Genomic DNA, 136,099 nt, shown 5'->3' on the forward strand with positions numbered 1-136,099 from the left:
ATTTTGGTTAAAAATATAAAATATGAAAAGTTTTACATCAGTTTCTGTAGTTTACAGTGTTGCATATTCACAATCTTTCTATTTTAAGTATCTATTTGTCATTACAGTTCCTTTGTTAACCTAGATAGTTTATGGGACCATTTTGACTTCTGATTCTCACAATAAAATTAGCTTCTTAATTGTAAAACTTCTTATTAGAACATATTCATTTTGAATATATATAATTTTTTTTTTCAATGTAAGCATTACGACCAAATATGTAGTGGTGGTAACCAGGAGTCCCAGGTTCGTGTGTGTGTGTATTTGGTGGTAACACTTAAATTGAAATATGAAAATACAATTTTCAGTAATTTTCATGATGCTTGTTAGTAATTCATTCCATGTTTAAATATGACCTTTAGTTTTATTGATTTATATCTAAGGAAAGATGTTGATTTCCCATTCCCACACTTCTAAAATGTATTTTCACATTACATCACAGTTTTCAAGGGCACAAGTTAAACAGAAATTTGGAGGTTCATACTGAGATAACAAACTTTGCATAGTTCCCTCTTTACTTTTTAAAATTAAACCTAAAAAGCAGAGACAGTTTCACCTATGCAGATAATTTATAAACCAGGCTGTATATAAACAACTTCTATAATGGGAGGCAGATGAAGCCAAAGCATATTGAAGGTTGGAGATGTCTTTAAAATATGCCTCCATAAAAATAGTATCAATAGGCTCTAATAATTTATTTTCTAAGTGACTCATTGCCCTATCTGATCAGTTCACAAATAATGTATTTATTTTATTTGTTCTGACAGCCATTAATATTCCAAAATCAGAATGTTAGGGATTTTTTTCTCCCCTGTCACTTGTTACCAGTAGCAGAAGTTCTACCCTCGGTTACTTTTGTAAAATCCTATGGTATTTGTCCTGTAATTAGAACAATAACTATTCTATTTGATGATATGTAAGAAGGATCAACATCCAACACCTCTCCAGGGCTCGACTCTGCATCTGGCTGAGCCGAATCCAGCAGAATACTTAAGGATGTGCTTAATATAAGTGTGTGCTTAAATGTTTTGCTGGATGAGACAAGAACTCTGCATAACAATCGCAAATAAGAGCACTAACATTTGTTATCAGTGTGATCTGATATGACTTTGCATACAGCACACAAGGAAAATTTTTGGTGATTACAGGGGGTGGCACTTTTATTAGTCTCTTTTTACTTGGGCGGTGAAGGTTGCTGGGTTTTGCAGCCACGCCTCCCCCCCAGCTAGAAGTGGACTCCATTATGTGCAGTGTTTACAGTGTGGTTCAATGGCTCTCAGCACCCCTCTGTACAAATGGTTCCAGCTCCCCTGTCTTTTTCTAGCAGTTTAAGTGAAACTTTATTAATTAAAGAAAATTAAATTAAATTAAATAAAATGGGTTTTATAGAACATTTTTTCCATCTTCATGTGACTGCCTGGGCTACTTTTGTTCCTTAGTGCTGATCTTTCCACTAAGATGTTCATGCCCAATGAGTCCTGTTTATCAGGTGTCGAGAGCACTTTAAACCTCAAAGGATTTGGCCCATCTCTAATATCTTACAATCTTAATGGGATTATTCTTTAAATGAGGTATAAAATTCAGAGACTTACCCATGAAGTAGGTGGCAGTTCTGCAAACAGCACTACCGAATATAAAATCCTTCAGCAAGTTGGGAATGAGGGTGAAAGGCATGCAGAAAAGGCAAAGCATGAGGTCGCTGACAGCCAGCGACAGCAAAAATATATTAGTGACGGTCCTCATCCTTTTGTTTCTTATCAACACTGTAATTACCAATGTGTTTCCCAAGACACTGAGCAAAAATATCAACAAATATAGCAGAATCCGAACTGTCAGATGTAAATCTGAAAATTGCCACAATGGAGAATCAGTTAAGAAATATGTAAATCAGAAAACTAATTAACTGTTGTCCCTTTTATCCCTTAATCAAGAGGTGAAGACTGCACATCATTCAAGTCAGCAGACTTGATTCTGATCTCATTTATGCAATTCTACTGAAGTCATGTCATTACACCAGCGGAAAATGGATGGAAGTTAGAAAGCCTGGGCCTGATTCTGACCTACCTGAACTGTTCTTTAAGACAACGAGCAATGTTAGGACAATCTATATTATTTTAATGCATGAGTAATTTTTATTTAGGGGCCAAAGGCAGCAATATACTTTCATGTTAATAGCTTCCACTTCTAATTACTTTTTTAGATCAGGTAACTTTCACTGTTATAGAATTATTCAAAAACAACATCAAAGTATGTTCCATTAAACAATTGCTAGCACTGTTTACATTCCATTCTAACTGCATATTGTTCTCTACTTGCATTTGCAATCTGGAAAGACAGGACACATGAAGTTCTCGCTTGCTTGTTTCTTATCCAAACTCAGCAACAAATGGTTATTTCATACTGCCTCACATACAACCCTTTGTGTACCTGTTTTTCTTGAAATCTTCATGAGTTTGCCTTCAACTGGAACTGCTGCTGCCTGGAGGAGAATAAAAAAAACCCCAACCCTATTTTTTTCCACATACCTTTAGCAGGAGGAGGTGAATCATCCATACAGAAAAATGTATCATTTTCCATGACTATATCACACAGGAGAGTAGTAATATTGGTTCCGTTCTCAAGTAGGCTGTCACCAACTATTTCCATTCTTCAGTCTCCACAGGCTAGCTTCGATGTGGCAAAGGTGGATTTGCAATTATCTGCCCATTCTTTCTATGAGCACAAATATTCCTGAGTGAAAAATGCAGTATAAAGATGTGATGATTTTTCTGAGCAAGTCTTTTTTCCAGCTAGCTATGAGGAATAACCAGTACAAGGAATTCAGTTCTGAATGGAAAAGATTTATTCCTGTAGCCTATAAAGCAGTTTAGATACATGAGAGAAAAGCATGGACATGTACGTCTTCTCCTGTACCTTGTAGATCCGCCCCCCTCCTATTACTGGGTTACTGTTGAGTTTATAAACATACTAGATAGCGATTACAATATTAACCCCTTGCAAGCTTGTTTCAGCTCACCCATCTACAGTAGCTCTCTTTGTGAAACTGCTATTGCCATAGGCAATAAATCATGACGAATAAATGATATAACAAATTACTTTCCCAGCTAAGTTTTAACAGTGTAATAGAAAATACTTGAACAAAAGGATGCAGAAAAGAGGAAACATATAGGGCTTTATATGTCTACATTTTTCATTTTTATATAAAAATAATCAGTTTCTTTTACGTGTGGAAAAAAATGCAGTAACATCTCTAGCTACAACTGAAACACTGTAAGTAACAGCAGGAGTAATTTACCAGGTTTCTGTAAAATGGGAGGTTATGATACTTCTGTTCCGCTGGAAAGCATTTTGGGGTTCTCATATGGAAAGCACTATATAGGCCTGATTCAAACCCCACAGAAGTCAATGGCAGTCTTTCCATCAATATCAATGGGCTTTGGATCAAGCCCCATATAACGTGAGATATGAATATTGTTAGTTAAGGTAAGAAAGAGCATGTGGATTGTCTCTGAGTATGGGCTTATATGGAAGTTTCACAGATCTCTTGAATTTACATTATCTGTAATTGGACTACAATATAGCAAACATGAATATCTCAGAATGAAGTATTTTTGCCCTCCTGGCTACGTCCCAAGAGAAGAATGCAAATGATGGAACTCAGAAATGCAAATGAAGTGCTGATTTACAAATCTTGCGCTTCATTTTCATACTCTCGCACGATCACATTCCCGGAAGAGACTTTCCTGAAAGCAAAACCAGTTGTGATGCTGGGGTTCTGGAGGCAAAAAAGGCCATTGTTGACAGAACCCTTATTCTTCAATTTTTCCAGGAATAACGGTTCTATCGACAACAGGGTTTTATTTTCCATCAAAACTGCATCTACACAGCTGTTTTTGCTGTTAAGAAAGTCTCTTCCAGGAAGGTGATCGTGCGAGATTATGCAAATGAAGCATGAGATTTGTAAATCAGTGCTTCATTTGTGTTTCTGAGTTCCCTTATTTGCATTCCTGTCTCTGGAGAGGAATGTTGTGTAGATGTAGCCCCTCTGAGAGGTATTTGTTTCACCTCCTCTTAAAAATCTCTAATGGTGGAGGTTCCATGACTGTCTTAGGCTACTTATTCCCGTGCATTACCAGCTTGACATACAGGAAGTTTTTTCTAATGTCCATCCTTAACCTCCCTTGCTGCAATTGAAGCCTATTTGCTTTTTGTCCTATCCTCAGCGGTTAAGAAGAACAATTTTTCTCTGCCTCCTTTTAACATCATTTAATCCACTTGAAAACTGTTTTCATGTCCCTTCTCACTTTTCACTCTTTCAGTCTTCCTCCCCCGGTCATGTTTTCCAGATCTTTAATCATTCTTGTTGCTCTTCTTGGCACTTTTTCTGATTTGTCCACTTCTTTCCTGAAATGTGGCACCCAGAACTGGACACATTACTCCACCTGAGGCATGAGTACAGTGGAAGAATTACTTATCATTTTTTGCTTACAGTATGCCTGCTAATATATCCCAGAATGATGTTTGCTTCCTTTGCCACAATGCTACACTGTTGATTCATCTTTAGCTTGCAGTTCTCTATGGGCATGTCTAAAAGGAGCTGTACTGCCGGCAGCTCCATGCTAATGAGCAATCTTGCAATGCAAATGACTGCTCATTAACATAATCATGGGGCTCATTAGCATAGCTGCATGAGAGCTCATTGTTGGCAGAGGGTGCTGCTGGCAGTAAACAAGCTGTGTGGATGTGCCAGCCCCTTATGCCTTCAGAGGTTTAGCTGGCAGAGGCACATCCACACAGCTTGTTTACTGCCGGCAGCACCCTCTGTCAATTGTGAGATCGTGCAAGACTATCCTAATTAACCCTGTGATTATGCTAATGAGCAGCCATTTGCAATTGCGAGACTGCTCATGAGCATGGAGCTGCTGGCAGTTCAGCTCCGTTTATTGGTGCCTTATAACACTCAGTTTCCTTTCCACAGTACACCATTCAAGAAGTCAATTCCCATTGTGTATGTCTGTGACTGATTGTTTCTCCCTAAGGGAGTACTCTGTCTTTATCTTTATTGAATTTAATCCTATTTACCTCAGACCTTTCTCTAGTTTGTCCAGTTCATTTTGAATTATAATCCTATGCTCCAAAGCACTTGTTATCCCACCCAGCTTGGTATCACCAGCAGACTTCATAAATGTATTCTCTATGCCATTGTCTAAATGATCAATAAAGATATTGAACAGAGCGGGACTCAGAACTGATCCCTGTGGGACCCCACTCACTATGGTTCTCCAGCATCACTCTGAACCACTTATAACTACTTTCTGGGAATGGGTTACTACCCACCCGTGTACTCTTTTTGTAGTCCCTTGATTTCTCAGAAGGTCATGCAAGACAGTAAAGACACTAAAGTCAGGATATACCTCATCTTCTGCTTCCTCCTATCCACAAGGCTTGTTACCCTGTCATATAAAGCTATCAGGTTGGTTTGATATGATTTCTGCTTGACAGATACATGCTGATACTACTTACCACCTTATTATCTTGTAAGTGTTCACAGACTGCTTCATTATTTGCTTCATTATCTTTCCTGGATGGTAAATTGACTAGTTTGCAATTCAGCTGCTTGACCTTATTCCCCATGTTACTGATGAGCACTATATTTTCCCTTTTCCAGTCTTTTGGACTCTGTTCCATGAATTTTCACTGATAATTGTTAATGGCTCAGACATCTCAGTAAGCACCTTGGGTATTCTAGGCTACATTTCATTTTGCTGTGGTGATTTGAAGACATCTAAATTGTCTACATAATTTTTAATTTGTCTTTCCCTATTGTAGCCTCTGATCTGACCTCATTTTCACCGGCATTCATTCACCATCACCAAACTTTCTGGTGAAAATCAAAACAAAAAAATCAAGTGCCTCTGCTATTTCCACATTTTCTGGTATTATTTCTCTGCTTACCCCGCCACACAAACACATGCGCGCGCACACTGAGATAGCCATGTTCAGTGTTGGGTACCCCAGAGTTCATTGGGATTATTCAGATGAATAAAGGTAGACACATTATTAAGAACTCTGCTGTAGTGGGGCCTGGGTCTTAATCTTTTTAAATCCAATCTTAGGACAGTATTCCGATATTTAGTTACACCACTATACACCTGGACTAATTACTGAGGTAGCTGAAATCAGAATATGGGAGCTATCCTCAGTTAATGTAAATTGTCACAGCTATACTGACTTTGGGAGGTTTGCCCATTTACACCATCTGAACATCTGTGCCCCAGCCCTCTGCCTCTGGAAGTTTTAATGGTCGATGCCTAAGCTGTTCATTTCCTTGTCAAACTGGAAAAATGTCATTTGTATTTTGTTCTTACAAACTTCCTTGACAAACCTTATAATCTTCAGTAATCTGGTTATCAAAAAGGGAGGGTAATCATCAGGGCTGGCCTTTGACAGGGACAAAAAGAGCAAAACCCCGGGGTGCCTCGGGGGCAAGGGCTATCTCTGCTACTCTGCAGGCATCTGCAGCTCCATGGCTACTGCCTTGGAGCTGCCTCCTAGCCAGCTGCTCCCAGGAGCTTCGTGATGGCTGGGGGTGCGGGAGGGGAGAGAGGGTGTGCTGATACCAGGGTGCCCCCTGCTGCCCCATGTACTGAGGGGTCAGGGCTCACCAAGCTGGGACAAAGCTGCAAGTGAAGGAGATCTGAGATTTCGTTCAGGCTGCTTCATGCCTCTCTTTTAAAGGGACAATGTGCAATCTGTCACAATCTCCGCCAGCCCACATTGCTTTCGTCTCCTCCTCGCCCCCAAAATACTTATGATGTGGTAGTTGTTGTTCATATAATGCTGCACATAAATGCTCTGTAATTTAATTCTTTCAAAATACTGTTTTATTGTTTGACTGGTCTGTGCATTTCATAACTGTATTTCTCTCTTATGCTTAAATTTAACTCTCTGAGCAGTGAGTTCTAAACTAACTAACCTATCCTGGCTGGAGTAATTATCATTATTATTTTTATTACCATATTATGGTTTGCCATTCATTATTTTAAAGTGGGACAAAAATAGTATCCTTCTCAAATGTAACTCTAGCTTGTACTAACTAATGTTTGTCAGTTTAAAAAACAGTAGCTAATCATATAATTTTAGACACTGGGCAGATGAAGGTTGCTCATTTTCAAATTGTAATTTTAATGTTATCTGTAAAATAACTTAACATTTGCATGGAAATAAATGCAGTTCAAACTGTGGTACAAATAGCAATGATGGAGCCAGTTACAATGAGTCCCAGACATGATTGTGATCAGTACACATACATGCCAAAATATTTTTTTAAAAATTCCCTTACTTAAAAAATAGAAAAAACGTAATCACATGTTGAAATTATGGTTTTATTAGGGCTGTCAAGTAACCACAGTTAAGTGATGAGCTCAAAAATTAATTACACTTAAAATTAATCATGATTAATCACAATTTTAAATACACCGTTAAACAATAGAACACCAACTTAAATTTATTAAACATTTTTGGATAGTTTTGTACGTTTCCAAATATATTGATTTCAGTTACAACACAGAATATAAAATGTACACTGCTTACTTTATATTATTTTCATTACAAATATTTACACTGTACAAATAATAAATTAAAGCAATTGTATTTTGCAGTTCACCTCTAGCAAATATTATAGTTCAGTATCTTTACTGTGAAAGTGCAATTTACAATGTAGATTTTTTCTGGAACTTAACAGCAGTCAAAACCAAAACAACATAAAACATGTAGTCCTCTCCATCCTACTTCTTGTTCAGCTAAATACTGAGACAGACACATTTGTTTACATTTATGGGTGATCATGCTGCCCTCTTCTTAATTATTATATCACCTGAAAGTGACAAGCTTTCACATGGCACATTTGCAGCCAGCATTGCTACATGCTAAATATTCATATGCCTGTTCATGCTTTGGCCACCATTCCGGAGATCGTACTAGCATGCTGATGACACTCATTAAAAAAAATGTGTCATTTAACTTTGTGACTGAACTACTTAAGGGAGAATTGTATGTCTCCTGGTTTGTTTCACCTGCATTCTGCCATATAATTCATGTAATAGCAGTCTTGTATAAACTTTAAGGGGTCATTATACAAGACTGCTATAAAAGAATCCAGCCTTGGGCTCCCCCTCAGACAGTCAAGTCAAATATGGTAAGTATTACTGAAAATCTTGTTCATCACATAAAAAGTTCTACCCATCCCAAAGGATCAGACAGATTACCCCTCCAGGTTAATGAATGTTTCAGATCTTATCCAAATCCATGCTTACAGCCGTTTCCTATTAATTAAACTAATAAAAGTTATTTAAAAAAGAAAAGAGAGATTAAGTATTGGTTAAAAGTCCATTACACATTGACCTGAATAAAATTCTTAGGTCAGTTTCATAATAGAGATGGCTAGCGTTACAGTTGCAAAGACTTCTTTTTGAACTAGTCCATAGTTCAGTCCAGTGCCTAATATCTAGGTGATCCAGAATGGATTTGGAGACTTCAGTATTGTGATTCAAGCTTTCCCTGATAAAGCTTAAAAACATTTGAAATAAAAAGGATAAGGGCCCAAGAGATTTTTGTACAATTGTCCTAGCTTTGCATTACCAATACTTACTTATAGTATAAGGCAATTCCCTATTTACCACCATTTACAGGTGACTTACCACAAACTTCAAAGAGAAATTGAGACAGTGATATCAGTTTATTATCTTCTTTTGATCTGTGAATTAACAGAATACAAGGGTAGACAGGAACTATTTGGTTACATTTTCCATCTCTAACAATAGGTCTGTAACCAAACACAAACACTATCTACTAATATAGCTCTCAAGGGTGAATCTGGGCCAATTAGCTTGCTAATTGTGTTACCCTTTCTGGATTCATGTCACATAATCATTCCATTCTTTTTATATTAATAAATATGTTGATCTACAACTATGCTATCTTGGATTTTTGGGGAATAAAACAACTAGTTCTTTAGCACCTTAAAGACTAAAATTTATTTATTAGGTAATGATCTTTTGTGGGTAAGACCCACTTATCAGTTTGGAGCACAGAGCAAGAATCCAGGGTTTGTATACCTGGGGGAGACAGGGGAGGAGATTTTTTTAAATGGGGAGGGAGGAGACTACCCATCATTAACAGGACCGGGGAAGAAGTAAATTAAATTAAATGGGTTGGGTGCCATTGCCCTTGTAAAGTTTAAAATAATTGAGATCTCTGCTAAGCCAAAGGTTGATTTTGTGAGCGTTCCTGTTATGAACCTCTTTTCAGAGCAAGATTCGTCTATATATTCTTATTCTGTTTCTTATATCTGAGATGGTTTAATTAATCATAGTGCTTTGCTGCTTACTCTTTTCATGCCAATTGATACTAATGAGTTTAGTTATAAACCATTTGTATATAATGGAAAAAGTGCATCAAAAATTAAACTCCATTTTGCAGTTTGTTTTTGAGGTAATCTGTGTTGGACCAAGGTAGAACGGTGATTTTCAGTGGGGGGCAGAACGCGGGGCTGTTCCTGCATCTGGGAGCCTAATCAGAGGTAGCCCTGCCCTACTAGCTGTGGCTTCAGTGGTTGTGGCCCCAACAGTCCTGGCTGTGGGGCAGCCCAGCTCCAATGTTGGCCTGGCTGCAGTGGCCATATCAGATAACCTGGCCCCAGGGTTGTCCCCCGACTCCCTCCACACACTGTACCCTACCCTGATGCCCAGCCCCCATGCCCTGCTTGCTGTAACATTCTACTGCAATACCTTGCCCTGAGTGCCTGACAAACTTTGATGCCTTGCTCTGGACCCCTCACATGCTCCAGCCCTTATTCCTAACCCCCTGATAAACCCAATACCCTACTCTAACTCCTGCACCCCCACACATTGCAATCCCCTGCTCTGAGTCTCACATGCACCCTAACCCAGATTTTTGCACCTCCTTGTTCCTAGTACCCTGCCCTAACTTCTGCACTCCCTACCCCAGTCCTGTAACCTGAGCACCTCCTATACCCCAACTCTGACTCCTGCACCCCCACATTCCCATCCCACTGCCCTGAGCCTCACTCATCATCCCATAAGTTTTGGAGTATTTCTAATTGTCTCCTTGATTTGTTTAGCTTCTTGAAGCTAAGCTATGTGTGGATAACATGCATTTTGGGGGGTTTGCTACCTTGAGTTATTAGAAGGGATGATAATACATGTATTCCAAGAGTAGTGTTCATTTTTCTTTTATTTGATTTGATATTAAACAGTTTAAACTTTACTCTTTATTAATTATCCCTTATTTTAATATATTTTCTTCCACACCTATGGATTGTTTACAATATATGCTTATTATGTAGGGTTTTTTTTTGTTCATATTGGTGGTTCACATCCACATACTACCTCAGTATTGGAGTTGCACATAAGAAATTGCAACAAGCCCAAAGAAAATTCAGCCCCTCCCAAAATGGAGAAGGGCAGGGCCCACTGTGTGAATGGGGTGGTCTACATTTACAAAAAATCTCACCCCCCTTCCAATAGTGACCATCTCACAAAAGCTCATCACCTATAGTAGTAGTAGGCATCCTTCAGTCTGCACAGACTATGGATCGTGCCCTTTAAAGTTTCAATTTAAGACTTCATTTACAGCATCTATTGTGACTATAAAGACCCACACGAGAGTGACAGTCCTTGCTGCATCTCTTGCAGATGTAGTGGGTGTCTGGCAAGTCCTTATTGTGATTTCTGTGTGCTCGCTTCTCCTCTGCTAGCTGTCTGATCTTCAACTCGCCCTTCTGAAGGCCCTTGTGTAACCCCTGCCTCCATCTGCCGCGGTCGTCTGCTAGTTCTTCCCAGTTGTCCAGCTCGATGTCTACCTCTCTGAGGTCTCTCTTGCAGACATCTTTGTAACGCAACTGGGGGCGTCCAGGGGGTCTTTTGCCAGAGGCTAGCTCACCATATATGATGTCTTTTGGAATCCTTCCATCGTTCATCCTGTGGACGTGGCCAAGCCAGCGGAGTCGACGCTGCCTGAGGAGGGTGTGCATGGTTGGGATTCCAGCTTGCTCGAGGACGGCGGTGTTGGTAACTCTGTCCTTCCATGATATTCCAAGGATGCGCCTGAGGCAGCGCAAGTGGAAGACGTTCAGCCTCTTTTCCTGGCGGGCATACAGGGTCCAAGTCTCGCTGCCATAAAGGAGGGTGCTGAGGATGCAGGCTCTGTAGACTTGCATTTTGGTGTGAGTGTACAGCTTGTTGTTATTCCACACTCTCTTGCTGAGTCTGGACAGAGTTGTGGCCGCTTTTCCGATCCTCCTATTTAGCTCAGTGTCCAACGACAGGGTGTCAGTGATGGTGGACCCGAGGTAAACGAACTCGTGGACAACCTCTAACGTATAGTTGTCAGTGCTGATTGATGGGGATTCAGCAACATCTTGACCAAGTACATTTGTCTTCTTTAGGCTGATGGTAAGCCCAAAGTCCTTGCACGCTTTGGAGAACCGATCCAGCAGTTTTTGAAGCTGGTCTTCTGTGTGAGACACTACAGCAGCATCGACTGCGAACAGCATGTCTCTGATGAGGACTTCTCGCACCTTAGTCTTAGCTCTCAGCCTTGCAAGGTTAAACAGTTTCCCATCAGATCTTGTGTGCAGCAAGATGCCCTCTGTTGAAGATCCAAAGGCATGCTTCAGGAGGAGTGCGAAGAAGATCCTGAACAATGTCAGAGCAAGCACGCATCCTTGTTTGACGCCACTCCTGATTCTGAAATTATCTGATAATGCGCCGTCATATTGGATGGTTCCTCTCATGTTTTCGTGGAACGACTGGATCATCTTCAGTAACCGTGGAGGACAGCCTAACTTCTGGAGCAGTTTGAACAGACCATCCTTGTTGACCAAGTCAAAAGCCATGGTCAAGTTGATGAAGGCTATGTAGAGTGGCTTTCTCTGCTGCCTGCACTTCTCCTGCAGCTGCCTTAGAGAGAAGACCATGTCAACGGTAGACCTCTCTGCACGGAATCCGCACTGCGATTCGGGGTACACCCTCTCAGCAATCTTCTGGAGTCTGCCAAGGATGACGCGAGCGAACAGTTTACCTGTGACGCTTAGGAGGGAGATTCCACGGTAGTTGTTGCAGTCGCTTCTGTCTCCTTTGTTCTTATACAACGTTACAATGTTAGCGTCACGCATATCCTGTGGAACCTCACCCTCTTTCCAGCACAGGCACAGCAGCTCATGCAGGGGTTCCAGGAGTGTGTCCGCAGCACATTTGATTACCTCTGGTGTTATACCATCCTGACCAGGGGCCTTTCCTGCTGCAATGCTGTCGATGGCTGTCTTCAGTTCATCCACAGTCGGCTCTTGGTCCAGTTCGTCCATTACTGGTAGGAGCTCGACGGCATCGAGGGCTGCGTCAACCACAACATTCTCGCGTGAGTACAGCTCGGAGTAGTGCTCGACCCAGCGCTCCATCTGTTTGGCTTTGTCAGCGATGACAAATTGTTTTGTTAGTTTTTACAGTGCTACATGACTGCTTTTTTTGTTTGCACCCCCCGCCAGAAATTCCTGCATATGGACCTGCATGGTGTGGCTTTGCCACAGGGTGCTAGGGTGAGGTGGGTAGACGGGTAGGAGTGACCCAGGCAAGCCTAGCGGGAAGCATGGGGCAGCGAGAGGCAGAGCAGTGCTCGTGAGGTGACAAGCATGCACCCTGTCATCATGAGGCTCCTTAAGTGGGACAGCTACTGGTGACCCGGTGCTGCGGGGCGAGGTGGGCGCTCTGGACAGCAGCTGCAGGGTGAAATGGTGGCCTTTGCATCTCCTGGGCCAGCACTCACGTCTCTCTGCGCCCATGGCGCCCTTCACGCTACTGGGCTGGGGAGGAGCCGAGGGCGGGGACAAACGGGACAGGGAACTCTGCTGTGGGGGAGCCAGTTTCCAGCCGGAACCCGCAGCAGAGCGCCCCCCGCTCCCTTAGTTGCCTGGTAACGCCGTCAGTGGGAGCTGGGCAGGAGAGGGTTGGGCGTGTCTCCGTGAAACTGGCTCGGCTGCGAGGCAGCTTGCTGGCAGGATGATGCTGGAGGAGGACACCGGGCTCTCGCTGGCCATCGCTCAGATCGTGCAGCGCCTGAAGGGCTCCAGCCTTCACTCCCAGCTGGAGCGGCAGGCCCGGGTGAGCCCCATCTTCGGCCGGCCGCCCCTCCATTCACCTGTCTCCCTTCCTGCTTCCCTTGCGGCCTTCTCCGTACGCCCCTCGCCCTGCCCCTTGTCTTCCAGCGGAGGCGGCGGGGCGGGAAGGAGCGTGGGGACCTTGTGCCTGCCCGGATGACGGGGACTGGAGCCAGACGTGCCCCAATCGTCACCCCCTCTGCAGGGCCGGGGACTCGGTGCTTAGGTGTCAGCGTAGTATTTTTAGCTTCTGCCTCTCAGGAGGGAGCTTTGGTCTGTGTGTGTTTAGGTTAGGGTTACGTTCGCACGCGTTCAGATTGCTCCATCAGGTGAATTGGGTCGAGTTTAAATTTTTACTTGGAGGTGCGTTTTTAGCTCCCTCATCCGCAGTTTTTAAAATGTATGGAAGTGTACATGTCTCATTGAGCTGGAAGGGACCGTCACTGACTCCCGTCCACTGCCCTCACAGCAGGACCTATCCCCGTCCTTGACGGTTTTTTTTTTTAAAATCAGTTTGCCCTAGATCCCTATAGCCTTCTGAAGGACTGAGCTCACACAACCCTGGGTTTAGCAGGCCAATGCTCAAACCACTGAACTGCCCTTCCCCGTCCCCATAAAAGGAAAAGTGAGAAGTAAGGAAAATAAATGCACTATGCAATAGAAGGTCATGGTGTTATAATTGATCCTTTGTTCCAGCCTGTATATTTCCACTGCAAGCTGCATCAACTTTTACTTTGTTGAAAAGAAATGGAAAAGATGCTATCCTAATATGTACCACCTTAGTGAGCATCAGATCCTCCTTATTGATGTGGATCAGCTGCAAATGTTATTAGGGTCTCAGATGAATTTGTAACCTAGAAGTCTGTAATCATATGTTCCCTGACCTCTCTTTCTGTGCATTGCATCTGGTTATGTTGCTTATGGCAATATCTGTTTGCATGAGCAGATGCAGCAAGGCAGAGAGACAAGTGTGATCTTATTTGCTGCATTTTCTTTTAAGAATTTTTATTTACCTTCTATTGCTGTTGATGTCTTAACTGTTTTCCTGAGGGCCTTTGTGTTTGATTTTTTTAAAATAGGCTTTTAAAAATTCTGTTTAAAATAAACAAGGTGAATTTTGGATTCTTTGCAGGAGATTCTCTTATACTTGTGTGCTTCTGAAGTACATTGTTGTGAATCAGGGCCCTGAGCCTGCAAACACACACATGCTTAACATTTTGAAAGACAGTATTTGGTCATTGCTTCAGGTTAATAATTCACAATACCTATATTTATCTGGATTAATTTTAAAGAGATTTATTGAACAGAACCAGCTATTTAAATGAACTCTGTCATTTTAAAGATACTGTGAATTAATTCATTTCTCACAGTCCCTTAGATTATTAATGCTGAAAATTTTTGAAAATCCAGGTTTTGTTATAATCTTTTTTTTATTGTTTTTCTCTTGGCCTGATGATAATACCAATTAAAGCAACTTAACTGTTGTCTGTATATCACTTTTATTTTCATGCTCTGCATTTCTAACTTTAAACAATTTTCTGCTATTACATTTTACAAAATTGTTTTTTTTTTTTGGTCACGATTTAAATTGTGAGACACATTTTAATTGAGTGTCTCTTATGTTGGACAGATGATCTATGCCTACACTGTAATTGTAGTTTGAAATAATTTATGCAAATTGTATAATTTATTTTGAGCTACCTTATTTCTAACTCGCTCCCATCCAAACAGCACCAAGGTTCGAAATAAGGGATTATTTTGAGATTTCTGGTATCTTTCTCATGGCAAGGGGTAGCAGAAACAGAATACCGTGTTTGAAATAGCACTGCTATTTCGAGCACAGCGTTCAGCTGAATTGCTATTTCGGGATGCATTTGTATCCTGAAATAGCAACAACAGTCTAGTCATAGCCCTAGCAATGATGTTTTAGTGGAAAGCCAAATTGTTGTTACTTCTGTTAGCATTCCTGTTTTAGACAAGGTTACATCCCACGACTGTCCAGATTTGACTTCCAGGATTCAGTGCTCTATTGATTTAATTGAAATCTTTCAGATTGTTTGGGTCCTATGTGGGATCATGTCATTTTCTTTTTATGTTAGGATAGTCTTTCCAGAGGATTATGCATTGGACCTTGTATTGTTTTCTTTATATTACTGCTGTCCCTGAATTTCATTGTTGTTAAATGCTCTTGAAAGGATTAGGTTTTTTTGGTAAATGTTGGTAAACATTTATTTCAGTATACACACACAAATTAGATTTTTTTTGTCATCAATGATAATGCAAATTTATATATAGGGAAAGTAAGAAAAATACTGCTTGCATATTTATTAGAATTTTTTAGGAAGGCTACTTACGTTGCGTATTGGGGCGTACGATGTTGACAGTTCATGTATTAACAGTTGCAAAGCTTTAAATTTTTGAGTCTCAATATTCATTGTAATTGAATAATTGCATGACTAGTTGTTGTCTAGCCTCCTCCATAATATCCCACAATTGTGAAATTTAAACAGGTAAAAATAAAAAATTACAAATAAACATATATAATTATGATGAATAGTATAGAAAAATTGTTATATAATTTATCTGCTGTTCCAGATTCTGCTCTCATACAGATTCAACAGTGTTCATTGACTTAAGTGCTATATTCAGGTCACGACAAAACATAAAAGAAAATTTATAATCTAAATATACAAGTGAAAACCAACATTAACAACAGAACAGAGCATAATGGTCACAGCCAATCCCAATCTTAAAAACTTCACAGAACATGTACATTTTTAGAAGTTTTATTGAAGGAAAAGGAAGGAGCTTGGCAAATATTAGTAGGGAGATTATTCTAGTCATATGGAGAAGGTAAAGGAAACGAATAGGGCAAAAAGAAGGCAGATTGTCTAGAATATAAATATTGCAAGCCCTTGGGAGATGAGGGCAGAGATTTAGAGTAGGATGAAGCTGGGCTGGAGCGTCCCCACCTGCAGCACACTGGGGGCTGCCATGGGTGGGGCTGCTGCAGTTTCACTTGAGTGCCCCTGCCTGCAGTGCTTCTGGGCCTGGGCCTGCTGTAGACAAGAGCAGCTCTGGCTGTGCTAGAGTGCCTCCTGGCCACATTGAACCATGGAGGGTTGGAGCAACCCCCTGACTGCTCCAGACCTTAACAGTTAACTGTAATCAGTAAGCCTCATCTGTTTAGGATGAGGCTTGCCAGTTAAATGTTAACATCCCTAGGATGAAGCATTGGAAGGATGCAACTTGAATTTAACATTATTTGATATGTACTTAGAAATGCTTTTGTAAGTATAGTAAACCCTCGAGTTACATGCGGGTTGTGTTCTTGCATCCCCTGGTTAACTCAAATTTTGGACAAGTTGAAGGGAGATGGGAATCAGGTGCTCCCCTGGGCCTTCAGGAGCCTTGAAACTGACCAGTTGGGCTGGTCAGTTTCTTGGCTCCCAGAGTGGCAGGGAGTGGAACCAGGTTGCAGCCTGGTTCCTCTGTCCCTGCCACATGTGGGACCCAGGAAAATGACTAGGCCAGCAGCCTTGGTCAGTTTCCTGGCTCCAGCCAGTGGAGGGGAACCAGGAAACTGACCAAGGCTGCTGCCCTGGTGAGTTTCCTGGCTCTGCAAGGGAGGGGACCTGGGAGCCAGACTGCCCTCTGGTTCCTGGCTCCCCACTGCCCTGGGAGCCAGGAAACTGACCAGCTGATGGGCTGGTCAGTTTCCTGGCTCCTGCAAGCCCCGGGGCAGCAGTCCCTGTCGGGGTGGCAGTTGCGTTAACCTGGCATGTATCTTGAGGGTTTTCTGTGTGATGAGCTGTTTTCTTGGGATTTGCCGTTTAAACGAATATGGAGAAAACGGAGGTAGTGTTTCTTGGCCCTGATTGCTATTGCTGTTGTTCAGTCATTTATTTTTGCTTTTTAAGCAGTTAACTTTGTATCCTCTACTTTTCCACGAATATGTATTCTCTTTAATCCTGAGTTAATTTATAAACCTCACAATTACCTTCCCCTTACAAATATAATTTCATGTGTTTTATCTTATCTCTTCTGATCCGTCTTGATGTTTTCTCTCTCATAAATGGTTGCATTGGTTTTCTTAATGGGTGGGAGAGGGATCCATGCCTTCTCTTTTTTGTGATTTGTTGCATTTTGTTGTTGTTAGTCTCAAATTACTGCTTAATTCAGGTCATTAAATTTGCTACCTTTGAAGCTGCAGACTGTGTACAAAATCTTGATATTTTTGTGCAAGACCCCTGAACTCCTGCTTATCTCTGGAATATGATCTATATTCTGGTCTGCTTGATAGGTACATTCATTGTCTGACCTGAATGTTGTGGTATAAATAAATCTGTACTAAACAGCATTATTGAACATCTCTCCATGAAGCCTCATTTTAGATAAATCTCAGCAAAACTGAGACATGCTTTGTTGTTGATACATTTTGGGGTACATTAAAGAAAAAAAGGGACTTTTAAAGAAGAGACATGATATCTCTTTTATTTCTTGAATTTTCATATGTGATATATTGCTTGTAGTATTTAGGATAATTAAGTTATCAAGCATCTAGTGGAAACAGCAACTTCAGGGATCTTTGGTATCAAGTTTATTTCAGATGCTACAACCTTGCATAAATATTTGTAGTTATCTTTGGTTATTTATTTTCATGGCAAACTGTCTGTAACCCAATAGTATTAAAAAGGTTTGAATAGGCTTCTGAGTCACAGTAATTAGAGGGCAAGCACTAAAGGCTAGCTTCATAAAGTGGACTTAAACCTTCTTGCCCACCAGAATTCATAACCCACAGTTAGGCAACCAACTTTGCCATACAATGCATGGGGGAAAATCATACACTTAAGAAAGGGATTCTCAGAAGCTCTGTGCCAGTCGCAAATGAAATGCGAAAGAAAGAGACAAGACTTAACCTCTTTGGGGATCATCTGAGCACTAGGTACCAGACTGAAAGGCTGGAGGGCACTACTTCAGATTTTCATCCATGATCCCTCCCCTGGAGTTCAGTGCCTAAGACAGGTCAGCCTCTTCTTCACAAAAAATGAGAAGGAGTGACCCACAAACACCCTCAGGTCACTCACTTGGAATTCAAATCCCTGCTCTATCTGATTTGGTGTGAACCCAGGTTTCCAATATCTCTAGTGAGTTGCCTGACCACCAATGTCTTGGCTGTAATGGAGTGCACCTCTCTCAATCTCTACTGTTTATAAATGTTTTGAAATGCCTTATTACCACTTCTGACAGGAGGGGGTGAGTGTAGAAGCAGCCCAGAGGTGGCTAAATGGAGAAGGTAGAGCATACTTCGATAAGATAGAAAGGATCATGAGGAATCTTAAAGTATGGATAAGACAGTGTATGGCGAAAGGAGAGCGTTTTGAAGTAACTAAAGAGGGGAAAGGAAATGACGGTGATTGAAATGACAACCCAGGGAAGTGACATCTGCAGCCTTTTGATGTACCTGGGGTGGGTGCCAAAAAGGTCAAAGAAAATGGTGGGGTAATTAAGATTGGAAATAAAGGTCTGGACAAGGCTTTTAATGGCTTTGGGGAATGTTTTTGAAAGATAAGTGGCAAGGTATTCACACTACCTGCATGGGTGATACTAAAGGAAGGGCAGATGGTCATCATAATAGCTTAGGTGGACAGACTGTGAGATCGCATAGTCAAGACAACTAGTTTGATGAAATTTTCTTGGTTTTAAGAGTGATTGATATTGATCTTTACTGACATGAAAGTTCAAATTTAGAAAGTGATTAGCTATGAAATGCAACATTATGTACCAAAAGCTAAATAATGGTAGGCTCATCATTCCTCATAATTAATACATGTTTATGTGTCATATTTAACAAAGGATTTATTGTCCTGTATTTTTAATAGAGATTACAATCCTTTTGCCTATAGTGTTCAACAGTGACATTTGCAGTAGGGGTAGTCTTCATATTGAATACTATTATGGGTATGTTAAACAGATTAAGAAGTTCAGAAACAACATCAGTTTGATTCACAGCAGACCCTAATTAATAATGTGGGAATAGATGCGTATCTTATTTGTAAATCTCTCATTAAATGAAACCTAGGAAATTGATCAAAACTGCAAAAATTATCACTTAAAACCTATCCAGCATTCTCACAAGTGTGCAAAATTTAAAATGACCTATATCCTCCCTAAATGCCAAGACTAATTGTTACTTGTGCTCAGTTGTTTTCCATTTCAATTGCTAGATCATTTGTACTTGTATATGGACAGTGATTCACTTTACCACTATAGTGTTCCCTAGCCATTAGACACACATTAATGTAGAAACGCTCAAATGCAGACAAGGCAATGGGCGTCTATGTGAATCAGGTTTCTATAATCAAAAACTTGCTTGGTTATGTATAAAGCTATACCAGATAGGTAATACATATAATTAAATATACATAACTTTGTTTTTGAAAACGGGGTTTTAATTAAAATCTAATCAAAATCAGTAAGTGGGCTTTTCTGGGTTTTGGTAATATAAGTTGCTTACCGAGCAAACCTGCAGATATTTTCTTATGAGTGCTTTGAGAGAGTGGTATGATGAGCGAGAGACCAACAATTAAAGTTGAAAACGTTTGGCACTTAGGTGAATCTAACCAGAAAAACGGTAGAAACCATATACAAAAGTCATAGCACTAATGTAAGAAAAAAAGACTCAAAATGGAAGTCTGAAAATATTTAGAACTACTAAGTGGTCATCAGATTATATTGTCACATCTGTTGCATATACGGTAGAAAAAGGGGTGTGATTGAGGAGAGTACGATATCCACTCCTGAAACACAGAATCAGGTGATCACAGGAGCTATTAGGATGAAGTGTGTTTTTACTCTAAACCATGGTGTTCTGAAAACTTCTAGGGCTTTGCTAAGGGACAGAAAAGGAAAAAAACCTTCCCACTCCCATCTCATTAAAGAGCTAACAAATGATTGGAACGACCTAGTAGACAATACTATTTAGAATGGATATTTTTATGTTGTTCAGAATTCGTTCTTCCATTAATTGGTAACTGTCAAAATGTGCTGAGATTCTACTTTGGTATTTAATTGTAGTAAGATTAGGTTTAAGCAAAATTTTGGGCTTTTTCCTTATTTTATTAGTCTGCCTGTATAGATCAAAGAATATTTATGTCATAATTCAAAATAGAAAGCTTACTCTCTTGTCTGCTTTATTTATTTATTTATTTATTAGAGTAGTCTACACAAACCAGAAATCAAACTTGAATCACTGAAGGAAGACATTAAGGAATTTCTGAAGGCCTCAGGTTTGTAACATTTCATTCAGTTCAGTTGATAAGTCTGTAGAAGTCTAAACACATCTGTGAATAAATATAGATCTAATATTCTGTAACTCTAGATGATAGAATTTACATTTTCTTTTAAAAATGTTGTAAAACATTAGATACAGAAAACATTGCAGACTAAGGCTCTTACGGTCATTTTTTTTTTTTTTTTTTTTTTTTTTTTAAATTAGGACATTTAATTTCTTTCTCATGTTGAGAGGAGCCCTTCACATCTCGGGCTGGACCCAGGCAACCTGGGGCTGGATTGGGTATGCCTGGTGGGGAGGAGGAAGAAGCTCTGTGTGGTGCTGTTCCCCCTCCCTCTCTGTTGGGAGGAATGGCAGCACAGGGAAGCGCTTACCTGTAGACTTTTCCCCCTGCTGCTTGCATTGGCTAGAGTTGCGGCCAATGGGAATAATGGGAAGTGGTGTGCGGGTGCCATAGTGGATACAGATCCCCATGTGAGCTTGGGGAGCAGTGCCAGCTAAACATCCCTCTATCTCCCTCCTGCATCCCTCCTCCTGACCAGACCCACCACCCCCAGCCCACTCATGCATCATACCTCCTACCAGATCCTACCTCCTGCCATACCCAGACTCTAGGAATCTCCATTCCTAGAGGTTTTTGAGTCCTGGTTTGACAGAGTCCTGGCTGGGATGATTTAGTTAGGGTTAATCCTACTTTAAGCAGGGGGCTGGACTAGATAGCCTCCTAAGGTCCCTTAGAGCCCTAGGATTCTATGATTCTATACCCTGCAACCCCATCTAGCACTCTTCTGCACACCCAACCCCTCATTTTGGCCTTACTGTAGAGCCTGGGGAACCTCACAAAATATACTAGCCCTGTCCCCCAGAAGAGTTAATCTAGCTTGACGGGGAGCCCTGAGCCTGTGTCCTCTCTGTCTTCTGATAGAGCATATGGGGAGAGAGGTGATTTAGTTGGGGGTCACACCAGTGAGGGTTACGTGTTTGTTTATTTATTTATTGCTTCTCATTTTTGTGTGGCCCCTGACTGATTTTTCAGTGAGTTAGTGGCCAAAAAAGATTCCCCATACTGGCCTCATTGCTATGTCAACTTTCTGAATCAGAAAGCTGTGCCCTACACGTGCTAACTACTTGAATTCATTTGACCTAAAGAATGCAATAATCAGTGTTCTACAGTTATTATTTTTCTCTAAGTTTGCATTTAAATAATATATAATATTGTGTAAATAATATGATAGTGTAATTGAAGAGTGTATTGTAATGCTTTGAACCATGGAGCAGAAATAAGAGAGAACATTCTTTAGTCCTGTGCCTTTATGGAGAACCTGAAAGAGAGAGGTAAATTTAGGTAGATGTGGAATTGAATTCAACACTGGATACTTCAATGAATCTGAAACATGGCCTTGATTTTTGTACTTCAGATATTTAAAGATTTACTTGTTTACAAAATGATTACCTTCTTGCTTTTTTATTTAAGCAGGCTGGGAAAAGAAGCTTCAGAATGCTGTTTATAGTGAACTCAGCGTGTGAGTTTTTTATTCAGTATTTTTATTACATATGCTTATGTAATGTCTGTCTGATATATCTGTATTATTTTGCAAGACCATTATATGTATATGTCATGCTGGGGTCGGGGGGGGGGGTCATCTAGTAACGTTCGTGTTTTTTAATGCAGTACACATTTCTTTTCTACTCCCAAATCAGATGACTTCGAATGAGGCTTAAACTGCAAAGGGCTTAAGCTACTTTCTAAAATTGAAGTAGGCCCCTAAGTCACTTAGGTGGTTAAAAATGTCTGCAAGATCTAGGTTGATCCTATTGAAGACATAGGTGAACAAACAAGGAAGTGAATACAACTCAAGGATTTCTTTCTTTTTGCATTCTAGTTTTGCTTTTATGAAAAGATGTAGAGTTTATTTCCATAAGTATACTTCAAATGTTGGGGGCGGGGCGGAAAGAATGGCCTTTTGCTTATGGTATTGACTCAGGAGATCTTGGTTCCATTCTAGGCTTTGCTAAAGACTTCCTGTGTGCTGTTGACCAAGCACTTTATCTTTTCTGTGCCTCTGTGCCCCAGCTGTAAATGTGATAATACTACTTCTTATATCCTGTCTTTAGATGGTATGTTTTTGGAGCAAGGATTATCTGTTAAGTGTTTTTATATTACCTGGCACACTGGGACCCTATGGCTTTGGGTAATCTTAAGGCACTGGTGTAATACACATTGTGATTTTGTTAACACCTGGATAAATCAGAAGAAAAGGGATATACTTGTTGTGATATTTATATTTTCCCTGCATCTTGTGGAGCTGTCTAGTATTAAGATGTAGGTATTTCTCCAAGTGGATAATTTTATAGTTGTTGTTTACATCACACTTGAAAACATCTGAACCTGAGTTCAGCCAATATGTTCTTGTTTAAGGTGAGTTCCTGCAGGTACCCAGATGTATGAGATGCCTCACTACTACTGGTCTTAGCATCAATAAACTTTTACTATGCCTGCTGTTGGTCAGCTCGCAACTCCATTGGCCATGGGCAAAACAAATGGTTGCTTCTAGGCCTCTCGGGCTACACTGTCACTTGGCCTCCAAGCATCTCCCTGGAGCTTTCAGATTCTGGTCCGTTGAACACAGTATTCACAGATTTGCTGTTTCCAAAGAAACTGTACACCTCAGCTTACTAGTTCTACCTCAGATCACTGAATAGGAACAGAGAGATAGTGGTGTTAGCCTGCACTCCAACAAAACAAAGCAGCAGAAATGTAGCTCTTTATAGACTAACAAAATGATTTATTCGGTGATGAGCTTTCTAGGGACAGACAGGTGGGTCTGTTCCACGAAAGCTCATCACCGAATAATCATTGTGTTAGTCTTTAAAGCGCTATGTTTCTTCTGGTTTGTTTTCTCAGATCACTGCCTCACTTGACACCACAGCCTTTAGATATGCTTATAGTGAAATAAGTTCATTTATTAAGGTATACAGATTCAAGTAGAAGCAGTAACAAGGAAACATATGGGTACATATAAAATCATAACATTCATTCTAATTTACAATGTACTCTCATGTTTTGTAAAATATGGCTTATTTCATGTCCTTGCAGCACTTCACATCCAAGTTAGGTCTGACCCTCTTTCATGAGACACAAGCATGCTGTTAATTTGCCTCTCTTGATGAGGAATTAAATTTGTCACTTTGCGGTTCAAGACATTCCAGAACAATCCTTTATCTTTATTCATGGGTTGAACAACCACCCTACTGTTTTTGTTCTTTGTAGATGACATATCTTGTAGGTTTTACAATCTTTTCTTTTACCTGTGGCTTAGTATACAAATAGGCATAGCTGGGAGGCACACAATACGCAAATGTTCAAACAAGGCAGTAGATGTCTCTTATCCTTTACTTTTCAAGCAAGCTTCTAGGGTGTGTCAGCTCCTGGTTATCTGTCTGTGTCCCAGATCCAAGGGGAGCCAGCTAAGATTGATTACTTAGGCCCAAACTCCAGAGAATGGGAGAGCTACTCCCCAAAGCTGGTGGTTATTACAAAACTTAGATTTACCAAACCAGCAAAAAACAGCTCGGCTGCATCTACACTAGCAAGCCCTTTTGAAAGGATGGCTTTAGAAACTAAACGTCGAAAGACAACCTTTTGACAGTGAGCATCCATGCAGGCACACAGGGAGCAAAGGTCTGACCTGCCCCTTTGAAAGGCCCAATCACTCTTTAGAAAGAGAGCATCCACATGGCCCAGGGCACCCTTTCAAAAGAACAGGGCCAGGAAACGCCATGGGCAGGGTCGCATGGTGGACAAGCCCTTCTGGGGCCATCGTCCCCGACCAGGTGGCCGCATCCCGGGCCTTGCAGTTGCTCTGGCGGAGCTCCTTGACTTTTGACTTGATTTGGTCCAGGGTGCAGGTGGGGTGTCCCCAGTCAGTGATGCCCTTCAAGAGCCATTTGAAGGCCGCGGCATTGTGGCACCAGACCCCTGTCTGGTGCAGGACTTCTTCATCTTCTCGTAAGGAGAGGAGGTCCCAGAGCTTGGCCTCCATCCAGGAGGGGATCTGGCGCTTCGGGGCATGGCTCACCTTGTGGAAGGGCTCCCTTGTCTGCTTGGGGGACCCTGCGGTAGACAGGGGTCCAGGTTGCTGGCCATGGAGCCGGGGAGCACAGAGGGCTGGCAGAGGTGTCATGACAGGGAGCAGGCTCTGCAGCAGCGTGGGCTCCCTGCTTGCCTGTACACTCTCCACTGCTTGCCTGGGGGTTTGTGGGAGCCTGCATCTTTAAACATGGCCAGACGCCAGAGCCATAGAGCTCCACTTGTTCTGTGAGCGGTGCCACTGCCTGCTAGCTGAGTGGTGCCATGGAGGACTCCCTCTTTTGAAAGAGCCATCCGTGGACTGTCTATATGTGCTCTCCTTTAAAAGAGTCTTTCGAAAGGTGGTGCTCTTCCTACCGTGGAAACGGATGATTGACTTCGATGGAACAGCCCCTTTCTTTCAAAGTTAATTTTGAAAGATCTTGAGGTGTGTGTAGGTGCACTGCGGGAAGTTTCGAAAGATGGCCTTCTTTCAACGTTACTTTCGAATGTACTTGCTAATGTGGACGTGGTCCTACTGTATTACCTCTCTGGTTACCCATAAGCCAACAACACATTTCTCTTCAATCAACCCAGCCTTAGCCCTCTGCCTACACAGTCACATCAAATATGATGAGGATCACTGAAGATCTTGTTCATTATATAAGAAAATTCTACCAATCCCAAAGGATCAGAAACATGGCTTTCCAGGTTAATCACTGTTTCATATATTAGCCCAAATACATGCTTAATATCAAATCTTATTAACTAAACTACAGTTTATTAAAAAGGAAAAGAGGAGGTTAGAAGAGATCAGTATACATACAGGCAGGAATACAATTGTGAGATCAGATTCATAGCAGAGCTGTTGAGCTTTGCAGTTGCAAAGATTTCTTATAGAATTAATCCATAGGTTGTAGTCCAATGTTCATATTCAGGGTGCATCCACGTGAGCTTGTCGACTTTAATCTGACGAGTAACACATCTCCTGGATGAAATTTAAGAAGATTATAGATTAAGAGGATCAGGCCCTAAGTGTATGTGTATAGTCCCAGGCTTCTCTTCACAGTTCAGTGTCTTTGGATAAAACAAACAAGCAGTCCTGTAGCACTTTAAAGACTAACGAAGTAACTTATTAGGTGATGAGTTTCATGGGACAGACTCGCTTCTTCAGATCTGGAAAATTCTGATAAATGTCAACTGACACAAAGAGAATTCAACAGAAAGATAGAATTAAAAATGCTCTGTGATAGTTTAAGAGAAAAACAGGCAGTCCCAGAGACTTCCGAATGCAGGTTTCCCAAACGTCACCAGGAGATTGGCTATAAGAATTAACATAAGATAATTGCCTGTCATTCACATGGGATTTGCTACTCACTCAAAGAGAGAAAGAGGAGTTCAGTGGTTCTTAAAGACTCACAATTTTATTATGGCATACGCTTTCATGAATTGAAATTCTATTTATCGGATGTATTAAGAGAAAGGAAAAGAAACCTATAGGAGGGGCATAACCACTACAGGATAGACCCAACAAAGAAAGCAGAATACCACTGGCCATTCCCTACAGCCCCCAGCTAAAAATCTCCCAAATGCATCATCAAGGATTTAAAACCTATCCCAGATGATGATCCCTTGCTCTCAAAGACTACGGAGGGCAGGCCACTCCTTGCTTACAAACTATTCCCCAAGAAGAAAAAAAATTCACCACCAATTACGTACCCCACTGATCAGGGAGCCAGTCCCTGCTACAAACCCTGTTGTCCGATCTGTCCACACATCTACACTAGTTGCACCATCTAGGACCTGACACTATCAGCCATACCTGCAAAAGCTCATTCATGTACCCATCCAATGAAGTGTTATTTTCCAGCAGTACCCCTCTGTCATGTACCGTGGACAAACCAAACTGTCTCTACACAACAGAATAAATGGACCCAAATCATACATGAAGAATGGTAATATACAAAAACTGGAAAGTGAACAAAATGAGGCTGCAATGTGAAATTACTGAGCTGGAATTCATATGCAAATTTGACACAATCAGAATGGGTCTGAATAGAGATTGCCATCAGATTACCAAATTACCATTTCCACTGTAGATGTTCTTACCTTCTTATGCACATCCACCCTGATAGAATTAAGTATCTGAGAGGTAGCCGTGTTAGTCTGTAGCTTCAAGAGGGCCCTCCCTCTTACTGGGACCCCTCTCTTTAAATACCCCTCTGAAACCACCCCCTCACTCATGCATCTGGCGAAGCAGATCTTTGCCCATAAAATTTTATGCTCCAAAATATCTGTTAGTCTATAAGGTGCCACAAGACTTCTTGTTGTTCTTGAAGCTACAGACTAACACGGCTACCTCTCGGATACTTAATTCAATCAGGGTGGATGTGCATAAGAAGGTAAGAACATCTACAGTGGAAATGGTAATTTTGGTAATCTGATGGCAGTCTCTATTCAGACCCATTCTGATTGTGTCAGATTGGCATATGAATTCCAGCACTTAGGTCACATGGCAGCTGATAGGCAAGCTTGGAGAATGTGATGAAAAACACAGGATGGACTAAAGTCTAAGATAATCGTACTTTAAAATTTATTGGTAACATTTGATTTATTTTATGAATATTTGTGATGTGATTAACAGTTTTTTGTAAAATACCTTCTATTTATGTTCTGTTTCTTCTAAATTTCTTGCCTATAGATGTGAATATTTATTTTACATCCTTGAAATTCTCTACATACATAGTAAGATAGGAGTCTGCATTTTATGTGAAGTCCACTCTTTCAAGTTTAGATTACCGTCCACAAAATTATTCATTGTTTTATCCAAGAGGCAGAAATTACATTTGGGTTCATGAATGTGAACATTTCATCTGTGCCAGAGATTTACAGTACCCTCGGCTATTTCTTTTCTAATTAAGATAATGAATATCTATAATGCAAAGATAGGAAGTGCAATTTCACTTGTTGATGTTGATCTTTTTTTTCCCAAGGTCGGAGGTTGACCATGGGTGTAGAATTATTACTGCATATGCTGTACTTATTCTAAAAGTAATTATAGAGAGATGAAAAGTAGTTCAAAGATTACTCTGAAGAGCTCACAACATCAGTTTATTTAACAATAATCTAAACATTCAAAACATAATGTTGTTTTCTTAAGGTTCCCTTCACCCTGTCATCCAGCAGCTCCTCCTGAGCACATGAAGGAACCCTTAGTGTACATGAGGAAAGCACAGGTTGGTTGTTGTCAATCTTTCTGTTGTTTTGTAGTTCTATGATTCTGTGATTATTCACGTCATTCAGTAAATTGTTCTACCTATTCTATCCAATTGTTGTTCATTCCAGAGATTCTTCCAGTGTATCTTAATTTGATGTTTTGTATTTTTGAGGGTTATTTCTTTGGAGGCAGAGACTTTGTGTCGTTGAATACATAGCATAGTGTCAGCACTTAACAAATAAGTAGCTAACACATCCATTTACTTTTTATTGAAAATAACAGCTTTTCCTGGTATGGACTAAAAATTGTAAGTTAGACAAATGTGTCTATTGAAGGTGTATGTCAGTGAGTTCACTGTTGTAGTTAGTGTTATGAAAGCACATGTAGCATTTTCCGTAACTCAGTTCTGCTTATGAAATGTCAGTTTCTCTTCTAGAACAAATGTGAATGGAGGAAAAGTGCTATGTTGACTTCTTTCATGTGGACAGCAGTGCTTGGAATGTCTTTCCTGAATTAATTACTTTCAAATCCTACTTGAAAATAAATTTCTTCAATCAGCCTGACAGAGGGTGACAGTGGTCCTTTAGGAGGCATTAGAGCCACTACAGCTATGACTTATAAGCTACCTCCTAATTGGCTTTTGAAATAAGGCACTTGGGCCATATAAATGAAGGTGTGCCTGAGGACAGAGTGAATCAGTCTGGAAAAGAGGCTGGTGAGAGCTAAGGGGTTAAATGAGGAGAGAGCAAGGAGACTTAGCTGGAAATCAGGAAACTGAAGAAGGTTTCTGGAGAAAGCTGTGATAACAAGAAAACTCTCTGCAGACTCTTCCTGGAAGAAGAGTGAAATTGGCAGGAATCTGGCAGGGGGAGATAGAGAACCATGACCACAGAAGGCTGGAAAGGGTTAAAGGCTTAGATGACCAGAAGGAAATGCCTACTGGCTCTCTGATTTGAAGCCAGAGAGTCAGAGAGGGCTAAAGGCTGGGACTGAGGTGTGATGAGATATGCTGGAGATGGACTGGAGAACTGGAGCATGGTGACAACTGCTGGGGCTGTATTCAGTTAGTTGTATACATGATTTGGATTCTGGGAAATTATGAAGTATATTTGGAAGACTTTTATTATGATTTGTGTGTGTAGTGTTTTTGTAATAATTTAACCCCAAAAGATGCAACATGTGAAGTATCTGCAGGATTGATTGAAAGCCCACAGATGTCAACAGGAATTTTTTTCATTGACTTAAGTGGGTTTTGGATCAGGCCTTCTTTTGTGAGTTGCTCAATGTCTTCAACTCCCAGTGGTTTAATTAGCAGAAGATTTTGTATCATGTTAATTGTTTTCTAGTATTAGGGCCTTACTGCCTACTCCTGTAAAGATTTAGGCACTCATTGGGTCCATTTGTGTGGTAAAGTTAAGGATGTGCGTTTATTTATGCAGAACTGAAGCATTAAACTGTAAGTTCCGAGAGGCAGCTGCTTTGCTCTTCTATTTGAGTGCTTGATACATATTTTGTACAAGTTTGTTTGGCTCCAGATATCAGGCTTAGTAAATACATTTGTTTTAAACAAATAGTATTTTTTACAGAATCTAGTATCAATATTAATGTTTCAGTGATTTTTAAGAAAATACTAGTACTAATAAAGAATTTGAATGGACTGGTCTTAAAAACCAAACCCTTCTTCCTAATATTTTTGTAAGTCAGATGGACTAAGAAAGAAAAAAAAATCTGTATAAGTAACACTGGTACTCACTAGTCTATTTTCATTGAGAGTGGTGTCCAGCAGCCTGGCTGGGGTTGTCAACCAGGAGGCAAGGGTCGACAGTCCAGCTGAGCCGGCGGTAGGTGTGTCAGTTGGGGTAAAAACACAGCCAGCAGAAGGGCAGGGTGGCAGTCTGGGGGGTCCAGAAACAGGGAATCTCCCTTCTTTCAGACTGAGTCAGGTCACAACAGTGCTGGATGAGGGCAGACCACCAACCTGTGGTTGATAATACATTAATTTTGTCTATTATTAGACCCAGTTTATGTAAGTTCTTACTGCAGGGAGAACTCATGCTTATCTCCACATTGAGGAAGAGAGTAAATTTTTATGAGACTGAGATGAGCACATTTTAATATTCTGTGCAAGACAATAAAACTTTGAGTCTGCACCCCAATAAAAGTGGGCAACTGAGTGCTAGGGGAAATTCCTTAAACTGAGTCTTCCCAGAGCTGATCTCAGTGTCTCTTACTCCTGCAGTTGGTTATGGCCCTGCTTGTGCATGTGTGCTAAAGGAGACTTAATAGCCTGTGTCTGCATGATGAGTAAAAGGGCGCCCATGCTGGCGTAACAGGCAGGTTCAATGGTATTTGAGCGCATCAGAGCCCCCCTTGAAATGGGACAACCTGTGACCTTCTCCTCTCTTTGGAATGTTCTTGAGTCCTTTACAAACAACAGATCTGACTTTAGCTTATCTGATGAGCCAAAATTACCTTCAAGTATAGAGCACAATTGCATGGGGTGTAGGTTTTATGGAATTTGTTCCAAAAGCCAACGTGAGTGGTTCTGATGGTGTTGGTGCGGTATGTGTTGAGCAAGGAGAGCCTACTTAGGACTCCAGGCACTGTGATAGTGGCTGTATTGTGACAGGTGGCTGGTCTTCATTTCAGGTTTTTTGATGTGGTAGTATGGTGCTTTTTGAAATGTTCTGAAGAAGTAAAATGACATTGATAATGTTTTATATGTGAGTACAGGAGGGTTTGGCTGTACTGACATGTACACCAGAAAGATAGACTCATATAAACTGAAAAATAAATTTGTGAAAAGAAAATAGGAACCAATAAAACCACTTCTTTTCTTCCCCACTGCTTGTGAAAGTCTGTAGATAGTCTCAGTCTAATAAGAGGTGTGACTTAGCATCCAACTCCATCATTAGAAAGTCCAGCAGTTAGTGCATGCAATCAATTGCTTCGGTGCCTAATGATCAGAGAAGGTGGGTCTTTATATCTCCTAAGTACACAGTTTGATTCCTCAGCTCAGGCTATAGAGTCATGCTTTTTATCTCTAGAGGTCCTGGTTAAATCTATGGTGTTTGCAAAGATGGTGTACTAAGCAGCAGGCAGACTGGCAGGTGAAAGGGGCTGGCTGGAGGTACCCTACTGAGATAGGGACTGCAAGGGGCTGGCTGGAGGTACCCTACTGAGACAGGGACTGCCCCCGCCTAAAGTCTCCCACCCCAGAGCACCATTTGGAGAAAGCCAGGGGTGTATATGTGCATGTGATGTTGACAATTCATTTTAATAGTTTTAAAGCTTTATTTTTTAAAAATCTCAGCATTTACTATCATTAAGGAATTATTGGGGGCTGCAGGTGCACATACTACATACTCCGCTGTTCTTTTTCCCCTGACAATTAGGGACGGAGGGGAAGTGCACAGCCTGCATGCATTCGTCTCACTCCCAGCTCTTGGGAGGAGGGGCAGAGGATGGGAAGGGGAAGAAGAACATGGCGGTGGTATGTGCAGCTGTATTGCCTCTGCCCGTCTTCAAAAATAGCACCCATCTCCTTCCTGCACTCACCCCTACATAGAATTCAGCCCCTGCCCTGACTTCCGCACCCAGACCCCTGCCTTGAGCCCTTTCCAACTCCAGCCCTGATTTCTGTGCCCCAAAGCAACTACACTGATCCCCTCACACCTTCAGCCCCCATCCTGACTCCTGCACCTTTCATCCTCCCTTCTGAGCACCACACTTTTCAGACCCCTGCTTTGAGCCCCTCCTCATACCCCCATCCCTGACTCCTGTACTCCCCCACATTCCTATTCTGCCTCCTGCACCTCTTCCCACATCCCCCCCGTCATGCCCTGAGCCCTCTGCATTCCACTCCACACTTACATTTCTTACAGATACTGTCATATTGCATCCCCCATCCGCCTGCTTTCTGCTCCTTTTCCTCCAGGTGGGGGTGGTATGACACTATCCATTAGAAACATAAGTTATTTTCACCCTGGGTCAGACTAGATGATCGTAATGGCTCCTTCTGTCCTCAAAACCTACAAAGCCTGTCTAGGGATGGAGGTATTTTACTGTTTAAAAACGTTTTCTCCCAGTGTTTAATTGGGATGGAGGGGGTGGATTTATTGGTGTTTGTTCACATAACTGGTTGATTTCTTTACATATACCTTGTTAATACGAACTATGGATTTAAATAAACCTCAAACTTGGATTTTATGCATGTATGTTTTATCCATTATCCCCAATGTTCATGTGTGGCTTGCCATCTTAAACTGCAGTGTCTGTGAAGCAGGGACTTTGATTTCATGTGTGTGGGCCAAGTGAACTTAATGGGAATCTGTCCCTTTTCTTGAGTGGTGTTTGCATACAGAGAATGTTAAAATCCCTAATTAGGGTGTGTGCTCAATGAAATTCCTCATATGCAGTATCAAGTAGCATTATCAGGATAAAGCTATTAAAACAGCATTTGAGATGGAATTAATTTGGCAAAAAACAAATACAAATCAAATATAAGTAAATTCAGTGCTATCACAGTATTAATGAACCTTTATGGTCTAGATCCTCAGATGATGTAAACTGGCCCTGATCTGTAGATTTCAGTGGAACTATGCCAATTTACACCAACTGAGAATCTAGCCTAGTGTGGAAAATTTGAAAATATGCTACATTTATGACTGGAATCTGATTCCTCTAAAAGCTATTTATTTGTTCTCTCTGTTGTTAAGGTACTACCTTTTATTTTTAATTTCTTATTTGAGAGCTGCTGTCTTTGCCTAGTAAGGACTTGATTTTTTACTGATAAATGTTGATAAACATTGATTTCACTATTCACACACAAACTGATGAAGAGTAATTCCATCTAAAATCAAAATTTACAGATGGTTACAGTAAGAAAAAGGCAGCTTGAGAACTTGTTAGTGTTTGCTATAAGGCTGTTTGTTTTGTATGTTTGCATGTGATGTTAATTCATTTTTAATAGTCATAAAGCTTTAATTTTTTAAATCTCATTATTTACAGTCATTAAGGATTTATTGGCTGACTCTAAGATAATTTCCAACAGTTTGGGAAAAGATATTTACTGTCTCTTTCTCTATGTTCCCAAGGCTGAATGGGGCATTATTTTATATAGTACACTTTCCGGAGCATGCTTCTCCAGTATTATGGTAAAATGTAAAATTAATGGTTACCAGTATTAAAGGTAGGCTGGGCACTGGCATTTCTTTCAAGAGTCAGTATCTATAAAGCATAGACTTTTTAAAGAACATACAGTGTAGTGAGCAGCCTCATTTTGTTGGTTCTTTGTTACTTTGTGGCATAAACAATTTTTTCATTGTCCACTGAAAAACATTCACATTTGTAAATACCCATATAAACTTTTGGCAGACGTCATCATTTCTTTTAAAGTTGTTCTTTGATTAGGCTGGGCTATTGTAATAAATATAAATGGTGGGACAGGAAGGAAGTTCTGTGTTTCATTAAAAAATGCTCATGTGTTACAGGGAAGCTGGGAGAAGCGAATTCTCAAGAGTCTAAATAGCATGTGCACAGAACTCAGTATCCCATTAGCACGGAAGGTACTGTGATTTTTATTTTACCTTTTTAAAGTGAATGTAGAGTTCATGCCACTTTGTATCTTTGTAAACTATGTATCCTTTGTAAACTATGATCCTGATCCTGTCAAAACTTACCTCATGCATAGCTTTGCACGTACACAGTTCCACCGATGTCAGGAATTGTCGCATTAGAACCTAAAATTTTCTGGGACAGATTGCAGGGATGTAATGATAGTGTGAAAATGTCCTCGCTGGTGTGCTTCCATTGTACTCTGGAAGGACCATCTTGGGAAGGAAGAGCCTTAAATTTTTCTCTGGGCTGTTGTAGTGATTGGCCATTGCTGGGAATACCATGTTGGGAAGTCAATTGATGGGTTGTTTTGGTGTGATGTAGACAGTAATACACACAGGTGGGATTCAAATTCTCACTCATTGGCCAATGAACAACCAATAATTGCATTGACATTCTTTCATTGCTGATTGGGGCCAGAGTTTAAGTTGAGACCATGGAAAGGCACAATATACCACTATCATCACTTCCCTTCTTCATCCATTCCTCACTAATGTTTTTATTAATTTATAGAGATTTGAAATATGAACAGGGCAGAACTGGCAAGTAGGTATTACAGCGCTAATCTTCCCTGTTCCTCTCCTTTAAAGCCTGGTAGCTGTCAGAACTGCTGTGATTTATTGTACAAGGCAGAGGACATGATTACAGGGGAAAAAAAGAGAAGGAAATGCAGGGGAATCTAGAGCCCTTTTGTGCAATTGAGCTGTACTCTTCAGGGCTTCTGGCATCTTGAAGAGGAAGTTTAGTGACACCACATGGCTGGTGCAAGGGAGTAGCCACAGATACAGGGAAACACGAGCCAAACATAGCTAAGTGTTCGGTAGCAGATACAGTGTGCCAAAAAGTACCCAAAAACAGGAAGAAAGGGATTCCATTCCCTGTGGTGCATCCCTTACTTGGATTTGGTGCAATAGAGAGAAATAAAGGTGTGGTGTATGCTGTGGAGGTGGGTGAATTTTATATTTTTAGTTGGTTAATTAAAAGAAACAATTTCTTTTGATTTACAGCGACCTATAGCAGAGCAAAAAGAACTGCTTAATAAATGGAATGAAATGGGAACTGATGAGCCAGGTATGTTAAATAAAATGTGCCTTTTTATATAGCAGCAAAACAAATGCATATTCATCTCCTTAATTATCAATCAGAGATTAAAGTAGTATCCGTTATAAAGATAATGAGTTCCTGTTCTGAGTTTTGGTTTTTCCCTAATACATAGTGTTTGGTAATTCACAAATACCTATTCACTTTGTTATTTATTTTTTAAAGAATTACTGTTTTGGATTTTTAATCTACACCTGCAGTATGGGGATATATTTTTTTGTATACTAATAATTAGGGAATTTGAATAAGTAGTTTTAATTGTTATTAATTGGAAAAGTACACTAATTAAAAGAAAAACATAATAGCATTTACTTTTTATGTCATTTAATTTGAAACAGTTTTCTCTTATCTAAATAATGTGTTTTTTTTTTTTCCAACAGCTAAAAGTGACACAGCTAATCAATATGTAGGAGTTACATTCTGAACAGCTTCATAGAAAGCGATTCAGTTAGGATGCACATGCATTTCTATGCACTGTGAATAAGATCAGACAGTCACTTGACAATTTTCATGGTCTGAACTGTAGTTTCGTGCCTTATTAATTTATAGATATGCTGTCTGGGATAGAAGAAAATGAATAGATGGTGTATTTTTTACTTTATATTGGTTTTGAAGCTATTTTAACTTCCGAAATTAAGAACATTCAAAATTTATCCTTTGTGCTTTTATTTTATTGTGGAGTTGTAAAAATAACAGGGATGTATTTTGTATTGCACCCATTTTTCTTTTTGTAATTCAGTGGTAATTAAATAGAAGTTTTATTAAATAATTTATTTTGGCTCTTGTGCATAGCATCAATTAATGATTCACTTATATACTGATGTGAACTTTTTAAATATAACTGTTAATAAAAATCTAATGGCAATGATGTATTTTAAGTTATAGGGACAGTTACATTGGCAATACATGTGGAGTTTTTTTCCCAATTCCGACGCAATCTGTATAAAATTTTAATTTAAATCTTTCTTTACGTTTTGTTAATTTCAGATTTAAGTCTCTTCCGACCTGTTTATGCACCTAAAGATTTTCTTGAGGTAAGCACTAGAGAAATTACCAACCACCCAATGGTTTACATTCTTTATATTCACCTTTGTAAAGTAGAGCATGTGAATGGGGAGTCTTCAACAGATGGATAAGAAATAGAAATCAATTTTCTCCTAAATAAGGCAAACTAAATCAACACATAACACTGTGCATTAAATAATCAGGCACAAAGCTGCATTAAGTAGTTGATGGCGTGTGTGTGTTGTGTGGTATCTCCTGATACTTGGAAATAGTTTGGGCTTTTGCCTGTGACCAAAACAAGAAACTGAAAAATAAATCTAGCTCACTGCTAAGTCTTTAATGCCTGAATTGCTCAGTTTTATTTATTTTGCATAGTTCATAATACTGAAGGCCATAATAAAAATATGGCAGTAAAAATATGGGGTCTATTGCACCATAGAAATCACTGGTGACTTGTTAAAATGACAATATGTAGAATGCTGTTGCTTATGAAAATACAAAACAAAATCAATGTTTGAGTAATACTCTGTTAGATGTTGATTAAACAAATTTATCTAGAACCTTGGACAGTGTAGGTGAGGTGCACAGAAATATGATAGTCAGTTAATTTACATAATTAAAAGTCAGATGCAGCAGAATGAATCAGAAAATTGAATTTGTTACATAATTTTATGTATTAAGTGGTATGTCTTATGAAGCATCAAGATGAAAAGAGGGGCTGATGTCAGCAGTGATCACCACCTTGTGACAGCACTCATAAAGCTTAAGCTAAGAAGCACTGGTCGCAAGATACCCGTGTGGAAACACTTTGATGCAGAGAAGCTATAAGACTCCAAAGTTAAGAATGCTTTTGTTCTTAAGGTGAAAAACAGGTTTCAAGTTTTACAAGATCTTGAAGAGGAGTCTCACACCATAGAAGAAAATAATAAGAAATGGGAACAAATTACAACAATATACATAAAGAACAGTGAGGACTGCCTCGGTTTCAAACAAAACCAGAAGAAAGTATGGATCATGCAAGGCACATGGAAGGCAGTCGATAACAGAAGTAGGAAGAAGAAACTTACAGAAACTTAAAGAATAAACTTACAGGTATTATATCAGAAAGATTGAAAGAACGATACCAGCAGCAGTATGAAGAAGCAGACTGGCATGTCAAGAAACTGGTGAGAACTGATAAGAGCACACAGAAGAACTAGCAACATAAGTTGAAGTAGGAACTACTCAAAGAGAACAAGGAAAGATTTTAAAAATCACTAGGCTTGTTTTCAGTGCTATGCCAGTACAAGTGTCCCTTTCGTGGACAAACAAGGAAATGTACAATAGAGAGGGAACAAGAGGCTTGTTGGGCAGAACACATTCAAGATGTTCTAAACAGGCTCCCACCAGAAGAAGCAGCTGATATTCTGGAAGCGGAAGCAGACCTTGACATGAATACTACACCACTAAAAATGGAAGAAAGCAGCGTGGCAGTAAGATCCTTAAAGAATGGTGAAGCTCCAGGACATGACAACCTCAGTGCCCAATTGTTCAAGGCAGATGCTGAACTTTTAGCTTCTATTCTCCAGCCGCTCTTTAGAGCACTATGGCTGTGTCTACACGTGCCCCAAACTTCGAAATGGCCACGCAAATGGCCATTTCGAAGTTTACTAATGAAGCGGTGAAATGCATATTCAGCGCTTCATTAGCATGCGGGCAGCAGCGGCGCTTCGAAATTGATGCGGCTTGCTGCCGCGCGGCGCGTCCAGAGGGGGCTCCTTTTTGAAAGGATGCCGCCTACTTCGAAGTCCCCTTATTCCATCAGCTGATGGGAATAAGGGGACTTCGAAGTAGGCGGGGTCCTTTTGAAAAGGAGCCCTGTTTGGACGAGCCGCGTGGCGGCAAGCCGCATCAATTTCGAAGCGCCGCTGCTGCCCGCATGCTAATGAAGTGCTGAAAATGCATTTCAGCGCTTCATTAGTAAACTTCGAAATGGCCATTTGCGTGGCCATTTCGAAGTTTGGGGCACGTGTAGACATAGCCCAGGAGGCCAAGAACATAAAATATCACAATGCTCTTTCTGGACTATCCTAAAGTTGACCATGCAAGATCAAATTTGACATTGCTCCTTGTGAAAAGCAGGAGGACCAATATCAACCATAGGATCCTTTAAAGGCAGTGGAATGGACCCTGTAGTGTGGTGCAAGTGCTAAGAAAATCAACTTAAGTCAACTTAGTTCGACCTAATTTCCTAGTGTAGACCAGGCCTCAGTTTCAGTTTTCTGAAAGGGAGCCTTAAGCACTTTTTAAAAATTAGATCCCTTGTGGATTTTGAAGTTGGCTGCCCAAAATCACTAGTTGCTTTTGAAAATTTAGGCCTACATTTGGTGCCTGTAGTGCTGCAGAATATAGCACTATATTTGTGTCTAAGCTTAATTTGTGATGCTGATGCTGTTGGGCCACAGCCTCATGTCGGTTTAGGCCTATATGCAGGGAATGACAGATTGTATTCTTTTTTTAAAAGGTATTAATGAACCTTCGCAACCCAAATTATGAAAGTGGCGATCAGCCTAGCTTCAGAAATCATCTGGGTCTAATTCAGGTTCCTCTGAAAGTTAAAGACATCCCTGAACTGGTAAGTACAGATGTATTAAAATAAGTCTCTCTTAAAAAAGTAGTTTATATGAGAACTGTTTTGGCTGGCTAATCAGTAACATACAGTAAACCCTTGATTTAATGGACTAATGGGAGGATGGGTTGTCTGTTAATATCAGAAGTCCATTAAATCTGATGGCTCCTCTGCCCTTGGCAGCCCCAGCCATGGTGGTGGCCCCAGTCACTTCAGTGGCTCCTTCAGCCCCAGTGGCCCCAGCTGCTGTGGTGGCTCCAGCTGATGGAGTGGCTGTGGCAGCTCCTCCAGCAGCGGTGGCAGCTCTGGTCACTCTGCTGAATCTCCGGCATTTATTTGGTGGGGGAGGGGGACTGGTAGACAGTGTTCGTTATTTTTGAAGTCCGTTGACTTGAGGGTTTACTGTACTAGACAATGAGGAAAGGAATCTTAGGGCAAGTCTACACTAGACCTGAAATTATTTCAAAATAGCTGTTATGCTGTGTAGACGCTAGGATACTTATTTTGAAATAACGGCTTTTATTTTGAAATAACAGTGCTGTGTAGACCTACCCTAAAAGACTATTCCTTTTTGAACCACTCTGTACTCTTAAACTCCATTACAACTTGTGGCAATGCATTCCAAGTAGGGTGGACAAAAATCAATGATTTAAAAAAACAAAAAAAACCAAAACACCTTCAAAAATCAGCTTTTTTATTTGTCTCAATTTAATTACAGGTTCATTTTAAAATGCCTATTTTAAATTTAATTTTCAATTGCCAATCTATGTTGAAGTCTAAACACATTATATTATCTATCAGACTAATTTAATTTAGATATAAAATAGTATTAAGTGATGATTAAAATGAATTATTTAAGTTACTAACTTGTTGATCCACTCAGCCATGTCCACATCTTCATCTATATCATTTTCTCCCAATAAGCAGTTTTTCCTTAAGAGGTTTTATTCTTGCAGCTAGGCCCTGTGTTTCCTTGCGCTGCTTATATTTGACACATTTTCGTTTTTTACCCAGGGAATTACTTTCTTCAGAATAGTCCCAGATAGGATCTCTCTCAAACTCAGAAGCCGTAACTGGTTTTCTTTGGCAATAGTGTGAAGGAATATAGGAAGCTGCGTGTGCACTGAATAATGTCTTCTCTTTTCCTTTCCAGTCTACACTACTGTTCTTTTCTATGTTGCCTCCATCATTTTCTGTATAATGCCTCTCTGTCTTTAACACAGTGTCTTAACTAACACCTCTGCCATGCTTAGACGAGGTCCACCAGCACATAAGCACACAACAAAAAACAATCTGTCTTGAGTCTTTCTTTGAGTGTGTTACTTTTTAGTCTGCTGAGAAACAGCCTAGAACTTTCAAGAAGCAAGAGAGCTAGTAAGTAGGTTGGACAGGCTAGAGCCATTAATTCCTTTTTATGAAACTGTCAGTATATGTCTAACATGTTACAATGAAATTTAATTTTAACTGTTATTTTTAAATGATGAATTTAATATTTCATTGTTGATTTAAAAAAATTAAAAATCTCGTTTAAATAAAAATGTTTTTATTATGTTTAAAAATCACTTTTTTTCCACCCTGCCCCCAGTCCCTCCATTTGCCACTTCTTCTGTTGCTCACTGTCTCCAAGACTTTCTTTCAGTCACTCACACATTTATATTGGGCGGAGCAGGGGATTGAGCTGTGGGAAAGGGTGCGGGCTCCAGCTGGAGGCACAAGCTTTTTGGTGGAGCTGGGGGATGAGATATTTGTGTTGCAGGAGCAGGCTCCAGGATGGGGACAAAGGGTTCAGAGTGCAGGAGCAGGCACTCAGTGCAGGCTTTCCGAGGGAGTTTGAATGCAGGAGGGGCTCAGGGCTAGAGCAGGGGGTTGGTATAGTGGAGGGGGTTCTGTGTGGGGGTCCTGGGCAGCACTTACCTCAGGCTTCTCCCAGAAATGGCTGGCATATCACTGCAGTCCCTAGACGCAGGGGTGGCCGGAGGATCTATATGCCTCTCTTGCCTGCAGGCGCCACCTCCACAGGTCCTATTGGCCATATTTCCTGGTGCTCAAGGTGGGGCAGTATGTGGAGCCTCCCTGGCTACCACTGTGCCTATGGACCATAGGAACATTCCAACCACTTCCGGGAGCCCCTCTGTGCAAGGGCGGGCAGGGAGCCTGCCTTATCCCTGCTGTCCACTGACTGGACTTCCAATGGCCCAGTCGGCAGTGCTCATCTGAGCTATCAGAGTCGTTCTGCAACCAGATGTTGCAGTCAGAAACGAGATGTCTGGCAATGCTAGTTAGGGTAGTGTGTGTCACATGTATTCTGGGGACAAGATGTAGGCTGGAAAGGGGATGTAGTTGATCTGATTTCAGTTGCACCTGATTCTCATCATACACAGTTTCTGAGGGACTTTATGGTGGTGGAGGTAGTTAGGGCTTCCCCTGGGCAACCCTAACTTGCACTCAGGGCAGTGCATCCGTGAATCAGGGAACCACAACTGGTTCTCTGCAGCTTCTCTCTGTTTTGCCCGAGTTGTGCTCACAGGTAGTTAAGAATCAGGGCCAAGTCAAACTGTTTTTCTGTCTTTAGGCTATGTCTAAATTGCATGGTTTTGTTGTCAGAAGTTCATTATGGAAGCTCTTGATTCTGTCAATTTACTGTCAACAGAATGCACTTCAATCTGGACGCTTAGTGGGTTTTGTCGACAAAACAAACACTTTGTCAACAAAACCCTGCAGTCTAGTCATAGCCTTAGGCTAAGAATCAGCCCAAGATTTTTGTTGCTCTTTTAAAATAATTTTGCTTTGTAAATGATTTTGTATAAATTTAGTTAAGTTATGGAATATAAGGATGCATTTTATTGAAGGATTACTTTTAAATTAAACTTTTAAAGAAGGACTCTTTGCTAACTGTTAATAATCTGCTTTTAATTCTCTGTTTACATTTTTAGAGAGACTATTTCAGTGAGCTAGGCTTGACTACAGGACAGCTGGGTATCGATGATTCTACGCAGGTGCCTCCAGGTTAGTGTATACTGTGCTTTAGTATTTTCATATGAACAGTGGTGATTAACTTATATGGTCATGGCGTACTGTGTAATTGTAAAGTAATTCACATATTTTTTCCATACTATTCACATGTATTTGTCTCACAGTTGTAACTCCATTAGCTCTCATGTAAATCAAGTTGAACATATTTGCACTGGTGATGGAGACGATTGCAGATGTGACGGTCTTGATTTGCAAGATGTGAAGTGCCTTCAATTTCTGTTGATTTCAGATGGAGCTGCAGAAGTTTAAACCCTTTTGAGACCTGTGTCTCACCAAATTCCCCCCTCCCCCCCAAAAAAATTAGAAAGACTCAACGAGTTTTAAATCCAGACTGCTTTGAATAACACATGTGCAGCTGTGATTACTGTGTGTTAAATAGTCTTTGGTTTTAAATAATGTGTAATGAAGTTTATGTAGGGAATGCACACTTATTTCTGTCGAAAGAATTGTAGGGTTTCCACTAATGGAAAAGTTAATAGCCTACAGAGGTTTTTTCAGTGGAAAATGTTTTGATTAAGTGTTGCATATTTGACTACAGGTTGAACCTCTCCCGTCCAGCACTCTCAGGACGTGATTGGTGCTAGATGAGAGAATTTGCTGGCTGATAGGAGGTCAGTATTTTCTAGCACATTACCAACACTTCCATAACTTACTGGGCTCTTAGAAGACATTTAGGGGTAAATTAGAGCTAAATAACATCACAGAACACTGAGAGCCAGGACTAGTGGCTGTAAACAAACTTTATGGGACCACAGGAAACTTGGCCAAACCCAGGATAAGAGGTTGTCCAACTAACTAAAATTATGTCAGATTATGGAGTTTACCAGACGAGAGTTCTGGTTTAGAGAGGTTCAATCTGTAGTAGTATTTGTATATTTCAGTCTCAATTACAGAAGAAAATTGCTGCTGATGCTGTTTTAATTATCGTAACATTAGCAGTTAAAAAGTTAAATATGGTGTGTACAAATCTGCAGACTTGTATGTTTTGTAGGCATCAAAATTTAATTTTGGTTAGTCAAAACTATAAAAAGTTGCCACACCAATTGCTGAAGAAGTATTCTTATCACTTCTTGCTTCATTATTTATGCATTTTATTCATTCCTTTTTTTTTAAAGAGCTCTTTGAAAATGAGCATGTACGTATTGGACAGACAGGTAAGGATTTGATTTTTAGTTGTAATAAACTGAAGAATTAAGAATATTGTAAATAATTGCCCTCCTCAAATACTCATTCCTGAAGAATTTAATATTTCACCAATAGAAACACAAGGTACAGTCAGTAATGCCATGGATGTTCATATAAAGGTAGAAAATGCTGCATTTTAAATCAACCAGTAGATGCCAGATTAATAGCTCTACAGCTGGTTTGCTAAAAGCAAAATAGCAAGCATAGACACACACCTTTATGGCAGTAGCCTAACCCATGCTATTACTGAATTTCATTTTAAAATCAAAGGAGCCTGTTCTCCCATCTGTTCACACAATTCTCTTTAGTCTTAATGGGATTTATGTCTGTGCATCAAATGGGAATATAATCCTAATTCCTTTTTATGGTTATTCATAATTGCGGAACCTGATACTTATTGCAATTCTAATCCATTATGGATGATTTTCACTAATTTTTCCACATACATATCCATTTTTGAGTGAGTTATAGCTTCCCCTTGTAGTAGTAGTAGTAGTAGGCCTTTTGAAAAAAGGCTTGTTTACCATCAATGTTCTATGTACTGAGGCACAGATTCAAAACTCATTACTTTCAGTGTGAGTCTTTTTATGGACTCTAGTAAGCTTTGGATTGGGCTTTGTTGCCATTGATGGATAGTCGTTGTCATCATGTCAGTTGTGCTGCTGTGCTGAGGATTTTTCTCTCACAGCATAATTCATCCGAATTTGATAGCTGGGTTCTTTCCTCTGCAAGAAGTAGTACATTGGAAACAGCTCAGTCATGTATGTTGTTCTGTTCTCTCCTGAGATAGTCATCTTTTCCCAAGTTTTTACGTGTAGTCTGGCAGTATTTTCTTTTTCCTTTTCTGCCCCAAAAGATTGAAAACAAAACAACCAAATCCATAAGTGCACCATCTAGTAGAGAACTCAACAGTCCAAGAAAATATGTGGTAAAACAGATTTCTAGTAACTGTGGAACAGATGAGTCATTGTTCACTTAGGGCCAGCTGGCCACATATGTCATTTTCTTATAACTGATTGTAAATGTTTGTTGAAATCTATTTTCATATTTTATGTCATGTCCCTTTTGATATTTGTATGGATTACAAGAAGACAAACACGTTTGCGGATGGAGATAAAAACTTGGGAAGTTCACATGGTAGAATCTTTCTGTTTGCGACAGGGAGTTGGCCTGGGTTATGCTTGTTTTTCCTTTGTTGCTTTCAGGATTAAAGGAAGTGTATGCAGTCAAAACTTTAAAAAAATGACATGACAATTTCTGGAAACGTTGTGGTTATGTATGTGATGTAAATTCATGGCATCTACGTTTTTGCAGTTTTAGCAGAACAAGATAGTGCTGCGGCCCAACAGTATGTCCGTCAGGGATGCCCAACAGCACTCCGAGCTGAATTGTGGGCACTCATTCTGAATATTTCTAATCAGCCTGAGGTAAGGGGCAAGCCAGGTTAAAATCAGATTAAAATACAACTGTCTGTTGAAAAACTGGATGTATGGTTTACTACTTATGGTTTGTTGATTTGGCTGTGGCTTAGTCACAGCATGTAAATATTTTGAAACTGTCATACCCATTTTGTAAGAATTCTGTGTGTGTGAGAGTGAGTGAGAGAGAGAGAGAGAGAGAGGCCCTAAAACTATAATTAATTCTCTTTACTCATACAAAATTATGATTGTTGGGGGGAAAAAGAACTAAGGCAAGCCTAGTTGTGAATCAGTCTATTTAGACAAGGTGGGTGGTATATTACAGAAATTGGCACATCTAGCCAACAGTCTGGTTTAACACATGTGGTAGATATTAGAATGTTTCTGTTTATAAACTTTGTCCAACGTGAAGATGTTTGTCTTCTCAAAATAGCGGGATGGGGTGTAGAATGTGTTGGTTTTTTTTAATCTGCATAAAAGGCATGGATGAGAAGTTAGCTGATAAAGAGAGATGTAATCACAGAATAGTTTTAGATATCTTGCGTGAGTTTTGCAAACTGTAGCTGTGAATCAAGTAAGTTTTAAAATACAGAGCTGCAGTTCAAAAAGAATTCTGAATGTTTTTAAAGCAGTGACAATGTAGATAAACACTTCCTGACTGATAATTAGCAAACCTCGTGAAATTTAGCCTAGGGCTCTGTGACCTTATCTGTGATATTTTTTTTTTTTAATTTTAATTAGGAATTATCAGAATATCTTTATTAATACCCTAGTTACAGTGATAGTGAGTACACTCTAGTTTTATGGCAGTCACTTTGTAGGATACACTATGGCACAGTCTAATTTTTTTTTTAATTTGTATTTTAAAAAATGACTTTCTAAACTAATTTATAATTTTATTCTTTCACTGTACATGTATGAATTAAAGAACCAACATGTGTATTATAATCTTTGCTCAACATTATTTCACACAGCATACAGTATTTGTCTTATTTAACCTAGGCCCTAGTACTTGGAAATATTTATGCATGTTGTTCATCTTATTTGGGATGTGTAGTCCCTCTGAAGTCAATAGGGTTATTCATACAAAGTTAAGAGCATGTGATAAGTCTTTGCAGAACTGGCACTTTATGTTGTAATTCCTTAGGAAAGGAACCATACATTCTTGTGGTGACATTCCCAATTGTTGTTAATAAAATATTGCATTTTGTATATTTGAAGATGGTGGTGATTGAGTGACATTGATAACTGACAGTTAGAAAGTAGTTTCATTTTGAGGTGGGTGTGTGTGTGTAAAAAAAAAAAAAAAAAAAATCCAGGAACATTTAAGCTTTATGTTGGCAGCAAATCGTAGGAGAATTAATACTAAGAAAAACAGTTTTGAGAAATGGATATTTTAAAATACAACTACAAATGTCTAATGATAGAAATATTTAGTTCAGACCTTCATGAAGACATAGTCTAGGCATTTGTTTACAATGAATAAGAGATTAAATTCACTTTAGATACAAAAACCTTGCTAAAGTAATAATGAAAATATTATACAATGTATTTGTGATGCTTCATGCTAGATTTGAGTTCTTCTAAATTATTCTGACAGCTGAAGTCTGAGATTTCTCTTTTATGACAGTAACGAGATCAGAGATATGAAATTCATTTTGTTTGCTTCATTGCACATCTGTCTACATTCTCTTGAGCACTTCATGTTTTAAAGATGTGTTTGCTTAATATGCAAAGTAAAATAACTGAATCAAAGATAAAATCTTCCATTTTGATAAATGAGGGACAAGGAATTTATTAAAAAGTAATGGTAAGGTATTCTATACAGATATGACTTGAGAGACTTTAAAAACTGATTCCTTAGAAAATAGTTCCAACCCATCTGGAAAAATTCCCTAGTGTTTCTCTTGAAATACAATAGCAAACCATTTCAATCCTTATAACTTTTGAAAGCCATGTTAGTATTTTTCTCAAATTTGGCATAATGTGATTATTAATATAAGTTTATAGTAGCATCTACAAAGTTCTAGGTCAATTTTGGAAGGGGTCGCTCTTGCTGTGAGGCATTCAAAATAGACAAATTAGAAGACAAAGTTTAGGGAAAGTGAAACAATAGGTACAGAAGATTCACTATGCTATTGGAGCTGATCTTTAAGATGAACTTAAAAGTACAAAGGGTTGGAGCTTAGCAGGTGAGCTAATGGATGTAATGCTATGCTGTATATGGTGCTAACTATGTTAGAAGCTAAGAAATGATTGAATATGAATGGCAATGCCGGTGGAGCCATGATAGCTGGGTTTAGGAAGAGAGTGATCATAACCTTGAGAAAGAGGGAGGTATAAAGTTATACAGAACTTAAGTTTGATGCAGTAATGGATGGTTGAACCAGTTGAGGTAGTAGAGAGAGTACTGAAATGATCAGATGGATGAGTAAAATTGACTACAGTACTTCAATCTTAATCTTGCAGCTTCTGTTTTACATAGTTTGCATTCCAGATCATGATTTTTCTAGTACCCTAAACTGAGAGCTACTATTTTATGATCAGATAGTTTTCTGGAGGTTTATTTTCTTCTTTGCAGTGGATTTAATGAGGATTTTTGTATCATACTGTAATTGCTGACACCTTGACTCAGTGCACTGAGAACTGAATCAGGGATTTTGACAGAGGAAAGCATGAATATATACAGTTTGAGTTTTAAGAGCTAGGCTTTCAGGCAGATGTGTAACAGATTGGTCACTAAGGATGCCATGGAAATGTGCTCACTAGTGTGTTACACCAGCACAATGTTATGAAGTACATATCCAGAAACTGAAATACTAATTGCATGTTATCTTTAACAAGCACAGACTTACCAGTGTAATGACCCACAGAAATCCAAGACACTCTGTATCCTGATATTTTATTACTGTAAAAAAGTGTTTGTCATTTAATCGGCATATGTTGTGCAAAGGTGACATAAGGTTTTTAGTAAATGTATGCAGTTTTCAAGTAACAGATGACATAAGAATATCTGTCTATTTTGTATATGCTTTAATTATTTATTCAACACTACTTTTTCATTACATAGCACTGAATTACGTGACTGGTATAGTTTTTCCTCTATAATGCATATTGTTGGGAGTTTAAACTTTTGTAGACTTGCAGCTTTACAAGTGACTCTAAGCCTATAAATCAAATATGGGTCAGTAAATTTCCTTTGTTAGAAGTTGAAAGGCAGAATTGGCTGGTATGTGTGGGAGCATTAAGATAGGGTAGTTTGAGAGACTGTTCAATAAAGCTAAGGTTAAAAAAAACAATCTACAGTGTCATACACAAAGTTATGAGCAATGTGCACATGAGATGGTGCAAAGTAAACTTGTCTCTGCTGCAGAATTAGTTATGAATATAAAAGTACACTGTCAATGAATTGTTTATTAATCTGTTATGCTCAGTTGTACAGGAAATTATACACTCACTCATGCAGGCCTGCTCTACATGGTGAGTTTAAGTCAAACTTAGCTGCATTAGGTCTGTTTTCTTAACAATGTGTCCACACCATCAAGCCTGTTCACCCAACTTTAGGGCTATTAAGGTTGATTTTGGTACTCCTGCTTTTCATTAAGAGTAATGGTAAAATTGACCTTGCATGATCAACTTCAGGGCAGTGAACCTGAAATGCTGTGAAATCAGTGTTCTTGGCATCCTGGTATAGTGCCCCAATGTGACTGCTCTGGCTAGCACTTTCACTTCTGCTGCTCTCCACGTGCACAGGAAAAGTCCCCGGAAAGTTTGAATTTCATATCCAGTTTGATCTGTGTGGCAAGATAAGCAGAAAGCACATTTTCAGCAGCAACCTTGGCCATGAATCTCCAGGGTTGCAGACAAGCTCCAGCATGTAGTGTGCAGGAGATCCTGGACCTGATTTCCAGGGGCAACAGGGGGATGGGAAAGATGAATCAGCAAAAGAAAAGGCTGATAACTGTGCCAAAATCACACAGGGAGAAATGGTATACCTGGGACACCCAGCAGTGTGTGAAAATAAAGGAACTCTGACAGGCATACCAGAAGACAAAGGAGGCAAATGAGCAGCTGCGTGGGACTCTAGGATCAGACCTAAACACTGTCCTCAACGCTGCCATGGATACCTCCGAAGAGATTCTTCAGGCAACAACAGGGAGGGACACGGTGGGTGCTGCAGATAAGGAGGAGAGATGATTAGCAGGCGAACAGAGCAGCCAATCTCACTGAAAGCCAGGACTTTTTTTTGATTTTTTGAGCCAGTCCCCTTCTCCTATGACAGATTGCTGTTGGACTCTGGTGGGGAGGGCACTGGTGAGTTCTGTTCTCTTTTTTTTTTTTTTTTTAAACTTTAATAGAGATTTCTCTGTCTATTTATATGAGCTCTTAAAATTCAAGTAATCATCAGTATTAGTGACATTCTTGTGATTGCAGCATCAGGTCCAAAATGTGTAGATTGTTTAGGTTGAAAACTAAGTTTTATTTAATGTTTGTTAAGTTTTTGCAGAACTTTTAATGCAGTGGTTCTCAAACTGTGGTCTGAGGACCACTAGTGATCCATGACTATCTTTCAGGTAGGCTGCAGTCTGGGGGCTCAGGCCCCCCTGCAAAGGTTAACCAGCACTGCGGCTCCAGCCCTATGCTCCTCCCAAAGCGGTTGGAACACCAGTGCTGTCTTTTGCTGTGTGTTGGGAAGGTCTACTACCTGCCCAGACCCTGCACCCTCCCTCCCACTGAGACAGCCCCTTCCTGCACACTAGCCCTCTTGTTTTTGGCCACTACCCATAATGTATGGTCCCACAAAATCTACTAGCTCTGGCACCTCAGAAGAGTTAATCTGATCTATGGGAAATCCTTAACCTTGGTGTGTGTGTCCCCTCCACCCCCATGGAACTGTAGTGCAAGGGAAGTGAGGTGTATTCACTTTGGGGCCACATCAGTGAGGGTTGTGGGCTTTATTTTATTTGCTTCTAACTTTTGTGTGGCACCTGACTGATTTGCTGTGGGTCAGTGGCCCCCAATCCAAAAGAGCCCCCCCCCCAACCCTTCCTTAAATAAAAAAACAAACTTGAAATCTTTTATTTTTGGGCATAAATTAATATTTTACTTTATTTAAAACAGTTTGGTAAACTAATGTGATATATGCAATAAGATCTAAATATACACCTTTTGTGTTATATCTGCTTATTAGTGGTTTTATGTTTCAGTAGCTTAATAAGAATAATGTAGTATTGAGGTATTTAGAGATAAGCAAGTGCATTTTGTCATCATGGGTGGTTGACTGGTGGTCCACAGAAAGGTTACATTGGGCAGAGTGGGCCACAAGCCAAAAAGTTTGACAGCCACTGCTTTGATGGAAGATTCTATAGAAAAGCTAATTGGGGAAAAATTGGGCAAAGTAACAGTTTTACGTGATTCTCTTTCACACTGAGCAGGATGGAAACTATGCTTTGTTTCTTAACTTTGAGATCTAATTTTGTTTTAAACTAATTGTTTTAAAAAAACAGTAAAGTTGATTTTAAATTTAATCTCCGGTATTTTAATAGTGAGCATGCCTGGTTTTGGACCAGAGAATGTCTAATACAATTTTTCATTAGAGTATCTGTTTCTTCTCTCAAATGATGTTTAAAATCGTCCTTTTTGTATACAGTCTCTGAAGCATGGTTAAAATTGATAATTTTCTGGAAAGGAGCATGCTTTCTATAGTTATCACAAAAGGCTGCATTTTTTTCAAATGGGCATTACTGATTTTCTTCCCATTTAAACAAAAACCAGAAGCATTACAAAATTGTGTTTTGAGGATGTTCGTAATGTTTAAAATTAAAGCATAGCTAATGAGTTTAAGTGAAACTTCCATTTAGATTATTTTTACTGTTTTCTGTGGTGTGGTTTGCTTAGCTACCATGAAGGTTTCTCCGTGTCTGTTCTAAACTGTAATTTATTCAAAACTGTAGTTTGTTGTGTTGACTTGAACAATACAAGCTCTTTTTCAAATCCATAGATAGGGTGCTAATAAGTAGTGATAGTGATAGTGATAGTAGGCATCCTTCAGTCTGCATAGACTATGGATCGCTCCCTTTAAAGTTTCAATTGAGGACTTCATTTACAGTGTCTATTGTGACTATGAAGACCCACACGAGAGTGACAGTCCTTGCTGCATCTCTTGCAGATGTAGTGGGTGTCTGGCAAGTCCTTTTTGTGCGCATGCTTCTCCTCTGCTAGCTGTCTGATCTTCATCTCGCCCTTCTGAAGGCCCTTGTGTAACCCCTGCCTCCATCTGCTGCTTGTCTGCTAGTTCTTCCCAGTTGTTCAGCTCGATGTCTGCCTCTCTGAGGTCTCTCTTGCAGACATCTTTGTAGCGCAACTGGGGGCGTCCGGGAGGTCTTTTGCCAAAGGCTAGCTCACCATACAGGATGTCTTTTGGAATCCTTCCATCATTCATCCTGTGGACGTGGCCAAGCCAGTGGAGTTGACGCTGCCTGAGGAGGGTGTACCTGGTTGGGATTCCAGCTTGCTCGAGGACGGCGGTGTTGGTCACTCTGTCCTTCCATGATATTCCAAGGATGCACCTGAGGCAGCGCAAGTGGAAGACGTTCAGCCTCTTTTCCTGGCGGGCATACATTTTAATTAAAAGTAAACCATTAATATTCTAATCATGATGCAACATAATGCCATAAATGAAGCTTAAAATTCAAAACACTCAATGGCTACGTCTACACGTGAAGCCAACATCAAAATAGCTTATTTCGATGAATAACGTCTACACATCCTCCAGGGCTGGCAATGTCGATGTTCAACTTCGACGTTGCGCGGCACCACATCGAAATAGGCACTGCGAGGGTACGTCTACACGCCAAAGTAGCACACATCGAAATAAGGGTGCCAGGCACAGCTGCAGACAGGGTCACAGGGCGGACTCAACAGCAAGCTGCTCCCTTAAAGGGCCCCTCCCAGACACAGTTGCACTAAACAACACAAGATACACAGAGCTGACAACTGGTTGCAGACCCTGTGCCTGCAGCATGGATCCCCAGCTGCCGCAGAAGCAGCCAGAAGCCCTGGGCTAAGGGCTGCTGCCCACGGTGACCATAGAGCCCCGCAGGGGCTGGAGAGAGAGCATCTCTCAACCCCCCAGCTGATGGCCGCCATGGAGGACCCGGCAATTTCGACGTTGCGGGACGCGGATCGTCTACACGGTCCCTACTTCGACGTTGAACGTCGAAGTAGGGCGCTATTCCTATCCCCTCATGAGGTTAGCGACTTCGACGTCTCGCCGCCTAACGTTGAAGTTAACTTCGAAATAGTGCCCGACGCGTGTAGCCGCGACGGGCGCTATTTCGAAGTTAGTGCCGCTACTTCGAAGTAGCGTGCACGTGTAGACACAGCTAATAAGTTCTGTCAATTTCATGATATCTGTTAAACTGGGGTGTAAATTATGAAGCTCTTTTAAACTTTTTCATGAAGGATGAATAGCTATCCTTTTTAGTAAACTGTCTCTTGGCGCCATCTTGTCACCTTGTGTACATGTGAATGAAAGTGTACAGCAAAAGAGCTTGATGAAAAATTGTTTTGACTACGAAGTTAAATAGAAAATTTATTTTAAAACTATAACTTTTTAGCTACAGTTCTATAATATTTTAATAAAAATAATTGTAATAAAACTCCTGAATAGATGTGAATAAAATACAATGTCAGCTGGCTAAAATAAGAAAATATAAAATCATTACAGGAACTAGAGAAGTGGAGTCTGACCTATGGGTTGGAGCCACTTCTGACCCTAGACTGTGATTGTGTTCAGAAGAAAATTTTGTTTTGTATTAAAAATTAAAAATTTGCTCTGAATGCATTGTAGTGAAGGATGGCCTTTACTAGAAGTTTATATTTAAATATAACTCCCATGTCTGTATAGTTCTTTTACCTCTCTTTTCCTAAAGGGATATTACATGGTCTCTGTATATTTTACAGCTGGATTGTTTATATGTTCTAAATTATCTAGTTCTTGTTCAGCAAATAATCTGCAGCCATATGTTTCCCTTACTGCTTTTGATTGGATTTCATTTTGTTTAAATATTTGGCCATCCTTTCTGATTAATATCTGTAGCTCATGATCTTCCTAAAATTATAAAGTGGAAAAAGCTGACAGTGGTCCTCGAAGTGCTATGCTCAGGAACCACAATATTTATGTTTTACAAATTATTACATTTCATATACAATTTTAAAAACAAAGTATGTTAAGAGTATCACATTGTTCATCTTACTTTTTCCTTATTTTTATGCTATACAGAAATAGCTACAATGACCACCTACAGAATGTTGCTAGTTGTTGTGATATTTGTATGTGAAGTCATTAATTTCATTCTTCCAACTATGGTATCTGTCTTTTTTATGTGTACCATATAAATTCTGTTTTTTTGGCTCTAAAATTACTTCTGAAAGGTTCACTTGATTCAGTTCTGCTTTCACCTAGATTTCATTATAAACTTGTTACCTTTTATTTTTCCTTTATTGGAAAGAAAAAATGAAAATAGTTTTTTCCTGAGCTATTATTAGTTAACAAGAAATGGGCATGGTGGTTTTCCTCGTTTCAGAGTTTACTAAATTTATTGGTCTCACCCCCATGTTAATATTTACATGAAAAGAACAACCACAATCTCCCATAAACAGGGTTTTTTTTCTCCCCCCTGGCAGAATGCAGCAGAACTGCATTCCACCACCTTTTTTCCCCAGGGACACCATTTTAAAAAGGCAGTTGGGCAGCTCTCAGCCACATGTGGCTCTTTCAGCAGCCACTTGCGGCTCCTGCCACTCCGCCTCCAGCTCCCTGCCCGTTGATGAAAGAGCAGGACTCAATTTAATTGGTTTAATGGCCAGCACTACCCATTAAAACAATTAAATGGAACGCTGCTCTTTCAGCGTGGCAAATCAGAAAGCTGCCCCTGCCACACTGTATGTGGGGGAGCTGGAGGAGTGGGGGAACTGTGCAGCCGTATGGAAAGGAACATATGGCCGGTGAAGGAACAGCATTGTGTGGCACTCCTTTTGCAATGTAAGTGAATCCTGGGTTGGGGGGATTAAAGGGCTGGTTTGGGGCCATGGCAGGGGGAGGATTAAAGGGTGGCAGCAGGTTGGGACCTCAGGGGTGGGGATGTTAAAGCTTGGCCATGGGGGAGTGGGGTGGGGTTTAAGACCTGGCTGTAAGGGGTGTTAAGGCTGGCAGCGGGTTGAGGCTGCGGCAGGACAGGGGAATTAAAGCCTGGATGTGGGGGGAGAGAAAGTTAAGGCTGGCAGTGGGGGGATTAAAACCTGGTGATAGGCTGGGGCCACAGGGATTGGGGTGTTAAGACTGTGGCAGGTTTGGGCCATGGAGGAGTGGGAGGTGCTTAAGGCTGGGACCGGGAGGGGGTGGGGGGGTTAAGCATGGCAGCAGGTTGGGGCCATGGGGTGGGGGTTTAAGCCTGCGGAGGCAGAGTTCTGGTACACATTGCCCCTTGCAAATGCTTTTTGTCAGATTTACCTGTAAGGCCAATACCTATCTCTTCTTCAAGGCCCTTGGTTGAAAGAACCACTTCTGTTGTGGCAAGTACAAGACTGTACTAGGGCCTTTATCATTTAAGCTATTTAAGATCGTCCTTTGGACTCTCAGTGAAATTAGATTCTTTGAAAGGGAAAGGGCTGAGGGCAGTGAGATTATGTAATAATCACAGTAAACCCATTTAAAGTCATAGTCATTTGATGACCTGGCAGAGATAAGTGTGTTTTTTGTTTTGTTTTTAAGGAAGAAATAAAAGAGGAGAAAGTGGCTTTGTGAGTTTTCTCAGGGAGTTCCTCACAGTCATAGCAGGCAACGTGGGCAAAAGTAGAGGAGCGGTTCCTTCCTGGACACTTCCTATTTGGTTTACCCCAATATATTTAATCACAGATATTTAGGGAGTAACCAGATGATTTAAGATGAACATGGACAAGTCTGAACCTTTTCTCAGTGTGCTACTTCTGTGACCTCCTTTTGACATTTCTACTATTTAGACTGTTTTTTTGTGGCTTTTAAATATTTGGATATTCATATCATATCTAAACACCTGACTTGCTTACTTCTAATTACATACTGATACTGACATTTCTAATATTGGACAGGATTTGTCATGACCCATAAATACAGAGGTGCATGAAATTAGAAGGTGCTAGAGAAAGGAATCACAATAGTTCTTTCAGAACTTTCAAGCAAGCTTGGCTCTAGAGAACACAGTTTGGAATACTTATAATCCTATTTTGTCCAAACTCTTTCCTACATTCTTTTTTTGTGGTATCTAACATGCAACTAAGCAAAATTATTGTATTATTCAGATCCTCATGCATCTGCCCCAGTTCTTTGACTTGTTTTATGGAGGAATGTTAGGACGAACAGTGGAATGTATCTCTTGACAGTAGAGGGGAAGGATTTTTCAATGGGTATTTATGGGCAGTATGGGTCTCTTTTTATATTTTGCCACCTTTTCAATAATAGTCCCTCGTATGTAGCTCTCTGCATGTATTTTTCTTATATAAATATAAAATTGGGGCTTAGACGGAAGAATGATTAATAATAATTATTTCATTCTAGGACATTTTGTACTATGAGCAGCTTAAGTCCAATGTGATTCAGCATGATCTTTTAGTGGACAGCCTGATTTACAAAGTGAGTAATTCTTAAAATAGTGAGTATTTACTGATCAAAGCAATAATGCTGTGTAAAGAAAACACAAATGTTTGTTATATGGAGCTTGAGGAAAAATCTTGCTCTTGTTTGGGTGTCCTGTACATATTCTCATTTACAGGATGTTGCTGGCTGCTGCAAACTGGATGGTGAAAACTTCTTGTAGCATTGCCCGTTGAAGTGTTCACATCCCCCTCTTATCTCTCCTCAGTGTTTCTGAACATTTTGAGAGTCAGGCTATGAAAAGGGACATGGTGCTCGCTGCTGCTTCACTTTCTTTCAACTGTAGGAGAAGGCTGATGTGAACTCCTCCACATGCTCTGAATCCAGATCCTTCTCTCAAAAAGATTTTAGCACCTTAATTTAATTCATCTTTAGTGTTAGTATAGTTAGTATTATCTATGGGATTTATTTATTCAGTAGTAAATAGCGTTTTGATTCTGACTTCTGGTTCACACTAGATGTCTAGATGACATTTTTGGATGAAGACCACTCTCCTTCAAGATGCCCAAACTTCAGCACATTTAACTTCTGAGCATGTAACGAGTAGCAGAATGGGCTACAAGCCTTACTCTTACAAGAAGTAACAGCTGCAAAGCTTGCTTGGTCCAACTCTGCTAAAGAATCCAAGCTTCAGGACAGGAAACTAATATAATTTCCAGGCCCTGCAGAACAAAGGGCCTCTGAAGTGCTCTCTGAACTGGGCTCTGGTTCCAAGGCATTACTGGTATCCAAATAAGTGAATCCATCTTTGAAGTACTTAAACCTCAAATGGTGTTGGTCTCCGACATAAAAGCCAAGTCATCTGAGAATTCATCCAATCCAACAACCTGGATTCCAATAAAAAAATACAAAAGGCAAAGCGTACTCTAAAAGCTGAGACAAAGCCACATGCTGGGAATTCCTTAGACTTTGCTGAGCAAGTTTAGAATCTAGTTGTTCTGAAGCCAAAGAAAACAAATGATCCATAGTGTGTGTAGGGTGGTGGTAGGGAAAGCCTCCCAAAGGATCCCTTCTCAGTTCAGAGGTTTTCATTGAATCTGGATAAAAAACAAAACAAAAAACCTTTTAACTGATGTTGCCAGCTTTATCACTGCAGTTACTTCAGATTAGTGTAAGAACAGATGAGCAGCACATCATAATCTGTTAGTTGCCTTGAATTTAGGAGTCAAGGACTACAATGTAATAGTTAGTTCTGTGGCACAGTTGCATGAATGGTTTGTAAAGAACTCAGTAATTCAGAACATGTTCAACTCCTGGCTGTTTCTGGAAGTAAATCTCTCCATACAAGACAGTATATTAAGTACCCTTGTTTCTGCTCAGAATGGACAGTCTGTTCATATTTAATGCTCCTCTTGTGAAATTAGGGGATGGGCCTGTTGTGTATGCTTCCTCCTTTTTCTCTTATACAGTGGGTCATAAAGATAAAGCATGATGCGGCCAAACTGATTTTAAGAACTTCCACATGTCTTAGACAACAGTGGTATATGGATCTTCTTCACTTCTCTGAGGGGCTTTACAACCTTCTGCTAGTGATGGCAACAAGAAACACTTTCATAAGAGGATATGAAGGTTCATTTTCCAAGCCCACTTTATCTGGCTGTATGAGTTGTAGGACTTGAACATACCTTGAAAAATATCTTACATTTCAGAAGATTAATACCAGGAAACAATCAACCAGAAAGTGTGGCGTTTAACTAGTATAATTTCAGGAACTGATAAGTGTGTAGGTTCTATATGGCATCAGTTTAGTATATCAATATTTACTTAATGTAAAGTCTCCAAACCTATTTCACAGTACACTTAGCAATAGCAGCACATCATGTACCCATAGATGATGAATATCTTTGCATATGACACATGGGATGCACTGGTTGGTTAAGCTTGGAAAGGTTCGCTTACAATGTACATAAAAGTGAAAGATCCAAATGCATCATAAGAAATTAATTTCGTCTTGACCTAGCTTGTTAATCCTTCTTTTGAACCTAGATTGGGCCCTGCCTTTCATTTGTCTATTTAACCAATTTTGAAAATTGCTTGGACAGAAGCAAGGTCAGTGAGTGAGTTGCATGCAGTTATTGCTGGTTTCCTTTCCAAGCTCTCATACTTATACAAAGAATCTAAACTGCATACTTTCAATCCTAGAGAGTTCTACCTTATTATCTCAATACGATGAGAGAGTTCAAAAAGTCTCCTAAACTTTTTATTTCTTATGCTGACATTATAAGAGTCATACTGCTGCTCGGTATTTTAGAAAGTATATAGAACTGAGATATACAGTTGCATCAGGTCCTGCTGCAGAAGTGAGAGCACCGTCATGGAGTGACTGTGCTCCTTTAAGGCATTGCAGGGCCAGTCTACTTGTGAGGGACTTTGTAAAGGACAGTAAACCCATGTCAGCCACTTAGCAGCAAAGTGCCTGCATAGCTGGTTAGTAGCCAATTAGCTAACAAACTCCTGGATCGGATAGCTACCAGTGCTCAGTTGGAGGAGGGTGGCTCCTAGTATTCTTGTAAGGGAGAAGTTCTCCCAGGGAGTGCGGCAGTAGACTCCTCAGGAAAAGGAACTTGAGGAGAAACTTTCTAGAGAGCTGCAGAAGGCCCAGCCTGTGAGGAGCTGAGTGTTGCCAGGAGAAGAGCTGCATTCAAACCAAAAAGAGCTGCAGAGGCCTTAGTTACAGGGCAGTAATCTAGATCGAGTGCCTTGCAGATAAAGGGTTTGGATATAGGATGGAGATGGAGTTTTCCCCCCTGCTATCAAGCCTGGATGAAAGTCCTTCATGTGTTTCTGAAGAACTTCCTGTTAATAAATCAGACCCTCGAAAGTGCTGCAGTGTGGCGGAGAGTGGGGATGGAGGGACTGTTTGATACACAGAAGCCTCAGTGAATTTATTGACAACCAAAACAGTGAAATTAAGGCAGGGTGCACATCCATGGTTGAGCCTGAACATCTGTCCACAAAGAGACAGCACACATCTTTTAGAGACATGTTTGAATACAGTGATTACTTGTTTAGTAAATCCATACATGTTCTGATTCAGGTCAGGTCTATAAAGACAGCATACAGATCCAAGTTCTGCTCTATGCACTTTTCCTGGACCTGATGAACAGCAAAGATCATGTCAGTGGTGCTGCGGCCTGGGCAAAAACAACACTGTGCCTCTGGTAGGTTCTCCTCTGAGATGCTGGTGATCAGACGGTTGAGGACCTTGTACAGAAAACATATAAAACTGCTGGAGTGCTTCCACACACACAGCCTGAAGTCAATACTGCACGAACCTGGAAGTCCTGGACAGAACAGGAACCACGAGCGTTGAAGCCATGATTCTGAAAACCCAGCTTCGCTGGACAGGGCACGTCATACGAATGTAGGGGTGAAGAATTCCCTAAGCAACTCCTCTAGGTGAACTCTCCCAGGGCAAAAGAAATCAAGGTAGGCCTTGCAAGAGATATAAAGACTGCTTGAAGGCCAATGTTGCTAATGCTGGTTTAAAACCAGATCAGCTAGAGCAGTATGCAAAAGACCGAACAGGCTGGGCATGCTCTTGTATGACACACGTATGACAACTTTGAAGAGCAGCGATGCGTATGCCTCATTGATGCTCATGAGAGGAAGAAAGCAACAGCAGCAGCCACACCAACAGAGCCAGGACAATTCCCTTGCCCCCACTGTGAACACCCACGCTGTTCAACGCTTGGACTCCTCAGCCACCTGCGAGTCCACAACCCATGAGCCTGTGCAAGGTCAACACGTCATTGTTGGAGACGACTGACTACCTACCTACACATGTTCTGATTGTTGAAAGATGTAAGGCTGCCTACTATGAGGGATTTTACATACCTTTGCAAAACTTTGTTTATTAGCTCCAGCATCTAGGCTGGATGATCCCTTATTCAGTTAGTGAATTCCACCATCCAGGGTGCTACTGGCAAACTATTGCATGACTCACAATACTCAGAGGACACTTGGAAAAAAAAGAGAGTGATTACTTATAAGTGGAAATCCTTAAGCGTGACTCTGCACATTCACACACTCTGCCCATCTTCTCCGGAGTCCTAATGAACTCATTGGTGGGCTAGAAAGAAGCCATGCAGGGGACACTATGCCCCCTTTTATAGCCTTGCCTTCAGCATGCTCGCAAACACTGAGGAAGGGGACGGGGCAACAATATGTGTTTGTGAATCCTCTAAGTGGCACTGCTGTGAGAATATTCCACAGCCCAAGCTGCACCACCACCCAGTGCATCCCATGAGTGTGAATGTATTGAATCCATTTGGAAGTATTCTGGTTACAAGTAAGTAAACTCTATTTAGCATGACTTACCGTTGTACAACCCAGTCCTTGTTTGAAAATCCTCACAAAAACGTGGAGGACTTGTGGCCCTGAATGTATTCCACAGGATTAAGCCCTAAACTGTTGCTCTTCGTGGTGGGTAGTTCATGATGATTTGGGGGTGCTTTTTGTTTGGGTATTGTCTGACTAAATACCATGGGCAAGCTTTTGGTCTCTACGTTTCAGTTGGGAATGTGATTGTATTCAAGCTATTGTAGTACTTTTGTTTTGGAATTACAAATAGGAGGTCTCTGTGTGACATCTGCTGCTAAGTGAAAGGAAATCTATTAATGCTGAAACATAATCACTGTGCTGGGCCCAGACTCTGCAGGCATCACCTAAATGGAAAAGTTATCTTTCACCTCCAAACTGTTGTAATTTTTAATTGTAGGATGTAAAGCTGACAGCAAGCAACGATGACTACTATTTTGTATTTGAGGATTATTTATATCAAGTAAGTAACTAGTTCTTTAGAAAAGATGAAAGAATACATTTGTTGGATTGTAACATCTTTGGGGCAGAAGCATGTTTTGGTACATGTTTGAACTATAGCTAGCATAATGGGACTCCTAAATGAGGCTGTAGGTGCTACTCTAATATAATGAAAAATTAATTTCACTTTCTGGGCACAGGTTATGTAAAATTACCTTCATGCTGGGCTCAGTCATTCTCCTATGCCCTTGACTTTCTGAAGTCACTAGTAATATCAGATAGAATGGTTTTGAATTTGAACAAAACTAGACTAGAATCTAAGGCTTTTGGATTGGAGTGTATTGTAGGAGACACACATTTATTCAGAGACCCCCCAAATTGGAAATAATTCTGTGTGTTCGGGTTTTTTTTCATTACAATAAAATTTCCAAAGGGATGAAGCCACCCTGTTCCACCAGCTATAAGTTAGTGTTAAAAAAGAAAAAAAGAAGAGATGAAGGGCACAGAGAAATTGCCTATATTTTGAGAATAATAGTCAAAATATTAGTTTAATAAAAAATAAAAGAATGTGTGTGACAATGGCCTACTTTAATGGGCAAAACAGTAGTTAAATATTTGAAAAATTACAGTAATTATAAATATAGTTTTGTGTAGAGGAAGGATTGCCAGTCTCGCAATATTTCAAGCAAATGGAAATCTTAGCTAATTTATGTGGAATTATCAACATTACTTCCCCTTAAATCTTTTTAATGGATGAAGATTACATTAATGAATTTTCTAGTATATATTTGATTGCAGTGTCAACATAAATGTCATGGAGCAAACTTACCATTTTCACACCACTTTCAACTTGATTAGTCACAGCTGTTAGGTTGGGCATGTTTAATTTTGTTTTTTATAGACAAATGTAACTGTGCTTTTTTTTTTTTTTTTTTTAAGTTAATGGGTACTATATGAGTCTCTTTTTACAGTCTGGAGGAAAAATTAACTAAGAAACGGTATTTAAGGCTGCTTGTTCCCATATGTAAAAATGTATATACATTTATATTTAAATATATTTAATATTATGTATATTGTATATGTACCTTTAAGCATTTAAGTGTCCAGTTGAAATTATATTTGTATTTCCTCTTGAAGTACAATTCCTGTTTTTTCAAATAAAAATAAATCAGAATTAAAATATTATATCTAACCTGGAAAGAGAGCGCATAAAATGGCATCCCAGATATCTAAATTTATTCAGTCTCAAATGCTTTTTTGTATATTTTTCCTTTGCTTAGTAGTCAGAAGGTAATTTTCTTGTCAATCCTAGCATCTCTGTTTGGGAGCTGAAATCCAACTCTTCTTTTGGCTCAATAAATATGTTACATTTAGTAGTTATCTGACCGTGATGAAGGAGAAAAAAGAATTTTTGTATTGGCTCTACACTGCTAGGATTTACAGATATAAAAGCTTGTCTCTGCCAGTGCTGGGAAGCATATGTCACTCAGGCTATGTCTACATGACAGCCTAAACTTGAAATACACTATAAAATTTGTGCTATGCAAATTGCGTAGCTTATTTTGAGTCAATTTCTAAATAGGCTGTTTTAGAATGTGGCACTGTCTAAACAGTGCCACATGTTGAAATAAAGCGCTATTCGAGGCATCCCTCACTGCTCCTGTGATGAGGTATCCAGGGATGTCGAAATAATGTCCCTTATTTCAAAAAATATTTCAAAATGATGGGCACGTTACATAGACATGGAGCACCTGTTTTGAGATACTGCTGTATGCCAGCATAGCTCCCGACATGTAGACATAGCTTCAGTGATTGAAGTAAAGCAGATATTCTAAGTCTGAGGACAGATTTACATAGTCATTTCTGAGCACATAACCACATGAAAAGGTTTGATATTTTTTTGTTTGTTTTCACCTTTTAACTATTAATTGAATAATAAAGATGAATATGATTGTAGGAATTAAAGGAACAAAAACATCAGAAAATGTGGGATTTTAGCCACATAGTCTCCATTGACTTCAACAGTTGCCACTTAGCTAAATCCATATGTGCTGTTTTAATTCTAAGATTTGAAGAACAACCCATTTAATACTTTATTCCATTCTGCAAAACAGTTTTGGTGTATCTGCCACAGACAACCTTCATTCCCTTCATAAACTTTAGCTTCCATGGGTTCTCAAATTTTTCATTGTGTAGTACACCAAGAAGGGGCTCTTCAGACCATAGTTTAAGAACTTCTCCGCTATGGCATATATTTACTGAGAACTGAGGGGGAAATGTTGGTTAACTAAGAGAATTTGAAAACTGAATATTACATTTGAGAAGGGATTTAGAAATTGGTTTTCTAGTATTTAATTTTTTTTGCGGGGGAGAGGGGAAGGTAGAATTTAATATACTTAGATTGCAAGTTCTTTACTGAAAGGATGAAATCTACTTCTTAGACCTGGGACCCTGATCCTGTCTGGAGCACCTGGGCTTACAATAATATAAAAAATTAAATAACAATAATAATTAATAATATTGAATTGGAGCCTTGACACTCATTTAGAGTATGTCTACACTAGGACAAATCTTCAAAATGGCCATGCAAATAGGAGTAAGGGTTAGATAGGAGTAAAGGGGTTTCAAAATTCCCGGGGTCCTTCCGAAAGGAACCCCGTCTGGATGAGCCACGTGGCAGCGAAATGCGACAATTTTGAAGAGCTGTGGCCGGCAGCATGCTAATGAGGTGCTGAATAGGCATTTCAGCACCTCATTAGTAATCTTCAAAATTGAAGTTTTGTTTCAGTGTAGACACCGCCTTAGTTATTAATAGGGGTCTACTTGAATTGTGGAGAAATTACACATTTTTCTCCAGTTGGTAACATAAAAGTATATTTGCTATTTATCCTGTGATGTACTTATCAAAAATGTGTATGTCATCCATATTTCTCTGCTACTGTTGGCAGAGAAGCTGCTGTCAATTCTGCCTTCAGGGCTGGGTAGCTGGAATTCAGCAGCTGCTGGCCAGGTACCCAGCTCTGAAGACAGCACTTCCACCAAATGCAGCACAGCAGTCAGGGTGGAATATTACTTCCGTGCAGCTGTTGGTGGCAGCTCTGCCTTTAGAGCTGGGTGCCTGGCCAGCAGCCATCACTCTTAGCTCTGCTGTCAGAAGTGGGTGGCCAGAAACCAGGTTTCTGGGGGAAGACCAAATTTCACAGTCTGTGACATGATTTTCATGGTTGCAACTTTTGTAGCCCCTTAGTAATAAATAAACCTATACGTGCAGTGAGATAAAATTGTTCATTTTCAATTATTTGCATCAGTGTGATTTCTAAATTTAATTTTTTACAACTTTATGAAAGTATCCTACATTATAATTCAGTTCCATTGATATTGGTTGTCAAATTCCTCTTTGTCACATGCCCATGATTTTATTATGTTGTTTGGCCTTTGAATTTAGTGGTTATACTATCAGTTCAAAGTTAAGAAGACTATACAGCTAGTTAGCTTGTCAAATGTTTGTATGGTTTAAAAATAACTTGTATTTTCTTTTGGCTTTATCACTCTCATAAATGAGACATAGAATTAATAGATTTTAAGGTCAGACGGGGCCATTACACTCATCTAGTCTGATCCCTGCAGGACACAGCTTGAAGTACCTCACCTAGCAATTTCCATATCAAGCCAGTACTTTGAGCTAAAGCATACTTTTTACAAAGATATCCAGTCTGGATTTAAAAACTTCCAGACACCAGAATTCCTAAGAGAGAGCTGCAGATTGTTAGATTTTTTTCGTACAGGGAACATTGTTTATTTCCTTTTTCGATTAGTTAACATAGTATTAACTTTGCCTGTGTATTGTTATAGTTTCAGGATGATTGTGAGTTGTTCAATAAAATATTTAATGTAGAGTGTTTTGTTTAAGAAACACCCTTTATTTATAAAAAGATGTTTGAACATGAGGAATGGTTTTGGATTCAAAAAAGTGAAGTGTTATTGCAGAAAGAATATCTATTTTCAAATAGTGCAAGTGGTTTTCAAAAGTCACAATTTTACATGTTTTTGAAGAAATAATTATCTGAAAACTATTTACAATAATTAATTAAAAGAAAAATAGTTTATATTATTAAGTGGAAACTATACAATGAGACAACACTCCAATATTTGAAACATTTTAAGTTGGAGTCCACATTTAAAATATTAATTAAAGTGTGTTTAAAGTTCAAGAGATAAGCACTCAAGTCAAGAAATAGCAGACTCAACCTTAACTCTGCCACTTTGGATATGTTGATGCTGTTGCAATTTTTGTTTCCATGATAACTAAGGCTATGGTTTAGTTACAGATATTTTTGGTAAAGTCACGGGCAGGTCATGGGCAATAAACCAAAATTCATGGCCTGCATACTGTCCAGGACTTAAACTGTAAACACCTCTGGCCAAATTTTAGGTTCTCTAGGATGCTGCAGATGCTTGGATAGGGCAGCTCCAGGGCTGCTCTGTGGTTGGGCTGATGGCCTGGGGCCCTGCCACTGCTGCTCTGGGACTGTTGCTTTGGGGCAGCACCCAAAGATGCTGCTGCTTTGACCATACCTGGGGTCAGTTGCCTGGGGCTGCCCCAGCAGTGACCTGGGGTCACGTAAGCATCTGTCCGTAGGGCTGCTCCAGCCACGGTCAGTGTAGCTGGCCCTGGGGCAACCCATTCAGTGGCTGGTGCAGCTGGCCCCAGGGATCAACCCAGGTAATCTGCATGGCCTGAGGTTAGCTGCCCCAGCTGCCACAGCAGTCATGAAGGTCCTGGAAAGTCATGAATCTGATTAAGGACCATGCCATTTTAGAACTGCACATGCCTCATTTGTTTATGATGTTAGTATGATGGCTGCAGTCATGCTAATTGAATATTGAAATGACCTGGGAGACTTAGAATCTTAGTACTGGGAGGGATCTAAAAAGGTCATCTACTCCATTCCCATGCACACATGGCAGGATTAAGTATTATCTAGACCAGTGGTTCTTAACCTGGGGTGCATGCGTGTGTGTGGTGCCCTTTCTGGGGGTGCCAGACATGCCAGATTTTTTTAGAAGATAAATCATTGAAAACACAAATTAAGCACAGGCACATAAGTACAACTACTTTGATTAAACAAACATATGTATTTATTAGCATTATACACTTTTTAATGATTACTGTAATATACAAACAAAAAATTATGTTCAACTTTTTAAGCTAATTGTAGTGAAAATATCTCGCTACAAAATACAGTGTCCTGCCACATTGCTGGGTATGTCTTGGTGCATGTGCATGATAATGTGGCAGTGCAGCAGCTTTGTTTGAATTCAGTTAGCCACTAACTGCTAGCGTGTCAGTTAGTTTACTTCCACAGCAAATCTCTGCAACATCTCTGGGTAGTACTGGCATATTTTTGTATGCCTACTATACTATTATTTGTGGTGAGTAATAACATAAAACTATTTTACATATATTTAATGTGCATTTAAAACTGTATACCCCCATCTCCACTTTTGATTTTTGTTAAGGGGTGCAAGAACATATTTTGAGAATCAAAGCTGTGCAGGTTGCAGTAAAGGTTAAGAACCAGTGGTCTGGACCATCCATGACAGTTTGTCCAACCTGCTGTTAAATATCTCCGGTGATGGAGATTGCACAACCTCCCTATGCAATTGAGGTAAATGGTCAGTTACATGCACAGTTACATATAACTGCATACACAAATGATTTATATACACATCTTGGTATATGCAGGTCTAAAAATACAAATCTAGAAATCTTGGGCCACAATGTCCGTGTCTACACTAGCCCCAAACTTCGAAATGGCCACGCAAATGGCCATTTCGAAGTTTACTAATGAAGCGCTGAAATGCATATTCAGCACTTCATTGGCATGCGGGCGGCCGTGGCACTTCGAAATTGACACGCCTCGCTGCCGCGCGGCTCCTTTTCAAAAGGACCCCGCCTACTTCGAAGTCCCCTTATTCCTATCTGCTCATGGGAATAAGGGGACTTCGAAGTAGGCGGGGTCCTTTCGAAAAGGAGCTCCGTCGGGACAAGCTGTGCGGTGGTGAGATGTGTCAATTTCGAAGTGCCGCGGCCACCCGCATGCTAATGAAGCGCTGAATATGCATTTCAGCGCTTCATTAGTAAATTTCAAAATGGCCATTTGCGTGGCCATTTCGAAGTTTGGGGCTAGTGTAGACACGGCCAATGTGTTTTAAAAATTAAAATAGTCTTATAAGAGTGTTTTTACTATTAATCTATATCTTTAGATATGGACTTCAAAATGAAATAATGTTGTGTTAGACTCTGTTTTGTTTCAGCAAGTCAGGTGATTTTTTACATTGCTTTCTGCAGGTATTGCTCTGTTTTTCCCGAGATACATCAGTACTGGAGCACTTTTGTTACAATAGTGCTACTCCACCCAAATCGTACATACGAGGTAAAGAAAAAGTATTGTAAAAGATAATATGAAGAGCAGTTTTGGTTGCTACATATGCCAAAAAGGCAAATCCAGATAGACTTAATTTATGTATATTACATATGCAGTCAAAATATATGAGAAGAATATAAATAAGATTGCAAAGCCGAGCACTCAAATGTTAGGAAATGCCAGAATTTAGGTTGCCTGTTCATGTGCATTATGATACAGTTTGTAGTTATACAGTGTGTAATGTTTTTTCTATGGAATCCCTCCCACATTCAGTGCACAGGAGAGGCCAGCTGAGGCCTGGAAAATAGTTCTATTTATTTGTTTAATGGCATTGTCATGGCATATAGGAGGCCCAGTTCTGGACCACAGCACCATTGTGCTAGATGCAATAGAAATACAGAACAAATTAAGTAGTCTCTGTCCTAAAGAGTTTACAATCTGTTAGACCAATGGGTGAGTACACAAGGATAGTGAGGCAATGCTGGTCAGCATGATAGGCTGCAGTTTCAGCATACCACCAGCTTAGCTTTTGTCGATTTTACTTAGGCCTATTGACAAAGGGGAGCGCTATGAAGGGTTTTGAAACAAGCTCATGTTAGTTTTGCATGTATTTATATGGAGCTTCTTCTAGTAGTGAGGATCAGCATTAGAGAAACCTCAAACTTTATGATCAAGAAATTAAAGACTATATAATAATGAATACACGTATGCACAGGCGATCTTAATTCCTGCATTTCCCGACTTAGAAATGCTTGACCTTAATATTATTTTAACTTAGTTTTTATGTCTTATTTCCTAGTTTTTTAAAATTCAGACTGAAAAAACATATTCCATCCTGTCATTACATTGATATTTCATAGAATCACAGAACAATAGAGCCAGAAGAGACCTAAAAAAGCCATCGAGTCCAGCCCCCTGCTCTAAGCAGGACCAAACCCATCAGATCAGCCCCTCCAGGGCTTTGTTGAGGTGAGACTTAAACACCTCCAGGGATGGAGACTCCACTACTTCCCTGGGTAGACCATTCCAATGCTTCACCACCCTCCTAGTGAAAATGTTTTTCCTAATGTTCAACCTGGACCTGTCCAACCACAACTTGAGACCATTGTTCCCTGTTCTGCCATCCGTGACCACTGTGAACAGCCTCTCTCCAGCCTCTTTGCAGCCTCCCTTCAGTAAGTTGAAGGTTGTTATCAGGTCCCCCCTCAGTCTTCTCTTCTGCGGACTAAATAGTCCCAATTTCCTCAGCCTTTCTTCGTAAGTCCATATGCTCTAGCCCCCTAATTATTTTGGTCACCCTCCGCTGGACCCTCTCCAGTGTATCCACATCCTTCCTATAAATGGGGGCCCAGAACTGGACACAGTACTCCAGATGCGGCCTCACCAAAGCTGTATAAAGAGGAATAATCACTTCTCTGGATCTCCTGCCAACGCTCCTCTTGATGCAACGTAATATGCCATTATCTTTCTTGCCTACAACGGCACACTGTTGACTCATGTGTAGCTTCTCGTCCACTACAACTCCCAGATCCTTTTCTGCAAAACTACTACCGAGCCATTCGGTCCCCAGCCTGTAACAATGCTTAGGATTCTTCCGGCCCAAGTGCAGGACTCTGTGGGTCTTCAGCAGGGTTGGAACCTTGAGCTCTGCTATACAAGCCTCTGCCACTTGAGCTAATGGACTAACTGATTGCAGTAGCAGGTTGCCTTCCTCTGCATGGACAAGTATTACAGGAGAGTGGGACCCTTTGTCAGAGTTTTCAGATATTTGCTGAGGGAAGAGGACTCCCAAAACTGGTTTCCATTTCAGGCTCTGGAGAGGAGTGTGCTCTTCTGTCCATTTTGCCCACCACAAAACTTGACCCCTTGCCTCATCCTCTCTAACCTAGGCCTGATCTGTCTTTTCCCCACCATTAGTTCCTTATGTCTGTCCCAATGTCCTCCCACACCATAGGCTATCTTTTGGTCTCACTCAGTCTCTTCTCCAGCTCTTCATCCAGTATGTATTTTAATTCCAGCCCCCTGCTCATAATCCCACCTTTGCTGGCTCCTGAGTCTAACCTCCCTCCTCAGGCTCCTCATCCAATTTGCTGTTTTCCCGCTAGCTCCCTATCCCAATCTCTTTTCCCAGCCAGCCCCCACACCCTGACTCCACATCAGATCTAGCTTCCCCTTTTGCTTTGTACCCACACCCTGCTGGCTCCTCATCCAGTATTGGTCATTCACCCACCCCCATTTACTGGTTCCAAGTCCATCCAACGCACTTTCCTTTCCTGACATCCATTTGGTCCCATCTAGCTTTCCCGGTCCCACCTAGCTTTCCCGGTCCCACGTCCTCCTGCCCACAAATATCAGTCTCAGTCTTGTCTTCTTCTTCAGTAGCAGCTGCCAGTCCCAGTCTCCCCTCCTCCTGGGCTATTTCACATAACTCCTCCTACGTTCTCCACTGTCCTGCAGGTTCAGTGCTTGTCTCCTCTATTTTTAGATCAGACAGATTCCTCCTTTAATGCTGGATTTGCCTAGCAGTGTCCCCTGTTCTCAGTTGAGGTGTCCAGACCTGTACCAAACCTGACTGCAGTGGGCGACAGCTGCAGTTGCAGGGAACATTCTGCTCAGCATGAATAGAATCATTGTAAATTTAGCTATTAAGTCTCTACTGAGCATGTGTGAATTGTAATTTTTCAGAAGTTTACAGCTTGTCTAGAATTGGATGAATTTTCTTGGGGATAGCAAAAGGCAAGTTCCTGATACAAAGGTCACCTCAACCAGATTTCATGTTCTTGCTCAAAAGGGCAGAGATGCTAGAGATTACCAATAAAAAGATTGGCAATATGTTTTCCCCCCTCAGTCATTCTGACTTAAACTAAGACCCACCCCCCAAAAAAATCCAGTCCCCTCTTTCTCTCTTGCTCTCATTTTTTGTTAAATTCTTTCTATTTGTGCACAACAGTAAGAAACCCAAAATATTTCTAGGAGATTATGATTTTTCTCAGCTTTTGGCATTGTTGTGCATATTTCCACTCAAACTATTGCTTCCCAATCCTGGGGGGACAGGTATCCCAGATGCATTGAATTAGTAGAGCTGAATAAAATTTTCTGATTAAAATGTCAGTTCAGAAAATCCAAAATGTTTTGTGAAAATTGTTGGGCCATCTTGCCTGATGGGCTTGCTAAGGAGCCTGAACTTCCAGGCTCCTGGCTTTGGGGTAACAGACCATGCTTGATCCCTGGATTCATGACAGCCACTCAGTGAAATTGACATGATTCTTGTCGGTTTTACTGCTGTCTTGTGAGGCGATGCACAAAGAGAGCATGTGGATTCTTGTGCCACCCTAGATTTGCCGCTTGATTTGTATGGAGCATGCTAGCATGGATGGACTGAGCATGCTAGCATGGGTGGACTTGTCTGCCTTTGCTCTGACACTCTGTCCACCACAGGTTCAGGTCACTCTACCAGGGAATAAATATGAGTTTTAAAACCAACCAGTGTAGAATGGATTCACTCTGGTGAGATAAATACAAATGATAAATGATGTAAAGCTTAATTGAAACAAGGTTGGAATAATCTCTATTCGTGAATAATACAGTTGAAGTCCTGAGAGATTTACTTTAGATACACCAAATGAGTGCCAAAAATTCTTTTATGTTGTGAAATTGTATTGTATTTTGTATATGCTGCTTATTTGGTAAAAGAAAAACCACCACTGACTTCAATAGAGCTGTGATTTCATCTGCTGGGTTTAACTATGTGGTCCCTGTAAGGGCTGGAAAATATAACCAATTTTATGTACCTGTGAAACTTTGGTCCTATGTGTCTGGGCCTGCAAATGTGAGGAGGACCATAGCAAGTAGTGTATGTAGTTTTGGAAAGCTGGGAATCTTTGCTTTCCAGATACACACTTTTATTGCTAGTCCATATATCCTGGAAGGTGTCCCAGGTATATAGCCAGTATGAGCTTGTATATTTTGTGTGTGTTTATATAATATTAGCACATTTAAATAGCTATGTTTTAATATATTCCTGGTTATTTTTTTCTTTATATGACAGTATTAAATCTAAAAATCAAATTAGCTACAACTAAATCCCTCTATTAGTTGCAACTACATCCTCTATTAGACAAACTTTCTTTTCCCACAGAGTTCATGTGTATATACTCAGTATGTAACAGCTAAATAGGCCAGTTTTGATCCGATTCTGTTGGTTCCTTAGTACAGTAAAACCTCAATTACGAACACCAGAGTTGCAACCTGACCACTCAACCGCACACCCAGGGCTCTTTTTCTTGGGGGGAAAAAAGGTGGTGGAACTCAATTCCCACACTGCCCCACCCACCGTGAGGCCCAACCCCTCCTCTAGCAGCTTCACCATGCCTGAGCCACCTCACTGGTGGCTCAACTGCCCCCCCCAGTGGGGACCAACCTGTGCCCCCCTCCTCCCCTCCAGTGGCTTAACCACTCCCTGGCAGCTTAACTCAACCCCAGCAGGGCTCAACCCTCGGCTTAAATGTCCCCACCCCAAGTGGGGCCCTCCACGCTTCCAGAGCTGGGTACCTCCAGCCTCCCCCCAGCTGATTGTGCTTCCCATTCCCCCAAGCCCAGAAACCCCAGCCCCCACCCACTGAATGCCCTCCTCATTCCTCCAATGCCAGGTACCTCCAGCCCCCGACACACGCACTCCCCGTTCACCAGACCCAGGTACCTCCCGTCCCCTACCCAATGCCCTCCCTGTTCCTCAGATCTAGATACCTTCTTCCTCCCCCCAAGTGAATTCTGGCGACTTACCTCCCTGCTGCTGCAGGGGCCGTGCCAACTACAGCGGTGCTGGATCTGCTCACTGCCACGCTGGGCTGGGCTGGGCCACCGGGGCTGCTCCAGGGCTATGCCAGGCCCCAGGCACTGGAGAAGCAGGAACCGCACGGTTCCTGCCATGGAGCTGCAGGCACCATGCCGGGACAGAAGGAGCTGTGCGCCTCCCAGCTGGAGCTGTGCATTCAGGGGGATGGGGTTGTGGGGGCACATTCAAAAATGGCAGCCCCGGGGAGAAGGTGCCAGAATGGCCTTCTGACAGGGAAAAAAAGCCCTGCACCATTTGGGTACAGAACTATGCAATCAGGCAGCAGCAGTGACCAAGAAAAAAAAAAAAGGCAAATAGAGTACAATTCTGTGTTTAAACATAAATTACTACAAAAATAAAGGGAAAGTTTAAAAGAGATTTGACAAAGTAAGGAAGCCACATCTGTGCTTGTTTAATTTAAATTAAGGTGGTTAAAGCAGCATTTTTGTTTTGCATAATAAAATTTCAAAGCTGTATTAAGTCAGTGTTCAGCTGTAAACTTGAAAGAATAACCACAACATTTTATGTGGCATGACAAACAGTTTAGAGTTACAAACAACCTCCTTTCCCAAGATCTTTAACTATTTCCTACTCTACAGTATGTAATATAGTGTAATGGAGATTTATTGATTTCTGCCTGGGTTTGGCAAAATCTATCTGTCACTGCAGAAAATTGTACTTTATAGCATGTCAGAAATGCAAAGAACAAGAGATGAAAACATAATGTTCAAAGAAATCTTTTTTATTATCATAACATAATCATTTAAAAGATGAGTTTAAATAGCTAGCAATACAACTATTCTAGTTGAATGTACTCTATTATATTAAATCTATGGAATAGAAATTTAAAACATCTTTTATAATAGGTGCAGGTTTTTTTTAAGAAAAGCATGTAATTATGCCTCAAAATTGTAGGTATTTTTATTGTAGGTCTAAAATTAATATCTATAGTATTAGCACATGCTCATTTTGCATAGGCGATAGAAAACGTATATTTATATTTTGTTGTTGTTGGCACTGTATTAGATTTGAAAAACGCTTGTTTGGAGGAACGGGGATTTTAAGATTTTGAAAGAAAATTATACAAAGTAAATTCTGTCTTACTGTAAAAATTCCCTTTTCCTTTCACTAATATTTCTCCACCTTTCTAAATGACGTACCTATGCATAGAACATTCTCCGTGTTTTGTCTGCCAAGGCATTCTCCTTTTCATTTAAATCCTTTTTGAAAATTCACTTTTGTCTGCAATGCCCACAGTGAGTGAGTCAGTAATACCATTTATTAATTTATTGAACAAAACACAAAGCACAAAAGTACGTACACATGCTCGCGCAATCTCCATGTGATGGTATTATTAAATCTTCTTTTCCTTAATTTCCTCTTTTCTGTTAGTCAGTCTTTGTTGTGTCATGTCTCATTTTATATCTGAGGAACACTATCGTCTTCATGTCTCATGTGAAATGCTTTGCATGCTTGTGTTCAACATAAAATACATAATTAAATACATTCATTAATTATTAATTATATTACTGAAAAAAAATAACATTCACATATCCAAAGAGGCTTTTTACCGTTTGAGTGTGTTTAAATCCAGGTCTGTTCCTTCACAGGAAAACTCGGAATGGAAGAATATGCTGTTTTTTATCCACCAAATGGTAAGTTTTATACTATTGCCTCCTCTAGTGGATGATGTGAAAATTACTACTTATTGCAATGGAAAAATAAACTACTTTAAAAATAAGTAGAATAAGCGTGAACCTTAACACTCATGCATCTGATGAAGTGGGTCTTTGTCCATGGAAGCTTATACTCAAAAATATCTGTTAGTCTATAAGGTGCCACAGGACTTCTTGTTGTTTTTGAAGGTACAGACTAAGACGGCTACATCTCTGATATTTAACTAGTTGTATAATTGCATTAAAGACATTGGACCAAATCATCTCACTAGTTTAGATTACTTTGTGCTGCTGCAAAGCGACATTACATCTAACTTTATTTGTCACTTGGAAGTTCTCTTTGTGGGGCAGTAATCTAATGGCATAGAGTAAAGCTTAACAGCTCACGCTTCACTCTTCTTGATTCTCATTTAGGGGACCTAAATAGAACACTGCTTAGTCCAGCTTAATCTCTAGATGTTTAGCACTTCCAGAAAGCGTGGCATGGGGGTGCCAACTTTAGGCTCCCACTTATGAACATTTGGTATTTATTTTTATTTAAACACAAATATTTTAATATGTTTATCACATTAATATTATTAATGGTTGCCCTTACTGATGGTGCCGTAATCTTTTTTTTTTTTTCTCATTGTGCTTTTTGTCCATATCAGACTCCCTCCCTTTTGAGTCCCGTCACTGGCTTTTCCTTGAACTATATATCAAGTTCATGTTCTTTGTCCTTGCTTTCAAGGTACTGTGCCACTGATCTTGTGTCCGTGTCTCTAACTTTGTCTCTGTTTGCATCTTCTGGTCTGTGGCCACATTAGCAAGGGATATCGAAAGGGGTAATCCCTATCCGTAATTTCTAAGAGAGTTGTTTTGATATGAAGTGACTACATGCAAAATGTGGATCGACCTTGCAGTTCACAACATTGAAGAGACTCCCTGCCCGCCCCCAGGTCCTTTTTGAAAGGGAGTGGCTACGCAGCACAGAGTCTCCTTTCGAAAGAACAGGGCAGGAAACGGCCCGGGAAGGGTCAAATGGCTGACAAGCCCTTCCTGGAGCATGGGTCAGCTGCCCCTTTTATGGGGCCCCTCCCAAGCACCCCCACCCAACCTGTGCACAGGCTGAGGGCTCAGTCTGCTTGCAGCATGCATCTTCCAGCTCAGCACCGGCGGAGCCTAGCTCAGCCCCAGCGCTGCAGCACACCGTGGAACTGCAGCACTTCCAGGATGAGGATGTTCTGCACATCATGGCCAGCCTGATGGCTGTCCTGGCAGTCGTCCACCTGAGGTTCCATGCTGCCCACCATATGGCCGGCGTTCTGCAGTCCCCTGCCCCCCCGCCCTGGGTGCATCCAGAGCACCCCCTTCCTCAGGCCCACTGTCACCTCTGGTGGTACTCCTCCACTGGGGAATGGTGCGATTGCATCATTCTGGAGGAGTGGGATGATGAGCAGTGGCTCCAAAATTTTTGGATGACCCAAGCCACCTTCATGGAGCTGTGCCAGTGGCTGGCACCAGCGCTATGTGACCAGGACACCCGCATGTGTCCTGCGCTCTCCCTGGAGAAAGGGGTGGCCATTGCCACATGGAAGCTAGCCACCCCAGACAACAACCACTGGGTTGGCCACCAATTTGGGGTGGGGAAGGCCACCATAGGGGTCATCCTTCTAGAAGTAAGCAAGCCAGCGTCATGATCCCACGATGGGTCCCGGGGAGGGTGCCAGGGATGAGTCCTGGGGAAGGGATCTGGGAAGGGGACCCCCCATGCGTCCTGCCACATACTCCCAGGTGCCTGTGCCGTGCAGGTCATCGATGCCATCAGCCATACCCTTCTGCACTGGCTTACTTGCTTGGGGGATGTGGACACCGCCATGGTTGTGTTCCAGCGGCTGGGGTTCCCCAGTAGTTTCAGTGCCTTGGACAGCACCCATGTTGCCATCTGGGCCCCACCACACTGCCAAACATCAACCTCAAGGGCTACCATTCCATCGTCCTCCAGGCCCTTGTGGACACCAGCGGGCAGTTTACTGGCATTTGCGTGGGCTGGGCGGGCAGGGCCCATGATGCCTGCATCCTGTGGAATTTGTGGCTCAGGTGCAGGATGGCCGAGGGCACCTACATCTCTCATGGGAGCTTCTGGTGGGGGACACGACTATGCCCCGGTGTATAGTCGCTGATGCAGTCTACCCCCTCCAGGCCTGGCTAATGCGTCCCTATGCAGGCCACACCAATGAGAGCCAGGACTGATAAAACGCCTAGCTCAACCAGGCCGGGAACATAGTTGAGCGGGCATTCAGGCACCTGAAGGCGCATTTCAGGTCCTTGCTGATGCACGTGCTGATGGTCCTCCCCAGCATGCCCCCAGTTGTGGGTGCGTGTTGTGCTCTGCAGAATCATGGAGAGCAAGCACGAGCTCTCTGTGGTGTGCGGGGTGGCAGAGGCTGTGCTGCACTACGAGCAGCCCGGTGCAGTTCTGTGGCACCAGGTACATCAGGACGGTGTGCATGTGTGGGAGGCTCTCTGGGAGGCCTTCATCCAGGGACCCCTATGACTCGGCCCCGGACCACCCTGTGCAACCACCCCCCCTCCACATACCTGCCCCTGATCTGCACCCCACCAGCACCACAGTTCACACACACATCCCTCACCGTCCCCACCCACTGCACAATACCCACACCATTCTATTAAAGTTAAGTGTTTCTTGTTGAAAACCTGAAGCCTCAATGCAAGCATTTACATGGCTGGGGGGAGAACTATGTACAAGGGGGTGGGGAGCTTCACTCGTCCATAGGGATGGGGGAAGGGAGCCATAGCAGCCCCTGGAGCCACGACCAACCCATGTCTGCGGCCCCCTGCCAGGCTGGTACACTGCAGGGAGCACCAGTAGGTACGGGTGTGGTCAGGTGCAGTGGCTTAAGACTCACCAGGAGGCCTGTGGAGCCATGGCTGGGGTGGGCGCGCCCACCTGCAGTCACTGCACCAGCTTCTTCCTCTTGGCTGTGGTCAGGTGGGGTGGGAGCAGAGTGGCAAGGGTGGGGACAGTGAGAGGGGCCGTTAAGGGAGTGGATGGCCAGGCCAGGCCAGGTGGGTGGCGACAGCCTGGGCGAGGGTGTCCAGATATCAGGAGACCTGGTACCAGGCTGCCTGCTCCATTGAGAACCAGTCCCACACAGGCGGTTTTGCTCCTGCTGCGTGGTTGTGTGCGCTACCACTAGGTCATTCTCCTGGATGAGGGGCGTTGCTCCTTTCCCCTTGCCAGTTGCTGCAGGGCTCCCTGGCACATTGATGGGACTGGCGTGGCCTGTGGATGTCGAGGCTGTGAAGGCATAAGGGGAGAGGGTGACAGTCTGTCAGTTGCATAACCAGGTACGTGGGCCAGTGGCCACAGCGATGGCCACGCCCTGTCCCTCCCTGCCCGTGTTGGAAGGCAGGGTCCAGGCCATCCTGGCCACTGTGGGGTCTGTCCACACTGGGCCATTTGTGGGGCTCATTTACCCTTCCTGCCTTCCCCTGCCAAGTGCCTGGCGTGGCTGCCCATGGCCCGATGCAGGGATCCCCATGCGCAGGCCTCTCCCTGACAGCAACCATGGCCATCCCCAGGACCACCGGCCCAGGGTGGCTGGTGGGTGCCCGGGGCCCATGCTAGCAGTGGTGGGAACTGCCTCCCCCCACAGGCCTGGCGGGTGTCCCATGCCCAGTCCTACCTAAGGGTTCCTCGGGAGGCTCGGAGGAGGTCCAGGAGGAAGCGGCCTGGCTCATGTCCTCCAAGGGCATGAAAATGTACAGTGTGCCCTTGGTCCCGCGTTCTATGTCGCAGTCCCCACCATCTCCCTGAGGCTCCAGGCAGGGATCAGGTCGCTGTGGAGGGTCCCAGCTGTGGCTCCTCGCCCTCTCCCTCTGGCTCGGCTGTGCTAGGACCTGCTCCAGGAGTCCAGTTCACTGAAGTAAGGGCAGGTGGCATAGGCTGAGTCCTTTGCTCTTGTGTACCCTGGCACAGCTCCTTTACTTTAGAGTGCACCTGGTTGGGGATCTGGGGGTGGTGTGTGGCGCCTTTCAGCCAGGTTGTCGGCTAGCTGGGCGAAAGTGGCGGCATTCCACTTCCGCCTCTCTGTAGGGAGCAGGACGTCCTCATCCCCCCCAGATGGCCAGGAGATCCCAGACCTTGGCGTCCAGCCACAGGATGCCCCTCCTTTTTGCTGGCTGCCTGGTGCCTTGGGATCCCTGGGGCTCCCAGGGGTGTTGCCTGCTAGCCATGGCTCCAGCTCTCTGTTTTCTGACATTCAGGAGGGTGCTGGAGAGTGCAGCTGCGAACATGTGCTCCTAGGGCTGCCAGCACACTCTCAGCTTCCTGCATGGTTTTTCTGCGTCCCTGCAGCTTTAAGGCAGCTGGAGCTGACAGCCCCAGAGCCCCCGGTGCCGACCAGGGCATCTCTGTGCTCCCGGGGGGGTGGGGCCGGACTGTGGAGGATTTGTAATTTCAAAATGGTGGCCAGGGGAGTGGCTACGTACGTTTCCTTTCAAAATCGACATTGAATTGGGATGCTGTTCCCGAGGTGGGAGGGGAACAATGCTTTTGAAATGACCGCCTTTTTATTTCAATGTCGATTTTGAAATGAGCCATTTGCGTATAGTCGCTCTGCTGCTCGTTTTGAAATTAGCCCTTCCTTCGAAATGCTTTGGAAATTAATGCCAAGTGTGCCTACAGCCCTGGATTTCAGCAGCGATACCCGTCTTGGCACACCCTCTGTACTCTTCTCCCATTTCTGTCTCCATGTCTTCTTTTATGTAGCCCTTCAGAATGAATCATCTTCCTTAAATGCATTTGCCAAAACACCGCCCTCTCCTCATTCAGACCCCCTCTGAACACTTGTGTCAGCCATGTCACCTATGGGAACCGAGATGATTTGGAAAAGACAAGAAGACTGAGACAAAGCAAATGCCAACTTGTCTTTACAAGGTGTTGCATAAACTCATTACTGTAACTCTGTTTCCATGTTCTGCCCTTCTTGTCAGTCTATGGTCCTTGCTGGTTGCATCTTATCCAAAGTTAGGCCTAGCTTTCATGCAACCGCATAAGCACGTGCTTGAAGTTAAACGTGTGCTTATGGTCTTTGCCAAATCAGTTCCTCACTCCAGTCTTATAGATGTACAAGCAAATACTTTAAGCATGACAAGTTTCACTGAAATAAGTGGGACTACCTCTTGGTTGAAGTAAGCGTTTGTGTTTGTAAGATTAGGACCTGAAAATCTAAGCACTTCAGGATGTGGGGGGGGAATATGGCTTGTTCCTGTGAAGCACAGAGCTCAGTTTGAGAATTTGAAAATGCAATAACTATTAATGCTTCTGTTGATAAATAAGAGAGGTTCTTTTATCCTTTTATTTGGTAGGTGTAATCCCTTTCCATGGCTTTTCAATGTATGGTAAGTATGACTTTCAAATATTAACCTTTTAAGTAATAGCTCTGTATAGTGTTTTTTGTAAATAAACCAAAGTGTCATATCACTCCATCCACACACACACATATTTTTTTTTTGTAAACTGCTGTGTGTAGCTTTCAAATATTTATTTATTCCAGTTGTTTCCGTATCCAAGATGTGTCCGTATAATTACAAAAAATGTGAAGACTGATCTCATTTGCTCCTGTTGTAACTTCCCTACATGTTGGAGTCACTGCACATAGAACTAGTGTTTGAGCAGCTGGTCTCTAGGTCAAAAGCTAGCTTCATTCACGGTAACTGAATTTCAGTTTGTGCCAGTGGGGAGAGAGGTTGTATCACAGGCTGTATTATATATGTGCTGCATTTTTTTGTTCGTTTGCAGGAGAGAGATGTGTTCAGAGTGGTTTCTTATAAAAGTGAGTTGTTTAGAAAAGGCCCACTGACTAGGCACTTGACTAGGACAGGAAGTGAGTGGCATCATATAACGGAATGTTCATGAATAATTAACAAAATTTTAGCAACTAGTTAATATTGGGTGCTTAGGGCTATCTCCCATTACTGTGCTAGTATGTGTTCTCTGGAAATCCAGATCACGTGATTTAAAAAAAAAAAAAAGTTGAGATTAACAAATCTGTCTTTATGCCAACAAGAATTCCAGAAATAACTGAATTTGTATTTTGTGAAAAATTCATTAGCACTCAGAACTGACAAGGCAGCTGGTGCAAATGTATTACAGGTTGCATCTCCTTCATCTGGCACTCTCAGGACCTGACTGGTCCTTGACAAAGGAATTTGCTGGACAAAGGGAGGTCCCCTGCTCCATCCACTCAGTCTGCGCACGCGTGCACGCACGCACACACGCACGCACCCCCTCCATCCTTGGGGCCCTCGTACCTCCGGCCCGGGCCTGGGCCCCTGCTGGGCTGACACTGGCCCAACCACCTTGATTCCAGCCTCAGCCAAACTGCTGGACGTGGTCCTGACCCCAGCCATGGTTCCAGCTCCATCCAAGTGGGTGCCAGCTCTGTCCTGACTGGGCTGCTGGCGTGGCCCCAGAGCCCCCTGCATAGCTTACCCATCAGAGCCCAGCTTCAGTCCTGGCTGGGGTGGCCCGCACTGCCCCAGCCCCACAGGTGCCAGCTCTCACCGTTGAGCTGCCAGCATGGCCCCAGCCCCGAGGCCGGCTCTGATTCCGCCTTGGCTGTTGGCACAGCCCTGGCCCTGCAGGCGCATGGCGCAGCCCTGGCCAGGCTGCTGGTGTGGTCCTGGCCCTGATAGTGCCTGATGCAGCCCCTGCCCTGTGGAGTCTGGCTCTAACCAGGGACGCGAGCCCTGCTGGTCTCCCTTGCCCAAGGCAGCCCGGCTCCCCTTACTGATCTCCCAATGTGGGGTCTCTGGTCAAGTAACCACAGATGTTGCTACAAGACTGCCAGTTTTGGGAGGTTCAGCCTGTAATTGGAACTGGTCCTGCCTCAGATAAGAGAGTTTTGTTTAGTTAGTTAAGTTTCTGATCTTTCTTGTAAGTCACCTGTTTTTCTGTTATGAACAGCATAAATACCTGTAATGTCATAATGGAGAGAACTTGAAGAGTTACTACTCCTGCGTAGTAATTTGCTTTCCCAACCATTAACAATACAGATTTAATCATTATTCTCTGAGCTTCAAAAGATTGAGCGTCACTTGAGTATGGAATCCAGTTTGAACCCAAGTTGTCATAGAGAATCTGCTCTGCTATGTACTCAACTGCTTGGTCAGAAGCACCTCCTAAAGTCCTCACTGTTGACAGTGCTGACATCACAACCGGGGTTCCTTCCCTTTTTCTACGTGACCTGAGCTTTGCTTTTAAAACTGGCTTTTAAAAAGACCTAGGCCATGGCTATGCTAGCCCCTGCCTTTTGGAAGGGGCATGCTAATGAGCCACTTCAGCAGATGCTAATGAGGCACTGCTGTGAATATTAGCATTAGCATAACGGCAGCCGCGTGCGTTTCAAAAGTGCCACTTTCGAACCGCCCATGTAGACGGGCCTTTTGAAAGGAACCTCTGGACTTCGAAAGCCCAGTCTTTCCAAAACCAAATAGGAAGAAGGGGCTTTTGAAATTGGGGTCTTTTTGAAAGGCCCCTGTCTATACAGGCAGTGTGTGTTCTGAAAGGGGCACGTTTGAAACATGTGCGGCCACCTTTATGCTAATGAGACACTGCATATTTATGGCAGCGCCTCATTAGCATCTGCCAAAGTGGCTCATTAGCATACCCCTTCCAAAAGGCAGGGGTTAGTGTAGCCACAGCCTTAATGCTTACAGTTGAAATAACCTTTTAAATATCCAGTCAGTTTAAAACAAAAAGCAGTGAAGTAGCACTTTAAAGACTAGCAAAATGGTTTATCAGGTGAGCTTTTGTGGGACAGACCAACTTCTTCAGACCATGGCCAGACCAGAACAGACTCAGTATTTAAGGCACAAAGAACCAAAAGCCTTAAATATTGAGTCTGTTCTGGTCTGGCTATGGTCTGAAGAAGTGGGTCTGTCCCATGAAAGCTCACCTAATAAACCATTTTGCTAGTCTTTAAAGTGCTACTTCACTGCTTTTTGTTTTGATAGTGTATAGACTAGCACGGCTTCCTCTGTTACCAGTCAGTTTAGTTTCCTTGGATATCTCTTTTTTGGGGTCAGCTAGTATTCAAAGGACCTCATAATGGTTACCTAGTAAATATAAATTTTCATCTAGATCTTTGAATGAGTAAGCCAGAGTCCATGTATCCTTTAACTGATAGTACTGATATGGTCTTCATTACTGTAATATCTGAGTACCTTACTGTCTTTCATGTATTTGCCCTCACAGCATCCCTCTAAGATAGGGAGGTGGTGCTATTTTACAGATAGGAAACTGAGTCCGGTTGAGGCCAAGTAAATTGTCTATCGTATACAGTAAGTCTATGGCAGACTACAAAATTGAACCTCGTTTCCTTAGTCTCAAGCTAGCACTGGACCATCTGCCCTCAAATCATATTTTTGGTTCTCATGCAAGGCCAGATTTACATAATAGGCAGGATCCCGTTCATTCTGCCTCCTGAAATCTGTAGGGTTGTAACATGGACCATCAAAGTCATCTTTGCTTGTCATTTATTTTAATTATAGGATCTAATATTAAAAATTAATATAACCTGAATACATAATTGAGTAATAATTTAAAAATGTGTTAGTCTGAAGATATTATCGGATTGTTTTTTCTCAGACTTTATGCATGTGTTCACTGAACTATTTTAGCAATTTACAGCATTGAGTCAATTAAACTCTTATCATTTCAGTTGCTCCACTTTGTTTTCTGTACCATGAGCCTTCCAAATTGTATCAGATATTCCGTGAGATGTATGTGCGTTTTTTCTTCAGACTCCATGCCATCTCTTCTCATCCTTCTGTAAGTTCATTAGGAAATAAGACTCAATCACTCTGTATTTCTATTTGTTATGGAACAGTAATGCATAGTTACGTGATTTTATTTTCTTAAGTGTATATGACTGATTATGTTCCCTTATGATAAAAATGTCATGCAAGGTTGAAGTAACAACATATCTAATATGAAGTAGGTGACATAAAATAAGTTTATTTGAAATCCTGTAGTTTATACCTCAATAATGGTAACATTCTATGGCAAAGAGATACTTAATAGTACAGTGGTCATGCTGTCAGGTGTAAGGGGAGCCGAGGCTTTTATATAACGTAGGCCTCAATTTAGAACAGCACGTAAGCATATGTTTAAGGCAAGTGTCTTCCTGAGTCAGGCCAGTTAGGCATGTGTGAAAGAGAGGTGCTAGAAGATTGATATCCATGTACTTTGAATTGCTGTGTGGTAGAATTGCACTGGATGTCTCTGTAAAGAATCTTATAAGAATTAAGCACTATAGTTTATGGGTTTAATCATCCCAGGCAGTTTTTTAAAGGAGTCTCAACTTAGCCTCTTTTTTACTCATGCATAATCATGTATAAATGTGCTTGAATGCACTTTTTAAAGCACCATCATATGCAAGCGATGGAATTTCTGTCACTTGCAAGTGAAAATGTTTGTGTATGCAAAGTTGCCTCTACAAATACAAGTTAATTTTTAGAATTTTAACTGCCTTACCATTTGTTTAGGATATTTTTAGTATTAACTAATAATAAAATATAACATTTTTCTTTTCTCTATCACCTAGAAACCGGTTGTTAATTGCATTTTGATAAAATGCTTTTATTTAAAATAACATTGTATTCGTTTAGCTGAGTATACAATTTTGAAATTTCTCAGAATTGTTCTTGCTCTATGTAAGATAGAGAAACTGTTAAAACCTGGCAGAGTGTTTCCATCCATAGATGTAAAGAGCAATATATTTCCAATTATGTAACAGTTTACTGTGAATTATGTGAATAGCACAGAAGATTATACAATGAAAATAAAATTAAAATATGAGGACCAATAAGAGCCCATTTTGCTACAGATGGTGGACTATTTGGTTAAAAACCTTAGTACTGTAAATAGTGACACCGATGGTTAAACAAACATATCACAGTGGTAGGTATTCTGCCTGGTAGTAATATTTCTTGGGTTAGGCCTATGTTTTTGGACATTAGCAGCATGGTACTCAGGGAATGTATCCTAGGTTCCATCAGTTTTTTAATAGGAATTTTTTAAATGGAGAAAATCTTTAAATGTTATCCCACAGTTGAGATCACTTAACTTTTCCTGGTTTGTAATAATCACATTTATCCTTTTTTTTTTTTTTAAATTATAAAAGGTAATGCAAAAGGCCTGTTTTCATCTTTGTCCTTGTTCAGAGTAACTGGAATTTATTTATTTATTTATTTTATCATAATAAAAGACAACGTAGGTTGTGTACTACTGGGCCTTTCATCGACTTGGGCTATGTCTACACGAGCACCCCCCTTTCAAAAGGGGGATGTTAATGAGACACTTCATGATATGGTAATGAGGCGCTGCAATGAATCTACATATACTTGGAAAGTGCTCCTTTTCGAAAGGCCCTCACACGTAATAGGAGTAAGGAGATTTCAAAGTGTGCAGGGTCATTTTGCAAAGGACGCTGTGTAGATAAGCTGCGCACGATTGAAGGCGGCACTTTCGAAGTGCTGCAGCCGTCATTATGCTATTAAGGCACTGCATGTTCATTGCAGCGCCTCATTAGCATATCCTGAAGTGTCTCACTAGCATCCCCCTTTCTAAAGGAGGGGGGTGCTAGTGTAGACACACACTTGGACACAGAATTTTTAAAAATATTTAAACACCGAAAATGCAGATAAGTGCCTAAATGAGATTTTCAAAAGTATCTAGTCACCCAACTACGACTGAAATCAATGGGACATAGTCACTTAGGTGCTTTTGAAAATCCTGCTTAAGCACCTATCTGTTTCTTTTGGTGCCTATGTACTTATAAAAAAAATCTGGACTTTAGACCTTAACCTTACACATGAATAACTTGGAGCTGAATGTGACTACGCAAAGATAAAAGTTACTTGGGAGTGGAAGAACTTGTAGGATCAGGGCCTTAGAGTTTGAAGGTATCTGGTTTGCTCATGTTACTCGAGTTGTGTGTCATTGATGTATTAACTGTTTCTCTTAATGTTTTAATTAAAATATATTAATATTTAAATTTGAATATTTTCTTATGTTGTAGTCTCACAATTCAGTATGCGTGTAATAATGAAAATGTGTTCAGGGCTTGGTGTTGTTTTTTTGCTAGGGCATTGTGTCACTCTGTTTGCTCTTTGAGACACTTCTTCAAACCCATCTCCCTCAGCTCTTTTATCATCTTCGAGAAATTGGGGCACAACCGTAAGTACTTTTTTTCTTGTTTCTTACTCATAACAATAACTGTAATTTGCATTGTTCTAGAAATGCTGTTCTGTGATATTCTAACTTGACAGGAATGGTGAGATTTTTAAAAGTCCAAATGTCAATTAAGTGTCCAACAAGTTAAATGAAGTGGGTTGCCTAACTTCCATGCATGCTTTTGAAGGTCTTTCCCTTGCATCTCACAAAATAGAAAGTGGTCTTGTACTGTCTTAAATTCCAGCGTGAAGCACTGTACATCCCTCTTCGATGATGGAAAGTTGATTTGTTTGGGCATACATTAAACAAACAGTGAGGATTTGCTTAATATTTGCCTAAACAACAAAATACCTGAGAATAAGAATTCATGTAAATTCCAGTATCGAGCCAAAAGGAATGTCACAAGAATTTTCCAGACCTACAGGGAGTAGATAGTACGTCAGGGAAATGCTTAAACTCTTGTCAATAAATGCCAAATACTCAGTGTGTGTGATTTTACTCAGGGGTCAGATTCTACATGTAAGAAGGGACATTAAACACACTTCTGATTTCTTTATATTACATTTTTGACTCAATAACTGAAAATTTAATACACAGGAACCAGCTCACTGAAATAAGGATCTGGTTTCCAAAACAAGTCTTAAGCTTATCAGACCTGGCATGAATTATCTCAGTTTATTCCATGGGGAACAGATGGTTGGATTATAGTGTTACACAGCAACTTTTCAAAGAGAAAATATCCAAGAAGCAACAGTGAACTATCCTTTGTCTGGCTGTGTTGAGAGAAGGACAGGAGACACTGACATGGATTTAATCAGCCCATAATTTTATTACTAGATGTTTGGGACTGGGGTGGTAACAGTGTACAGTGCAGGTAAACCCCAGGTTTATTCTGTAATTACTGGGGGGGGGGGTTACTAGCCCCACCTCTTTTCTTCCCCTGTCCCAGCTAATCCATTGCCAGTACCTTACCATATTTGGGGGGTGGGCTTCCACCTGATCCCTTTTTTTTTTTTGACCTGGTCCTTCCAGCAAACCCATTATTGAAATCTTACCTCCCCTCCCCCCTGCCCTGTAGGAGGGTAAAAATGGGCTGACAGAATGGCGGGGGGTGGGAGAGGGTTGGCTCCCTGCTGTACCAATCATAGGACTCTCCAGCCACCCCTGTATATTACTTTAATGAACACCTCTTTTTAAGTCCTTTTCCAAGCCATTTATCCAGTCACTGTATACCTTTCTTATGGAGTAGCTGCACTCGACATCTGCCCTACACTTGAATCATGAGTAGTGATATTTTTTGGGTAAACCCCCAGGGGACCCACTAGTGCCTGCAGTTCCCATCCCAGCCACATGGTGTAGTCTGTGGCATGAGCTACCTCTTTTAGTCACTCCCCAAAGGAGATCCAAATACCCCTGCAATTGTGAATCTTCATCAGTTGTTGATTTAATTCACCCCTGCCCTGAGTGTTTCCCTCCTCTCCTGTAATATCAGCAGTGGAATCTCCTGCAATCACCTCAATGGAATGTGTTAGGTCTGGGAAAAACCCTATCTATACCTTGAAGCCAACAAAACTGCGGAAACAACCTCAGACACACTAACTCTGATAACGTGTGTGAAATCTTGGCTGACTGCACCATCATGAAACACAGCCAGCTTACGTGGTTGGATGACTGCTTCACCTTGAGCCTGCTGCCCCCCTCCCCCACCACTAATTTGGTAGGCTGCCCTGGGTAATCATAAGCACTGTCCCAGGCTTCCAAAGGCCCACACCCTAGTTGTGGGGATCCTGCTCTTGACTTGACTTGCCCTCGGACCCCACTCTTGCTCATATCTATTTGGCTGCCATTGGTGATCAGTGACTGTCATAGGCTTTTCCAGCCCCTTGCCCATTTCCTTGGTATCCAGCCCTTCCAACCAAAATGACTGCGCTCCATCTGCCCCGTTCAGGGTCTGATTTTACTGAGAGGGAGAAGCAAAACCCCTTTGTTGTCTCCTGCCGGACAGAAACCTCCATGGACAGCATAGCTGCCAAGGGACTGAGCCAAACTCCCCCTCCCTTTTCTCCTTGTCTGGAGACAGACTGTGGATCCCTTCCCTTTGTGAATTCCCTGGGCTATGCCTGCCTTGCCCCACCCCACCTGAACCAGGGAAAAGTAAAAATCAGTCCTCCCTTTTCTTCACCTGTGTGTCTGCCAGGAGCCATGCTGACTAGAGCGGGTGGAAGGCTTTCTCCTTCTTCCCTCACCTCCCAACCCCCACCCTCACTCCTGTATGACTTATTCCTGGGGCTTTGCTGCTGAGCCTTGCATACTCTTGCCCGTATTCTGGGACTGCGGGGGTTGGGGAGAATTCCCTGCCAACTCACTACCCTGCTTGTGCCTGGAGCTGAGTTGAGCTGTACAATGAAGTCATTCTGCTGAGACATGCTGCGAGCTTCTTGCTGTATCCTGGAACCAAAATGGATGAAGAGGGCTTTTCGCTTTTTTCTCTTCCCATTCACTACCCTTTCCACATCGAGTTGGGTAGAGGTGATCCTGCCTCACCCTTGGTCTGTATAAGATAGAGGCTCCCCACCCATAGCCCCTTTCTTCGAACGCTGCTTTCCCAGCACACTGAGTCAGAGACTCACTTCCCCTTTTTCAGCAGCTTTCACCTTTCCCAATTTCCATCTCCCCTTCCCAAACCATAAAGCAATTTTCCTTTCATTTGGCAAGCCCAGTCAAACACCTTAATGCTTAAAGGTGAAGGGCAGTCAAATGTGAAGGAAAGATGGGACGAACGGTCAGAAGCCCATATCACGCCATCAGGAAGGAGCTCCTTTATTATATGAAACTCAGAAAAGGAGGCCTTCAAAAATGGAAATACGGACACAGTGCTAAGGTTGACTATATAATAATAGCACAGGCATGGAGGGACAAAATCAGAAGGGCTAAGGTGTGAAATTAGTTGCATCTAGGAAGGAACATACAAGGAAATAAGCAGCGGTTTTGTATGTACGCCAGATGCCAGTGGGGCCAACAGCCTTGCTGGGTCCCTGAGCTAGTCAGGGTGTGGCCCTCAGGTGGAAGTTGTGTGGGAAGCTGACTGCTCAGTGCTTCTTGGACTGCGGTGCACCCTCCCACCCCAGCCCTGAGTGCTGCCTGGAGCACACTGTGCAGTGCTATGGCAACTATTTAAAGGGCCTGGGGTTCCAGTTGCTGCTGCAGTAGCACTGGCAGCAGCTGGGAGCTCTGGGCCCTGGGGTAACTGTCCCCCATTCCACTCCTCCCTCCCCATCAGCAGGCCTAGCAGGAGCAAAAGGAGAGTGTAGGACAAAGGATTGTAGGCCCTCTATTTAGGATGGAAGGAGAGCTAATGCCAGACAACACCAAGAAGGTTGAGTTGTTTTGCTTTAATCTTCATAAAAAAGATTAATAGTATAATAAATATTAACAACAAAGGCGAAGGAACATTAAATCAAAATAGGGAAAGAACAGGTTAAAGTATATTTCTATAGGTTAGAGGTATTCAAGTTGGCAGGGCCTGGTGAACTTCACCCAAGAGCACCGGAGGAACTAGCTGAAGCTATCTCAGAACTGTTAGCAGTTGTTTGTGAGGACTTGTGGAGAATGGGTGAGATCCCAGAGGACTGGCGAAGGTGAAACACAATACCTGTCTTTTACAAAGGGTCAAAAAGAGGGCTCTGGGGAATTGTAGATCATTCATTCTGACTTAAAAAAGATACTGGAACAAATTCTTGAGCAAACAAATTGTAAGCAACTAGAAGATAATAGGCCAGGGATCAGCAACTCCTGACATGGGTGCCAAGAGTGGAATGCGAGGCAATTTTCATCAGCACATGAGGCGGGAGCTCAGGCCTCCTTCTTCTTCGAGTGTCCCCATGGGTGCTCCACAATAGGTGTCGGGCTCGCCCGGCGCCGCAGATCGGCTCTTCCAAGCAGTTTCTGCCGGACCGCGCATGCGCCGGTGCGCACCGCTCCCTTGCGCGCTCCTGGCCACGTGCACAATCCGGTCCCCGCCAGTTCCTCTTAACCGCCGTCGGCTACAGACGGAATCCGACTAGGCTACGGCCAAGTTAGCGTATACAATGGTTTTAACTGTTTTTTCTTTAAAGTTTTCAAGTTCTTAGGCTACTGTTAAGTTAGCCAGTTGTTGTTATTTTCAAAAAAAAGAAACGACAAGTGGGATGGCATTCAGTCCAGTCCTAGTATCAAGCGGAGCACCGGAGGCCAGGAGCCTAGGGCCATTAGCCCTCCTGCCGCGGCAGGCTATCGGAGAGGGGGAAAAACAGCACAGAGAAGGTGCTAAGTACCCATTAACAACTGAAAGACTCACCAACAATGTCCTTCTCAGGATTCAAGAAATGTGAGTCCTGCCGAGAGGCAATGCCAGCGTCTGATGGGCACAGTCTCTGCATAAGGTGCCTGGGGGAGTCCCGTGTCACGCAGAAATGCTCCTTCTGTGCAAAATTAACAGCCAGAGCAAGGAAGGACAGGGAGATGCGGCTTAAAATGCTGCTCTTCGACAAGGCCCTCCAGCCAGACGTGCCGGAGCGGCCGCAGCAGGGGGGACCCTCCGGGGCCCATAAAAGGAAAGCCGCTTCCCTCACCCCATCAGCGCAAAAACGGAGGAAAGCCTCCCCAGTCCGATCCCTGCCGGCAGCAACAGCGAGCGGGACGGGAGGAGCGCACAGCCCCCAGCCGCAGCAACAGCTGATCGGCGGTGGCACGGAGAGCCACGTGGAGGCGGCTCAGCCTCCGATAATCAAACAGCCGCCCCGCACCGCAGGCAGGGCGGCGGCTAAACAAGCGCCGGTACCGGCGGCACCGCAAGCAGCGGCACCGACCCCCGGGGAACCGGCAGTGCAGAGTGCGCAGGCACGCAGCCTGCAGGCACCGGAGGACACCGCCTGTGCGGCACCGCCCATGAGCATGCCGAGCCCGGCGCGGACGGGGCCGAGATCCCCTACACGTCAGGGGGCGGAGCTACCTCCTCAAGGGAGGTGGAAGGCTGCACACAAAACGAGGCACAGCAGCCCCTCTCCAGACAGGGCTGCAGAGTTGCTCTCTCTCAGCCCTCCGCTTATGCTGCAGATTCCAACCAGAGGGCAGGGGTCCCCCCTAGCCTACCTGGAGCCCCCGTCTCCATTTTTACAACCAGCCTCGCCCTGGCTGGGACCACCTTCACCCTTCCTGGGGTTTGAGCCGCTGGAATACTATCACAAATCGCTCTCTCCAGAGTCCCAGATCTCTCGACGATCTCGCTCCCCCAGACGTAGAGGGTATGCACCAAGGGAGTGGTCTAGGTCACCTTCCCAAGAACCGTGCCCATGCTGCCATGGTCACCCCATCACACGGGGCATAGATACCACCGGCAATCTACCAGGGAAAGATCCCCACAGACGGTCCCGTATCCCCGAGGGCAATCGCGAACGGGGACGGAGACTCAAGTATCTCAGGGGGAACTGGTTATGGAACCCCGAGATTTTCCCTTGCAAGCTTCCAGCGAGAGGATGTACCATTGCCAACAGGAACTGGAAGGGTCCAGAGAGGCGTACCCTAGTGGTTCCTCACTCTCCTCCCCGGACGAGGCTACGGCCCCGGGGGCACGTCCATCCTCCGGACGATTTCAAACAGTTTCAAGAGCTGTTTAACAGGGTGGCCTTCACGCAAGGCATCCAGACAGCAGAGGTGCAAGAGAAACACCATAAGCTCCTCAAAAATCGGAGACCTCCGGCCTCCTCCAAAATAGCAATACCGCTTGATGAAGCAATCTTGGAGTCCGCCACTATGATATGGCAGACCCCTGCGACTATTCCGCCTGTCCACAAGAGAGCGGATAAGAAATACTTCGTGCCGGCGAAGGGCATGGAGTTCCTGTTCAGCCACCCACAACCAAATTCCTTGGTGGTGGAGTCATCGCAACACAGATCAAAGACATCTCAATTCAAGACAGGGGGAACAGACAAAGATGCCAAGAAGCTAGAGCTGTTCGGCAGAAAGGTCTACTCCTCCTCCACTCTACTGTTGCGAATGGCAAATTACGCAGCGCATTTAGCGAACCATAATTTCGACAACTACACTAGGTTAACCTCCCTCATGGACTCGCTTCCAGAGGACAAGAAACCCGTGCTCAAGGCCATCGTGCAAGAAGGCTACGCGGCCTCGAGGACGGGAGTTCAGATCGCCCTGGATGTTGCGGACACAGCAGCATGCTCCACAGCTACGGCAGTGGTGATGCGAAGGGAGTCCTGGCTCCAGACTTCGGGTATACCGAGGGATCTGCAGGCAAAGATAGTTGATCTTCCCTTCGACTCGCAGAAGCTGTTTGCTGAATCAACTGACTCGGTCCTTAATTCCAGTAAAGATTCAAGAGCCACACTTAGGACCCTGGGGATTTATACCCCTCCATACAGAAAGAAAAAGTACTACCCTCAACAAAGACACCAGTACCAGCAACAGCGTCCCCAGTACCACAGGGGTTACGAGCAAGGGCGACATCAACAGCACCAGCAGTACAGAACTCCCAGGCGACGTTCCCAATGGAGCCGTGCGTCCTCGGGGCAGGGCCAAAGGCCACAAGTTTGATACACAGATCCAGGGCTGCGCCATCACGACCATCGCACAAGGGCATCCGAAGCAGCTATTCCACCATCGCCTCCGACCATTCTACGACCAGTGGCAAAGGATCACCACAGACAAATGGGTGCTGGAGATCATAGCCACGGGGTACGCCATCCCCTTCCAGTCGCTCCCTCCGCTACGACCTCCACCCAGGCCCCACCTCCAGGAGGCCTCCCACGTAGCGAGGCTCAAGCAGGAGGTAGACCATCTCATGCTCATAGGGGCAGTGGAAAGAGTGCTGGAGCAACTGCAAGGAAAAGGGTTGTACTCGAGGTACTTCCTCACGGAGAAAAAGACAGGAGGCTGGAGGCCCATCTTAGATCTTCGAGGCCTCAACTGGTACCTGCGCAAGCAACGCTTTCGGATGATCACAATCGCCTCCATCCTTACGGCACTGGACGATGGAGATTGGTTCGCAGCCCTCGATTTACAAGACGCGTATTTTCACATAAATATCCATCCGGCTCACCGGCGATTCCTCCGGTTCATGGTAGGCAAAGAACATTTTCAATACAAGGTCCTACCGTTTGGCCTCTCCTCAGCCCCCAGAGTCTTCACCAAGACCTTGGCAGTGGTGTTATATTCCCGTATCTGGATGACTGCCTACTCAAAGGGGCCTCAAAGGAGGAGGTACTACGCATGATATGCGTCACAGCAGGCACGTTCTCTTCGCTCGGCCTGGTTATCAATTTGGCAAAATCAAAGATAGACCCCACACAGGACATAGAGTTCATAGGGGCACGCATAAATTCTATTACAGCGAGAGTGTATCTACCAGAGACTCGCTTTCGGGCCATCGGCTCCCTCGTGCAGGTCATCACCTTCAGCCCTACGGTGCTGGTCCTGATGTGCTTACAGCTGCTGGGCCACATGGCAGCGGCGACGTTCGTAGTACAGAACGCCAGGTTACACATGCGCAGCATGCAGCACTGGCTGGCGAGCGTATACAAACCGGCGGCACACACCGTTCACAGGGTGGTGTCGCCCACAGCAGAGGTGCGCAAATCCCTGCAATGGTGGGTAAACCCCAAGAACTTGCTAACAGGGGTACCCTTCCACCAACCACAAATATCGGTTTTTCTTACTACAGATGCCTCCCTCATAGGGTGGGGAGCACACATGGGCGAAGAGGTGACTCAAGGGCTGTGGTCCTCCATGGAGCAGTTACTGCACATAAATATACTGGAGCTCAGAGCAGTGTTCAACGCCTGCAGACACTTTCGAGACCACATACAAGGCAAAGTTGTCGGGATCAGTACAGACAATACCTCCACCATGTTTTATATAAATCGGCAAGGAGGAGCTCGGTCCCATGCCTTATGTGTGGAAGCAGTCCGGTTATGGAACTGGTGCATCGCCAACAATATAATCTTGAAAGCCTCGTACTTACCAGGCACTCATAATGTGAAGGCAGACCAGCTGAGCAGGCGTTTTGCACTCATGCACGAGTGGCAGATCCGTCCCGATCTGCTACGACTGATTTTCCATGCGTAGGGTTTTCCCCAGATAGACCTGTTTGCCACTCATCGCAACAAGAAGTGCCCACGATTCTGCTCCAGGGCAGGACTGGGACGGGGGGTCCCTGGGGGACGCGTTTGCGATCTCGTGGAGGGGCCCCCTGCTTTACGCTTTTCCTCCCACAGTGCTGATCCACAAAGTCTTGCAGAAAGCCAGGAGGGAAGGAGCCGGAATGATCCTGATAGTCCCAACGTGGGATCGACAGCAATGGTTCCCCCTACTCCTGCGCATGTCGGACTGTCCACCGATGCCCCTTCCGGTGGCACCGGATCTGCTCACGCAAGCCCAGGGGTCCATAGTGCATCCGCACCCCCAAGGCCTGCGACTACAAGCGTGGTTAATCCATGGCTCAGCTCCCTAGAGAGCACATGTACGGAGGAAGTGCAGCAAGTCCTAGAAAGTAGCAGGAGGACTTCCACCAGGAAGACCTACAAGCAGAAATGGACTCGCTTCACGGCATGGTGTTCTACCAAACGGCTAGCCCCCCTTTTGGTGCCTATACCTGTGATATTAGAGTATTTACTGGACCTCAAGAGAGGAGGACTCTCACTATCCTCGTTAAAGGTCCACCTTGCCGCCATTTCGGCGTTCAGACACGGGGAGGAAGGACACACGGTGTTCGCCCATCCCATGGTTACCAGGTTCCTCAAAGGGTTGGTAAACCTATACCCCCCTCGGAAACCGCTTCCACCTTCGTGGAACTTGGACCTGGTGCTTAATGTGCTAACGGGACCGCCGTTCGAGCCCTTGGCCACGGTTTCCCTCCGCCTCCTTACGATAAAGACGACCTTTCTTCTCGCAGTCACGTCAGCTCACAGGGTGAGTGAGCTTGCGGCAGTTATGGCAACGCCACCCTGCACTGTTTTTTCCAAGGAGGCGGTAACCATACGGCTGCATCCAGCCGTGGTTCCCAAAGTTTCTTCTGAGTTTCACATTAACGAACCTATTGTTTTACCCTCGTTTTATCCAAAGCCTCATAACTCTAACAAAGAGGCGTGCCTACACCTCCTGGATGTGAGGAGGGCGCTAGCCTTCTATATAGACAGGACCAAGTCCTTCCGGAAAACGGATAGACTCCTAGTCTCTCTCGCTCCCAAATCGAAAGGAGAAGGTCTCTCTTCACAGAGAATCTCGAAGCACATCGTATCCTGCATAAAAATGTGCTACGAACTCAAAAAGACTCCTTTACTGGCCACTCCCAGGGCTCATTCCACTAGGGCGGTGGCGGCATCAACAGCCTTTTTCAAGGGCGTTGCGCTAAAAGACATTTGCAGAGCGGCGACCTGGTCATCCTATGACACCTTCGCCAAACATTATGCCCTTCACAGGGTATTCCAAGAGGATACCCGTCTCTCGACAGCGGTCCTCTCGGGGACAAGCTGCACATAATCCGATTACCCACCTCCTATCTTGGGTTACTGCTGGGTAGTCACCTATTGTGGAGCACCCACGGGGACACTCAAAGAAGACAGAAAGGTTACTCACTGTAGTAACGGTGGTTCTTCGAGATGTGTCCCCGTGGGTGCTCCACTACCCGCCCATCCTCCCCGCTTCGGATCTTTGTTTAGTGTTTTGCAGGAGCATCCGAGGCGGTTGGTCAAGGAACTGGCGGGGACCGGATCGCGCACGTGGCCAGGAGCGCGCAATGGAGCGGTGCGCACCGGCGCATGCGCGGTCCGGCAGAAACTGCTTGGAAGATCCGATCTGCGGCGCCAGGCGAGCCCAACACCTATTGTGGAGCACCCACGGGGACACATCTCGAAGAACCACTGTTACTACGGTGAGTAACCTTTCTTTCTCCTCCCCCACGCATCTGGGAGCTTGCTCAAAGCCATAACACCTGTAGATTAACAAAAGACCAGCTAATGCTATCAATTCTCACCTAAACGGGAAAGCTCTGCATCTTTGTTTATTAATGAAGCTGTTATAAGTAGAACTATTAGTGACTTTAAAAATGTATTACCAGCACTTGGTCAGATTTTGGCACTCGCTTTGAAAAGGTCGCTGATCTCTATAATAGACATAACGAATAGCAGTTATGAATTTATCAAGAACAAATTGTGCTAAGCCAACTTAATTTCCTTTTTTGACAACTTAGTGAATAGAGGGTAAGTGGTTGACATGATAGATCTTCCTATTACCAATGCTTTTCACACGTTCCCACACAGCATTCTCATGAACTAGGCAAGTATGGTCTAGATTAAATTAAATTGAATTAAAAGAAGATGGGTGCACAACTGATTAAAAGACCATACTCAAAGAGTCGTTCTTCTTCGAGTAGTCCCCGTGTGTGCTCCACAATAGGTGACTGGCTCGCCCGGCACCGCAGATCGGAATTCTTCTTAGCAGTTTCTTTTGGATCACGCATGCGCCGACGCACGCCGCTCCCTTGTGCGCCCCCGGCCATGTGCGTGATCCAGTCCCCGCCAGTTCCTTCTCAACCGCCATCGGCTGCAGACGGAATCCACTCCAGCTAAAGCCAGAGACAGATAAGATAGTTGTTTTTACGTGTAGTTTGTTTGTTTTTGTCACTATCAAAAAAAAAAAAAAAGGAAGAGAAAGAAAGAGAATATTAGACAGCAGGAAGAAGAGGAATGAAGGCGAGAGGGGCGGACAAGAAGGCTAGTTAAGCCGTCCGCTGCCTACCGCAGGCCGGTGAATGTTATTTTGGGTTAGAAAGCACTGATTAGTGGCTAAGTACCCTATTAAAAGTAAAGACTCACCGCGATGGCCTCTTCGGGGTTTAAGAAGGGTGAGTCATGCCGCGAGACTATGCCGGCCTCCGATGGGCATAGTGAATGCATTCGCTGCCTGGGAGAGTCGCATGTTACCCAGAAGTGTTCCCACTGCGCTAAGCTTACAGCCAGGGCCAGGAAAGACAGAGAGATGAGGCTCAAAATGATCTTCTTTGATAAGGCTCTCCAGCCGAAACCGCCAGAGAAGCCTCACGCAGAAGGGCCCTCTGGGTTGCGTAAAAGGAAGGCAGCCTCTTTGACCCCCTCGGTGCAGAAGAGGAGGAAACTGTCCCTGGCTCGATCCTTGCCGGCGGGCCCAGCAGGCAGGATGAGCGGAACGCAAAGCCCCCAGCCGCGAGCTCATGAAAGTGGCAGCGCAGCAACGCACGTGGCAGAGGCTGAGCCTCCGATTACACAACAGGTGGCACGGAAGGCGCCGCAAGCGCTGGAATCGGTGGCGCCGACGCATGCAGCACTGGCCCCCGCGGCGACGACGGTGCAGGAGCACCCAGCATGGAGCCTATTGGCGCCGGAGGAAGCTACCTGCGCGGCACCGCCAACATCTTCATCTAAAATCGCTATCCTGCTGGACGAAGCCATTATGGAGTCAGCCACTAATATATGGCAGACCCCGGCCTCTATTCCACCTACAAACAAGAGAGCGGGTAAGAAGTACTTCGTCCCAGCCAAGGGCATGGAGTTCCTCTTTAGTCACCTGCAGCCCAATTCTTTGGTGGTCGAATTGTCCCAGCAGAGGTCGAAGATGTCTCAGTACAAGTCGGGGGGGTTGGATAAAGATGCTAAGAAGCTAGAGCTGTTTGGCAGGAAGGTATATTCCTCCTCTACCCTATTATTGAGAGTGGCAAATTACGCGGCACATCTATCAAACCACAACTTTGACAGTTACTCTAGACTCACTCCCCTCATGGATTCACTCCCGGAGGACAAGAAGCCAGTGTTAAAGGCGATTGTCCAAGAGGGCTATGCGGCATCGCGGATGGGAGTCCAGATTGCCCTGGACGTGGCGGACACAGCGGCACGTTCAACAGCTGCAGCAGTGGTAATGCATAGGGAATCCTGGCTCCAGACATCTGGTATCCCCAGGGACCTGCAGGCGAAGATCGTGGATCTTCCCTTTGATAAGCAAAAGCTGTTTGCGGACTCAACCGACTGAGTCCTCCACTCCAGCAAAGACTCGAGGGCCACACTTAGGACCTTGGGTATTTATACTCCCCCATACAAGAAGAAGAAATTTTATCCTCAGCAGAGATGCTACGCTTACCAACCACAGCGTGCTCAGTATCAGCGAGGCTACGACCAAGGGCGCCATCAACAGCAGCAGCAATACAGGATTCCCAGGCGACGTTCTCAACAAAGCCGTACACCCTCGGGGTAGGCCCAGAGACAGCAAGTTTGACGGGTATGTCGGGGGCTGCACTGTCAACACCATCGCTCAATGCCACTCTCATCTTATGTTCCATCGCCTCAAACTGTTCCACTCCCAATGGCAAAAGATCCCCACAGACAAATGGGTGCTAGAAATTATAGCCACGGGTTACACGATCCCTTTCCAGTCACTTCCACCGATGAAGCCTCCCGCCAGGCCTCATCTCAGGGACACTGCCCACGAGGCGAGGCTCAAGCAGGAGGTAGATCACCTCATGTTCATAGGGGCGGTGGAAAGAGTGACGGAACAATTCCAAGGGAAAGGTTTTTATTCACGCTACTTCCTAACAGAGAAGAAAACAAGAGGCTGGAGGCCGATCTTGGATCTACGTGGCCTCAACCGTTACTTGCGCAAGCAACGCTTTCGGATGATCACAGTTGCCTCCATACTTACGGCACTGGACGATGGAGACTGGTTTGCAGCCCTCGACTTACAAGATGCTTACTTTCATATAACAATCCACCCGGCACACAGACGCTTCCTCTGCTTCACGGTCGGCAGGGAACATTTCCAGTACAGGGTTCTTCCGTTCGGCCTATCCTCGGCACCCAAAACCCTGGCAGTGGTATCAGCCTACCTGCGCAGACAGGGGGTGTTTATTTTCCCATATCTGGATGACTGTCTGCTGAAAGGGGCCTCAAAGGCACAGGTCTTACACATGATACGCATCACTGCGAAGATGTTTACTTCGCTAGGCCTAGTTATCAACCTCGCAAAGTCAAAGACCAAACCCCCACAAGATATAGAGTTCATAGGGGCACGCATAAACTCTATCTCAGCAAGAGTATACCTGCCCGACGCCCGCTTCTGTGCCATCAACTCCCTGGTGCAAGTCATGATGTACAGCCCCACGATGCCGGTCCTAACATGCCTGCAGCTGTTGGGGCACATGGCAGCAGCGACGTTTGTGGTACAGAATGCCAGGTTACACATGCGAAGCCTGCAGCATTGGCTGGTGAGTGTTTACAAACCGGCATCTCACACTATCCACAGGGTAGTGTCGCCCACGACGGAGGTGCGCAGATCCCTAGCGTGGTGGGAAAATCCCAAGAATCTGCTAGTGGGGGTGCCTTTTCACCAACCATAAATTTCTATCTTTCTTACTACTGATGCCTCCCACATAGGATAGGGAGCGCACGTTGGCAGCAAGGTGACACAAGGGCTATGGTCCCCTGCGGAACAGACACTGCACATAAACATATTGGAGCTCAGAGCAGTGTTCAATGCGTGCAGACATTTTCGAGCTTACCTGCATGGCAAAGTAGTCGGGATCAATACCGACAATACCTCCACTATGTTCTACATCAATTGACAAGGAGGGGCACGATCCTGTGCATTATGTGCGGAAGCAGTCCAATTGTGGAACTGGTGCATTGCCAACAACATAACGTTGAAAGCCTCGTACTTGCCGGGTGCTCACAATGTGAAGGCAGATCAGCTGAGCAGGCACTTCGCACTCATGCACGAATGGCAGATCTGCTCCGACCTGCTACGGCATGTATTTCGTACATGGGGGTTTCCCCAAGTTGATTTGTTTGCCACCCAGTACAACAAGAAGTGTCCCCAGTACTGCTCCAGAGCAGGGATAGGGCGGGGGTCCCTGGGGGACGCATTCATGATTTCATGGAAGGGCCCTCTACTCTACGCGTTTCCCCCCACAACGCTTATCCATAAGGTTCTGCAGAAAGCCAGAAGGGAAAGAGCTCTCATGATACTCATAGTCCCAACTTGGGACCGACAACAATGGTTTCCCTTGCTTCTGCGCATGTCGGATCATCCACCACTTCCCCTACCGGTGGCGCCGGACTTACTCACGCAGGCTCAGGGGTCCATAGTGCACCCGCACCCTCAGGGTCTGTGCCTACAAGCATGGTTAATCCATGGCTCAGCGCCTTAGAGAGCACGTGTACGGAGGGAGTGCAACAAGTCCTGGAGTGTAGCCGAAGGACCTCCACCAGGAGGACTTATGAACAGAAATGGACTCGATTTACAGCCTGGTGTTCTGCCAAGCAGTTAGCTCTCCTTGACGTTCCTATAACAGTAATATTAGAATACCTATTGGACCTCAAACGAGACGGGCTTTCTCTATCCTCGCTAAAGGTCCACCTTGCTGCTATATCAGCTTTTCGGCATACAGAGGAAGGGCCCACTGTATTCGCCCACCCTATCGTTACAAGGTTCTTGAAGGGGCTGGTAAACCTTTACCCCCCTCGAAAACCGCTTCGGCCGTCGTGGAATTTGCACTTGGTGCTCAGCACGCTATCGGGACCACCCTTCAAACCATTAGCCACAGTACCCCTCCAACTCCTTACGATGAAAACAACCTTCCTCCTTGCGATTACGTCAGCCCGCAGGGTGAGCGAGCTCGCAGCAGTGATGGCAACGCCGCCCTGCACAGTATTCTCAAAGGAGGCGGTAACCTTACGGTTACACCCAGCCTTTGTTCCAAAAGTTTTCTCGGAGTTCCATCTTAACGAACCAATAGTTTTACCCTCATTTTACCCGAAGGCTCACAGCTCCAGCAAGGAGGCACGCCTACATTTCTTAGACGTGAGAAGGGCTTTGGCCTTTTACATAGACAGAACTAAGTCCTTGCGGAAAATGGACAGGCTTCTAGTGTCTCTCACTCCCAGGTCAAAAGGGGAAGGCCTCTCTTCACAGAGAATTTCAAAGCACATTGTGTCCTGTATAAAAATGTGCTACTAGCTTCGAAAGACCCCTTTGCTGGCCCCGCCTAGGGCTCACTCCACCAGGGTGGTGGCGGCGTCAACAGCCTTCTTCAAGGGCATCGCGTTAAAAGACATCTGTAGAGCGGTGACCTGGTCATCCTACGACACCTTCGCCAAGCATTATGCCCTACATTGGGTATTCGAGGAGGATACCCGTCTGTGAACAGCAGTCCTCTCGGGGGGCAAGCTGCACATGAATCGATTACCCACCTCCTTACTTGGGTTACTGCTGGGTAGTCCCCTATTGTGGAGCATCCATGGGGACCACTCGAAGAAGAAAGAGAAGTTACTCACCTTTAATAACGATGGTTCTTTGAGATGTGTCCCCGTGGGTGCTCCACCACCTGCCCATCCTCCCCGCTTCGGATCTCTGTCTGGTGTTTTTCAGGAGCATCCGAGGCGGTTGCTCAAGGAACTGGCGGGGACCGGATCGTGTCCATGGTCGGGGGCGCACAAGGGAGCAGCGCGCGTTGGCGCATGCGCGATCCAATAGAAACTACTAGAAGAATTTTGATCTGCGGCGCCGGGCGAGCCCAACATGTATTGTGGAGCACCCACGGGGACACATCTCAAAGAACCATTGTTACTACAGGTGAGTAACTTCTCTTTAGTAATAGTTTCCTGTCAAACTGGGAAGACACATCTGGAGGCTTCTACTAGATCTATTACTATTTAACACTGCTTTAGACACAGGATTTGAATTGAAAATGATCTTGACATATTGGAGTATTGCTCTGAAATCAGCAAGATGACATTCACAAAAGATACATGCAGAATAGTACATTTAGGAAGAAAAAAAAATCAAATGAACCACCACAAAATTGGGAATAACTGGGTAGGCAATAGTACTGCTGAAAAGAAATCTATGGATATAGTGGATCGCACATTGAATATGAGTCAACAATGTGACTGAAAAGGCTAATGTAATTCTGAGATATATTAACAGGCATAAGATACGTTAGAAATGGGAGATAATTGTCCCTTTCTACTTGGCACTGGGGAGGCCTCAGCTGGAGAACTGTGTCTGGTCCTAGGTGCCACTCTTTAAGAAAGATGTAGATGAATTGGAGAGAGTGTATAGGAGAAACCTGACCTGTGAGAGAGGTTAAAAGGCACCACGTTTAGTTTTGGCGGGGGATGGGGGGGCCGGAAGAAGACCAGAAGGGATCAGTTAATGGTCCTCAAATATGTTAAGGCCTTTCATAAAAAAGATGGCGATCAGTTGTTCTCTATGCCCACTGAAGATAGGACGAGAAGTAAACGGGCTTAATCTTCAGCAAGGGAGATTCAGGTTAGGTATTATGAAAAACATCTCTAACTATAGAGGTAGTTTGTAGAATCCCCATCATTGGCAATTTAAGAACAGTTAGACAAACTTCTCTTAAGGATGGTCTAGGTGCACATCATCCTGCCTCACTACAAAGATCTAGAATAGATGATCTCTCTAGGTGCCTTGCAGCCCTGCATTTCAATGGTTCTATGATATGACACTTACCAGCATGAACTCTTGGAACCAGAGACAATAATTTACTGTACAGTCTGTATAGCACCTAAGTAATGGATCCTCAACCTGATTCCCCCTCCCCGTGCATGCTACTGTAATATAAATATTCAGTAATAATAATAAGTAGCTTTCCCACAGATTTTAAAGAATGGAATGTCTAGGAGGTGTGTGTTTGGTTTTAGAGCTTTGGGTGGAGGTGACTTAGAACCCTAGTGATAGGTTTTGTAGGTGAGGAAATTTTTATATTATTAGAATTGATTTGGAGCCTATCCATAGAAAATACTGAGCATTTCCCTAGAAGACTTGATAAAGGTTTTTCGGTATTACTGCAGCCTAAATATTAATCATAATAATAAAATGACTCACAGATCATAGAATTCTTTTTGAATGGGTGTATTTGTAATGTTAGTAACTTTTTAGTAAGTTTAGTAACATACAATAGTTTCTTCTTTTCCGATTGTTTATAGATTACGTATATCGTTTAAATGGATGGTGCGAGCATTCTCTGGCTACTTAGCTACAGACCAACTTCTGCTTTTGTGGGACAGAATCCTAGGATACAACTCTCTAGAAATTCTTCCTGGTAATTAATTAAAAAAAATGTTGTTAATTTTCAAGATAATACATGCAACATTAAAGTAGATGTTACAAAGAGAGAAAAATTAAATTCCTTTTGTATGACTGCTGAAAACAGATTGCAGAAGGTCAATAGATATTAAATAGATAAAGCAGTAATACATACATTTTCCAGTTCTTACAGGAAATGTCAGTGAGTTAAACTCTTTTATTCTGACTGCTACTTCTCCATTGTTAGTAGTAGAAGTATTTTCTTCTGGTAGCATTCATAAAGTGCTTGGTGCTTCCAGAACATAAATGAAGGCGTATATGTTTCCTCTCCCAAAGATAGTATAGTGTACAGTCTAGTTTACATTAGATTGTCACTGATATTCAAAAGGTGTAGTTCTCCCTGCCCCCACCCAGGGAAAGATGATTCCTTTACTATCCACAGGAAGCTCAAAAAATCCTGCTTATTTTCTACAAGTGTAAGTGCCTGCTTTTTTAGACATATGAATTTTATTTACACTTTTAGTAACATCATATATTAATTATGAGTGTTGTATAATTTTATACTGATAACAAGCATGCAAAGCATTTCTCGAGTAATTTAAAGTGGAATTAAAAGCTTGATCTTTTTAATTGAAAATATTATACAGCTGATTATTATATTGGCACAGTGTGAGGCAAGAAGCTAACCTGATGGAGAAGCTTACAAAACAGTTATCTCTAAGAACAGAAGATTAGCCTCTTGGTTAGGTTTGCACCTTTACAATGTATGCAGAAAAAGTATATCTCCCTTTATGAGAGAAACTAATATTAGAACCCAAAAACAATATTAAATGAGCCCTTTGTTCACATTGTGTATTTAAATTGTAGTTTTTTTTTAAATAAGTTTATAATCTATGCCTAGAAAAGTATGTTATTTGCAATCATGTTTTTCACACAGTTAAAACCCGGTTCCGTTAAAGTCAAACTCATCATTACTCAGCTTTTTCCAAAAAACACAGTCACATATTTATTCATTTGTGTGAAGGAGTAGCCACATGGTGAGAACTACAGCACAGAAATCCACTGCTTAGGCTATGTTGACACAGCGTGTTATTTCGGAATAAGCTATTCTCAGATGATTTTCTGGAATAGCTTATTTTCAAATATCACATCAACACACAAATGTGTATCAAAATAGCACTCAGCTATTTCAAAATAGTGTCCACACTGAGAGGGCACCCTAGGTACGGCTGGATGTACCCTGTTTCAAAGTAGCCCCTATTCCCTGTCTATACAGCCCCTATTATAAAATATCTGTTTCAGAATAGGCCCTGTTCATCATAGAATGAGGCTTGTAGAAAACGAAACAAGCCATCTGATATTTCAAAATAGTGGTTTTGCTGTATAGACGCTCACAAAAGTATTTTAGAATAGTGGTCGTTATTCTGAAATAACTTTGCTGTGTAGACATACCTGTCCTTAAAAAAAACCAGAATAATTGCTCTAGACAAAGGGAGTGTTCATCGTTTTAAATCAAGATTAATTCTAACAATTTAGTAGATCAGCAGTTAAAAGGTTGTGCATTCTTTTTCAGTTCTGGCAGCAGCTGTGTTTGCTTTCCGAGCAGTGAACCTGATGGAGGTGACATCACTGGCTGCAGCTGAAGTAAGGATAAGTTTCAGTTAGAGGAGATCGAAATAGTTCTTGATGCATTGCCAACTGGAGCAATTTAAGCTTTAAATCAAGGTTGGGGCAACGGACCCACAGAAAAATCAATCAGGGACACATAAGTGAGAAGCAAAAAAGAAGAACAAAACACCCTGACTGACCTGGCCCCCAACTGAGAAGTGGAATAAAAAGATAGACACTTACCTCATACGCTTCAAGCTCCAGCCCTCTTTTGGGAGGGTGAGGCTTTGGGCTGACTCCCAGGTCCAAATTAACTCTTCTGTGGGCCCCGGGTTAGTAGACTTTGTCAGACCCCCTGCTAGGCTCTGCAGTGAGGCCAAAAATGAAGGGGTCAGTGTGAAGGATGAGGGATGTCAGGAAGCATTCGCTAGGTGATGGTGTGGAGTCTGGGTGGGAGGTTGGGTGCAGGACCAGTGTGGGAGTGGTGGTACAGAGTGTGTGCAGGAGGGAGCAGGGGATTAGGGCACCTACCTGGCACACCTCCTTGGGGGACACAGGTAGCTCTTCTGTACCCTGAACTTGCAGGTACTGCCACTCCCATTGGCTGCAGTTCCCAGCAAGTGGAACCATGGGGGTGGAGCCTGCAAGCAAGCCCAGGGCAAAGTTCCTCTGTGCTACTGTTCACCCAGCCTGGGGGGGACGGAGAATTGCAGTGTGCAGAGCCACTTCCTCCCTCCCTGCTGGTGGTGAGGAAAGTCTTGAAACTCGCAGGCCAGATTAAGGTGAGCTGCAGGATCTTAGTTCCCCATCCCTGCTTTAGATGCACATTATCTGCAATAGAAAGCTCTCTGCTTAAATTTTTATCTGAGGTAAAAATTGAGAGGCAGTTACGAGAATATAGTGCATAAAATTCCTTTTTTGGCACATGTGACAAAAGCACTTAAAGTGTGATATTTGTTATTTAAGTACATTGCTGATAAAAATTGGTGAAGTTTGTAAGCTTTTACTAATAAATATAAAAATATAATTACTTTATAATTTACTTTTATGCCTTCTGATATTACATAGATTTTGAAAGGTTGCATATATCAAATACAGAAGTTGAAATTATCATCTTCATAAATGTCATATATGTGAAAACTGGTCAGAGTGAAGGTGGTTATTATTAATTAATACTTTGCTAATATTTTTCCTTCAAGATTCTGATATAATTCTATTCCTTTATTAGGTCAGGTTAGTGATGACTAATTTTATTTTTTAAAAATATGCTTCCATCAGATGATGACTCGCTTTAAGTACCATAATCAAAGTCACAGACTTACAAGTACTACCCAACACACAGGATAAAGATTCGTAATGTACAGTTATTTTTAGAAGCAGATTGAAATGTTAGTCTACTTATGCATGGTATCATGGGTGTATATTTGAAACAAGTGTAACGGGTAAAATAAAGTGATTTTACTTGCTGCCTGTAAATATAGGCACACTTTTTTTTTCTCGCAATGAAATGTTAGATTGAAAAATCAGGAGAAAAGGAACCTCTACAGACTGGTATAAAATAGCCAAGTTTATAAGGTAATTATTGTCAGTATCATATTCTGCAATCGAGTTTGATGCAACTTTTCTGATTTCCTAACTACTACTTCATATATTTGATTCACTTTTAACAAATCCTTTTCATTTTTTTCCCCCAGGCTGTACTTGCTGACCTTTCAACCCTGAAGGTTATGCCTCTTCTTCAGATCTTCTTATTTGCCACTGTCACTTGATCTGTGCCAAGGTCACTGACACCACACATCCAGTCTGTCTTTAGAAACTAATAATGAACTATGCAACGTCTGCCTAAAACCAAATGTAAATTGCATGTATGTGTCACTTATGAATCATGTTCTCTTCAAAGTTGTCTGGTTTTCAGCTTCTAAAATAATTATTAATAACTTTACATACTAACTTGTGTATTTGCATGCTGCTTTATTTCAACATAACAGCAATAGATATAACTGATTAAATATGAGAATGACTACTTGTGCATATAAATAACACAAGTCAATGTATAAAATGCATGGACAGTGCCATAAACAAAAGTAATGTAATTAAATTCTTGGTCTAATACGGGTGTCATGGCAGATCCACTAACATCAGGTTGGAGAAAATGGTCTTTCATCTGATTATAACTTATTCAAGCCTCCCTCTACTACAAAAATGTCACTTTAAGAGTACAGTAATACTTGGAAACATGGGTTAACTTGTGGGAGCTTTTATCTCATTTTCTAGGAGAAGTAAGAGAAATGCTTCCGTTCCATTTCTGTTTTCTGGCCGTCCTCTTCATGTTCTTCCCATTTTACTTTGTTTTTTTTAATCTATTGATCCCCACAGCATTTCTAAGGTGTCTGACACTAAGTTTCAAAGGATGACTTTCAGAAGTACCTACGAGAGACTTGCAGTGCAAAAAATACTAGATGAGTCTTCCTCCAGGATTATTCAAAACTTATCTTTAAGTGTGCCAAAGCAGTTTCAGGACAATGTGCTCATCAGCATTCCATAAGGCACTGACTAGCTGGAAAAAATGAACATTGCATCTTTAAAGGCTCCCTTATAGTGGATAGGGTGAAGGGGCAAAGCTTATAGGAATGGACAGGAAAGGACAGGGAGCAACCCCAGGTTTGAAGACATTCATTTCACTGCCCTTTCTAATGACAGGAAGAACAGCCATTTGTGGGCCAGAGGGTGGGGCTGAAGGCACAATTTATTCATCATGCAGCCATGGAAAGGTCTTTTAATGGGGTCAGGCTGACAGCACCCTCCCACCCATGGAGTCAACAAACCCCTTGGCTCACTCTGGGCGTTATAGCAGTTGCCGTTTTCCTTGGGGGCTTGGAAGGATTTTTTTTTCCCCTCTTCACTAGGTTGGCTAAAATGAGGTAGGGTTTGGGGAGGGAGTTGCAGTCCCACAACTGGTCTGATTCGGAGGCTTAGGTTATACCGTCACAGTTTAGTACATAAATCTCATCATGGCCATGCTGCGCAGGTACTCAGGGAATGGATACCATGATCAGATAAATAGGTGTGGGAAAAGATTGGCAGGAAGGCATCCTATAAGTGGGACTTGGGGAATCCTACATCTTCCACAGTGGGTAACTGAGACTCCTCCTTTTCCTAGTCCAATTTAAGGAAGCTGAGGGAGGGGGCTTGGGGCTCCTACATCTGGAATGATGAAAAGCTGACTCTCCTTTTATAGCTTCCCCCCCAGCACACACACTTTCACCTCATACAAGCGGAGGGCAACAGGATTCCAGCGATGGGATGGTTTGACAAGGTTGGAGGTTATGTGGAAATAATTAAGGAAATGGTGACCTGCACTATACAGTTTGTTACTGAGTACTGCCAGATAGTTTGTCAATAAAGTTGCAGCCTAATGAAGCCACTTCCACTGGGTTCTGGTTTTCTTTTACCTCAAATACATAATGATGTTGGCAGGAGTTCTTTCTTATGCCCTTTTCAAGACCAGTATGTTTGTGACCTCTGCTGGGCCAAGAGCTCAGACTTTAACTGACAATCCTGCCCATTTCCCTGCATGATTTTATATTGCACTGTCTCTCTTATATTGCACTGTGGTTACCAGGTTGGTCTGTCTCTATTAACAATTTATTTTTATGATTTTTCAAGGATTTGGAAATAGTAAACAGAGGATCATTAGGTTTAGTTGATTATTTTGATACCTAGAGAAGAATGATAGTTAAAATTGAGTGAAGTGTGTAACGTAACATATCTCATGCATTTACTATAATCACTTCCTTTTGGACCACTTTCTACCTTCAAATACAGCATATAAATGGCCAACTTGGCCATATGTATTTCAGAAAAGATCCATATTCCATGAACACTAGATTTTCTGCACATTTGTAAAAATGCAAATACTAGTTTTTAAAGACCACCCTCAAAAATACTCATGTTTTACATATAAATGGGGTAACACTGGGTTCGGGTCTAATCCCCTGGCATTCAACACCAATTATGTTAACCTGGGGCTCAGACCTAGGGTCTGAGCACTATTGCTTTCCTATATGCACAAAGACTTGTTCTGGCTGGGGTTCTGGAATTCCTTTGTACGTATCCCAGAGTTCCTTGGGGCAACTTCCTTAGTTCTGTCTTTGCTGACCATCAGTGGTGCAATCATTTGCACTCTATTGTAAATGGAAGTCTCCCTTTGTTAGTTTTACTACATGATGCATTTCTTCTGATTATGGCCATGCAGTCAATCTCATAAAAAACAGAACATCTAACAAAAGAGTTAGAAATCTAGTTTAAAATAACATTTTTGTGGAAAACGAGGACCCGGCATGTGAGCTGAAGGCAGACGATATTTTTAATTGGACATGAGTAAACACAATGGCTACATCTATACTGCAGCAATTATTCAAAAGAAGTCCTTCTGGAAGATCTATTCTGAAAGAACTTCTTTTGAAAGAGTGCGTCCACACACTAAAAAGCAGATCAAAAGAGTGATCTGCTGTTTTGAAAGAAAGCAGTCACATAGTCCCCCACTCTTTTGAAAGAACGGGCCAGGGATCAAAAAATCAGGTGCCATCAGTACTGCTCTTTTGGGGGGGAAAAAAAGTACCGCAGAGCATCCACACACATTTTCTTTCTAAAAATACTTTCTAAAGAAGGCACTCTTCCTGAAAAGGGAGTGGAAAAGCATTTTCAAAAAGAGCACTGCATTCTTTTGATTTTAATTTTGAAAGAACACTTCTAGTGTGTAGATGCTCTGCTGGCTATTTCAAAAGAGCTTCTTTTGGAAAATATTTCAAATGAGCTTGCTAGTGTAGATGCGGCCAATTTGTGCAAGGCAGAGTATGGCTAATTTTTTATGCTTTGTATTTTTTTAATAACTAAGATGGATCTCTTAATATACCTACTGATTAGGACACAAATTGGATTCCAGCAATCCAGGGCTCGATGTAAGCTCTGGAGCTTACTACTAGTTCTATAGTTAGTTTTATACAGCAGTTTTGATGGTTCATAGAAACATTTTGTACTTACATGGCACTTTTCATCTGAAAATCTCCAACTGGGATTAGGTATACATTTCCCAAGACCCCTTACCAATGTTAATACAAATAAACTTTAGACAGAAGTGTTATTTCTTTGTTTTCTATCTGTACAGAATTGTGTCCCAACTTCTTTGTAACTCTACTGCTAGGATATTTTTCCTCTTTCTACTTTCTTTTACATTTTTCTGGGTTGCAAAAAACAGGAGCAAAAATGTTGCTTAAAAGACCAATTCTGGTTCACTGATGTTGATGTGGAGATCAGAGTGGAAAACTGGCACATTGTTACAACTCACAAAGGATGTTACAATTTCCTGCGTTCATGTTGGTAGTGAAAAATTTCATTTCACCAATATGATGTATAATTAGATCTTTAATTTTAGTTCATGACACTTCGGGTTTAACAGAAAAATAAGCACAAACACTGTTAATCCTTTTCCAAAACCAATTTTCAAAGACTGCTTCAGTTAAAAATGAAATGCATGAGAAGTGATACTAACATCCCTTCCTCCAACATACACTTCACACATTCAGGCCAGAAGACCTAAAATTGTCCCTTTAGCTCACAATGCATAGAATCAAAGACTTAGAGGATAGGAAGGGACCTTGACAGGTCATCTAGTTCAGTGCCCTGCACTCATGGCAGGACTAAGTATTATCTGGACCCTCCCCGACAGGTATTTATCTAACCTGCTCTTAAATCTCCAAAGATGGAGAGTCCATAACCACCTTAGGCAATTTATTCCAATGCTTAACCACTCTGAGAGAAACTTTTTTCTAATGTCCAACATTAACTGCCTTTGCTGCAATTTAAGGTCATTGCTTCTGTCCTATCGTCAGAAGCTAAGAATTTTTCTCCCTCCTCCTTGTAACAACCTTTTATGTATTTGGAAATTCATAGGTCATATTTTCTAGCTCCTTAATCAGTTACCATGTGGAAATTGATTCTCAGGTGGCAGTAACAAGTTGGAAAGTACCCTAACCCTTTGAAACAACGTGGAAAGGGGCTACTGGTAATGAAGAACAATACCCACTATTGGCCTGACAATGTTGCTTCATCCTCTTATTACCTGCCTGTACCTCAGTGAAAGTGTAAAATGCCCATGTATGCTGTCAGTTCATTTAAAATCTTGAGCCAGACTTGCTTCAGCATGAAAGACATCATGCCATTTTGCCAGAAGGGATAAGAAGCAGTTTGGATGAAGGAATTTACAATTTTTTGGATGAATTGAGTGAGATGCGGTGGGATTGGGTTAGACAGAACATTCTGAACTTTTATCCTTAGTTCTGTACATTGGAAGTATTTGGACAAGGTTCTAGCGTAAGAATAGGTGTTCTATAAAGAGAGAGAAAAATGTATTTTAACTGAAAGAAGAGGAATGAAGGTATTTAAGAACAGGGTTAAATCAGAATCATTCTTTTAAAACAGGTACAATAGAGTTCTATGAAGTGTAAGTAGAAGTTTATAAATGTAGATGTTGTAAGTCCAAGTTGTTACCTGTAGTGTGTTCCTCAAATGGCAGATGTGATCAGCCTCTCCCTCCTATGAAATAAGCTACTTTCTAAAGAGGAAGAACATATTTAAGGTTAATGATCTTCCTGTGTCTCTTCAAAGTGATTTTTTTCCTCACAATTAATGTTGATTGTTGCCAATTATTAAAGTGGTTTGCTTAAAGAAGTATTTCATATTTTTGTAGTGTAGCATTTACATTTATAAGAAGCAAACAGCATTTGGAAAGAGGAAGTAATTTTTGTGGTTTATTCTATTTGTTGCATTATCAACCAATATGTTTGTGCATTCATACAGTTCTAAAAATGTGCAGAAAAATCTCAGTCCTGTCTTTTTATTATGACGAAGAAAATAGATTTAAGAAAATCTTTTTCTTCCTGCAATTAAGATAAATACAGTGCAGGAAATGTTGCCATAAATAACCGTTCATAGATCGTCATTTACATACTTTAAAACAACACTGTGCAGAATAATAGTGGTATTTTCTTTCTTTTTGTTTTTTTTTGTTTTTGTTTTGTTTTTTGTTTTGTCTTTACATTAAATTCACATTTTAAAGGAAAAACCTTTTCTAAACCAAAATTATTGGATCAAGTTTCTTGTAGTCTTAAAAGATGTCCTGCTAATTTCTTTTTTACTGAATTTTGGCCTTGCATTTAGAAAAATACCTTTATGGAAACACAATGTTACAGGGCTTTTTTTTTTATTGTGGCTTTTATTTGTTATGAAGTGAATTTTTTCGGAAGAAATTAGTGTATTTCTCTTTCCTGATTTGCGTATAGGCACTCAAACAAGGAAATGTTGCTTATACCATTCAGGAAAGCATTCCAATACAAGCTGTTCAAGGCCAATGAGTTTTACTTAACCAAATTCTGAATTCAGGCATAAGGGGCTGGCGACAGAGGGGCTTTTTGATGGCAGGTGCGCGTCCACAGTGCCTTTTTAGTGCCAGCACCCCTCTCTGCCGAGAGTGAGTTCTCATGCGCCTATGCTAATGAGCCATGGGACCATGCTAATGAGCAGCCATTTGCAATTATGAGGCTGCTCATTAGGATGGAGCTGCCAGGAGAGCTGTGCCAATATACATCCAAATGCTTCACAGGTCCAGATTTTTGAGTTAATATATCTTTATAAAGTTATTTTGTTGATGCATTCGCCTCACGGATCCTGTGATAGAAATGAAGGGGAAGAGGCCAGGATTTTAGAGAGGTACCTCTTATCCTGATGTAGCCCTCACATGATATTCCCTCCCCCCGCCCCCCCACACACACAGGGGCTACGTCCTACCAAAACTGGGCTTTTGTAGGGAAAAACCACACAGTGCCTACCTGCAAAATGCACTTTGTCGACAGTTTGTTGACAAAACTCAGCACATCCACCACCTTCAATGTTATACCTCTCCCTGTTCAGGCATAACACCTTTCTTGACAGTGTTCAGTCAGCAAAACAGCCACGTGGTTGCTCTGGGGCCCTTTTGTCAACAGACAGGGCTTCCAGTTCACTGGGCAGCCCTGTTTTTCAGAGCTTCTGGTCAGCCATTCTGTTGAGAGCGGGCTGGGCAGTCTGATCTGCCTTTGTGTAGACGCACTCTGTCGACAGAAGTTTTGCTGGGAAATCCCTTCTGACAGTGACTTCTGTTGAAAGAGGCTTCTTGTGTAGACATAGCCAAAGTGTCTGGCTTGTTTGGAGGAGAACTCTCCCCTTGACAATGTATGAGCTGCAGCCTACAATAATAAAGGAGTGGGCAATTACTTCACAATCACTGTTTAAACTGGACATATTATGTACTGAAGAGAGCTACGAATTGTCTGTCTCTCATGAGAGATTAGTTCACATTTGGTAGAGCTGTTACTTGAAGCTCTAGTCACCTGTTTGCTAACGTTATGCACTAGACTATGCTGTGTGGTCTGATGTTGAGTTTGGCATAGTGGTGCTTCAGTAGAGTGAATAATCAAGACTCCATGTCCTATCTTCCTCAGATGACAGTGCTGCTTATCAAACTATCTCACGAGTTGAAATGTGCAGCGACCACTCCTTTTACCTTTTCCTTGGAGTCTTAATTACAATCTCGAACCCAAGGATGCAACTGGAGAGAAGTGAGATGACTGAATGGAGGTGGCTGACTCTTCACCACATAGTGAGAGCCTTGCAGGGATACAAAATTCACTTCTGCATCCAAGCTGCGACCTGCAAATATGGATGCAGATATCAAGCGATATAAAACAGATGGAGCTTTGCAAATCTGAAGCTATTTATAGGTTCTTCCTCAGAATGTGCAGGAGCAGTGAAGGGTAGTGAGATGGGGCACAAGAGCATTTTAACATGCATGTTAATGTGCTGTGAACTGTTCCACCCTCAGAGCTGTTGGGTTGGCATGGTCCCCTGAGTGTGAGTGCAGAGAATCCACCTTAAGGAACACTGTTACTGGCAAACTCCCTGTGGATGCCCTAGGTTTTGCTAAAACCTTGGCAGCTGTCACATGACCATGTTCAAAAGCCACTTTTCAGTCAACTGTAACTTTTCCTCACACCCAACTAAAGAGCTTGCTGTGAAATCAGAGCTAATTCCATTGGATAGATGGAGCCTGTGGTGAAACAGAAAAGCTACCTACAAGTACTGGAAGGATTAAAGAGAGTGTTTGGGCCTAACTAACTCCACCCTATTATACCTGCAGCCAGAACCAGGTGTGAAAGGGAGAATAAAGGCTGCCTCAATATGAGGCTGATTGGCAAAGAAGCTGGACTTAGCTGGTGTCTATCTGAGGGAAGGATGACTAGCTTGCCAGCTGAGACAGCCACCAGGAGCCAAGCACCATCTTCCTGGCCTAATGAGATAGATGAAGAAAGAGGTCTAGAAGCTTCTGGCCTGAAGTGAACCCAGAGAAGAATTGTGGGTTCTGTCCTCATCAAACTTACAGTTGTTGTGCCTGGAAGAACCTGGGACTGCAGCAGGATGCTGCCCAGGGCCTACAAGGGCCCACAGCCAGAAGCAAGCATCACAAGAGCTTGGAATATAGGAGACGTGTCCCAAATTGAGAGGCAACAGGAGAAAGCAGCCCAAGGGCCCAGATTCCCTTCTGGGAGGTTGACTTACTCAAGGCTCTGGGCTGGGATTGGATGAAGTGCGACGGTGTGGTTCCCCATACTCAAATGTCTTAAAGACTGAGGCATCTTGAGCACAGAAACTGGGCAGGAAGCCAAGCATTATAACCGTCAGACAGACTGGCCCTCCAAGCACCTTGTTACAGAGGCCTTTTCAGTCAGACATTTTTTATTTATTGCTAAGCAAGAAAATATTAAGATGTGGCTGTCTGCCATCCCCTCCCCCCTTGAGTAAAGCTAGCAGTACAGAAAGGGAGGACCAGATATAAGGCTCCAGTTCCTAGACACTCGAGATGAAGGACAATGGAAGTGCCATCCCTGCCCTGAAATTCATGTTGGTGGATGGGGAAGATCAGCACATTGTTTTCAGCGGCAGCGAAATCATCTGCACTCCCTCCTCCTGCATTTGTTGTTTTTGGGAAGTGTTGTTCCACCACTTTGATCCAAAGAGAGAGGCTGCAAAGCAACTGGTAGGTCATTTTAACCTCTAAATGTGTTAGTGTAAAATTGACATTCAGTGAAAGCACAAAATAATCACAGAAGTGATGTCAACTGAATTTATGTGAACGAAACATCCAGTCAATTGGGAGAAGTGAGGGCTTTTGCTGATGTTTCCACTGTCGCACTATTGAAAACGTTCTCGTGTGGCCTTCAATAAAGTGTCCATATATGGACAATTCTGCTTTTGGCGTGTACAGTAGCAATAAATCAGTGAGCTTTGGAGCAGCAGGATTGACTAGAAATTTAGCATTATGTGGTTGGTCCTTTTTCGTGATCCTGAAAAATATGCAGCTTAGACTAGAGTGGGGCCCAGATGTTATTGCGATCTCCATGGGAAAGGTGTAAGGTATCTGTCATCATCCAGTCCCTTTGGCATTAATTTCCACCGCCACCTTTTGTCTTTCATCAATCTTTGCTGAACTACAGTCCACCTAAACAGCCAGGACAAATCTAACATTTCAACTATTTGCTGTAAACTAAAAATATATGAGACGTATGTGCTAAAGATGGTGCCTTAACTGTTCAGTCCGTCCAGCTCTTGACAGGGGGCTAACATGATTGTTGAGAGGAAGCTCAGAGCAATTGAATTAAATATTGCTCCCAGACAGAAATAGTAAATAGTGGGATCCAAAAATGGCCAATTGATTCATTAGTATATTGTGCCAGGGGTCTTCCAGCAACTGAACAAGACATAAAGCTGCATTTTCCTCTCTCGGTTTTTCCTCTGCCAGTGTGTGTCTTTCCTTTTTCTTAAGAACAAACACATTCAGACTTTGTAAACAAAACTCAAGAGCTAATGTCTACCACCTAAAACTGGCTCTTTGTCTCCAAAAAAGACTTTTAATGCCATCGGAAAACTGCCAGCCAGGTGCAACTACAAGCTTCTATGCAAATAAGAGGCTATAGGGGAAATGGTTACAATGAACATTTACGTATGTTTTAAGCGTTAATGTTTTCTTTGGTTCATTGTTACGTGTATTAATTATTGAAAAGCCCTTCTTTGATACCCAATGCACAACAGAATCCTGAACACAAATTACTATTGAGTACTGCGGTGGTTAACAACTGATGCAGATTATGCTGTAGTAAACTGGTGGACATCCAGGGCTTCCTGGAGAGCTTGTGTTTTGGTAGGGTTCAAGTTTGATTTCCTTGCATTTCTATTTTAGTTTTTGTAACCAATCTCAGCTTAACAGGGTTTGCCTTCATCCTTGGATCACTGGCACTAGTAACTTTTGTTTCTTTTGGCACACCTGGATGAGTACTCCGGTGCAGACCCACTGATTTGGTGGGGTGGGGGGAAAGGGGGCAATTGCTCCATGGCCCGGCATTTCAAAGTAGTCCAGAGCTCTGGCCACCACCACTAATTTGGCAGCTGCGATGGCCAGAGCTCTGGGTCCCTTTGAAGGGCCACTCCACGTGGCTTGGGGAGTGGGCAGCACCTTCTGGGGGTGCACACCCAGGCCCCTCTCCCACTTTGTCTTGGGGCCTGTGGTGGCTGTTGTGTCACTCCCGTATTTGCCTGTGGACTCAGTCGTGTTTTGTACTGTTGATACATAGATTCATTGATCACTGTCGCTAAAGCCCCTATATCAATGGACATGTGAACTAACTGGTTGTTTACTGTTATTACAGAAGGTCCCACTTCTATTTTAGGCAGTATCTAGCCCATATTGCCTCTTGCATGACTGCGTTCTCCTCGCAGTAAAAAGCCCTCTACCTTCTTCCTTTTCCTATGGTCTTTTGGAGTCTACTCTCCTGGCTTGATTGATAGTCACATTTGGTTTTTCTGGCTACATGTCCAATCGTGAGGCTTTTGTGACACTGGTATTTACAGACAGATGTAAGATGAGCTCCACAGCGGAAGCACACTGAGGATCCTGCATCCCTTTCAGTTTGTTTTGCATGTTGTTGCTGAGTTAATTTTGTGATATCTGTATTCCAAGTGCAAATCCTGTAAGTTTTTGACCAAGGTTTCCATTGCTGATACTAATTCTGTTGCTTTGGGCTAGGTTAAGTTTCCTTTTGCGAGCTTATCCTCTTCGAATTCTCTCATTATTAACCTCACAAACCAGTCTATCCCACTGCTTATCCACTGGGACATTTAACTCAGTAGTGCTCATGTAAAATTGCTAACTCTACCACACGGACTGCTACAGTTTCATCTTGTCTCCTCAGTCTACTGTAAAATGTTGTTCAGTAATGTTTGGCTTTGGTGTGTGGTGTTCTGTCAAGTTCTTCTGCATGCTCTAAACTTTTATCTTTGGGTTACCAAGGCTGCAACCAATTCTGAGAGGAAGTAAATTTTACTGCCACAGAACTGAGGAAAATTGCTTACAGTTTGTCCTTACTTATAATATCATTTGCAACAAAATTGTGGTCCAGTCTTTCAAACTCTTTCAGCCAATCTTTATTTTCTGCATTAAACTCCTTACTTTTCCCACAAATTGCCCTTCTTATGTCATTTTTCAGTTTTGTAAATGGAGTGCTGAACAATGCAACAAAATAAGTCTACTTGCCACGTAGCATCTGTTATTTAATTCAGTTGCATCACAGAGTGGTAGTGAACACACTGGATAAAAAGAGAGGTAAAGAAGGTTTGAAATCCCATTCCCTCTATCTTGGTGATCTAGTTATCCCAGTTGTGACTGTTTAACAGGAAATCATCCTGATAATCTCACACAGTTCTCGCAGCTCCCATCCCTAGACTGAATCTCAGAGAGCTGCTGGTTTCTCCTGGGTTCACAATGCAGCTGCCCTTTGGTAGAAGGGGCTCTTAAGTCATCCTAGCAGCTGTCTCATACTATCAGGTCTCCATTGCTGATGTGAGGGACATCTAGGTTGACTCAAACATAATTTAATAGGTTTAAGACTCACTTTGGTCAAAAGAGGGGCCTGGCTAAGGATTCACTGCCATCTTCTAATTTGTCCCTTCAGTTAGATTCAGATAAGATTCTTAGTCTTTAACATTTTGCACCTGGAAAGGTCAGGAACACAGCAACACTTAAAATATTTATCATGATTCTCTCTCTCTTTCTTGTTCTCTTCGCTAACTCAATAGCAACTAAAAGAATTTTGTGTAACATTTCTCCATATAAATCTGGGATGAGACTGATGTTGAAACGTTTCCTGCTTGATGGGGACTTTCTCAGAAAATTCTGAGCCTATGAAACCAAGGGGCTATGAATGTTCTGATGAGGACTGTCTCTTTAGCATACTTTACATTTGCGTGTTGTGCTGCAGGTGCCAATGTCATTGTCACACCTGTTCAAATTTGTCAGATTAAATTGCTCTTCAGTAGGTCACAAACTCTGCAGCACCAAGTGCCACGCTGGCACCTTATCAAGAGTCTAGTGGACAGAGCTGATTTGTATTTACATTTACATTACTTTACATGAATTTGCTGTCAATTTGTATTCTTTTAATGCTGCAGTAAAACATGCTCTATTGAATACCATTGGTTTTACTAAATGTGTAGCTGTGTCTCACCATTTTCATTTAATTATTTACTTTCCTCTTTCATCTCCCTCATCTCTTTTTGTCCTTGTTGTACCTTCTCATGCTTGCCTGCCTGGGGGTTGTTTCTTTTGCTTTTCTTCCCTCACTGTCTCTCTGCCACACCTTTCTATTTCTCTTTTCAGCATTTAAAACTCTACTGGGGACCTTTGTTAATTATTCCTTTTCTTTGCAACCTATTTTATTGAGCATGCCCTCCAATCTCCCCATGATGAGCAGGTGTAGTAAGTCTGAGAGGCCATCCACTGACTTGGAAGGGGAAGAGCCATCCCCCCCGCATCAGCCATGGTGGGCAAAGCCCACCCTTAACTGGGCTACAGCTGGTAAGTATCATTCCTCCCCATTTTACAGATGACCACTTGTAGCATATCAGGCCTCAACTATAGCAGATTTAAGTCTCAACCACTCCCAATCCACGTCTAATCCAGCTTTTAATTTGAAATAAAATTGTCTCTTTTTAGAGCTGCACAGAAAGGGAAACCGGCTTCCAAAGCATCTCTTAACAGTCATTCAACTATCTGTGAAACATCCTTTAAAGAGGAGGCACGATATGAACATAAGAAGGGCCATACTGGGTCCGCCTTGGCCAGTGTTCCCCAATGGCCACTGCTAGGTGCTTCAAAAAGAATGAATGGAACAGGCAGTCATGAAATGATCCATCCCCTGTCAACCACTCCCAGCTTTTGGCATTTAGAAGGGACACCCAAGCATACAGTTGCATCTGTGACCATCTTGGCTATTAGCCATTGGTGAACTTATCCTCTAGGGACCTACCTGGTACTTTTTTGAACCCTGTTACAGTTTGGGCTTTCATGACATCCCTTGGCATTTGGAAAGCGATGTCTATCTCCTGTCACCTATCAATAAAAGTCCAGCAGCCTAGAGGACAGGCTGTCTTATGGGAAGCATAGTTCTATAGAAAAATGTGCAAAATGACTTTGAGTGGCTGACAGAGCTTTCAGCAACATATTCTAAGACTATGAGAAGGCTACAGGGATTTTTTCAGTGGAAGTTTGTGTCAGAAGCTATCTTGTGACAAACTTCTGTCAACAGAGCACATCCAGACAGCAAAAGCGTGTCAAAAGAGTGATCTGCTGTTGACAGAGAGCAGCCAGACAACCTGGGCACTCTCTCAGCAAAACCACCACCTGGAACCACCTCAGCCAGGGTTGCAGGTTATCTGTTCCTTCCGCGAGCCAGTGCCAGAGCCCTGTCGGAGATGGTTGCTTAATGGGATCTCTCCACACAGTCTGTCCCCGACCTTTCTGTGGGCTTGCCTACCATTGCAAGAGACAGCCAAGCTCTCCTAGTGCCCACTGTGCTTGCCCTGCCTTTGGGGGCAATGCAGCCAGTCCCTGGATGCCATGCTGTGAGCTGGTGGTTGGGGACATATAGATGCCACTCTGAATTGTGGTGCACGTGGCCTACCACCTCATGCATGGCTGATAAAGTCCTATACCGTCCAGCTGGACCTCAGCTGGGAACTATTCAGTGCCCACCTGAACTGCACCAGCATGGAGGCCGAATGCACCTTCAGCCCCCTCAAGGCATGATTCAGGTGCTTGCTCAATGGCCTCGACATGGGGGAGTGCAACGTCCACCAGGTGGTGGGAGCTTGTTGGACCCTGAACAACATTATGGAGGGAAAGGGGGAGGCCTTCCTCCCAGGGAGGAGGTGGCTGCTAGCTGTGAGGAGCATGCATATGAACAGCTGGGCACAGCTGCCATCTGCCAGACCCATCAGGATGGGCTGTGGATCCAGGAAGCCCTGAAGGAGAGCTTCTCCCAAGCACCCTGGCAACCTGCCTCAGGGTGACCACTCTGCAGGGGCCTTGGACCCACAGCCCTACCCCATCCTAACCATGACCCCTTCCTTCGCCCTTCTCCCCTTCCCAGCCCCTGCAGAATGAAGAGGGACCCAGGTGTGGTGAACAAATGATTGTGTTTTATTGAAGAAAATATAACTTGAACAAAAGAAAGAACTGAGCTATGCAAAACTATTTACAAGAAAGTGAAGTGCAATGAACTATTTATAGTGGGGGGGCTTGGGACAGGTGGTGGTGGGCCTCAGAACATGGAGGATGGGGAGATCTGAAAACCCAAGGAGGAGTGGTATCCTGAGAAGCATTGGCCTTGGTATGACTCCCACCATGGGTTTGTGGTCCCTGTTGGGACTGGGGATCAAGGGGAGGTGCAGACAAGGAGGGGCTGCAGCGGGCTCTGGGTAGGTGGGCGGGTAAGGAGGAGCAGAGGGGGTCTGCCAGCAAAGGAGAGGGCCATGGTCGTCGCCCATTGGAGCATTCAGGGGGGTCCAGAACACGCTGTGGGAGGGTTGGAGGTGGCTGGTACAGCATGTCCTGCCAGATGCTGGTGACAGCATCAAAGTGGGACTTGAACTGGTCCCAGGCCCATGACCTCCACTCTATTGGCCCTAAGCCAGCGCTGCATGGTCCCGTGGGTGGCTCACAGGGTGGCAGTGTGGTCCTGCACAAGGGCCTCATAGACACTCCAACGGATCCTCTGGTTGCAGGCTTGGCCTGGTGCTGGGGTGGGGGCCTCAGACAGTGGGCCTGGGCCTGGCCTCAGACAGTGTAGGTCCAGCTGTAAGAAAGACAAGGAGGAGATATGGTGACTCATTCATCCAAAGCAGCCCCAAGGCCCTGTATGCAGAAACCAACACCCCTCCTGCTGCCCAGCCAAGGGACAGGGATGTCCCGGAAGCAAAGCCATGTGTGACATGCACAGTGCTGCCTTGTACCTGTGGGCATGCCCATGTGCTGGGTGCCACACTCCTTGGTGTGTCTGGGGTCAGGCTGGCACCCTTGTGGCTAGCCTGCTTCCAACTGTGGTGGGTGCAGGGAGGCCCCCCTGGAAAGGCTTTGCCCCTGGGGCCTGAAGCTTGTCTGAGTTCCCGTGGGCCTGACATCAGGATGCCACCCATGACCTGGGGGCCATCTGCTGGGTCACGGTCATTCACATTACAGCTGCATGTGGCTCCACATGCTGGGACTGCAGCACAAGGTCCAGCCCGAGCCAGCCGAGCAACACTCACAGCATGGCCCATCTGTGCCAGCTTCCCATGTCCTGGGGTGTGTGATACATGGGCTACTCACCCAGGGACCCTCACCAGCTCTGATGATGCCTGGGAGGTGGCCTGGCTGCAGGAAACCAGGTCCAGGGTGATGATTAGGCTTCTGGCCTCTGAGTCTGGCTCCAGTGAGTGTTGGGGCTCAGCTGCCTCTTCCTCCTCCTCTAGGGGCTCCTGCTGTGGTGGTGGGGCCTCAAGCTTATATCAAGGCTCAGGCCAGAAGGTGATGCATCCCCTACCCCCCAGGATGGTATGCAGCTCCCTGTAGTAGGGGCATATTGGTGGTTCTATCCCCAGGCATCAGGCAGCATCCTGGGTCCACATATACCCCTGGCAGAGGTCTTTTATTTTCACCCTGACCTTCTCCAGGGTGTGCTGGGGGTGGCCCTGTTCAGCCAGGGCAGTGACCATGCAGCAGTAGATCTCTGCATTCCAGTACCTGGCCCAAGGGTCTTACAGAGTTTTCTCCTCAGCTCAGAGATCTAGGAGGCCCTCAATCTCTGGGCCAGACCAGGAGGGGGCCTGCCTCTTGGAGCCCCAGGGAGGGTCCTGGGAGCCCTGAGCCTGCCCCTGTGGGGGTCTGTGGGAGGGGGTCTTGGGCTCCATCCCACTCAGCCATTGGGGCATGGGGGCACACTCTCAGAAAAGTGTGGCTGCAAGGGTGTTGCACACAGCAGATGGTAGCTCTGCTGCTTGTGTGCTCTGAGTTTCCTGCCATTAGGTTTACTGGGCTCCCTGCAGCTTTAAGAAGGGCTGGAAGCAGGCACCATAGAGTGCTGATTGCTATGGACATCCAGGAGGGCTTTTCTGTTGACAGAATCCCCTTCCCCTCCTTCCCCCCTCCCCTCCAGAACATCCAGGCCTTTGTTTTGTCGACAGAGCTCTCTGGAATGCAGCATTCTTCCTTGTGGTGAGCAGGGTACAGTTGTTGACAAAAGTGCTCCATTCTGTCTATTTACTGTCAGCGGAACCCACTTTGCAATCTGGATGCTCTGTGGGCTTTGTTGACAAAACCCTGTAACCTAGACATAGCCTAAGTGGTGTGATTCAGTATTCTAATGTTTAAAACAAATCAAACAAAGGTCAGTTGGTATTTATTTTCCCCCTCCCTAACATCAATATCATGCAGGCCTTCCAATTTTTCCTTGGATCTCAGCAGTTTTTGTTTTCAGCTGATTTCTTTGTGGCCTGTAGATTTTCTCTTTTTGTGTCCCCAGATTTGTCATTCTGCCTGTGAATTTCTCAGCTTTCCCTGCCAGGTTTAGTATCATGTACCCATTTATGCCCAGAAGTTATTTGCATAAAGAGATTTATGCCTTTCTATAGTTCTTTTAGAATCATATGTATTGCAGCTTCAGAGTTTCCCACACTCTCTGCTGGAAGCCTGAACAATTTGTAATGAGACAAATCCTGATAAAATGAATAGTTTTACTTTTGTTCAGCCTCCAAATCTGCTTCCCTGGGTTCTTATTAGTGGCCACCCACGTTTATATTTTGGAGAAAACTTCTGGGATCAAATCAATCCTGAAGGTTGATTTCTGGTTCTTCCTTCCATCTTGGGTCAAGTAACACCAGAAATAAAGATTGCAGACTTTCCTGTGTTTAGAACTGTTAATAGAAACTTGAACTAAAATCTCAAATACACTGCAAACATTTAAAAATTGATACTCTCACTGACAGGATGGAAGGTATGACTTCACAAAGGAAATTATATCAGAAGCAACATTAACACAGTAAAAGATCCAGAAATACTGAATAAGTGAGGTCCAAGTTCATCATTAAAGAGCAGAAGGCCCTTGAGATGGCAAATACAAACTAACCCTAGACCTGGAGTCAGCAACCAAAATAGCAAGAAGAACCCCTGTTTGTTTTCAATTTCAGTAAAAAAATCAATAATTCAAAAGCCACAATGCATGTGAATATGAGACAGTCTTTAATAAATAATGCCAAAGCATATTTTTTGTAACCCCTATTTTAAGAACAATGGACACAATGATTTGTAATGCAAGATGTTTACTGCATGACATTCACAAACTTTTTACATAGTCTCTTGAGGTTGCATTTTTTGTTGTTGGCAAATATCTCATTGGAAATGAGACATAAAGGGAGCCCCGCTGAACTTGATATGAATGCAAAGGATTGGGTCCATTCAGTTTGGAATTCTCTGTTTTCATCTTTGATTTTCCTCTTTTTGAAACCATCTCACTCTCCACTTTAATTATGCTAATTTTATGTCACATTTAGTTTCAGTTTTCATACTTAAAAAGCATGTTGCCCTTCACAGCAGGAATGCTGCAAATTTCCTTTTCCTTTTCAAAATCAAGACTTTATTAGCAACATGACCAAAACATGGATACAGTATCATATCCCACAATGCACTGAGTATATTAAAGGGGGAGCTATCCAATGTTTTGAGATCACATATTATTTGCTCTTTAGATATGTGTTGCTCAGTTTTGGGCTTTTAGATGTTGACCATTTATTGCAATTATAGTGTTGGGAACCACAAAGAAGTCCTTAAAGAGCCACATGCATCTCCAGAGCCACAGGTTGCAGACCCCTGCCCTAGACCTAGAGATGGGAAAAACAGCCTGTAAAAAGGTAAACAAATTTACATACTATGTGATAGCCACAATTTAAAGTATCTGTAACCCTAAAAGCATCATACAACTGCTTTGAAAAGACATGAAACTGCTGTCTCAGTATTTTTCAGCTTAGTTTGTTGAGTGAAAATTAAATGTACACCTGAAGAGTATAGATTAAATGGTGATAGAGGATTTTGTGTATTGTTGTCTCTATCATTACGATTAGAGTCTTAGTTTTGTACTATGTTTTCTTGATTTTCTTTGCCCACAGGCAAATATTTAGCTGTGTGATTCCATTTCTTGTATACCGAACTAAGATGGCAACTGTTCTCTCATTCAGTGTCCTCTGCATATTCCCTCTCCTGGGATGCATTGGCTGGTGGGGTCTGAATGGTAAAAATCTAGTAGCAGTGATCATTAAAGCATCCATATGTGGCCCTTAGCTGCTCCCCTGACCCATATACACTGAATGCTGGGTGTTCTAAGGCACCAATTCTCAAACTGTGGTCTCTGGACCGCCAGTGGCCTGGAAGCTCCATTTAAGTGGTTTGTAGATGGTTCCCTCTAAAGTGCGCTTATGGGTGACTGCACATGAGAGAATGAAGAGTCTCCCACCAAATTAATGGCTCACAAATATGTTTCCACTAATTAGGGGTAGGGGAATTTGGGACATGAAGGACTGTGGCAGCCAGAGAAAGAGGCAACTTTCACCAGATGCATGGCTGTGGCTCCTACGAGACTCCTGCTGGTATTAAACTATGAGATGTGTGCTTTTGTTTGTAAAATGAAAAAGCATTCATTTTTACCAGGAGTTTTCTGTGTAGTGCTTTTGTCCAAAGTTAACAGTACATATGTTTGGAAAGATCATTAAGTGGTCTGCCAAGACCCTCAGCAATTTTCCAGTGATCAGGGGGTTGGGGGGGGGGCGGGGAAATAGAGAACCACTGTCTAAGGTAAGGGTTTAAAAGGAGTCTGCCATTACCTCAGTTCCTTCTTCTGTGCCCCCAAGCCCATTGTTAAGTAGGACCCCAAAGTAGTGAGGCAAGGTAGATATAGAGCATGAACACATAGAGTATGCCTCAGAGAACTTCATCTACAGGTGAGTAGCATTCATTGCTTCTTTTGAGTGTCTTCTGCACAGTCCCATCCATGGGATAGATTAATGAACAGTACTTTGACTCAGGCTGGTGAGACTTGCATTGCAGTTAAATGAGTGTGGGACTGCTTCGTTAAACTTTGCACGTGAGTCTAAAGAATAGTGTTACATAGAAGTGGGAACAGAACTCTAGGTTGCCGCTCTACATATCTCTACCAGAGGAAACCTGTAGGAGAACACTTCAGTCTCCCTAGACGCTCAGTAACAGATTTAAAAGGAGCAGTCCTGCAACAAAAAATTTTCAAAAATAAAATGCAGAGAGAAATTTCAGAGCTGCAATTCATTTGTAGATTTGACTCCATCAACCAAGATTGAACAGAGACTGGGAGTGGCTGGCCTGTTACAAAAGCAGTCTCTCCACTCTTCATGTTCACACCTCCACATTAGCAACTGACAATGGGCCACATCCCCCTGATTGAACTGGCTTTATTTCTTCTCTCCTCTCTTGATGTTCACAACTCCACATTAGCTGCAGATAATGGGCCACGTTCACCCTGACTGTATAGACCATGTCAGCTCTGGCCCTCCCCTTTACTGAGACTTTAAATCCTCCTCTGAAATCTTTGCTACTCACGCATCTGAGGAAGTGGGTCTTTGCCCACGAAAGCTTATGCGCCAAAATATCTGTTAGTTTATAAGGTGTCACGGGATTTCTTGTTGTTTTTGAAGATACAGACTAACTCGGCTGCCTCTCTGGTACCAGAGGAATATGTATATCGAAATCTGTATTCTACCACCTGAGTTGCTTTATGTGCAATCACCTGGATGGTTACAACGTTGCTGTATGGTCCTTATGCAATGGTAGTAGCGAAACAGTTTGCAAATCTGATGAAGTGGGTCTTATCTATGAAAGCTCATTACCTAATAAATAAAATTGATAGTCTTCAAGGTGCTACAGGACTGCTTGTTCAGTTTGCATATATTAGTTGCGACCTAAGTACATAGTGTTGTTTAGAGATAGTGAAAGGATAACGTCAGAGTAGAAGGCTAAGAATCCTGGACTGAAAACATGCCTCATGCCAGTGGTATGTCCAGCATGAGATGCATTTGCCAGCTGTTTGTCATCTTAGGGGGAGACGGTCATTCTCCCACAACAGGCCTGATCTGCTTAACATTTATTACAAGGACAAAGAAAGAGATATACAAAAAGTCTATTTGCAATTAAATTGTCTGAAGTGCTGAAAGATAAGGATCAGAAAAAGACCAGATTTAGATTTGCGACAGATTCTGTTCCCAGATCTGTCCCTTGCAGAAAGCCTTTGGTTGTGGTACCGAAAAAAAATGCAGCCCTCATCAGTGTTGGCCTCATTACAAAGAGCCCATCTGTGAGAGAGAAGGACAGGGACAGAATCTTATAATAGTCAAGCTCTGGCTCAAGCTTTCAGTCCAGAGTTAGGAGTTGTCCCTCTGTGGATCTGACAAGATCAGATCTGAAGGAGCCTGGCTTGGGAGAGAGATCTAAGTATCTAAATAAGAGAACTAATGAGGGTTCATTAAGTAGCAGAGCTCCACATACTGTTCCTGTTAAAGCAATATGTCAGCAGATGCATTAGATTATGGTCCCACTGACTTTTGAGCCAGGTACTGCATCTGAGGACATGTCACACATGTTACTACAAACAATCAGGCTGATTGCTTCTCCAAGAATCAGTAAAGAACAGGAAAGGTTCAGGAAATCTCTGCTACTGTCTCTTCCTAAGACAGCCTTGGGACACATCCTCTCTGCTCTCCTTTATAGGGCCACTATTGTCTCTGTTCCTGTCTGAGCCAGGAATGTAGTGGGGCCAGAGGAGAGATGCAGACCACATAACAGAAATAGCAAAAACTATTATTAGTTATTATTAGGGCAACAAAAAGGATTGGGGGGCAGGGGCACATGACTTATGAGAGGCTGAGGTAACTGGGCTTAATTAGTCTGCAGAAGAGAAGAATTAGGGGGATTTGATAAGTGTTCAACTACCTGAAGGGGGGTTCCAGAGAGGATGGAGCCAGGCTATTCTCTGGGGTGGCAGATGACGGAACAAGGAGCAATGGTCTCAAGTTGAAGTGTAGAAAATCTAAGTTGGATATTAGGAAAAACTGTTTCACTAGGAGGGTGGTGAAGCACTGGAATGTGTTACTTAGAGAGGGGATGGCATCTCCTTCCTTGAAGGTTTTAAAGCCCATCTTGACAAAGACCTACCTGGAATGACTTACTTGGAATTGGTCCTGCTTTGAGCCAGGGATTGGACTTGATGACTTCATGATGTCTCTTCCAGCACTGATTTTGGATGCTATGGCTATCAGTTCAATGCAACCCACTGGATCCACAGGCACAGATATATTTCCCTCAGTATACATCAGTGGGGCTTCGGCTTGAGTGAGAGATACTTCCTCTTGATATATGAGTTATTCCTTATGTTTTTGTAGGGAAAACATCACATGCTGCCGTCTTATATTTTGGGGGCAGAGCCTAGATAATAAGCCAGACTTCCATTGTAAAGGGACAGCAAATGGAGTCCGGAAGACTACCTCAACCACTTAGCCTCTGTCTAAGATAATTTCCATCAAGGAGGACTTGCTGTGTTTCATACTTATCTATCTCCTAACTAGTTGGTGGCTGAACTGGCACTTTACAAATCAAAAGGTCTCCAAGAACATCCTTCTGCATTAATATAGAAGGGGAGAGGGTGAATAGATTAAGAAGATTAGCATTCTTCAGGTTCATTATAGATGCACATTTCCAACCATGAAGCAGTCATGGCTAGGTACAAACATCATCTCTGGAGCAGAATGTCCTCTTAATGCTCTTCCAAACACAAAAAATACAAACTGCTGTTTTGGCTGAAGGTCTGAATGTTGCTAAGCAACGCTTGAGAGTAGCTTTTTGACTCCTCATACACTTCAGCAAGATTAGTAGCTTTGGCTGTCATTAAGGAATCACACATTTAATATTAGTGGGACTCCCTCACAAAACAGAAAAGAGGACTGAAGACATTCCATTTGAAGGAGATAATCCATTTTAGTATTCAGATCATGGAGAATTGGAGAAGAATTAAAATGTAAGCTCTATTGCTAGATCTTCAGGTATCTTTAATTTAGGAAAGAGGCCTTATTCAATACCTTTACATACATTTCAAATGCAGTCCTACCTCCTTCATGTCCTTCACTTCATTACAGTTATCAGAAAGGTCATATAATTTTCACCCTCAACATTATACCCAATGTTCATCTTCTGTGCTTCCTCCAAGACATGTTTTGACATAGACCTTCAAGACAGTCCACCTGGACATTACTTATCCACAGTCTGGATACCAGTAGACCCATTTTGATGATCAGTGGGAGTTAAGAACATTGGATAGATGGATTTTAGAAGTTATTGTGGTGCTGTGCCTCCATATGTTTATGGAAATGTTTTTGAATAGAACTATGCATACTTTGAATATATGCTTTATGCAAAATATGGCATGAAATCTAACATTCAATAGGTTGTAATCCCCTGAATGTGTATATTCCATTTGTGCGTCTGTGTCTTTCTTGTATATGAAGTTAGAAATATGATATGTAAAACTTTTTTCAAAAATAAGTCTTCTAGTAAAAGCCATTAGTGGTACTTAAGGAACTTAATGGCCCAGTGCTCAAGACTATGCTTTGTAAATAGTCTTGTTTTTTCCTGTAAGCCTAAACTATGGTTGGTCCTACAAAGACATGTGACCAAGCACCTGGTGCTGGAATGCATATTGAATTTGGTATTTTTCCACAGAGGTGGGGAGAATTAAACAAAAACTTCCCATCCTGGGGAAATTCTATTTAAGGAATGGGAAGCAAACTATGATTTTCTTCAGCTGGCTTCACATTCTGCTCCTGACCACAAGAGGATATATGAAAATACCTGGGGTGAAAAAAAAAGAACTGATTGGTTAGGGGAGAAACTGCTAGACTCAAGGCAGAAGAAAGATCAGCTCTGTCCTGCGAGGAACTTGACCTGAAATAAGCACTAGGGTGAAAATTATTATTTGTAACAATTTCCTTAGTGTATTGTGCTTAGCTGGAGTATTTTGTTTTAGCTGCGTAACTCACTTTGATCTGCCTGTCATCACTTGCAACTTAAATCTACTGTTTATACTTAATAAAACCACTTGTTTATTATCAAACCCAGTGTAAACAATAATTACTGGGGTTAGGGGATGACAACAGGTGTGCATATGTCTTTCATTGGGAAAGGGAGTGAGCTTTCACTGTGCAAAATTTCAATTCAGTGTCCAAGGTATTTATTTGGGGGTTGGTCCCATTGGGGCTGTGCATGTGAATGCTACCATGTCCCTGTGACTGTGAACTCACCCAGAACTGACCAGTTCCCAGTGTCTGTGTTACACTGCTGGGGATTGTTACTCCAACTCTGTGCCTTTATTGAGGGAGACCAGAGTTTTTGGATCCGTGGGGTAGGGTGGTGGAGTGCCATGATCAGCCCATCACATAACACTCTCAAGGGGATCACTGTGATCCAGCTCATCACAGTTCTTTCATGTGGTTTCACAATTTAATTCAATGTCATCCCCCCCGCCTGTCCCCACAACAACCACCACTGGCAGTAGTTCCTTGGGGGGGAGAGAGCTCAGTGGTTTGAGCACTGGCCTCCTAAACTCAGCATTATGAATTCAATCCTTGAGGAGGCCATTTAGAGGTCTGGCACAAATAGATTTTAAAAAAAAAACAATCTGTCAGGGATGGTGCTTGGGCCTGCCTACGAGACTGGAATTCATGACCTCCTGAGGTCCCCTCCACTTCCATGAGAAGTGATGTGTATCTTTTGCTTGTCTTCAGATGAGAGGCTTTCAGCACTGGTTAGTAAAGAATTACATACCAGGTATAAACAGCATGAATGAAAAAAAGAATCCACAAAAAGTGCTAAGGTAATTAATGCAGTGGACAGAAGTTCCAAGTACAATGAAAGGTACACTTTTCACACTCCTTACGTCATCAGTAATATGGGGGAGCCTATTTGAATAATGAATTGTTGGTCAGAGATCATTAGTCACCAAAACAAAAGAACGTACACACAAATATTTTAGAACAGAGAGTAATGAGACTACCTCTATGTTCATTTCTACGTCAACTCAAAAACAAAGCAGTCCCAGTAGAAACAAGTAAACAAGAAACATATTACCTAAACAAGCAACAGGGGGCTCTGTGAAAATGTGCAGGGAAATGAAGATTATTTGAAACAACTGTATAGGACACAATATTCACCCAGTAGCAATTGACACAGTGGAAGAACAGAACTCCCTTGCAGATCGTCTAAGCAGGTCAGCTGCTAAGATGCACGAATGTTTGTGGAGGATGAAGTAGATCGCTTTGCACCCAGCTGAAGAAAAGCCAGGGTCATTGTTGCAGGGTAGGCAGTGTTAAGGAATTAAGAGATGCTGTTCCAATACACTGGGGGTAGAGTCTAATTCAGTGATGGGTAATGTAGGCTAGTGAATGAGCTGAATGAGTGGCCCTCCATCTCAGTGGACTGCAAGAATCTTGTAACTAAGACACTCTCCTGGTATAGGGTAGTTTTGCTAAATGTGTTTGTGTACCTAGAATTTGTGGGGTGTGCTGATTGAGCCATAGCAGTGCTTTGATTTGTTGCAGAGGGAACACACAGCTTCTGCAATCAATGTTGTGTGCAACCAGCATGTACTGCACTTCATGTGGGTGTCACTTCAGTAATACCATACCAAGGCTGATCCCCACTCAAACACACTGAGTGCAGAATGTGGAGGGCCAAGAAAGACCTGAAAAATACCTCGCCTTTATTGGCCTCTGCGTACAAGCTTCCCTGACCCTTGGAGGAGTTGCCACCACCCAAGTGAGGAAAAAAACAAAAACCTTTAAAAACCCAGAAAGATACATTTAGGATAGCTCCCTGTAGTGTAACCCCACGCTCTTGAAAACAAGGAAGAAGAAAATAAGCTGCAATCTGATAGCTGACCTTTCAGTCTTAGGCATGCATATATACAGACACTTCTTGAGGACGCAGGGATCAAATCGTTGCCTTAAAATAGTGCTTTATTAACAAAACAAAAGATGAAGTATGCAAATAAAGTGATAAAGATTACTGTACTTGTTTTCTAGATGTTACAGAGCAGCTTAAAAAGGTAGGTTAAAGCGCACAGAGAATCACTTCCCTGGGATTCAGGTTAGAAGTTACAGTGTACAGGGTGAGTACATCAGCCAGCCTGAGGAGTCCTGCGCCAGACCCAAAATAAAAAAAAAAACCTGAGCGCATCTGACTAAAGATTTGCTTTCTACTCTCATATCTGTATGCCCTGATCGTGTTGTGGCCTAAATATTTACTGGATTCTTTAAACCTGTTCAGGATTAAACAGCTCTGTCTCTCTGCTCCAGCCACACAAAAGACCCCTCAGCAGTAATTGCTTCAGTTCAAAAGATCCCTCTGTCTTCCCCTTAGCTTACCTGGCTACTTGCTTACAGCGTACTCAGTCTCTCTCTGGTTTTAACTCTTTACAAACATTCATTCATGACATTCCAGTAAAAAAACTACATGGATAGAAACCAATGGTGTATCACAACCCCATGCATGGACAATGGTAAACAAAATAATCTCAATGAACACACATAGAACCCTAAGAGGTCATGTGTGGCCCACAGGTTGTCCACCAGTATGCTAATATATTATTTTCCCCCATTTCCTCTTTGTTGAGTGATAAACAAGAAAGGACATAAACAGGGTAAATGTAATAGCACTAGCACACATCAGTCGTATCCAAATTTGATATATCTGTCAAAAGAATTAGTGGAACCTCTACCACTGACACAAGCCTTGCCACAACCAACAAGAAAGGGCTATCGGCTGCACTTTGGTCCTTTCCCTCAACTGCATAGTGAACAGCCTTTGGATGGGCTAGAAGACAGTCTTTCACTATAGGTTAAAAAATGTACTGTACGTTATATTCTAGAAAAGACTCCACACATACGTTCTTTAGTTTTAAACAGAAAAGGTTTTATTTGGATTTCGACATACTTCATGGATCCTTATAATGCACCAATTAATTATATATTAGGGTACTCATAGTATCTTATGTATTATATTTACTCACGTTGCTTTTCTCAACCATATCAGCATACCATATCTGTAAAAAGGAAAAAAATCAAATTCTATTAAAGTTGCAGTTGAGGTTTTTAAAATAATAATTTGTATCCCCTGATAAAACCGTCTATGTCCTCTTGGGATCTGAATGCCATACCAGCACAAATATTGAGGGATCTTTCCGAACCTTTGGGGAGCTGGGCATTATTTCATCAAGCTGTAAAACAAGTGTTATTGATAGCAATTTTCTGCAAGATACAGAAGTGAACTGTGTGCATTAATGGCTGCTCCACCATTCACAGCCATTTCACAAGGATAACGTTCTTTGTGTGCAACCTAATATCCTATCGAAAGCAGTCTCATTTTTACATTAATCAATTTTTCCTGTGTTCTCTGAAATGCCATGCTCGTAATAGGATAGCTAAATTAGACACATAAGCTGTGAACAGAGTTGTCTTTTAGTTAGATTGCCTAAACCTGTGGTTTTCAACCAGTGTGCCATGACACACTGGCGTGCCGTGAGAACTGCGCATGTGTGCTGTGGCATTTTGTCAATTTCCCTTCACTGTGGCTCTTTGCAGGGCTGTCAGGGTGAAAAAAAATTAATGATCCAGAACCAGCCGGGGCTCAAGCAATAAGGCTGCCTGAGTCCCAGCTGGAGCTGTCGGGGATTTTTATCTCTAGGACATAATCACCCCCGTGTGTCAGGGGAAACAAGCCTCTGGCTGAGGTAAAATCAATGCAGGGACATGGGAAAACTAAAAGTTCATAGGCCACCATTTTGTGGCCCCACCAATGGCCATTTTGAGGCAGTTAGTTTCCCCGGTAACTTGAATCCATGAAGCTAGGATTCAAACGGAGTCCTCTGATTGGCCGAAGGGAGCAAGCTTCAGCGAGCTTCCAGAACCTTCGGCTGAGAGGGGGACCTGATTGAAGACTGTGACACAAATAATGAATATGGTAATTACCTCATAAATAATCATGAGAACTGCCTATAAATCTGGAGCCCTCAGCTCATTCAGGGCCTTTGGGTACTGCAGGCAAGGACTCTGCTGACCCTATACAGAACAGCGTGGCCACTAGGCATCCGCTGCTTCTGAGGCCAGAGCCAGAGCTAAAGATCACTGTGGCAACCGCCCCCTGGGTGGCTCTGCCTAAGAGCTGAGGGAAAAATCACTGCGGCAACCGCCCTCTGGGTGGCTCTGCCTCAGAGCTTGACAATCACTGTGACAACTGCCCTTTGGGTAGCTCTGTCTTGGAGCTGTGAAATCACTGAAGCGTCTACCCCCCCAAAAAGGGGGAGCGCTGCCTCAGAGCTGGGCAAATCACTTCAGTGTCTGCCTCAAGGCAACACTGTCCAAAGACCAAGTCACTGCAGCCGTAACCCCTCCGAGGGGAAGCTGCGAAGCAGTGCCACCGCACCAGCGCCTCTCCGAACCCCAGCACCGCGCTTGCATTGAGGAGCGGCAAGTGGGTCCTCCGGCGTACTCACCAGGTGGCGAACTGGCCCGTGGCTCCGGCCACGGGTACTGCGTACCTGGTGAGGAAACCGAGGGCCCACCAACGTCATCCAATCATCGCCGCTCCTCTGGCCATGTCATCGCTCACAAGCTGCTTGCGTGCTGGGGTCAGCTACCACTGACTACATCCTACCGGACTGGACAAACTACTGGACTTGACTCATCACCTGAATTGGACAACACCCTCGCCGGACACGTAAACTGACTAGGCCTACGGCTCAGCCGGGCCTCAGACACTACACTAAAACAAGTAGATATATATAGACACTGACACTTGGTAGGCACCGGGACCCCTTATAGGGGAGTAGGAGTGTTGCGGCTTCAACTGTGCCATCTCCCGACGGGGGGGCCTGGGGGCCTGACCCCACAGGGCCGGGCCCATTGAGCCTGCCACACTTGATTAAAAGCATTACAGTTAACATTTATTATAGTTAAATATTATTTACAGTTATACTAGCTTCTAGTGTTAATGACTTTAGTGCTAATAAGGCAAATGATATAAGTAAGCCATAATAAGTTCAATGCTAAGAGGTTAAATAATAGGTTCAATGTTAAGGAGGTATCTATACCTTCTCCCTTGTCCCCTCCTCCTTCTACTGTGTATTTCTCCTGAGTGGGCTAAAGGTCCCGGGAAAAGGTTGGGGTTGGGAGGTCATCAAAGAGCAAAGAACCCAGCGACCTCCGCCACCAGCCACTTGGACCGGGAGTAGCGTCCCGGTCCAGACTCCCTCTCCTCCTTCCACTCCCCTCCTTTAACGAATATATCTTGCTTTGCGGAACAATAAAAACAATATCACAGGTATCCAGGATGGACTACACAGTTATATTTGTAAGTTAAAGTATAATTAGGTATAGAGTTAATAATAGTATGAACTGGTTTATGTGTTTGTTTTCCTGCTGCTGTTGTGTTTTCGCCTGTTATTTGTGTTAATAAACTTTCTGTTAGTTATACTTTATGTCAGTGTTAGTTTCCTTCTCCCTCCAGCTGGCTGCGTGTCTGCTAGGGGGTGGGCGGACCTTAGGTGGGGTTCCATTGCCCTTTAGTGACTGAGTTACTCCTCCTGCTGGTGGGTGGTGGGATTCCCCTTCCTCGAGGACCCTAGGTTCTGGCCCCAGCTCGCCCGCACATCAATTGGCTACCACGTCGCGGGGGAAAACCACTGGGCGCTGACAGGCGCATGGTTGTCAATTTCTGCCTCCCCACCCCGAGTAGCTCTTTGTAGACCCACTGTGAGGGCAAATGCTGACCCCTTTGCCAAGACCCTGTTCATGTCAGGAGGCAGCTGAAATGCTTCTTCATGGGCTGAATGAGCTGGCAGGGAACCTGCCACCACTCTCTGCTGTAGCAAGAGGTAGGGCGGGAGCCTGTTGCTGCTGGGACATGGTTTAAATGCCGCATTCTGGCTCCAACAGGCTGGCTGGATGGGGAGCCTGCTTTTTTCCACCTCACCCACCCACAAATAATCAAGTAGCTGCTGAAATATTCAGTGGTTACCTGTTTACTCAACACTCCTATCATATGACTGAGCAGATTTTCAAAATGTGTGTTTGCTCGTTAAGATGGAGTATTCTGTGATGGATTTGAAGCATTACTGAATTTGATCTTTGTTTAGCTTGTTGTATGCAGTATCATGTTGCCACCATAGTTAATGTAAGTAAATGTATTATGAGCAATCAATTCAGCTGAAAAAAAGTGTGTGCGCCATGGAACTCTTTGTCTCATAGAAGTGTGCTATGTTACTGAAAATGCTGGGAACCACATCTCTAAGCTGTTTAATCCTCTTTTTAAGGTTTTTTTATAGAATGTGGAAAAAAAAGAGATTTCTGTATAGACTTTCTAGATGAATAAGATTAAGTATTTATGAGTCTTATAATTGTAGGAATTATCCTCTCCTCCAGGCAACAGAACTCAGTTCAACTAGATCAAAGGCAACTTGCATGACTTTCTGCAGATATTTCTCTAGTAGAAATATCTAGAGCAGCAACCAGTTCTGGTCACTCTTTTAGCCAACATTAGTCTTTAGACTCAGAATCTAGTTCAGACAAAAACTTTGGTGAGGCAGTCCTGCACTTGTTTAACTAGAACTCTGAGTATCATCACCCTAGGTCAGCATGCTTCTTATTATCTAGCCCATGAATGGGAATATGCAAAGGAAACTCAGAGGAAAAAAATGAACGTTACTGGCCCATAATTTCTTTTTTTTGGTAAAAAATGTCCCAGTTTTTCTTTCCCAGGGTAAAAATTTCTCCTTTTATTCCTTTTCTCAGTGAAAAGTCCCTAAACTTGTGTACATTTTCAAACTGTCAGACACTGCTGTTGGGGAGAGCACACATAGGATTTGCCACATATATTCTTCCCCAAATGCCACAGAGTAGGAGGGAGGAGCAAGAGACGAAATACAGCAGGAGGAGGATTTTATTAGCTATTTATGAGAGCCACATGATAAATTATCTACATCTGTAATTTGATGGTATTTACAAGGAAACTGTGGGAGGAGGTTTTTGTTTTTGTTTTTAAATGTGACATTTAAGGATGGATCTGCTGTCTGTCTACATGCCTAGAATTTACTGACTTTTTTTGGTTGTCCCTGATTACAGGTACAGGTCCTTTTAGCCTGATATTCCTATTTCAGGGCACTTTGATGGGTCAATAAAAATCTTTTCCAATAGTACTTATATATAGGTCCAAAAAGTACAAATATCCAATGTGATATGACTAAACTTCTCTTACTAGTTTTCAGAAGGTTTTTTTCTTTAATATAGGCTACTGGAGCAATTTGTCAAAGTGATCCTTCAAATCTCACTCGTGCAACTATCTACCTGTGAAAAAAGTGTTCAATGGAAGCAGCGCACTTCTTGCAGTTCCTACTCGTGCTCTGGTCCCATTAATAAAATACCAAGCGTAGCCTTCCTCGTTGAATGACTTGCACAAAACCACCAGTATGTATGTGTGTAAGACGAGCAAAGGGGTCAGCTACCCAGGGGCAACAGCAGAGGCTTGAAACCCATGCCACACTGTCTGGGTAGGGAAGGCTAACCCCAGCCCTCTTCCCCCGCATGGTCATGGAGTCCTTGCTCAGGAGCCAGGAAAGGCTCTCTACAGCCCTGCATGTGTAGAACCCAGGCCCCGAGTGTCCATTCCCTGTGCTTCAGTTACTTCAGTGTGGCACATTGCCAAATCCAATGCAAAAGGTCCCAGAATCAAACTCTTTCATGGTGTTAACCGCTTGTGATCAGAACGGTTACTTGCAGGGCTGCAAGAGATGCTGGCGGCCTCCGTCGCAGTGGGAGCAGACAAGGGTTAGCTACAGCCCCAATGTATTCACCGCCTTGGCTGTGCCAGCACTGGTGGGGGGGAGCAGTGGGTGCGTGCTGCGGTGTGACAAGCCGAGCCCATCACCCCAGGCTGGCGGCTTGTTGCCCCACCGTTCCCTGCACGCCCCGCACCGTGGGGCCGCCCGTGCGGCGCAGCTCGCCCCCCTCAGCCGCTTTGGGGCGTCTCGCACTGGCGCACAGCGCACGTGGCTGGGAAGAGGAACATAAGAACATAAGAATGGCCATACTGGATCAGACCAAAAGTCCATCCAGCCCAGTATCCCGTCTGCCGACAGTGGCCAATGCCAGGTGCCCCAGAGAAGGAGAACAGAAGACAATGATCAAGTGATTTATCTCCTGCCCTTGTACTGAAAGCTAGGGCACCATACTTTACCCCTGGCTAATAGCCATTTATGGACCTAACCTGCAAAAATTTATCGAGCTCTTTTTTAAACCCTAATAGACTCCTGGCCTTCACAGCCTCCTCCGGCAAGGAGTTCCACAGGTTGACTGTGCGCTGTATGAAGAAAAATTTCCTTTTATTAGTTTTGAACCTACTACCCATCAATTTCATTTGGTGTCCCCTAGTTCTTGTATTATGGGAAAAGGTAAATACTTTTTCTATATTCACTTTCTCCACACCATTCATGATTTTATATACCTCTATCATATCGCCCCTCAATCGCCTCTTTTCCAGACTGAAAAGTCCCAGTCTCTCTAGCCTCTCCCCATATGTGACCCGTTCCAAACCCCTAATCATCTTGGTCGCCCTTTTCTGAACCTTTTCTAATGCCAATATATCTTTTTTGAGGTGAGGAGACCACATCTGCACACAGTACTCAAGATGTGGGCGTACCATAGTTTTATATAGGGGAAGTATGATATCTTTTGTCTTATTATCTATCCCTTTTTTAATAATTCCTAACATCCTATTTGCTTTACTAACTGCCGCTGCACACTGCGTGGATGTCTTCAGAGAACTATCCACTATAACTCCGAGATCCCTTTCCTAATCTGTCGTAGCTAAATTTGACCCCATCATGTTGTACGTGTAATTTGGGTTATTTTTTCCAATGTGCATTACCTTACACTTACCCACATTAAATTTCATTTGCCATTGTGCTGCCCAATCACTCAGTTTGCTGAGATCTTTTTGTAGTTCTTCACAATCCCTTTTGGTTTTGACTGTCCTGAACAACTTGGTGTCATCTGCAAACTTTGCCACCTCACTGCTTACCTCATTTTCTAGATCATTGATGAACAAGTTGAACAGGATCGGTCCCAGGACTGACCCCTGGGGAACGCCACTAGTTACCCCGCTCCATTGTGAAAATTTACCATTTATTCCAACCCTTTGTTTTCTGTCTTTTAACCAATTCCCGATCCATGAAAGGATCTTTCCTCCTATCCCATGACCGCCTAATTTACGTAAAAGCCTTTGGTGTGGGACCGTGTCAAAGGCTTTCTGGAAATCTAGGTATATTATGTCCACTGGGTGCCCCTTGTCCGCATGTTTATTAACCCCTTCAAAGAATTCTAATGGATTAGTTAGACAC

General features: G+C 42.9%; 2 protein-coding genes across 7 annotated transcripts in view; one reads left to right on the top strand and one right to left on the bottom strand.

Moving 5' to 3' along the window:
• Nucleotides 1–2,685, bottom strand: part of CCKAR (cholecystokinin A receptor) — a 7,636-nt gene extending 4,951 nt beyond the window's left edge. The window contains exons 1-2 of the mRNA XM_074991771.1: nt 2,565–2,685; nt 1,632–1,883 (exon numbers count right to left, since the gene is read on the bottom strand). Of these exons, the coding sequence (XP_074847872.1) occupies nt 1,632–1,883; nt 2,565–2,685 (373 nt within the window). The remainder of the gene's footprint in view (nt 1–1,631; nt 1,884–2,564) is intronic.
• A 10,422-nt stretch (nt 2,686–13,107) lies between these two features.
• Nucleotides 13,108–121,642, top strand: TBC1D19 (TBC1 domain family member 19). 6 transcript variants are annotated; one of them, XM_074991774.1, is made up of 22 exons: nt 13,108–13,217; nt 20,430–20,502; nt 21,985–22,030; nt 27,737–27,812; nt 33,286–33,360; nt 34,417–34,480; nt 35,498–35,544; nt 38,019–38,129; nt 41,057–41,129; nt 42,272–42,310; nt 43,656–43,768; nt 54,357–54,431; nt 59,173–59,235; nt 65,566–65,650; nt 72,086–72,130; nt 77,525–77,557; nt 80,881–80,990; nt 83,308–83,399; nt 100,421–100,536; nt 102,094–102,164; nt 103,823–103,852; nt 121,387–121,642. In XM_074991774.1, exons 1-22 carry the CDS (start codon nt 13,116–13,118, stop codon nt 121,411–121,413), a joined length of 1,566 nt encoding a protein of 521 aa, XP_074847875.1. In that variant the 5' UTR covers nt 13,108–13,115; the 3' UTR covers nt 121,414–121,642. The 6 variants fall into 6 exon arrangements, 5 of the variants coding, with proteins under 5 accessions (XP_074847875.1, XP_074847876.1, XP_074847877.1 ...); XM_074991775.1 differs by lacking the exon at nt 121,387–121,642 and adding an exon at nt 103,643–103,703 and having other exon boundaries at nt 103,823–105,904; XM_074991776.1 differs by lacking the exon at nt 121,387–121,642 and adding an exon at nt 104,505–105,904.
• Nucleotides 121,643–136,099: the final 14,457 nt, after the last annotated feature.

This window comes from Carettochelys insculpta, chromosome 4, assembly GCF_033958435.1.
Source record: "Carettochelys insculpta isolate YL-2023 chromosome 4, ASM3395843v1, whole genome shotgun sequence".
Classification (NCBI taxonomy): domain Eukaryota; kingdom Metazoa; phylum Chordata; order Testudines; family Carettochelyidae; genus Carettochelys; species Carettochelys insculpta.

Bases quoted from the DNA above. Each gene is read 5' to 3' on its own strand.
- TBC1D19 (XM_074991772.1), top strand. From the start codon at position 13,116: ATGATGCTGGAGGAGGACACCGGGCTCTCGCTGGCCATCGCTCAGATC. The intron at 43,769-54,356 runs GTAAGGGGCAAG...ATTTCATTCTAG, and splicing joins ATATTTCTAATCAGCCTGAG to GACATTTTGTACTATGAGCA. The intron at 72,131-77,524 runs GTAAGTTTTATA...TTTATTTGGTAG, and splicing joins TGTTTTTTATCCACCAAATG to GTGTAATCCCTTTCCATGGC.